General features: G+C 43.7%; 3 protein-coding genes across 3 annotated transcripts; 2 read left to right on the top strand and 1 right to left on the bottom strand.

Annotated features, from left to right (window-relative positions):
• Positions 1-3,617: 3,617 nt before the first annotated feature.
• LOC147630993 (uncharacterized) lies at positions 3,618-4,499 on the top strand. Its single transcript, XM_086809126.1, has one exon. The coding sequence runs from the start codon at positions 3,618-3,620 to the stop codon at positions 4,497-4,499; it is 882 nt and encodes a 293-aa protein (XP_086665252.1).
• LOC147630992 (uncharacterized) lies at positions 4,495-5,554 on the top strand. The gene has a single exon (XM_086809004.1). The coding sequence runs from the start codon at positions 4,616-4,618 to the stop codon at positions 5,414-5,416; it is 801 nt and encodes a 266-aa protein (XP_086665130.1). The 5' UTR covers positions 4,495-4,615; the 3' UTR covers positions 5,417-5,554.
• A 17,203-nt stretch (positions 5,555-22,757) lies between these two features.
• Positions 22,758-112,306, bottom strand: LOC147630991 (monothiol glutaredoxin-S15, mitochondrial-like). The gene is made up of 6 exons (XM_086809125.1): positions 112,138-112,306; positions 111,907-112,046; positions 35,505-35,604; positions 35,331-35,397; positions 23,302-23,380; positions 22,758-23,177 (listed from the first exon to the last, which is right to left on the bottom strand). Exons 1-5 carry the CDS (start codon positions 112,304-112,306, stop codon positions 23,359-23,361), a joined length of 498 nt encoding a protein of 165 aa, XP_086665251.1. The 3' UTR covers positions 22,758-23,177; positions 23,302-23,358.
• Between the last annotated feature and the right edge of the window lie 15,965 nt (positions 112,307-128,271).

Below are 128,271 nucleotides of genomic sequence, written 5' to 3'. Positions count from 1 at the left end.
CCTTAGCTCAAGAGCAAGGTAGTAGCTCGCAGGGAAAGAGGGCCAAACTGCTTTCCCTTGCGGCATAACTTCTCATTATGATCTTTACCCTTAACCTGTTTTCGTTCGAGCATTTGCAGACCGCTCGGTGCTGAGCAAACCAGCTCCTTCTAAGTTCTTGGCAGCGAGTCAGGACTCAGCGACCCTTGGCCCAGGAGTCACGACTCGGTGGCCTCTGGCCCTATTTATGAAGCCCCCCCTCAGCCTCCCGAGTCCCTACCTCAATTCTCACTCCACTCCAGCGGCCAGCCTCCTGAGTCCTCCTGCGGCTTGCCTTCTTGCTTCTAGTTCGCCCTCCTTCTTGGCCTCTGCTCCCTGCTCGAGCCTCTGCAGTGTGCACCTTGCCTGCTGCTATCCACCTCACTTCAGCCCTTGGCCACCTTGCTTCCTACCCACCTCTCCCTCAGTTCGGCACTGGCTCCTGGGGGTGCTTCCCTCCCAGAGGTGTCCAGAATTTGTCTGCAGTATTCAGCCATCGTTTCCAGTTGATTCAGTCGATGTTCACCTTCAAGTGCTTCAGAATATCAGGAAAGTTTTGAAGGTATGCTCAAAGACCCTTTCTTAGGTTATATTCATTAGAAGTTAGCAACAGCATATTGTGTTTGTTGTTTGAATTTCATGATATTAATCTACTTGTGCAGCCAAAATTCAAATGCTCATGTGTTAGTACGAGACTATGCTGCAGCCTGCCGGTGACCTTGCCCAAGTGAGTTAACTGCTATCTTCAGTTATCTTATATGCATAATGCATGGTTGTCTTTTACTCTTTGTTACTACCCCAGTAAGCACAGCATAGTAGAAAGAAGGATGTACAAGGAAGTGGTAACAGACTCTTGCGCCTGATTATTCACATCAATTATAGAGGCAAGTGCAGAAATAGAGACAGGAGAAGGGCATCCTTCAATCCCTCTATATTCTATCTTTACTTCATGTTTCCCATCCATACCCGTCTTGCCTGTGAGCTCATAAGAAGGATAGAGCACAACGTTGTCTCTTTTGCTGATGGAGGGCCAACCCCACTGGAAAGGAGAGTCATGGTTACCAAACTTGTACTCTAAGTGTCCCGATGGAGCATACTGAGTCTGACAAGGCTGTATAGTCCATCTCGCCTCTGCTCCAATGAGTGGGCCAACAGCATAATACATGGCAGAAGTAGAAGCAATAACAAAATCGCTTTTGGATGGATGAGAGTAATGAAAGGTGGGGGGCCAATGTGTGGATGTGATCTCATACTCTGGCTTGCGAAACTCTTGAACCTTCACAGTATGCTGGTGACTGCATTGTTGCTTCTCCTCTCCTTCATACTCAAAATGAACAACTGCATGGCCTACATTGGCACTGTCAGGGATGGAAAATTTGAAGAAAAATGATCCATACTCATTAAGAGGCATGTCACCCATCATCAGCTTGTTACCACGTGCATCATGCACCATGTAATTGATATGACCATGGGCAAAGACAGGCTGCAGACCTCCCCCTCTCTTTCTCTCCAGCTTCCTTACATAACCTTTGATATGCACTTCCTCATTTGGCTTATAGAGTCCTCTACTGTCAAACACGTACCATCCATACGTATCAGAATCGGTGTCATGAATCCTTACATCAGGCATAAATGTTATGTCATTGCCTTTCTGCACAACTATCAGTTTTTCTTCATTCCCATCATCCACCGGCACGACTGCTAGCCCCTTCTCATCTGTATCCTGCTTGTGGCTGTCTACCTTCACAGTGGCTTCATTGACAGGCGCACCTGTGTTGAGAAAGCTAACCCATGCAGTGAGTGACCGAGCCACATGGTCAGGAAAAATATCCACAGAGAGGTGTGTGCATTGGACCCACGTGCACACAATGTCTCTAAATTTGTAAGGGCTTGATGTGCCTTGACATTGCATCCATGCCCTCTCCGTAGGCTCGGCAATAACCAGCAACTGACCTAATTTCTCCTGCTGATGCTGAAGAAAAGGACTCAAGGGGATGTCATGATCATGAGGCTCATCTCTTTCAACTTGAAGCTCTACTTCATGGTCATACACTTGCTTGCCCACAACACAATTTTTTCCCTCTGCATACTGCAGTATGTTAGCAGAGGGCAAAACCGCTCTCTAATTAGCAGTATGTGGTAGCAGCGGGAACTGCACTGACTGGTATGATTTATGCAGAGCTAAGGTTCTTGTTGTTCATGGGTTTGGGCAGCACTTTTCTTTTTAGTCCAAATTAAGGTTTAGGTGTATGCCTAATGGGCTGATCATATTGCTTGGTTGAGTGTGGTTGATCTGTCTGTCTTCCGCTTCCGCTCAGAAGGTATGGCCTGGCAGCAAGCTGTATGCTGTAGAGCGCTAGCCTTTATGCTGTCTTGAGGCGGGGCCTGCTGTCTAGTGGAAGCATCCTTTGTCTTTCTAGTTTTGAGGGCTGCTTAGTAGTGCCAATTGTTTTGCATCATGGGCGACCATGGGGGTTGTTTTCTGCACTGTTCAAGATTCTGGAATCTGGGCTAAACTGCCTTGCCACTGCTTATGTGCTGAGTGTGATGTACTTGGATGGTGTCAGGCTTGGAGATGTACAAGGTACTATTAGTGGGCTTTTCACAGCAGCTTTCTTTCTCTTCATTTCTCATGCACGCCCAATGAACACTTTATCTGCTGAACGGCCACATGCAAACAGCCTTCTTTCTCTCTCTCTCTCAAGTCTCGCCTGAGTCGCCTGCATGGTAGAACTTTGAAAGTCGCCCTCTCTCAAACTTGGGTTTCATGCTTTGCAGGACACAATCAAGCTTCATCCACGGCATCATCTGGAGTAATCTAACTTCTAGTTCTAAGTCTTTCAAATAGTGAACACAATCTATATGGACCAAAGACATCATCCAAGGAATTCAAGAGTCATCAAGTCTTGAGACGACATTGATTACAACCACCACATTATCTCCAAGATCTAAAGGTTGGTCTACTTTTCACGCATTATCTTTACTTGTGAATTCTATGACTACTTGCACAAGACATGAAATCGTTGGCATACTAAGCATGAAGCTTAATAATGTATTTATTCAAAGAACACTACCTACATTATAGACTAAGGATAGAAAAAGATATGAGATTTATAGCAATATCTTGAAAACTTCATAGCATTTCAAATCACATTATTATTTATTGTTATGTACAGAATATGGCGCCACTTGGTCGACCTGAAAAAAGCAAAAAACAGAAAACCCTTGAGCAATCTCTTGGGCTTCATGGTCTAGTTACTAATGTAACAAGTGATCAACGTAATGCTGCCACTTCTATGGCTGCACAAGAAGCCACAAAAGAGAAAAAAAAGTATGAGCGGATTTTCTTGGAAAGTTGGAAAATTCCGCATACATGGGTTTTCCCTATTGATGGGTCTGATGGAAAAGAGAGGCTCAAATGCAGGTGGTGTACCTATGCACACAAAAGGAATCCTTATGCTCAACCTCAAGGTGATACAACTAAACAAAGGAGTGCCTTAGATGAGCATAGTCTCCCTAAAGAGCATATACAGGCAAAGGCTATGTGGGAAGAACATGAGAGACGCTCAACACTTCCCATTGAGAAGCATATTGCGATTATGACAGATGATGAGAAGGATAGGATTGTCACGGTCATGCAAAGCATGTGGTATGTACTCAAAAGAAATTTACCTCTTAAAGAGTTTCCACACCAATGCAACTTTCAAAGATTTTTGCGCACACCTAATATGCCAATTACTAGTGAGTACTCTGCGTACACTAGTAAAGATGCAGGAAAGGAATTTGCCAAGGCAATCAAACATGTATATTGGAATAGATTAAAGAAGGACATTGTTGAGAGTCCTTTTTACTCTATTCAAATCGATGAGAGTACTGATATTAGTACAAAACAATACATGATTGTTTACATCACGTACATGCAAAATTGTGGAAATGGCCCAATATGTACATGCTTTGTGGAACTCTTGCCAATCGAAAATGGTGATGCAGAGGCCTTAAGTAAAACTTTGCTTGACTTTTTGGCCAAAATGGAGTTGCCTTTGCACAAGATGATCGGTATTGCTACCGATGGTGCAAGTGTCATGACAGGCTCAGCAAATGGTGTGGTTGCAAGGTTGAAGCAAAATATTCCACATCTTTTGAGCTTTCATTGTGTTGCTCATAGGGAGTCACTTGCAGCTGGAGATGCATTTAAAGTGTTCAAAGAGTTCAAGTTTGTGGATAAGATTGCAAAAAAGCTCTTTGAGTGGGTTTGTAGATCGGCAAAGAGACATGCAGCTCTTGCAGAAGTTGTAAAGGCATTCAATCTTGGTAGACATGGAAAATTGAAATTGTTAAAGATGCACGATGTAAGGTGGTTGTCTCGAGGTCAAGTCATGGTTAGAGTGGTGCGTCTGATGCCAGCTTTGTTGACAGCATTGAAGCATGAAGATAGTGAGTTATATGCATCATTGAAAACTATAAGGTGCAATTTCTTTTGAATTTCTTTGCCGATGTGCTTGGAGAATTAAATGTGCTCAATTGCAAGCTCCAAGAGGAGCATCCAGATATTTCTGCTATTGGAAGTCATCTAAAGTCTGTTGTAGAGACACTTCAAATGTCTTTCTTGGGTCGAGTATTTGGCTTTGATACAAAACACACACATGCTTTTTTGACCATGGCTCATGGACAAAATGGGGTGGTGAGTTTTACAGATAGTGCTGGCAAAATACACTCACATGTCTTACACTTGGGGCCTATGTGTGAAGGAGATATTGTGAATGCATATGAAACTCTACATATAGTGATTGAGAATTTAGTAATGATGGCTACTACTTATGTCAGAAGTTTAGTGGATGCTTTATGGAATCGTTTTAAGGTTGATTTTGAGTTGTTTGAAGCTGTGAAGTATTTTACTCCAAGAGACTATAATGAAGATTTAGAAAAGCTTGATGATGCCTCACGACTATGGTTGGAAACTCTTTGCAAGCACTTTGGAAAGGAATCTGGCTCTTTCATGAATGAGGTTGAATGCAAAGGAGAGCGTAGATCTTTTGTCTCACGGATGCGAAATTGTTTTAAGCAAAAGAATATGCATACTGCTTGGCAAGATTGTTGTAATCATGAAGAATGGGAATTCTCTTTTCCATGGACTATGAAGCTTTGGAGAGCCTTGCTTTTGTTACCTCTTTCATCTGTAGCATGTGAGAGAGGTTTCTCAAAGATGAATAAAATCAAGGACAAGTTTCGGAATAGGTTATCCCTTGATATGTTGGGATTGGTGATGTTTGTGGGATTGAATACTCCCAAGGTAGACAACCCTGAAGACATGCTTTGGGATGAATGTTTTGAAGCTTGGAAAGCTATGAAGAGTAGAAGATCAAGATCCATGGAGACCACTTCTATGCGAGAAGCTTGAATTTGAAGTTTCCTTCTTATGCATTTTGGATTTTTAGGTTCCAGGGCACTTTTTACCCTCTTTAAGAGGGGTTTTTTCCCCTGGGTTTTTATTTGCTTTCTATTATATTGGCCTTGTATACATTATTCAATTTGCATATTCAAGGGCTTAATGTGAAGATTTTGTTGAAGATTTTTAGATTAAGGTGAGATTAAGTGATTTAAATATTGTATGAAGTGAAGATCTTGTCTAATTCATTTAAAGTTATCATGAAAATCTCTCTTATGATGTAAGTTGTTTATATGAATTCAAATCAATTTACTTTGGATAAATGTAGTGATAAAAGTTACCATGAGATGATGATTGTACGATCTTCTGTGTTAGTACCATAAATTTATAACTTTTTCTTATATAGATAAATATGGATATGCTTTTAAATGTCAATAAGTATTATGCAATTGATAACTGATAACGATCTTAAAATAAAATCTTGTAAACACAATACAAAATGCTTTGTATCTATTTGTACATGACTCAAGCATCACGATGATCTTTCGATAGGAAAATTTTTTATTCGTCTGTCATTAAACGGGCATTGTAGAAATTTGTTCTTCTTGAAAGAAGGGCAAAATTTTTAGGTGTCTATCATATGAAAGATTTGGGTGCCCTTCAAATCCTATCGTTGGTGATGGTATACTTTTGTGTCAGTTCTCTCTCCTATCAGCGTAGATTTGTGTCTCCTATCAGCGTAGATTTGTGTCTTTGTCGATGTTGGCTAGTTCCAACCACACTACTCACTCACACACACACACACTCTCTCTCTCTCTCTCTCTCTCTCTCTATATATATATATATATATATATATATATATATATATATATATATATACTCTCTCTCCATATATATATAGAGAGTATATATATATATCTATCTCTATATATATATATAGAGTATATATATATATATCTTAGAGAGAGTATATATATATAGATATATATATATACTCTCTCTCTTTATATATATATATATATATAGAGAGAGAGAGAGAGAGTATATATATATATATCCAAAACACACTCACTCTCTCTCTCTCTCTCTCTCTCTCTATATATATATATATATATATATATATATATATATATATATACTCTTTCTCTATATATATATATAGAGAGAGAGTATATATATATTCTCTCTCTATATATATATATAGAGAGAGAGAGAGAGTATATATATATCTCTCTCTCTCTATATATATATATATAGAGAGAGAGAGAGAGTATATATATAGATATATAGAGAGAGAGAGAGTATATATATATATATAGATATATATATATATACTCTCTCTCTCTCTCTCTCTCTCTCTATATATATATATATATATAGAGAGAGAGAGAGAGAGAGAGAGAGTGTTTTGGATATATATATATACTCTCTCTCTCTCTCTCTCTTTCTCTAACTTTGGAGAGTGAGTGTGTTTTGGAGATATATATATATATATAGAGAGAGAGAGAGAGAGAGAGTGAGTGAGTGAGTGTGTTTTGGAGATTATCCTTTTAACTTTTTGGTCCTGCCATTTGCAAGATAATGGGGTAAGGTAGGTTTCTTAATGGGTGGGGTAAGGTGAGTTTTTCGTTCAATCAACCCTCATATTGTCAACATCTTGATGGGTTTTTTTTCAACTTTGAATAATAAATTGAGGCTATTTTGTTTGCTTCTCGAGTGTGGGGGTGTAGAGAAAATTTGGGTAGCTTTTGAATCCACATGCATTGCTTTTAATCGATCACTAGGTAATTGAAAATGCACGTGTACGTATTGAAGGGGTGACATAGAAAATATTTCCAAGGGTGGCTCTAGGAACCACATGCATTGCGCATGAAATCAAGTGGATAGTTAGAAGCCCTCTCTATTGCAAGAGTTGGCTTGAATCATATTCAATAATGTGAATCATATTCAATAATGTGATCATATTTTTTCTTACATATTATATTTGGAATATGTAGTATTCTATTTAGCTTATTTTAGATAAAAATATTTATTGAAATTTACAATAACAGGAAACTTTTTTGTTTTAATTGTTAAATGTATTCTAGCTGTTAACAAGTAAAAGTTATGTAATTACTATAATTATAAATTCAAGTAATTATTAAGTTTTATGCTGATAAAGTTATATATACTTTTGGATGGTAATTATAGTGAAATTATGTACATTTCTAGATGGTAGTTTGTATTTATTCTAATCTTATCACAAATTTTAATAAGCATTTGAAATAGTGCATAATATTTTATGGTATTCAGTCTTTATGATTAGAGATTTATTTAGAATTATATTATTATCATTGACTCTAGTAAAAAGATAATATATTTACTTATCTTGATCCCGATTTCAAGTATATAATATAATTAGGATGTAATTGATATTTTTAATTTCTTATATATTTCTATATCTATGAGTGGGTTGTCTATATTCTTAACATGAGATGTGAAAGAAAATTCAAGGCCATATGCTTGCAAGGGCCAAGCTCAAGTTCTTAACCTCCCTAAGTGAAGCTTGCTAGTGTTCTTTCTTGTTTTCCTATTTTCTCGACATTGATTATGTTGAACTACGTAAAGGTCTCCTAGTATTGTTTCTTGCAATATTGTGCTGAGCTAGAAGAGATTCTTAATAGTATCGTTTCTTTTAGAATTCCCATGGGAGTAAACACAATATCTCCAATGAATGATGTCATCATGGTAGATGTTAAAAGTGGTAGTTAGTCTTTATTAACTAAAGACTAAGTAACTTAAGTACTATATTACAATAAATATAATAATAATTGTTATATTAGTATCCATTGTTTGAATTTGAGTTTTTCTTACCCTTATTTTTTTTAACGCAAACGAGAAGCTAGAGCCATGATTATTTCAACAAGCTTTTCTCTCTCCCAACACTATTTATGGGCAAAATAGGTAACTAACGAGGGTTACCTGATTAAAAATTTTCATTAGGAACTCAATGGAGTCTTCTTGGGCCCTTTTATTTGGCAGTTTAAGGGAGTCAAACCTTTTCTCTTAAGAAGAAACGTTTTCTAATTAGAAGCTTCAAAACGGCTACTTTATTCGAATTTGAATTTTGGGGAAAAAATGGAATTTAAAATCTAGCGGATAAAACCATATCATGTAACATATCTATGGAAAGCTCTTGATGCGTAGATCACGGATCTGTAATCTCCGCTCAAATCGGAGCTTGTATGTAGAAGTTATGGAGGTTCGAAAATTGTAAAATTGCCTCCTCCCCTTTTTGGGGGAAAAAGTGCACCCTTTGACCACTCTTACACCTCTCTTACAAACCATTGGTTTTTGCTTACATGGCGGGCTCCTATTTGTCAAAAAGTTAAACGTTTCCATAACCTCATGGCAAATTAAAGGGCCCAAAAAGACTCCATTGAGTTCCTAATGGATGAACTTTGACACTTTTTTCAAGAGAGAATATGTGGTAACCCCCATAGATTTGTAAATAGATAATGTTTGATATAAAAACAACTTAACTTTTAAATGGAATAGAAGAAGTCCCCACAACTTAAAGAAATACCAAATTTGTTTTAATTAAAATTTATTTTATAAATTTCATGAATGAAAGAAACTTTTTTTAATTAACTTTCTTGGAACAAAGTTTACCACTATACACAAATATACACATTATTTGACAAGTGAAAAAAAAAAGATTAGAATAGATAACATCATAAGCTCTATAATTTACGAAAAACCCTACAATCATGCTTGAATCTATTTTCAAAGCCAAATAGCAAAGCCAATACAAATAATATGAAATGAAAGTTCTTCCTACAAAGATGAGGTAAAACTTCTTGAATGTTTCCAAAGCAAAAAACTAAAGTATGTAAAATAGTAGAGTCATGATAAACTAAATTATGTAAAGTAGCAGACTCAAAAATCTAAACATCTAGCGCTTGATCTGGATCTTCCTCTTCTTTATTGGATTAGTCATTATTTTCTTCTCCTTGGGGACTAGGAAGCATCAAAGTAAGATTCGCATTTTCTAGTAGAGATGCTACTTCCCTAGTCTCATCAGAGAGGGAAGGCATAGGTTCTTTTGATGCTAATTGGAACTTCTCATTAGCATCAATGGAGACCACTCCCACCTCTTGATCTTCATTTGGTAGTTCCATATAGCACCCTTTACACGCATAGGAATAAAGGCTACTTGGTTCTCACCCTTTTCAATTGCAATGCAGTTTCTCTTTCTCTTAACTTGTTATGGGAATATATTTTAAGCCTTCTCAAATAATTCAAGGACGCTTGGATTATCTTCAAGCATCAAGCCAAATCATGTTAATATTATGGGTGATGCCATTAAAAATATTATTCTATTCTCTTAGATAATTCGAGGATACTTGGATTATCTTTGCGTCAAGCCAAATTATGTTAATATCATGGGTGATGCCATTATAAATATTAATACGTTTGGTGGATATAGACGTATGTTTGAGACCTCCAATGCTTGTTTCAATTGGTTTAAATGAAAGGGTGATTTTGGGGTTTCTTATGCCTATAGCAAAGATGTGTGTGGTTATGGTTTGTATACATATGGAATATTTGTTTACCAATTTATTGTTGGTTATTTTATAGGTGAAGAAGATTCTGAATATTGAGAGAAATTGCACATATTTGCAAGGTTCTTTTTATTCTATTTTCCTAGAAATTTAGATCTATGAAAATGGTATCAGAGAAAGGATCTAGGAAGATCGAGGCAAGAATTGAAGGCTTGAAAGCTTGATTCAAAGGTAACCACTCTGCAAAAAAATGTGAAACCATCTTCTTCTTCAAAAGTGGTTTTCCCTAATTCAAAACCTCTCAATGATCCAATCACATGGATTGAATGAGGTTCTCAAGGGGGTTTGAATCCCTTAATCACATTGCTAAACCACTTCAAGATGAAGAAATCCATTATGGAGGGCCCTTATTTATCTTCAAATCAATTGGGTGGATAGGAAAATACAAAGAAGAAGCACTAATCGTAGGCTTCTTCTTTTTTTAAAATTAAAGCTCATTAATTAAGCTTCTCCTTCTTTTCTCTTCGATTCGGGCAGCGCAGAATTCTCCTCCCCTTCTAAAAAATTATTAGGTTTTATAAATTTAATTAATTATTAAGTTTTATGCTGATAAAGTTATATATACTTTTGGATGGTAATTATACTAAATTTATGTACATTTTTGGATGGTAATTTGTATTTATTCCAATATTATCAAAAAAATTAAGATAGCATTTGAAATAGTGCATAACGTTTTATGGTATTTAGTCTTTATGATTATAGATTGATTTGGAATTATATTATTATCATTGACTAGAAAAATGATAATAATTACTTATCTTGATCCTAATTTTAAGTATTTAATGTAATTAGGATATAGTTTAAATTACTTTTAATTAAGATGTTTTTAATTTCTTAAATTTTTTTTAATCTAGGAGTGAGTTGTCTCAATTCTTAACATGAGATGTGAAAATGAATCCAAGGCCATATGCTCGCAAGGGCCAAGCTCAAATTCTAAACCTCCTCACGTAAAGCTTGCTAGTGTTATTTCTTGTTTTACTATTTTCTAGTCATTGATTATGTTGAACTAGGTAAAGGTTTCCTAGTATCGTTTCTTGCAATATTGTGTTGAGCTAGAAGAGGTTATTAATAGTATCGATTCTTTTTAAATTCCCATGGCAAGGAAAATCTCTCCAATGAACAATGTCAACATGGTAGACGTTAAAAGCAGTCGTTAGTCTTTACTATTGAGACTAAAGACTAAGTACCTTAAGTACTATATTACAATAAAAATAATAATAATTTTTTTATTAGTATCCATTGTTTTAATTTGAGTTTTTCTTACCCTGATTTTTTCTAGAGCAAACGAGAAGCTAGAGCCATGATTATTTCAACAAGCTTTTCTCTCTCCCAACACTGTTGCAGGAAAAATAGGCAACTCACAAGGGTTACCTAAAAAGATTCCCTCCCAAAATGCATGAAAGCTCAAAAATAGCTTAAAAACACACTTTTTTTAAAAGCACATCTAGAATTCCATGTGTACATTAAAAAACTACATAATTTTGACACTTTTTTCAAGAGAGAACACGTGGTGACCCCCATAGATTTGTAAACTGATAATGTTTGACATAAAAACAACTTAACTTTTAAATGGGATAGAAGAAGTCCCCACAACTTAAAGAAATACCAAATTTGTTTTAATTAAAATTCATCTTATAAATTTCATGAATAAAATAGAATTTTTTTATTAACTTTCTTGGAACAAAGTTTAACACTATACATAAATATACACATTATTTGACAAGTGATAAAAAAGATTAGAATAGATAACATCATAAGGTCTATAATTTACAAAAGGCCCTACAATCATGCTTGAATCTATTTCTAGACTCAAATAGCAAAGCCTTGATACAAATAATATGAAATGAAAGTTCTTCCTACAAAGATGAGGTAAAACTTCTTGAATGTTTACAAACCAATAAACTAAAGTATGTAAAGTAGTAGAGTCATAATAAACTAAATTATGTAAAGTCGTAGACTCAAAAATCTAAACCAATTTATTGTTATTTATAGGTAAAGGGGTTTTTGAAGATTAAGGAGAAATTGGGCATATTTATTACTTGGCACACCATTTTTGTGAACAAGCTTTGTATATACATGTGCTAGCTTGTGCACATTTTGATTTTTTTGGAAAGCCTTTGTTTATCAACAACAAGCATAGACTTGAACTTTAATATTTTGTAAAGTGTGATACACTTTAAACCCTAGCCTCATTTCGTGGGCACTCTACTTTGAGTATATAAGAGAGTGTCATTCAAGAAAAGCACCTTTTTGTATTTTTGGAGGCGATGGCCTAATTTGGAATAAAGTATGTTACAAATACTCATGTGTGGGGGGAGGCCACACACATGAGGGGGGATGATTGTACCCAATCTTGGAGTCATGCTTTGTGAGCTAAGTATTATTTGTTTTTCACTCAAATATTGAGTATGTTGAACATGTAGTATTTCATGAATTATTTGGTTTAATCAAATTCTTGCAAGTTTCTTTTAATTCTATTTTCCTAGAAATCTAGATCTATGATAGTGGTATCACAACAAGGATCTAGGAAGATGGAGGCAAGAATTGAAGGCTTAAAAGATTGATTCAAAGGTTTTTTAGGAATTGCACTCTATTATCCAAGGGGCAAAGACCAAAGGATAGAGGGTTTGGCAAACCACTCTATAGAAAACCATGAAACCATCTTCTTCTTCGAAAGTGGTTTTTCCCAATTCAAAACATCTCAATGATCCAGTCGCATGGATTGAGTGAGGTTCTAGTGGAGATTCAAGTCCTTTAATCACATTGCTAAACCATTGCAAGATGAAGAAATCCATTATGGAGGGCCCTTGTTTATCTTCAAATCAATTGGGTGGATGGGAAAATAAAAGAAGAAGTGCTAATTTCTTACACGCTGATTTTTTTATTATTAAAGCTCAATTAATTAAGCTTCTCCTTCTTTTCTCTTTAACTCAGGCAGCACAAGATTCTCCCCCCCTTCTCTTCAATTCGGGCAGTGCGTGGCGAGCTACTTACTGAGAAGAGAGAAAAACATTGTTTTATTTGGATGGTAATTATACTAAAATTATGTATGTTTTTGGATGGTAATTTGTAATTATTCTAATATTATCAAAAATTATAAGGCAATGTTGACGTGCCGACGGGTGACTTCCTCTCTAGTAATTATAATTATAGTAATTATAGTAATTATAATTACTATAATTATAAGTTAAGTAATTATTAGTTTTTATGTTGATAAAGTTATATATACTTTTGGATGGTAATTATACTAAAATTATATAACTTTCATATGGTAATTTGTATTTATTCTAATATTATCAAAAAATTTAATATAGCATTTGAAATAGTGCATAATATTTTATGGTATTTACTCTTTATGATTATAGGTTGATTTAGAATTATATTATTATCATTGACTAGAAAACAGATAATGCTTACTTATCTTGATCCTAGTTTTAAGTATTTAATGTAATTAGAATATAATTTAAATTACTTTTAATCAAGATATTTTAAATTTCTTATATTTTTTAGATCTCTAAGTGAGTTGTCTCTATTCTTAATGTGAGATGTGAAAGCGAATCCAAGGCCATATGCTCGCAAGCCAAGCTCAAATTCTAAACCTCCTCAAGTAAAGCTTGCTAGTGTTATTTCTTGTTTTACTATTTTCTAGTCATTGATTATGTTGAACTAGGTAAAGGTTTCCTAGTATCGTTTCTTGCAATATTGTGTTGAGCTAGAAGAGGTTCTTAATAGTATCGTTTCTTTTTAAATTCCCATGGCAAGGAAAATCGCTCCAATGGACAATGTCAACATGGTAGATGTTGAAAGTGGCAGTTAGTCTTTATTTTTGACTAAAGACTAAGTAACTTAAGTACTATATTATAATAAATATAATAATAAATGTTATATTAGTATCCATTGTTCGAGAAGCTAGAGCCATGATTATTTCAACAAGATTTTTCTCTCCCTCTTAGTACATTAAATCCACCTCCTCCATTTCTAGGTAATGCGATGAGTATGGTGTGCATCACAAATACTATAAGGTGGTGGGTGATCCAGAATCTTGTGGATCATCATACACCATGTGTACTATTCAGACGCACTTTCAAGGAGCACGTGTATCCATACATACGGCACACATATACTACTAAGTGGCAAGACCGATAGTTCTGAGCCGCTATCGAGACAGAGTTTCGTCCCGGTGTAGTTGTCTCTAAAAGTGGATTTTTAGAGAACTACACGTCTACACCATATGAAGAGATTCAGACGGGGTACTACTTCTATGCGTTAGAAAGTAATTTTTATTTATATTTATTTATTTATTATAATATTAATGTCATATTTTTTGTAATTATTGATTAATTTGCAACCCTCCCCACACTGCTCGCCCCCCATCAGATTGTGATCATGCAAGGAGCATTTCATCTTCATATCCCTACTATGAGACCAGGGTTGAGAGGAGGCATTTTGGTTGTGTGGGGATGATACCATGATTGTTCTCACATCGCATGATTGTGAGAGACAATTGTATGCATTCTTGGACTCCATTCCATTAGGAGCACGATGGTGATAGACCCTAGGATCTTTACTCTACATTTTGTATGCTTTTATGGGGCATATTTTGGGGGGCATACATGGATGGCATGTATAGAAGATGACTACATATATTATACTATGTCAACATGGGTGATCATTGTTTTGAGCAGGTATTGACTCCCATGCCAATCCACATCCTGTACCGCCTCTAGCACCTATAGAACATGCCCAATTTGTTCGGCAGACAATGACACATTAACCGATTTCTATTAGGAGGGTGAGGTTTTTGCACTCATTGCCTAATGAGGATAACAAGGATGGGGTCAATTATTATCTCATGAGATGCATAGGTAAAACCAGGAAAGTTAGCTAGATAGGGAGATCTATTCACTCCCAATATTGGAAGTGAGATTTAGAGGCCTTTCACTTTTCCATTTAGTGGTTGTGATCAAGATTAAGCTTGATCGAGTTCACAACACTAAACATGGATCTCGACCACATTGTCACCTTACAATAGCCAATCATGAGGGCATATTAGATAATTTGAAAGCACAAGGGTTTACCTAATACTTTGTGTGTTCAGATGCATGTGCACATGATGCTACTCTGTGCTCAATCTCCTATGAAGCCTATGTCAGATGAAAGGGGGAAAATACCTTGAGGCTCAAGGCTATGGTCAATGGAAGAGTGGCATTCGTGTTGGTGATAGTGGTAGTACACATAGTTTTGTGAACCAGCATTATGCAATCTTAAATTGTACCGAGCAAAACTTCAAGTGGAAACTAGGGATGCTATGGATTGTACAATGGTATGCAATGATGTGGATGTGTTGCTCTCAAGAGATTACACGTGAAAAGAAAACTTGCTTGCATTGTACATGGTGCCAATTGACATTGTTTTGGGTTGCGACGATTGATTGTCCACTCTTGGGACTTTCTCTAGCATTATGCTGGTTCACATAGTTTTGTGAACCAGCATTATGCTGGTTCACATAGTTTGCAATCTTAAATTGTACCGAGCAAAAATTCAAGTGGAAACTAGGGATGCTATGGATTGTACAATGGTATGCAATGATGTGGATGTGTTGCTCTCAAGAGATTACACGTGAAAAGAAAACTTGCTCGCATTGTACATGGTGCCAATTGACATTGTTTTGGGTTGAAGAATTGAAAAAGATTCTTACTTCAGCCCATATTTTGGTATGCCCATATTTCTCCAAGCCTTTTAACATGAGTGAATGCATGTGGAAGAGGCATAGGTGCCATGTTGTATCAAGATCTTGGGGTGATTGCATTTGAAGGCACAAGCTTGATGTGACAAACAGATGTAGTTACATGTTTTTTACCAAGAGATGATTGCAATTTTGCATGCAATCAACAAACAACATCACTATCTCTATGCAGGAAAGTTCTTCGTGAGAATTGAACATAGGATACTCAAATGCTTCTTATCGCAACCCAATCTCTCACCTAAGCGAAGGTGGTTAGCTACCCTTCAAATTATGATTTTGAGATCACTTGTACGAAGGGGAAGGATATTGTGGTGCCAAATTCACTTTCTAGAATGTAGGCATATTCATTATCATCATCACGGAAATGCACAAGGATTGGATTGATGACATCTAAGAGAAATACATGTTTGATGAAGAGGCATCACAAATGGTACAAAAATTATAGCATGGTACTTGTGATGATTTACCTCTTTTTATTCTTGCATAATGGACTTCTATACCATATTAAGGAGAGGGCGTATCCTCATTCGGCTTTCAAGCAAAAGGTTATGGATGATGTGAGCATTGGAATGTCGCATCTTGAGGCTATGTACGACCACAAGTTTCATGTGCCAATCATAGCATTTGAGCATGATAATGTGAATCCCCATTCAAAGGATGAAGTGGAAAGTATGCAAATTTTCTTGCAAACATGCAAGGAGAACATCAAGAAATCTCAGGAAAAGATGAATCATTATGAAGATGTAGCATACCAAAGACCATTGGAATTTAAAGAGGGGGATTTTGTGTTCTTGAGGATACCCAAAAGTCGGTATGGTTCTCTCAAGGGGAACACTAACAACAAAGCTTGCACACCGATTTTATGGTCCATACAACATGTTGAGAAGAGTTGGTGAAGTGGCCTATCTACTTCCATCCACTATCAAGGTACGCAATGTCTTCCATGTGTCATACTTTGAGGGCATACGTGGGGCCAGAAGTGCAAGTCTTGGATTGGCTTTGTATCGTGGAGTACATTCCCAAAAACATGTTGGGAGAGAGAGTACTTTGCAACCGTTCTTTACATGAATACCTTGTTAAGTGGAGGGGATTACCTCAAGATAAAGCAATATTCCAATCTGCCTCTATGTTGGAGGGGTTTGAGCACCTTTTGGATGCATCCAAAGAGATTTTGTGAGCCAAAAATAGTAAAAATAGCTTGCCATAATTTCCTAATTTAATCCATTGTTATGAGGTCTAAATGAATTTTGAAATGGATGCAAATGATGAGTACACTTCACATACGTTATGTACTATCAAGTACTATGGTTTGGAGGTTGTCAAGGAGCATTACATGAAGATTTGAAGCTGTTAAGCTCAATCATTCTCTCTTGGATAGTTTTATAATGGATTAGTGTTGGTAGCTTTCCTTGATGCCTCACTCATACCTTGCTCATCCATTGGTCTTTGACATGTTGCATGTTTTGAGGATACAAATTATACTTGGGTAGGGATGGTTTGTAATGATATGGGAAGCCTAGGCAGACATATTATGTACATATGAAGGATAAATAATGGACCATGGACTATGGGCCAAATAATATGAAAAGGGCCATGAATATTGGTATAGACCAAGGCCAAGTGTAGGGGCCAAGGGCTAAAATGAATGTGAACATGGGCCTTGTTATATATAGGACATTTGTAATTATCTTAATTATAATTTAATGACTACTAAATCACATTTACAAGCTTTCAAGTTTTCATGGCCTTCTTGGCTTCCCTTCTCTTTAGGATGGTGACCTACACCCATGTCTATTCCATGCCATGAGTAGCCCCTCTCTTGCAACAAGAGAAAGAGATTTGAAAAAACTACAATGTAAGAAATGATAACACCACTATACATTTTGAGACAATGTAATGACTTTTGTATTGAATAGCAACTACCACCATGGTAACTATCAATACCACGTAGAGAGGGAAGGAACTAATGGATTTAGATTTTTCTTTGAACGCATAATTATTGAAGGCAAAAGTTGTTACCTACCACACTATCCAAAACAAAATTAGGTATTCCATGACTTTCCCATTGGGAAGGCAACTGTCATTTCCCGTCCCATGTGTTACAAGAGTCACAACAATGAAACTAAATTCAAATACAAACATAAATTAGCCATGTGAGAAATTATACACATTATCCATGCGAGGAATTGTACACATATAAGCCAAGTGAGAAAACAATTTATTTAAGAAAGAAAAGTAGGAAATGACAGCCAAAGAAGTGATAGCTCAAGTGGTGAAGGTGTTTGCCTAGGACCAAGAGGTCTTGCGTTCAAAACCCCCCTTGGTGCTTCCTTGGGCGGCCTCGTCTAACGGCCAGATAATTAGCGCGGGCAGGCACCTATGGGTGGTGGAAAATCAGTAACTATGGGAGGATCTTGGGCCTTAAGGCCAGTCCAAAAAAAAAAGTAGGGAACAATTGAGGAGAAAAGTAGCCATGATTAATTTTGAGATAGTGTAATGTCTTTTGTTTTTAATAGCAAGTACCACCAAGATAACCAAGTAGGGAGGGAAGGAACTAATTAGCTTTTTCTTTGAATCCATAATTATTGAAGAGGAAGAATTGTTATGTACCACCATCCAAAACAAAATTAGGTATTCCATGACTTTTCCATCGGGAAGGCAAGTGTCATTACCCATCCCACATGTTATAAGAGTCACAATAAAACTAAACGCAAATATAACCACAAATTAGCCAAGTGAGAAAATACACACATATCAACCAAGTGAGAAAACAAATTATCTAGGAAGTAAAGTAAGAAAGGGTTGAGGAGAAAAGTAGAAATGATGAAAATTGATTGGATTTTTTTAAATGCAAGTAATAGAAGTGCTAAAAGGAAATAAAATTTTGCCATCACAAGGGGAGCACCTGGAAAATCAACCACAACAAAGTTCATTAGTTATGAGAGCTAGAAAATGCAAGGATACATGTAATAAAAGGAAAGAAAATATAGTTGCACATGGGGTGTGTGTGTGTGTGTGTGTGTGAGAGAGAGAGAGAGAGGCATACAAATAGACATGGAGAGACATTTCACGTAAAGTTTAAATATCAAGTTATCACTAAAGCACCCGCCCTGCCAATGTTATGAATACTTATACCACACCAAACATTTCAAATTGTATATGATTGGAATAATGTTGGATACTATGAAATAATGTTACTACTAAACCGTCCACCAAGTTTCACCCAATGTTAGAGCTACTTATACTTCTAAGCGTATCAAACTATATATGCTACCATAATAATGTTTGTTACTACAAAGTAAGTGCTTACACCATAATCTATTTTAGTCAAAATTGTAAACTAAAATGTCACACTTTTAAGTCAACATCACATGATGAAAAGGATCCTTATGTGAGTGTGTGCATATGTGTCAAATTGGGGATACTTTATGTTCATCATTGTGATTATCTAGTTCATAGAATGATTTTTTACATAAAGAGGTCATGTAAGTTGAAGCCACATTAACCATGGTAATTTTCTAAATGAAGATAATGACACATATATTAATATGGTGAACAAGGTCATTTGTAATGAGTTTGTGCTAGTATGACCACGAAGCCAAATTGAGAATGGTCAAAAAACTACAAGGAAGTAAATTACAATATCCTCACTTTTGCTTTAATATTTTTAAAATGCACCATGCATGATTTTTTTAAACCTATCTCAGAATTCAAAGATTTTATTATAATCTTGCAATAGAAACTTGATGAGAAACTAATCTTGCATGAGCTTAACGCCAAACGGGGAAGTGATCAACTTTATGTACATATTTGCTTATGCCTAGAACTAGTGGGCCGGGACTACTTTAAGTTTTATCCAGGCCTAGTGTGAAAGCTAGTTATTTATATATAAAGCGTTCTTCCCTTGTAATAGATTCCTTATCAATTGTCCTTCATATCCCTACCCTCTTGCTTGTGTTTTATTGAATCTTACTTGTATGATGGATGCTTGGTAGATAGATTTGATTTTAGATTTCTCCCTCTCATTAGCTTCTTCGCCATCCATCTTTTGTGAGAGAAAATCACTTTGAAGGTTATCTCCTTCTTACGTGCATCAAGGCAAAGGAATCTCTATCATCACACCCATTTTGGTGTGACAACAATGCGAGGAGGGCGGCGACGGATGAGCTAGCGGAGAAGTTGCATTTAGGACTCTATACAAAGTACCAAATGACCCTTGATTCGGCAAGGTAAGCTCTTGACTTGAACATATTTGGCACCATCAGAATGGGAAAAATCATAGGACTTAGCTTGATTTTATCATCCATTCTAAGTTGAATTTCATGCCTCGAGAGGATTAGGGTGTTTAGCATCAACATCTTGATATAATAGAAATGCAAGAAAGAGATTAACTAATGACAAGGAGAGCATAATGACAAGACAAGGTACTTTATCACAAAGCTCATATGGTAATCCATTAAATAGAGGGCCTTTATATAGGCTTGAGCACATCTCCATTAGCCATTAATTATGGATCCTATGCTTTACTAAGCCATTCCCTAATCTTGCCTAGATTTGAGAACCACCTCCCTTGAAGTGAGCACCAACCTCAAACAAGACACCCACACCTATTCCCATAAAGAGAGATCGTTTAACATGCAATTTTTCGTCGAATGGTATTGGTTTACAAGGTTATAATCATGGAAAACTACTAGTCTCTGACAACAAGCATTCCCACCTTCTAGTTGCCTTCTTCTGGCTTCAATTTAGGCAAGACATCTTGACTTTTGGGCTTTCTTTGAGCCTTTGAATCTTAGTCTATGGATAATGTAGCGATTAATGCAGCTCATACATCGATTGAGGGTCACATAGCACTCACCGTTGCTTCTAACATTCACCCAACATCACTTGCTATTTTCAACTCTCTCTCAAAAGTGATGAACTACTACCACCATACATACATTCGATCTACACTCTTAGTCATTTTCTAGAGTGGTCTATCACAAATGTATCATAGGCTACAATATGGTCTTAGGGCTTGAAGTTTTATACAAGGGTAGGAATATAATGCGTGGATTAAACACAAGGTGAGAGAGGTGCGCTCTTCCATCATTTAGAAGAGATGTTTCAATGATTGGCCTCTTTGGAAAGCCCCTTCATTTGGTTCTTCTTTGATCATTATATATTTTCTTGAGTGTTAGCTTGAGCCTTCTTTTTGTTCCAAACAATCTTTCTTTATGTGGCCTAATTTGCAACAAAAGTTGCGCTTCACTCTGGTTCTTGGTCCTTTGTTGGTGAAGAATATTTTCTCATCAAAATGTGAAGTTCCACCCGCGTTGACTTTGTCTTTTCTCCTCTTCAATCAAGGCTCCTTCAATGACAATGAAGGTGGGATCGTCGAGTAGAATCTAGGATGCTTCTTTCTTCCACTAACAATCCCTCAAAGTCCGTCTTTCCTGATCACAAATTTAAGCTTTACGTGCCATGCATGAAAGACATCACCACCATTAAATTTATCAATTGAGTGGAGTTATCATGATTTCCTTATGAAAATGAAAAGATCTTAGCAATGGAGTGACCCAATGCTAGTATCTAGTCCCTTACAAAGGTAGAGAGATGCATTTTATATGATTAACTCTTCCCAATTCAAAAACTACAAAACAATAAAATACCATGTTTTAAGGAGAGTACATTGGAGTATCAAACCAAGGGAAAAAAATAAATCTAATGATCCACAAGGCTTTAGCAATACCCCAATGGTAAATTAACCCCTTAATTATTGTAATTAAAACTAATCATATTATTAACTAAGGTAATTTTTTCTTAACAAACTAAAAAATGATTTGAAAATTAAAGCTCAAATATTTTTTGTTTGTGCTCAACAAACCAATATGTATCCTCCACATGTGATACTATGACTCCATGGCTCAAACAATCATGCTAGATATGATCAAAGAGATCAAAATTACCCTTGTATGCTGAAATTTTTAAGGGAGTTTTTTGGATGATTATATTGATCACTTCTTGCCTTCTTTGATGCTTTCTATCCTCGAGTTGATTTAGTTGCTCCAAATGATGCCTCCTTGCAATAGATGAGGCAAAACACTTTGATTCTTGATGATTTTAGAGCTTGAGAAAAGAGGGAGAAAATGGATTAATGATTAATTAGAATGCTAAAGATTTTGCTGACTAGGGTTATGCGAGGAGATCAAAGGATGATAGGTGGCTCTGATACCAACTTGAAATTCAAGCCTAGAGAGGATTAGGGTGTGTAGAACTAGATTAGTATCAACATCTTTACATGATAGAAACACAAGAAAGATATTAAGATTAATAACAAAACTAGAGCATAATGACAAGATGAGATTTTATCAAAAAGATCATATGATAATCCATTAGATAGAGGACCCTTATATAGACTTGAGTACATCTCCATTAGCCACTAATTATGGCTATTAAGATTAATTAATCTATCCCCTAATCTTGCCTAGATTTGAGGACCACCTCCCTTGAAGTGAGAATCCACTTCGACTATTTCGCACCTTCTAGGTGCCTTTTTTTGGCCTCCATTTGGGATGGACAATCCACGTAAACCTTCACATTTGGACTTCCTTTGAACCTTATTCTATGACTAATGGAACTTATATGGCAATTCATGATCACATAGCACTCCTCCTTGTTCCTAACATTTACCCAACATCACTTGCTAGTTTCAACATTCCGAGCTTGGGATCACCCAATATTACCCATTGTTGTTTAAGAGGCCTGACTCCAAAAAACATACAGTTTTTGAGCTTCAGATGTGTTCGATTTGCTGTATTTTATTTTGTTTTGAAGCTTGTTTGTATAAAGAAACATTACTTTAATACTTGGAAGGGAAAAAAGCCTAGTTTATTTGGTGATTTACTTGATTGAAGCCCACAAGGCTTAGATTTCATTGCATTGCATTAGGAAATAGCTTAGCAGTGTATTTCCTCGACATCACTTGAAAGAAAGGACAACATATACTTGCACATAATGAGAGGAGAGTAAGGGCATTCTTATTTATCAAGAAAGGTTTGAAACAAACTCTAAAATAGTAAGGTGAACAAGTGTCTTTCAAAAATAAACTTTGACAACTGGAGATCCTTGTATCCCCTGACTACCCGTCCTTATTTCAAATGTATGATTACGAGACATTGCCGCGTCTCCAAATAAGAAAAGACTCAACAGGCTCAAACAAGTAGAAAGATTCATGAATATTAAAGGTACACTTCAATTTTTTCAAAAAAGAAGAAATAATATAACAACTCTAAAGCACCAAAAACAGGCAGTTATAGCAGCTTGCTCAAGAACCTGTAAATGATTCCTCAGGGAAAAACTGGGATTAGAACACTGCTGACAGACTGTTCTTGAAGTCTTATTTCCGTGGAACTGTTTTGAGCATCTCCTCTAGCTCGCCAGACTGCCCGAACAAAACAAGCAAGGACATGTTAAATACAGATTTTTGTGAAAGCACAGTGTGAGAAAGCTTTAAGTGCATCTGCGCCGGGCCTTTTTACTGCAGAAGAAACTTGGAGATGACTCACCTCGTGCATCTTCTTCAAGATATCAGAGCCTCCAACAAATTCTCCATTTATGTATACCTAAGGGAAAGTCGGCCAGTTGCTACAAACCAACAAAAACAAGAGAATCGTTCAGATGTAAAACTGCATACTGATCAAAAAAAGGTAGCGGTAAGTACTAACAGATCTGTCTGCTTCCTTTATCTGGCTAACCCCAAGCAAGATGTCTTGGCACAAAGAACTCAACAAAAAACGGGGCAAATTACAAGTACTGTATGCGAACTGAAAGGAAATCGACCCTGAACTGTTGGACTGAACCACCCTTCGAGGAAAAAAAAAAACCGACGATCGTTTCCACCATCTTTCGTAAGAGAGGATAGCCGGCGACCATCTCTGACGCATGCTCGATCTCTGAAATCGGCCTCTAGTAGAAACCAAAGTGCGGTAGACTAGCAGTCACCCTTCCAATTGTAGTCCAAATAAATAACAAATTAACAGGAGCTAGAATGCTCCAGAACTAAAAGGAAATCGACACCTATTGGCCCCAAAGCTTGGCGCCCCTTTCGGTATTTCTTTATTCAAATTCAATGGAATGTATAACTGAGTACAACAAAGGCAGTCAAGGAAAGTAAACTTGCATGTTCAATCTGGCAACCCTCAAGACCTCTTAGCATAGAGGATTCACATACAGATCTGTGTCCCACAAAAGCAACACACTGTGTTTCCCTCTAATCAACCAAGACAATTCAAGAGGGCAGCCTTGAGCACACATCTGGCTGTTCCATGTTCATGGCTTCAAACTCAGCCTAAAAACCAATCCACTGTCCAGTCTCTGTTTCCACCCTTCAAACTGCTATACCCTTCCTCTCACAAAGGGCCAGATGAAACAACTCTGCAACAGACATAAGCCAGTGTGGAAAGAAAGAAAGATTGATATGTTCAGAGCTTACCAATTTTTATGCGCCGCTCTGTCCCGGAGGGTTTGACTGTACCAGTCTATACTTGCAACCGCTTGTATCAACAACTCTGCATCACGTGTACACTTGTCTGTACGGATCTGTACTTGCAGCACGCGTGTACCTGTCTGTACTTTTCTCCCTGCAGTCGCCTGACTGATGCACTGCCTAAACCGCTGGATTGAACTGGTCTGTACCCGCCTGAACCTGTCAGTACAGAACTGTACCTACATGCGTCAGTGGACCTGCAGCCGCCTCCGTCAGAAAGTCTGCAGCAGCCATACCAGCCTGTACCAGTCTACGTCAGATGACCTGCAGCGATTGTACTGTTCTATCCGTACAGTACCCGCCTGCAGCCCCTGTACCGTACAGGTCTGCACCTGCACAGTAGTCGCCTGAACCTGCAGCCGCCTGTACCAAATAGTGAGCAGCTGCCGCCTGTGTCAGCTGTGGTACAGCAGCCACCACCTGTACCAAATAGTGAGCAGCTGCCGCCTGTGTCAGCTGTCGTACAGCAGCAGCCGCCGCCTATACCAGCTGTACAGAACTGCACCGTACCTGACTGTACCTATTGTCCGTACCCTGGTCGCCAATACCGCCTGTACCAGCCGCCAGTAAACCTGTAGCCGCCTCTTCTGTACGGCCTGCAGCCACCTGTTTTGTACGGCATGTGTTCTGTACGGCTACTCTCCACGCAGCTGTGTTCCCCTTCTCCACGCAACCAACTTGCACAACTTCTCTCCAAAAGCAAGAGAGAGAGAGAAGAGAGAGGCGTGTACCTCCAAAAATGGAGTAGCCTCCTCAAATAATATCCTAGTGGTCCCTTTCTAAAGTTTATCAAACTTTCTAAGGACCACTTATGCCTAGGGGCCACCCAAGGTTAAAACATTATAAATAATAAATCCCTTGGTCCCCCTTCACACTTGGGGATGTCCACACATATTACTATTTGTCCGGGCACCCAAATATGAATCATTAAATATTTATCTTGCTCACCAACCACCATGCCCACACTTGTGCTGTTCCACTTTCACAGGGTCATGACATAACCCCCCTCTTGAAAAATGGCAAGCGTCCTCGATTGCAATCTGGTGATACAGCAAAATATCCAAAGTGAAATGTACAATATGGCAAGATCAACGTCCCAATCTCTCTAAGCCATGCATATGTAACAACATTCACTGCAAACCAATGGTGTAGTAGTAGTCCAAGTTGTATACCACTGTGAACCATACACAACCACAACATCCAATGTGACTAGTACACATATCATAGAAGTCCCATAAACAGATGTACTATCAGCCATCAATACCTTCGGGTGAGACAAAAGCTGCACCGACCTCTAGATGTCATCTAAGCCTGTCTGTATCAAGGGAGTGGAGGTGCTACCCCCCTCTTGAGCATCAGGCAATGCTCCAGACCCATGCTCTGCTGAACCTGTATGAGCCGTAACAAGAGTCGGCTCCAACTCAAAGGCATCGAGATAAAGCTGTGAAACCTGAGGTGAATCTGTTAAGTCACCTTCCTCCATCCACTTCGCATCCATCGGTGAATAGTTCTTGAACTTCACAAGATAGCGACGAGAAACTTTACCTCGTATCTTTCTTTCCTTATGTGCCAGTATCTGCTCTGGAATAAGAACCTCATCACGTTCCTCAACTTCCAGCTGAGCCTCATCTGATACATCCTCAGGCACATCCCCATAGAAAGGTCTAAGTAGACTCACATGAAATGCATTGTGAATCCTCCAGTGATCTGGTAGCTTCAAGCGATAGGCCACCTCACCAATCTTTTCCAATACCTGAAAAGGTCCAAAATAGCGCATGCTCAACTTAGGGAATAAGCGCTCTTTACCCTTCATCTTCTTGAGCCTAGCTTTTTCAAATCGCAAAAGAACCCAATCACCCAATGCAAACTCTAATGCACGTCTGTGACGGTCTGCTGCTTTCTTTTGCTTTTGCTGAGTTTTCTGGAGTGCCAACTTAACTCTCCGATAAGCTTCATCCATGTTCTCCACATACTGATCAGCCTCAAAGATCTTATCCTTTGTGTGCAAAATGGGTGGTACCTTCTTCCCTCCTTCCACAATCTCAAAAGGCGCCTTGCCCGTCGAGGTATGGACAGTGTTGTTATAAGCAAACTCCACCAAAGGAAGATACTTTTCCCATTGTTGCTTGTGCTCTATAACACATAACACTTAAGAAGATCTAACACTGTAGAATTAGCCTCTTCCGATTGACCATCTGCTTGTGGATGAAATGAAGATGAAAACTTGAGAGTTGTACCTATGTTGTCAAACAACCCTCTCCACAATAAACTCGTCATCCGTGGATCACAGTCACTAATGATAGACGAAGGCAAGCCATGATACTTGAAGATGTTCGCCATGAACAACTTCACCATATGATCAACTTTGATCGTCTTACCCACGGGAATGAAATGAGCCTGCTTACTGAACCTGCATATGATAGTCCAAATGCCATCATTCCCCGTTTGTGTATGTGGAAGATCAAATATAAAATCCACGGCAATGCTCTCCCATGGTCTATCTGGAATAGGTAAAGGCTGAAGTAACCCTGGTGTCTTTTGACGGTCAAACTTCACCTTCTGACATACGATGCATTGCCTAACAAAAGCATCAACATCTCTTCTCAAGGTTGGCCAATAAAAGAAAGTCTCAACTGCTTTGACCGTGGCGTGAATACCTCTATGACCTGCATACAGTGGAGCGTGACTTTCAATCATGACCTTGAGTCGTATTTGCCTGGTAACACATAGTCTACCATGCATCAACAAAAAACCATCTCTGAGAGTATAATGATCATGCCGCTGACCCTCAGACATCTGATCATAGAGCCTTTCAAAATCCTCATCATGGGCATACTGCTCTTTCATCTCATCAAGCTCATGATGATAAGCAAGTGAAACTGATGAGACCTGTGGCTTGCATGACAAAGTGTCTGCCACAACATTCTTTTTGCCTTCCACATGCACAATTTGGAACTGGAACATAGACAAAAAATTGGCCCATCGCATATGCTTCTCAGAAAGTTTAGTTTGCGTGAGGAAATAACGCAAGGTCTGATGATCTGTCTGCACAGTGAAATCAGCCCCAAGCAAATAGTGTTTCCATGTAGAAAGAGCATGAATTACAGCCAACATCTCTTTCTCATAAACCTGTAAATGCTTCTCGGCATTCTGCAATATACGACTCTCATAGGCTATCACATGTCCTTCCTGCATGAGAACTGCCCGAATGCTGTTTCCACATGCATCACATTGGACAACAAAAGCCTTTCGGAGATCCGGTAATACCAATACGGGATCCGAAGTAAGCTTTTCTTTAAGCTTTTTAAAGGCTGTAATTTCTTGATCATCCCATCTAAACGGAGTTGCCTTCTTTGTTAAGGCATGAAGAGGCGAAGCAATCTCAACAAAATACCGTATGTACCACCTGTAATAGGAACACAATCCCAAAAAGCTGCATACATCATGCACGGTCCTCAAATCTCGCCAATTAAGAATTGCTTCCACCTTAGAAGGATCCATACGGACTCCATGCTTAGACACAATATGCCCCAAGAAGTGTATCTCTTCCAAGAAGAACTCACTCTTCTTGCCATTAATGACCAGCCTATGCTTCCGGAGTTCTTCAAACACAATGGCCAAATGCTTCCTATGCTCCTCCTCAGTGTGTGAATGCACAATCATATCATCAAAGAATGTGCCCACAAACACTCTATGAGGCCGGAAAATCTTGTCCATCATTCTGTTAAATGTGGTAGGTGCATTTGTCAAACCAAAGGGCATAACCAAGAACTCATATAACCCAAAAGTGGTTCGAAATGCTGTCTTATACACATCCTCGCATCTAATACGTATCTGATGATACCCGCTTTTCAAGTCTATCCGACTAAAGACTGTTGAGCCCTGTAAGCGGTCCAGTATGTCATCGATCCTCCGAATAGGGAATCGATTCTTGATGGTATTCTTGTTTAGCGCCCTGTAATCAATACACATGCGCCAAGAACCATCTTTCTTTTGCACTAAGAGTACAGGTGAGCAAAAGGGTAATGAGCTAGGCTGAATCAACCCTTTATTCAACAACTCTTGTACCTTGTACCTGACTCATAATTTCTTCTTGTTGGGCTGCACTAACACGGTACGGCGGTCTATTTGGTGGAGTACTCCCGGAATTAGATCAATTGCATGATCTTCAGGCCTTTCCGGAGAAAGTTCTTCTGGCAATGACTCGGAAAAACAATCTTGGAACTCACATAAGAAATCAGTCCTGTCTTTATCTGACGTAGACAAATTAGATTTAGACTCGTCATCTTTTGCATCCTTTATAAAAATCAAGTACGCAGAAAGATGCTTTTTCATTACTCATAGCATTCTCTATCATTTGCGACATATTTGTTACTCGAGTCTTTATACACAAGTCGCACACTTCCTTGGGCAGCCCACAACAATACTTCTCCACTTGCTCAGACAAAGGCACTGCACGATAAGAAGTAACTGGGAGTAAAGCTTTCCAAAACTTCTTATTATAATCCTCCATATTTTCACACTTTGATGCATCCAACTTGTGCCAAACTGTCATTACATCCACCTCAAAAGTAGATGTGAGCCATACACGGAAGAGAACACTTGCTTAAACTGTACCCAAGTAGATGGTGCTATGCCCTGTAAAAGAAGAGTGGACCACCACTGCAATGCATTGCCCTTGAGAAAAGTCGCAGCTTTTCTCACCTTAGAGGATTCCGTGTAATTACCACCAGAAAAAGCAATGTCAAACTGCTGTAAAAAGGTAAGTGCCTTTAGCTTATCTTTGGCCCCACTGAACGTGTCAAATTTCACTGCAGCTCCCCCTTCCTTATAATCCTTCGCCTTACCCATAGGCGTTAGATTATCGTAAGGAAGTGGCTTCACAAGATTGCTACCCCCGGCATTCATGCCCATCATAGGGTCAACATTACCAATTCCCACACCTGGCATTCCATACATTCCAGCCATGTTTCCAAACATACCACTATGCATACCGAGCTGCATGCCCCCATACATGTTTCCTTGCATTCCGGGCTGCATGCCCCCAAACATGTTTCCTTGCATTCCGGACTGCATACCACCATACATATTCCCTTGCATACCAGGCTGAAAACTAGCTCCAAAATTCCCTGGAATACCCATGCCTCCCTGAGGATAACCCCCAGTCATGGATTGGAAAACAGAGCCACCACCAAAATAGCCTGGATGCATAGACTGCTGAGGAATTGATGGCTGTCCGAAAAAGGAACTCTGTGAGTTGGCACCAAAAGCAGGTTGCATGTTCGGAAACTGTCCAAAAGATGGATCCTGTGGGAAGGCACCACTATTGCCCTGAGGTGGGTTCTTAGAACGCACTTTCTTCGTCTTCTTTTCAGGCTCAGAACGGGATCTCATAAATTCAGCAAACTTCTCACTTTGAGTGAGCTGCATAAACACATACATTACACCTGCCAAACGATTTTTAAACTGAGCATCATCTTCCTCTTTACTAGGCATATCTTCTGGCTGTGTTACATCCTCATATTGTGCATCTACTGCAGCCTGTTCTCCTGCAAGAATATCCTCGGATTCATTTCTCTCAAGAGAGGTCTCTTGCTCTTCCTCTTCATCATAAAAATATTCATCTTCTGTGTCTGACATGTTCCTGAATTTTTCAACAATGACTTTCCTCGAGTCAACCACGAGCTCACCCCCTTAAGAAAGTTGATGATGGGTCCCGGCAACAGAACCTTGAAACCGGCCTCTGGTAGAAACCAAAGTGCGGTAGACTAGCAGTCACCCTTCCAATTGTAGTCCAAATAAATAACAAATTAACAGGAGCTAGAATGCTCCAGAACTGAAAGGAAATCGACACCTGTTGGCCCCAAAGCTTGGCGCCCCTTTCGGTATTTCTTTATTCAAATTCAATGGAATGTATAACTGAGTACAACAAAGGCAGTCAAGGAAAGTAAACCTGCATGTTCAATCTGGCAGCCCTCAAGACCTCTTAGCATAGAGGATTCACATACAGATCTGTGTCCTACAAAAGCAACACACTGTGTTTCCCTCTAATCAACCAACACAATTCAAGAGGGCAGCCTTGAGCACACATCTGGCTGTTCCATGTTCATGGCTTCAAACTCAGCCTAAAAACCAATCCACTGTCCAGTCTCTGTTTCCACCCTTCAAACTGCTATACTCTACAAAGGGCCAGATGAAACAACTCTGCAGCAGACATAAGCCAGTGGAAAGAAAGAAAGATTGATATGTTCAGAGCTTACCAATTTTTATGCGCAGCTCTGCACCGGAGGGTTTGACTGTACCAATCAGTACTTGCAGCCGCCTGTATCAACAACTCTGCATCACACATGTGCACTTGTCTGTACGGATCTGTACTTGCAGCACGTGTGTACCTGTCTGTACTTTTCTCTCTGCAGCCGCCTGACTGATGCACCGCCTGAACTGCTGGACTGAACCGGTCTGTACCCGCCTGGACTTGTCCGTACAAAACTGTTCCTGCATGCATCAGTGGACCTGCAGCCGCCTGCGTCAAAAAGTCTGCAGTAGCCGTACCAGCCTATACCAGTCTGCATCAGATGACCTGCAGCGACTGTATTGTTCTGTCCGTACAGTCCGCCTGCAGCCCCTGTACCGTACAGGTCTGCACCTGCACAGTAGTCGCCTTAACCTGCAGCCACCTGTACCAAATAGTGAGCAGCTGCCACCTGTGTCAGCTGTCGTACCAGCTATACGGAACTGCACCGTACTTGACTGTTCCTGCTGTCCGTACCCTAGTCGCCAGTACCGCCTGTGCCAGCCGCCAGTAAACCTGCAGCTGCATGTTCTGTACGTCCTACAGCCACCTGTTCTGTACGGCCTACAGCCACCTGTTTTGTACGGCCTGTGTTCTGTACCGGCTACTCTCCACGCAGCTGTGTTCCCCTTCTCCTCCACGCAGCCAACTTGCACGACTTCTCTCCAAAAGCAAGAGAGAGAGAGAGAGAAGAGAGAGGCGTGTACCTCCAAAAATGGAGTAGCCCCCTCCAATAATATCCTAGTGGCCCCTTTCTAAAGTTTATCAAACTTTCTAAGGGCCACTTATGCCTAGAGGCCACCCAAGGTTAAAACATTATAAATAATAAATCCCTTGATCCCTCTTCACTTGGGGATGTCCACAAATATTACTATTTGTCCGGGCACCCAAATATGAATCATTAAATATTTATCTTGCTCACCAACCACCATGCCCACACTTGTGCTGTTCCACTTTCACAGTGTCCTGACAATCTCCTTCAGATTGCTCTTTCCCGTGGCTCCCAGGCGGCTGCAACTCCACAAGCGGCTGTGTGCTTTCCCATATAGGCGGCACAGGCTGCTGTTCCTTCAGCAGGCGGAAGGCTACGCTTCTGCTCCTATCAGGCTGCAGCCAGGCGCCTCCATTTCAGACGGCTAGTGGCTGCGCTGGTTATTCAGTGGGCTGCCCGCTACCACAGCAAGCGGCTGTGCGTGTGCCTCCAGACAGGCAGCCAAACAGGCTGCACTGCCCACCACTGCAGCCGGCTATGTGTCCATCACCAGCAGGCTGTGTGTTTATCTCCTCCAGGCTGCCTTTTCTCCGCTGCAGCCAGGCGACTATATTGGCTGCTCTTCCACGCTTCTTTAGGCTGAGCCACCTTCTTCTATACATCTGGTGGCTGTGTTCATATAGCGAGGCGTTACCTCTCTGTTTGGTACTGTATTCATTTGTACATGGACATCATCTGGTTCTTTGAACCCATGGAGCATTGTATTTGTTAAATGCTCCCAATAAATATATCATATATTGAGGGGGTCACCAGCAGGCGCGAGTGATATTTCGACGTCTGACACGGAGAAAGAAGAGAGCCTACCTAGCCAAGCTTGAGCAGGAGCTATACCAGCTATTTCTTGGAAGGGACTGTAAGGAGGCTTGGAGGATCTTCCAGGATCATCACCTTCCAACTCCGATTACTTCACCCAGCACCTGGCACACCTATGCCGCCTCTCTCTACCAGCAGCCACCTCTCCCCCATCCACCCAAACCTCGTCCCCCACTCTTCCTTCTTTCACCTCAGCATGGTGAGAGATGCTATTGACAGGATGCAGACTGGGAGAGCACAAGATCATGATGGACTCCACACCGAGCATTTCTCCCATGCTAGGGACACGCTAGCCCCTTTACTGGTTCACATGTTTAGCAAGGCTTTATGTGAGGGCTTCCCCGTCAACTGGTCATCGAATACTATTGTATCTATCTTGAAAGCAGGTGACCCCATGGACCCAACAACTATAGGACTATCATGATTGGTCACACCTTGGCCAAGATTTATGGTTCGATTTTGGAGCATGAGCTTAGTAGATGGTCCGAGGAGCAGAGACTCAGAGCACCGGGGCAGGCAGGCTTCAGGAGAGGGCACTCCACACTAGATCATATCTTTACACTACGGGGGATCATTGAGGAGGGGAGAGCTCACGAGCAATGGATATACTGCTGCTTTGTGGATTTCCGCAAAGCTTTTGATACTGTCCGACGGGCCAGACTGATCAAGAGATTGCAGGATATGGGAGTGCCAGCAGAGATGCTGTGGGGGATCATTACACTCTATGAGTCAGTCTCACAGGCAAAGTACCGGCTCCAGGAGGTGACTCAGAGATCATACACAGCACTATCGGGGTGCAGGGCTGCCCCTTGTCTCCTACTCTATTTGGTCCATACATTGACGAGATCAGGAGCACATTTGGCAAGATTCTTGACCTCTTCTATGCAGATGATATTGTTCTTATTTCTGATTCACCAAAGGGGCTGCAGAGGCATTTGGATGCATTACGGGCCTTTTGCGAGGACCGGGACCTTACTGTGAACCTTGGAAAGACCAAGGTCATGATCTTTAACACCTCCTCACAGTGGATAACTAGATCTGCAGTACATTTTACATACAGTGGAGAGCCTGTGGAGTATGTTACCTCATATGTATACCTTGGGATCACTTTTGCTGGACCTCAGTTCTCGATGCGGAAGGCGGCTGACGCTAAATTGACGAGGGGATATGCAGCCCTTGGCTCGCTAGAGAGGCAATGCTCACAGATACAGTTTCAGGAGCCGAGGACGAAGCTTTGGCTATTTGATACTCTAGTTACACCTGCACTACTATATGGTGCCCCATCTAGGGTCCTAGCTTATACCACGGAGGAGACAAAGGAGAGAGCCGGCCGAGACAAATATAGAGGAGGTATATGATGGGTGGAAGCCAATGGAGGGGCCCCTAGTGGCGATGACCTCACGCATGATTAGGAGTAAACCATCAGGGCCACATGAGATTGACCATCAGGGCCACATGAGATTGTGCGGGCAGAGATGGGTGCTGCACCGATAGTGACAGAGGCTCTATTCCAGACAGTGGCATACTGGCATAGGCTATGGGAGCTTCCACTTGATAGATACCCCCAGCTAGCCTTGGAGTCCTCGAGACAGTTGACACTTGAGGGAGATACAGAGTGCTGGTATGCATAGGTAGGCACTTGGTTTGGCATGCACGGTATGCATATGGAAGCACTCCCCCCCTTCCTAGAGGCCCCGTCATTTGCTCTCAGCCGCACAGAGCGGAACAGGGTTATCAGGAAGGACATTGTCAGACTAGATACTCAGAGGACATGGAGTTCACCTAGTCGTCCACTGGGGACGAAGATGGCCTTCTACAGAGATCACCTCCTATGCCTGACAGAGGATGGGTTCATCATCCGTCCATGCTATATGGACATACACCTATCCTTTGGGGTGAGATGTGGGATCGGCCAGATCCGCACCTCGTCCCACCAACTGAGAGTGGAGAATGCTAGATATGGGCCTAGGGCGGCCACACCAGAGGACAGGATATGCCAGCTCTGTCACACAAAGCCCGAGACAGAGGACCATTACATATGCCGATGCCCTATATACTATGAGATTCGGGGGAGGTTCCACTGCCTCTTCCGAGCTGGGTTCAGACCACTTTCCAGGATCATGGACTTCCCAGATCAGAGATGCCTGGGACTTTTTCTTCTAGAGCTCCGCAGACACAGGGAGTCCTTAGTGAGATCCACATCAGCTGTACTTGCTCGAGGACCAGCACAGAGAGCTCTCACCAGCACTCCGAGGGCCGATCCACCCATCATACCCAAACCACAGGCTAGTGTAGGAGCTCGGCCAAGAGGTGTGACACTCGACAGAGCCAGTGAGTTATGCAAAGCTCGACGCCCCAGACCCCATGGCCCTCACCCACAGCCACGCCACCACAGGAAGATCCGGGCCATCATCGCAGGACCTTCTCGCACCAGCTCGGTTTTACCACCTTGAGCACCATGTCACAGCGGCCCATGAGGGATGTATTAGGGTGATATGAGAGCTCTCTGCTCATGTACCTAGATCAGATTTTAAAGTTCTAGATTTCTTGTTATCTTTCTTTATTACTATTTTGTACCCAGGATGATGTACCTCATGGTGGATATGATGTAACCTTTTGGTCTCATAGGTCATTTTGGCCTTTTGAAGACGTTAATACAACTTTCTAATACAACTTTCTTTCTTTCTTTCTTTCTTTCTCCTCTCCCCTTGATTGTACATTTTCTAACAGTTCCTAGCATGTCGATTTCATAGGCCGTTTGCCTGCACGTACTGATTCCTCCCATCAGACATGCACACACATTACCCTAGTGCATCCATACTTGGTTGTACACTGATAGCCTTGTCGTATTATAAAGTTAGGGTTCACAACCGCCCCCGTCACTCTCATGATCTAACTGTACAGAGCCACAATAGAGATGGCAAATGCATCGGAGGCATGATGCATTTGACAAGTCAGAATGGCACCTGAACAGTCCACATTTGCAAGATGAGATGCTCACTAATCTCACTATTTGAGCGGCTAGATGCAATGATTGTAGATCTTATCACACTCAGAGGGGTACTGGTAGCAGGTTCAGGGCAATCTGTTGACTTCCCTCTAGATAGTTGGTCTCCATTGGCACAACTACTACTTGGCATTTTAGGCTACCAGTATGGCCGCATTTGGATACCTGAAGTTCTTCATTGCTTGTCGAAGTTCTTGATCTTCCAAGATGTTTCTTGCTGCAAAAGGCACACCTGCAAGTATACATGCAACTCAAATCACCACACCATGCCGACTTTCATAGTAACTAGTGCATGTATACATGGATGCACGCACACAAAAAAGAGTGGTTCATAAGTACCATGCACTTGCAATATGCGAGTGGCCATTGCACTGAACCCACACTGTCGAGCATCAGGGACACCTTTCATGAAAAGCAACACTGGATTCTCCTTTATGTCCTATTAAAAACAAACTGAATGTCAGCTTTCATTTCCCCTGTAGAAACAAAAAACTGCAATGAAAAAAAAAAAACTCGATTTTATAAGGACATTCCATATGGACAAGACAAAGATAATGAGAGCTGAAGGTCTCAGGGGAACTATTTTTCGGCAGAATAAAAGCCCACAAGCATGCCAATCAATACCCATCTATCAACTTATTATCGTCTCTCTCCAAGAAAAGATCCATATATTATCCCCAAATACTATAAGCGTACAAGCATGCATGATAAGCCCCAAGGAATAAACCCAGAAGCAGCTTTGGAGACGTTGTCCCAAAGCGGAGAAGACTGTGCACACCAAAAGCCTGGCATATAATACACAGTCTTTGCACTTTACCATAGCCTTAAGGGTGTTTGGGTGAGGCCTATGAAACTGCCACTTGATCTCCCGAGCGTATTCTGCATACAAACACATGAACACTCACATGATAGGTGGTATTGGTGCCTCACCTCCCAACCATAGCTCTTGCAGAGCACCCCCACGCTATCCTCGCTCCTTGCCTAGCCATAGCATCCCATACCACCGTTGCTCACCCCTCCGAGATGTGCTGTCACAAGCGGGCACGTGTAATACAAAAAACCAGTGGCCCAAATCACAGCATACATCCTGCAACCACATATGATAATCTTGCACATGACATAGCACTAGGGGCTGAAGTTGGGCCGAAGTCCTAACACCCCCCCCCCCCCCTCTCCCCCCAAGGTATCTTTATTACCAACAGAGTACTCTCTTGTACAAGATGCTGGTGCCCAGGAGTTCCACTCCTCTGATGACACCAAATTTATCCAAATCTATGTAAACAAAGCAATACAAGCTCTCGGTCACCAACCAGAGCAAGGCAGTCACCAACTGCCCAATAGAGAAAACAAATCTTCGGTCACCAACCAAGGACAAAGCAGTCACCAACTGCTATTCAAATAAAGCCAACTCTCGATCACCAACCAAGGCCAAAGCAGTCACCAACTACTGTCCAATGAAACCAAGCCCTTGGTCACCAACTTGGGCTTAATAATCACCAAATGTTCCTTAGTTTCACGACTGTCCACACGATTGTGCAATTCAGTAGCTCCAAACAGGCCAAAACAACACTTAGACCAATCAATTTGCATCCCATGAGCTATGTTGAAGCCTGGCACAACCTGTGTCAGTTCCATCTCAAGGAAACCCATGAAGTATGGCTGAGATTTGCTGTAATTCAGTACAGCCAGCCAAAAGAGAAGCAGTAGAGGAAGTCGACCAGCATTAGTGAGCAATTATGCAACTCGACCCACCGCTATAGCATGTATACATCATGGCCAGCACTAGAGAAAAGAGGAAACGTTGTCGGCGAGTCTTGTAGCTAATGTTTCAACTGTCAACCAGCCACATATTCATTGTTCCATGAGTCAGCCAGCTGTCTGGCAGCAATAGATGGAATCGGCCAGCCACACAGGTCTCTTCCTTGCTGTTCAACAGCCCTATGTTCCCTAGAGAAGTAATAGACCAGCTCTCTTGGCTGCTCCACACCCCAAGCACCCAAAAAAGCAACTCATGTCTAGCAAAAATAGCCCCCAAGGTCACTTTTGGCATCTCGTGGGTTTCTGGTGCATGCCCGGGTGCCCAAACCTAAAAATTTGTCCGGGTTCATTAAAATAGTCCATCCCTTTGTGAACCCGTTTGTCTGCCCAAACTTTAATGAATGTGAACCCGCAACCATAGACTTTAGTAAACAAAGAAATAATAATTAAATAAGGTTCAATGTGCACACTTACCACCTACAAAACACATAAAATCCACTTTCTTAGTCCCAAATAGGTGTGCACACGCGCGTCCATGGGGTGTCCAAGCATCCCCGATGCCCATGTACATTCATAGGCAAAATACCATGGCAATGTCCAGGCAAACAAAACAAGTCACACATGCACGTGCACTTCACGGGTAAATGCTTGTGCACGATGATTTGGATTAGATCCCCCAACTTGCCATCTTGTACACAAACTGTCACGACCATGGGAACCACCCACGCTGGATCCAAATGCTGTACTCACTAGAGCCATTACCCTTGCATGATCCAAGCTAACTTACCAGGATCACCAACCCTTCCATGAGTTAACATACTCACTAAACTGAGTCACCAACTCTTTTATGCAGACACTAGGGTCACCAACACTTGCATGAATGCATAACTACAGTAGTCAAAGTCACCAACTCTTCTAACTGACTTAGAGCCACCAACTCTAATCACTCGTTAAAGTCACCAACTCTTACATGGGTGAATCCATCATGCTCTAGGAAATTCTTCCGCATGGCACAAATCTCTCGAGGATTGTGACATTCCCCTCGGCTTCTAATCAATTGTCCTCAACTGAAAAGCATCCATATATGCTATAAGGAGATCCGAGTAGTCTTGACAATATTCTTCATCAACCCACTTCGCATCAAGTGCTGGGTAGTTTTTGAATTTAACCAGATATCTACGAACAAGCTTGCCACGAGTGCTTTTCGTTCCTTGTGAAAGACAATCTACTCAAGCTGCAAGATTTCTTCCAATTCATCAATCCTTGGTTGGTCCTCCACTACCAGTTCCAAAGGATCTGGACCAACATATAGTTTCAAGAGACTGACATGAAAGGCATTATGTATCCGCCAATGATCTGGTAACACCAATTGAAAAGCTACCTCATTGATCTTCTCCAAGATCTGAAATGGTCCATAATAACTGCAAGATAGCTTGGGATACATTTTCTCTTTACTTGTCTTCTTATGGAGGCAAGCTTTTTGGAATTTCAATAAAACCCAATCACCCTCCATGAACTGCAACTGTTTCTGATGTTTATCTACAACTTTCTTCTACTTTTCCTGAGATCTCTATATGGTTGTCCTGACCTGTAAGAAGGTAGTATCTAGATCCCTATCATACTCATCTGCTGCAAATATTTCATCCTTGGTGCGTAGGATAGGAGGCAAAACCACTTTGCCATACACAATTTCAAACGGTGCCCTACTCGTAGAAGTATGCACTTTATTGTTGTAGGCAAACTCAACAAGTGATAGGCACTTCTCCCAATGTGATTTGCGGTCAGAAATAGAAGATTTCAATAAATCAAGCACCGCTGAATTTGCAATTTCACTCTGCCCATCTATCTGTGGAGATGATATGCCGAAGAAAAATTCAGCTTGGTTTCCATATTATCAAATAGTGAGCGCCAAAAGAGACTAGTGGTGTGAGGATCACGGTCCCCCGCAATTGGCCATGATGCTTAAAGATTTGGGCCAAAAATAGCTTCACCATATGCTCTAGTTTTATGGTCTTCCGCACAGGAATGAAATGTGCTTGTTTACTGAACCTATCTAGAATAGTCCAAATAGCATCATTCCCTTGCCACATTTTTGGAAGATCCATGATAAAATCCATGGCGATACTTTCCCAAGACTAATTCAGAATCAGCAAAGGTTGAAGAAACCCCAGAGTCTTATGCCTGTCAAATTTGACCTTCTGGCAAACCAAACATTGGCGAACATAATCATCAATGTCTTTACGCATCTGAGGCCAAAAGAAATACTTCTCCAAAGCCTGCATAGTGGCAAGAATGCCTCTATGTCCTGCATAAGGTAGTACATGGCATTCTTCCAACACTTTTTGCCTTAAGTTTTTATGCACACAAAGGCGGTTGTGCATCATCAAATACCCATCACGTATGCAATAATTCGGGACTGAATTACCCTGCTGTAAATCAGCCCATACATACTGAAAATCATCATCTGTGTGATAGGTATCTCACATATCTGAGAGGTCTTGATGATAGACCACAATAATGGCATGAACTTGAGGCCTTCAAGAAAGTGCATCAGCCACTACATTCTTCTTTCTGGGAGTGTGTAGAATCTGAAAATGAAACATAGAGAGGAAATTTGCCCATCTCATATGCTTCTCAAACAACTTCGTTTGAGTAAGAAAGTACCGAAGACTTTGATGATCTATCTTAACAGTAAATTCAGCTCCCAACAAATAAACCTTCGACATCGTGAGAGCATGAATGACTACTAGAACCTCTTTCTCATAAACCTGCAAGTGAAGTTCCGCATGTTGCAATCAACGGCTTTTATATGCAACAGCATGTCCTTCTTGGTTTAATACGGCACCAATACAATCTCTAGAAGCATCACATTCAATGGCACAATCAAAACCAGTCCAAATGTGATGCCCCGCTGAAAAACTGCCTATTTCTTGGTGAGATCATGTAATCATCAAAGAAGGTTTTAGTAAATTGCCTATGCTTTCTGAAAATCATGTCCATCATCCCATTGAACGTGGCCGGTGCGTTGGTAAGTCTACGCAGCTCTTGAGATCAATTCAGCTAAAACAAGCTGAACTTCCAACCTGTCAAGAATGTCATCAACGCGTGGAATAGGAAATCTTTTCTTTATCGTAACCTTGTTAAGAGCACGATAATCAACGCACATCCTGGATGTTCCATCTTTCTTTTGCACCAATAACACAGGTGAACAATAAGGAGATGAGCTAGGTTATATCAACCCTTTCTCAAGCAAGTCATTTACCTGCGCCATAATCTCTTCTGGTTGGCTAGCACTTACCCTATATGGAGGTCGGTTGGGCAATGTGCTACCAGGTATCACATCAATAGAGTGGTCTCACGTAGCAGAGCACCGGGCCGCGACTTCGGGTGACCCAGCAGAGGGTGTGTGGCGGACAGTTGGACCATGCACGGGCAGCCAGATGACCACCAAAGCCGAGCTCCACCACCGTGCGTGCCAAGCTAGCAGATCCCAGGAGGATTTGGTTTTGTTAAAGAACCGTTATAAGCATTTATCTCAACATTTTCTCGTTGGTGATGCGCCTTCTTCAGTCCCGAAGTGGGCCCCTCTGGCCCCACCAGTATGGCGGCCAATCCCTCGTCGAGATCCCCCAACCCCCAGTGTTCTGAGAGGCCAACCGACCTCTCTGAGCCCCCGACGGGTCCCTCCCCTCAGCTTTCCTTTTTGATGGATCCCTCATAGCAGCACCCCTCCTCGGCCTCTACACCCCTCTGCCCTCTCTCGCCACCTCCCCCTCCTCCTCCCCCAGTCTCCACACTGACTATACCTGCCGCAACGCGCTCCCCCCACCTTTATCATCCCCCCCCCACCCGCCCCCCCCCCCACCCCCTTTTCTGCCTCTCCAAAGCACTCTCATCGCCCCCCAACAGCCCCTAATCCGGAGTGGAGGCAGCCGACGGGATCAGTCTGTCGCATGATTCACCGATTCTCCGAGCTGGTCGAGGTGCCCATTGCCGCCTCCCCGACGAGGACTCTCCCACCAGAGTCCCCAAGGGGGACCCCAGGATCCTGGGACAGTCTGTGGACTACAGTTTCTTCCAGTGTTTGCCGATGGAAGGGACCGACATGTTTGAGGAGACAATAGCCCCTGTTCAGGTTTGTGTGGTTTTTCACCACTCCAAGCCCTCTACACCAAATAATGGCATGATGATCTTCTCAGTCCCCTTCAATGCCGGGGACAGAGCCGGATCCTGAGTTGGTGGCAGCTGCCATCCAGGGTCAGGCAGTTGAGCTCTCCCACCATCTCCACGATCTCCGCATCACCGACATTCTCACCCATGTTTGGCCTCTAGCTAGGATAGATCTTGGAGGTTCAGCCCATGGAGGCCAAGACGGGGAGATGGTAGTCTCCAATCTGGAGGTGCTGCTTTTTGTGTTTATGCATACTTCTCCTGCGGTACCTCTTCCCCCCTCTTAAAAATACCTCTGCTGTGATCGATGGGATCCGGAGCATGCATATGCGCGCACTCGTACAGAGTGGCGTCACATGGAGGACATGATTAGTGCCCACCTGGCACACCTTCGCCTCCACACGGATTGTGATTATTCCCCATCTAAACCCTCGCCCAAGACTCTTCAAGTGGAGGGCAGATCTGCTAGTGCCGCATCACACCGAGATTGATACGCGGATTGTTTCATGGAACATTCAGGGTTTAGGGGAGGCTCAGTGCTTTCATAGACATGGCGTCCTACGTGGCGAGCTTCAGAGGGCCATAGTGGGTGGACCTGTAGACATTCTTTTCCTCTAGGAGCATCATCTCTCAGAGGGGCACATCCGTAGATGCGGGAAGATTCTTCCAGGCAGGAGTCACACTTTTTGCTCCCCATCCTTCGGCCCCTCACAGATGCAAGGAGGGGTGTGTATATCTGACAGTGAGCAGCTGCTGCCAGCACTGTCATTGACTTAGGAGTCATTGTCCCGAGGCGTGCACAACGGATTACCATTACTATTGGAGAGGATCGTGCTAGCTTCCTCAACGTTTACGCTCTGAACGCTGCTACAGGTAGAGCCCTCTTTTGGAGCGCAGTACCGCAGGCCCTCCCTTAGGCTGACTTTTGGTGCTTGGGCGATGACTTTAACATTATAGAGGCAGCAGAGGATAGACTTAGGGGTGGCACGGCCACAATTTCAGGAGCAGAGCCTGGCAGGAGATGATTCTTGCAGTCAGGGGACGGGACCCTTGGCATTTTCTAGAGTTTGGGAATAGCCATGGGAGCCTTTGCTTCTCAAGATCAGATAGGAGAAGCACTGACCCCAATCTCTCTAGACTTGATAGATTATATGTTGATGACTGGGCTTGCAGGTGAGGGGGTATCATTACTTGGGATACATCATCAGTTCCTCAGGTATTAGCCTCGACCCTGAAAAGATACAGGCCATTATCAGTTGGGATGTTCCCACTACAGCCCAGGAAAACCGCTCATTTGTGGGCCTTTGTCAAGCCTACAGCACCCACATGGACAAGTTTTCTAACCTTGCAGCACCTCTCACTGACTTGCTCAAGGGCGTGAAGACTCGTCGTCAGAAAGTGTCCGTCACAGGCAAGGCTGTAGAGGCATTCTAGGCAATGAAGAAAGTGGCCTATGAGCCTCCAGTTTTGAAGTTGGCATCATGGAATGATCCTTTCAAGGTGTTTACCGATGCCAGTAACCTTGCCATTGGAGCTGTTTTACAGCAAGATGGTAGGCCAGTGGCTTATTATAGTCGCAAGTTCAATAACGCCGAGAAGAATTATTCGGTGTATGACAAAGAGCTCTTGGGGTGACGACCGCTCTTAAACATTGGAAGCACTATAGTTAAGGCAGATCACCAGGCACTTAAATGGTTGCAAACCATGCCTAGTGCCCAATGGAGTGACAGGCAGTCCAGATGGAGTCAATTGTTCCAAAAATTTTGGGGGAATGATTGAATATGTCCCGGGCAAGAATAACCCCGTTGCCGATGCTCTTGGTCGCAAAGGGACTATTCAGACATTGCAGGAGTCCACTATGCTTGAAATTCAAGGCAATGACTTAGACAGTATGAAGGCACAGTATCCGGATTCAGAAGAGTTCGTAACTCAATATTATTTGGCTCTCAGTTCAGCCATTATAGTATACAGGATGGGTGGTTGTTTTTCAAGAACCATCTTTGTGTACTCAAAGAAAAGCGTCGAGTCCTTCTCCACGATGCCCATGATTCTCTCGTTGGGGATCTCAAGGGTATCAACAGTACCTTGAAGAAGTTAGAAAGGTCATTCTGTTGGCCTAAGATGCGACGACATGTCCACCAACATGTCCAATCATGCCAAATATGTCAAAAAGTGAAAGTTCCTCATACCAAACAAGCCAAGTTGCTTCAGCCTTTGCCTATTCCTGAGGGACCCTTTCACGACATCAGTATGGACTTCGTAGGCCCTCTTCCCACCTCAACTAGATCTAGAAACACACAGTGTATGACAATTGTTGATAGATTCAGTAAGTTTTGCATGCTCATTCCATGCAAGCGGATAGCCACAGCCAAGGACATAGCTCGCTTGTTCATTCGGTTTTTGTACCCCATTGGTGGTTTGCCATGGACTATCTGTTAGCAGTCATCTCCTGTCTGTATATATACGCCAAGGCCTCTGTTGTGGGTGTGCCCGCCCCATTTAGGTGTTTTCTCATTTTTGCCCACTTTCCATATTTTTCCCATTTCACTCTAGGTGTGGGAGGGCTGTCAGCTACCTCTGTGTGCTGGCCGACAAGTGGATTCTCTCCCGACTGCTGTCCAGCACCTAGCCGATTGCCCTTGTACTGGCCGACTGCACCCTATGCTAGTCGTGGGCATTTATTGCTCCTATCGGCTGTTTATTGCTGGCTGACCAGCAGCATGGGGCCATATATAATGGCCCCTTGCCCCCCACACTCTACATATTGTATTGCGGGATTTTTTTGTGTATATAGCAGAGAGATACGCTTCTCTCTCTCTCTCTCTCTCTCTCAGTTCTGCGTTTTTCTGTTGTGCACTTGCTCTTGGTGTTTTCAAATCTTGTCTTCATTTCCGCTGCATATTCTCACATGGTATCAGAGCACTAGGCTCTTGGAAGATCGTGGGAACTGTGTGAGCAAGAGGGGGGCTATTTGTAGTGCTGATTGGAGGACTGTAACATGCAGAAGCTTCGGGGGAGATCAGTAACTTCAATGCCCAGAAATCAGCACACTTGTTTCGACGGAATTAACACACAAAAGCTGAATGTAGATGTGCAGAAAAATAGAGAGAGAGAGAGAGAGAGCGAGGGAGAAGCGGACACAGTATTGGGTCCCGAATACCCTCTGTAGGGCTCCCACCACGAATGGTGTATTTGGTTTATTAGAATGATGCAGATCTGAAAGAAAATACAAAAAACTTGACCTTTCTTGGCTGAGATAACTCTGCCCTTGATCTGCAGCCCTTCACCCCTTTGCGTTAGCAAATCCTTGGCTATCCTGGCCCTTGATTAGCCTTAGCTCTTGGTGAATTATGAGATAACACAAAAGGCTTGGGCCCTTGGTATTTATACTACCCATAAAGGCAGTCGGCCAGCTCTAATTCTAGTCGGCTGGCAGAAATTCAGCCCACGACTGATAAATAGCAATAAATGCTAGAAAAATCCTCTTAAATGCTGCGCATGCTCTCATGGCTGGCTGGGCATTAGGCGCCTGTTTTCTAACACGCCTGGGCACTGTATGCATGTTGTTTGGAGACTGGGCTGCCCCATACTTGCCCTTACAGCAATAAAAAGGCTGGAAAACCTGTATGCTACCCCTGGCCTGCCCCTAGGGCTTTCCTACAGCCCTCCATGGCCTATCCATGGCTGGTGGGTACAGCCAGGGCCTTCCTGGCCCTCATGGGGGTGGTTTTACATTGTCCCCATGCCCACACAAGTACTTGGAGTAGCCCTATGGGCTGGCCCCTTTCCTATATGCAAACCCTAACTATCTACACAATGATCTGGCATCCAATACCATACCAGATACACAGAATCACTGACATCATTCCAGAGGGAGACTCACAGCACCGACTGGCACTGTTTCATGTGCAGGACGATGCACACCTGACCTTGGACTCATGTGCAAGACAATGCACACCTGACCTCGGACGACTGGGATGGAGCCCTAGCTCACTCGTCCCAGATTGGGCTCACATGGGACCAATTTACCATCCCAAGTCCTGCACCTTCTGTAGAGATATGTCTATGTGGCATACAAGTGCGGGATGCACGTGACATCTGTTTTGGGCCGTACGGGAAGAGGAGAACCAAGTGAAAGGTGGGCCGTGTTGCTAGACAGCCACTTGCAGGTTTAGTTCTTCATTTTTTTCCCACCCACCCCCCCTTTTCAGTTACACCCCCGCAATGGCAAATTTACTTGAGATGGCAGAGAAGCACATGAAGATCCCAACACTCCCCAGGTTCCCAGTGGACTGTCAATTGGACGGAAACAACTAAGGCATATGGAAGGTAATGATGGAATCTGTTTTGGAGTCTTATGACTTGGTTGATTTCATTGTTGTTGGGGTTCCACGGCCGGAGTTAGAGGAAGGGGAGTTGCCCTCTATTCGGAAGGAACGGGAGGCACAGGCTCAATTATGGGATCGTGTCAATGCCAGAGTCCGTTCTTTCATCTTCGTGAATTGTCACCACATGTAATCAATCATCAGAGGTATTTGGCAACATTTGGCTTCTCTCTACAACAGGGTTCCTTGGAAGTTCAGATGCGGGTGATGAATCCTGCAAAGTCGTCGATGATGCGGGAGCACATCAACAAGCTGTAGGCTCTTCAGCAGGAAGTTCTCTAGGCAGGGAAAGAGATATCGTGAGAGGATATGGCCATAACGTTGTTGTCACTTTGCCCTCTCAGTACTCAGTTTTTTACTCTTCGTTGATTACCAGTGGTGGCAGGCTCAGCACCATCACATGGGAGGAGCTTGTGCCCATGGTCTTGGACCAGGAAGAGCGATTCACGAACCCTCCACCCACAGGGCAAAGGTTCTGAGGCCTTAACTAGCCAACAGTCCAAAGGCCGTAATAACAACAACAAGGGCAAAGGGAAGGCTTCATCAGAGAAGTCTTCTGAGAAGAAGCCCAACTCAAACCGAGAAATTGAAGGCTGAGAGGACCTGTAATGATTGTGGTGAGAAAGGCCACTATTGGAGGAAGTGTCCCAAGCGGACTGGGAAGAGTGCTGATTCTTTAGCTTCAGCTGCAAAGACTCCAGCCTTTGTGCACTTAGAGATGATGGACACAGATGCTTCATCTTCTTCGAGCGAGGAGGCAATTGGCTCCACCGCAAAGGATACTCGGGAATGGATTCTCAATAGTGATGCTTCCAGGTACATGACTCCCTCCCGTGACTTCTTTCAAGATCTTAAACGGCAGTCAGGTAGCATTTTCATTGGCGACAATTCCACCATACCGATACACAGTGAGGGCTGAATGGAGATCATTCCCGATGGCAGAAGGGGTAAGCATTCCTCTCGTGTTCTTTACGTCCCCGCACTTGGTTTTCATCTGTTGTCAGTGCATGAGGTGTGCAAGACTGGCTTCCGGGTGGAGTTTGAGGAGCATTCTGTTGCTCTACGGGACCGCGAGACTGGCCAGGTTGTTTGGGAAGTCGGCGTGGAGAATGGTATATACAAACTCTTCACGCTCTCCTCTTTGACAGGTTCTCAAGTTGGTGACTTGTGGCACTTTCGGTTTGGCCTCTTGAATGTGGATGCGCTAAGGCGAGCTTTCCGGGACCAGATGGTGGTTGGCTTGCCAGATGTTGGCAGCAGGCAAGGATGTTGCAATTCTTGCATTCGTGGTAAGCAGCACAGGGAATCTTCTCCGAAGCAAGCTTCCAGGCGGGTTTCGAAACCACTGGAGTTTGTACACACTGACTTGTGTGGACCCATGCAGACAGCATCCTTGGGAGGTTCTTTGTACTTTATGCTGCTTGTTGATGATTGTTCCAGATTCACATGGGTTTATTTCCTTTCACAGAAGGACCAAGCTTTTGCTCGGTTCAAGGAGTGGCATGTAATGGTCGAGAAAGAGTCTAGCTTGCAGGTGAAGACTCTTCGAGCTGACAAAGGATGTGAATTTTCTTCCAATGATTTCATGAGATTTTGTGCGGAACATGGCATCAAGAGGAAGCTCACCAGTACAGGTTCACCGTCAGAGAATGGAGTAGTTGAACGTAAGAACAGGACTGTGGTGGAGATGGCGAGGACGATGTCGGAGCATCGTGATCTTCCTCGTCCACTTTGGGGAGAGGCTGTGGCTACGACTGTCCATATCCTCAACCGGTCTCCGACAACTTCAGTACCGAACATGACTCCCTTTGAGGCATATTTTGGCAGGAAACCTGATGTCTCCCATTTTCGTGTGTTTGGGAGCGATGCATATGTTCACATTCCGAAGAAGCAGAGGGGAAAGCTCGACTCAAAGTCCCAAAAGCTTGTCTTTGTGGGATATAACTCTCTTTCCAAGAGATACACGTTATATGATCCAGAGAGGAACGAGGGTGTTGTCAGCAGGGATGTGGTTTTTGATGAGCATGTTCCGGTTTCCACTGTTGATGAGCCGCCACTTCTTGGAGACCCAGAGGATTTTGATAATGATTCCCAGTTGATTGTTCCAAGTGGACAACCTCAGTCAGTTCAGGAGGTTGAGCCCACAGCTGGAGATGAGCCCCCGCAGCAGCATGAGGCTCCGCGTTCTGTTCGAGTACCCAGGTGGTTGGTGGACACCCTTCAGGAGTCAGGTGTCACGAAGCTTCCCTCCGAATGGACCACATAGGACGGACCTCGAAGATCGCACAGAGTCCGTGATAAAAGTTCAGCAGAGCTTTTACAGGTAAACTATGCTTTGATCATGCAGGACAAAGAGCCCATGTCACCAATTGGCCGACCATTTGGTCCATCTCCAGTTTTTGCGTCTCGTTCACTTGAGGCCAGGCCGGTGTCTCGTGTGAAGAGGCCAGTATTTTGCTGACATGGACAAGAGCCAGACTGGTGCCACCCGTGTGTTAGCAGGATGGTGTCGTATGTACGGGAGCCAGAACAGTGCAACCCGTGTATGACCTGGACTGTGTTCGACCCATGCGATTGTCACGCCATGGAAGAACCAGTATTCGTGCCGTGTTTTGCCTATGGGACTGTCACACCATAGGGAGACTCGCGCCTGGAACTGTGTCTTACCTATGGGACTATCACTCCATAGGAAGACCAGGTTTTTATGTTTTTTATGTCGTGCCAGTTTTGTGCCGATAGCTATTTTGTACTTGTTCCATGAACGGGAGATATGTCCATGTTACTATTTGCACATGCACACATGATTTGCATGCTTGAAACTGTTTTCGCATGACATGTATTTTTGTGTTTGCCTACTCGACGTGTTACTTACTGAGCGGGGACGCCTGCCAGTGAGTCGTGAAGTCTGCTCTGTATTCTGATGAGTTTTGGTGCATGTGAACAGGTGGTAAGTATGTTGCACATGTTGTTTTTATTATTTTATTTCTAACCTTTAGTTTTATAAGGTTAAGTGTTCACATTCACTTAAATGTGGGCACCCCCTTTGGGCACCCACTTAGGGGCCAAGGTGGGGAGCCCCACTTAAGTGAGTGTGGGTGGGCATGGTCACCTACCCATACTCCCCACCCACATGCAAGCGTAGTATAACTCCACCTTTAATTTTATAAAAGAAAACCTTCCCTATCAAGCGTGGGCATGATTCGCTTCCACCTTACGTGAGATAACCAGCGACTTTCCCTCTCTCTGGCGCATGTTTTCATGAAGGCGACTGCTTCTGTTCCCTCTGCTGCTGGCTGCGCCTCCTCTTCTACAGGCGGCTAGCGCTGACTGCAGGTGGTTGCTTTCACCTCCCTACAGGCGGCTATTTCTACTTCCTACAGGCGGCTGCTTCTACCCTCCTACAGGCGGGCTGCGCCTGTGTACAGCAGCCAGGCGTCCTTCCTCACAGGCGGCTGTGTGCACCTCAGCCCCTTCAGCAGCCGGCTGTCACCTCCAAGGGCTACTCTGCTGCACTGCCTCCTCTCCTGCAGGCTGCCCTTTTTCTCTTGCAGGCAACTGTGGGTGTACACTCTCTTCATAACAGGCTGCTCCTCCACACAGCAGCCAAGTCTCTCTTCCCTTGCAAGTGGGTACTCCTCCTGTCACAGCAGGTGGCTGTGGACTTTTGCGGTGGTACTTGTCTTGATGGTTATCCACGAGGTGGTTGTGGCTTCATCATACCACGGGTATTGGATTTCTCTATCTGTCATCCACAACAAGTAAGTGAATTTTCAGATTTAGATAAAGTATTTTTGTGTTAAAATCTGATAAGGGATTCCCGACTCCCTATACGGCCAACACCCGTTCGGTGCCGGGTTGTCCAAGCTCTATTGGAGAACCTCGGTCCAAAGGTGCTGAGATCGGGAGAGCCAGGCGTTAGTACGAGAGCGCCTGTTTGTGCGTGGTCTCGGAACACCAGTGAGGCGCTCTCCGCGGAGTCCAGTGAAAGCACAGGACCGTAGAGATTGGACCACACTAGTGGTCGTTTTGCTTCGAGCTTCTACATCGAAATTCGACTTTGAGCCTATTTCTTTGGTACTGTTTTCATATGTACATGGGCATCATCTGGTTCTTGGAACCCATGGAGCATTGTATTCATTAAATACTCCCAATAAATATATCATATATTGAGGGGGGGGTCGGCCCGTTCCGGCCCCAGTGCTGGTGTCCATCTTTCCATTTCATTTCATTTCAATTTCAAGTTGTATTAAGTTGTCCATTTCAAATTTGTGGATTTAAAGTTGTGCTATTAAGCGTGTGGGTGTCCAACGGAGTCTTTCCCACTTGACGGGATCGGTTTCATTGGTATCAGAGCACGGTTGTTTCCCTCTTCCTAGTGGGGAAACGAACTTGTGTACTGGACATCCCGCTTTTAGCAAACTTAAAACACAATGGACAGCCAAGACAACCCTTTGAAAGTGCCTAATTCGAGGGGTCCATCTAGTGCCTCTCGTGGGTCTAATGCCCTACGAGGTAGACACAAGCCCCTTGAAAGGGTTGTTGATAGTGAATCAAAGGGTCAACTGTCTCCAGGAAAGACAGTCATGCTTGAACAAGAGCCTGATGCTATGAGGGCTGAAATGGAACATATGAGAAAACTTTTGCAGGCTCAAGAGCAAGAGTTAAAGTTTTTGCATGAAGATACCCATCTGCAAAGTGCTATTGAAGCCAGGAAGGCTGATGCTATGGTAGATGTAACTTTTGAATCAATGGCTCGCGAAGTGGGCAAGAAACCAAGGGAGTTGGCACTTGCCTATCTCCTTCGCAAAGGTGATATCAAAGAGGGGGATGACGGAGAGCTGAAATTCAGAAATCCACCTCGTTTGAAGCATGGAGATCCCGCGTCTCAAAGGCTGAAATCTTTTATGCAAAGGGAAGAGGTGACAGTCACCTCTCGACATGCATCTTCTCCACAAGGCACTAAGCTTGACAGATATATGTATGCCAGTGCTCATGGAGGGCATGAAAGTCACATGCATGCAAGACATGTATCTCATGGTGACAGGTCTGCTTCCAGAAAAATTTTGCCTTCTAAGTTGTCTCATGGAGAGACAATGCCATATGCAGGTAAGTCACATGCATCTGAGTTTCGAGTTCGTGGAGGACATGCCACCGTGCCCCATGAAACTTCTATGACGGCCCATGGAGCCCATGCAGACAGGACTACCCCGTTGGAAAAGGGGAAAAGAAAAAGAGAAGACCATGAGCCTCATGCCAGGAAGCTCAAGGAATTCAAAGCAGGTGACAAATCTGTTAAATTTGATCCTTTTCATGGTGAACATGATGCTTCTAAGGTGTTAGCATTTGTGGCACGGTTTGACATTGCTTTTAGCGATGAGGATTTCACAGAAAAGTCAAAGGTGCGCCATGCTAGCATGTTTTTGAAAGGGACTGCAGCTCATTGGTGGATCACTGAAAAGATCACCAAGGATCCCATTTCTACTTGGAAGAAATTCAAGGATAGCTTTTATGCTCAGTTCTTGCCACCAAATGCAGAGCAAACTCTCACTCAAAAGTGGGACAGGCTGGAACAAAGAGATAATGAAAGTGTGCAACAGTATGTTAACAAATTCTGGAAAGTGTTACTGGAAGTGACTCCCTTCATGCAAATCACTGAGGATGAAAGAAAGAGGAAGTTTCGTTCAAGACTGCAACCAGCATATCGTTCGGGCATTGAATTGCACCCGAAACATACGTTGCAACAACTCACAGCTTCTTCTCTTGCTACGGAGCAATTGGTGCTCAAGATTAAGCAGGATCAAGGAGGTTCCAAGGGGAAAGACAAGGCTGTCCCAAATCAGCAAAAGGGTGGACAGCCACCTAAAAAGAACTTCCGGGAGCCTTACAAGGGTGGTAAAGCTGAAAATAACACATCTAAAGAACAGGGCCCAAGGAAGAACAAATTCAGCTTAACTACGGAGCAAAGAGAGCAATATGCCAAGGATGGAAAATGCTTTTCTTGTGGTAGCAAAGACCACATGTTTCGACAATGCCCAGATCGCAAACCAAAGCATAAGGACAAGCACACCAAAGCTAATGTACATGCACTTCCTGATGTGCAAGGAAATACAAGTCATGATGCAAAAGAGCGTATGGTTTGCAAGGCTTGGGGGCAAATCAAGGATCAGCCCGCACTCTTCATGTTTGATGACTGTGCAACTCACAATTTCATCTCTATGCAAATGGCAGCTGCATTGGGTATTGAGGTTGAAAACATGGGACCTCAGATTGAAGCCGACGCTGCATTTATTGGTAAAGAGGTGCAGGTTACCCCTTTGATAGGGAAGTTGCGCATCCATATCCAGGGCTACCTTGATAATGAGCATTTCTTAGTTGCTCCACTGAATGGATGTGATGTATTGTTGGGCAAGCCGTGGCACCATTGACTTGCGCCCCGCAAAGACTACAAGTCTAATATGATTTCTTTTATGCATAAAGGCCGCATGCATTTTATTGATGCTGACAAAGAAGGGGATTCCATCCCACTTGTATCACACATCCAAATTAATAAAGCAATGAAAAAGAGTCTTTCAGCGTACTTGGTTTTTGTGCGTGATAGTCTTGTGACAAATCATCAAAATGTGGATGCTATGTCTAATGATAGGCTGAATTTTCTTAATACATTCAAAGACTGTTTTGTTGACTCGTTGCCAGGTGAATTACCTCTCCAAAGGCCCGAAGATCACCGCATAGATCTTGTGCCAGGTAGTTCTCCACCTAACAAACCCGCATACCGAGTGAGTGCTGCACAACAAGAAGAAATCATAAAGCAGGTAAACGAGCTTTTAGAGAAAGGTTTGGTTCAGCCCAATTCCTCACCTTACTGCTCTCCTGTGCTTCTTGTTCAAAAGAAGGACGGATCATTCCGTATGTGTGTAGACTATAGAGCTTTGAACAAGCTTACCATCAAGAACAAATTCCCTATTCCACGTATTGACGATATCTTGGATAAGCTTGATGGCTCAGCTTGCTTTGGCAGACTTGATTTGAAGAGTGGTTATCACCAAATCTGAGTGGTGCCACAAGATGTCCATAAGACTGCATTCAGGACAGCCTTCGGATTATATGAATTCTTGGTAATGCCTTTTGGTCTCACCAATGCTCCTGCTACTTTTAATCGTATGATGGATAGGATATTCCGACCCCATCGCAAGTTTACAGGAGTCTTCTTTGATGATATCTTGGTTTTCTCCAAGAATGAGCAGGAACACAGAACTCATTTGGTCACAGTGTTCGAAGAGTTGCGGAAGCATAAACTTTTCGTCAATGCCAAGAAAAGTGAGTTTTTCCTTTCAGAGATTCATTATCTAGGACATATTGTATCCAAGGATGGAGTTACAATGGATCCTGCAAAGATAGAGACTATTCGGAATTGGCCCGAATTGCAAAACGTACATCAAGTACGTAGTTTTCCGGGATTATGTTCGTATTACAGGCGTTTCATAAGGCATTTGGCCATGATTGCTACTCCTCTACATGATCTCACAAACAAGAAAACTGCTTTCAAATGGACTTCAAAGGAACAGGATGCTTTCTTGCAGCTCAAGCATGCGATCATATGTGGTCCAGTATTGATTGTTCCTGACTTGCACAAGTCATTCGTGGTTGAATGTGATGCTTGTGGTGAGAGATGTCACCAATTGGCCGACCATTTGGTCCATCTCCAGTTTTTGCATCTCGTTCACTTGAGGCCAGGCCGGTGTCTCGTGTGAAGAGGCCAGTATTTTGCTGACATGGACGGGAGCCAGGCTGGTACCACCCGTGTGTTAGCAGGATGGTGTCGTATGGACGGGAGCCATAACAGTGCCATCCGTGTATGACCTGGACTGTGTTCGACCCATGGGATTGTCACGCCATGGAAGAACCAGTAGTCGTGCCGTGTTTTGCCTATGGGACTGTCACACCATAGGGAGACTCGTGCCTGGAACTGTGTCTTACCTATGGAACTGTCACTCCATAGGAAGACCAGGTTTTTATGTTTTTTATGTCGTGCCAGTTTTGTGCCGACAGATATTTTGTACTTGTTCCATGAACGGGAGATATGTCCATGTTACTATTTACACATGCACACATGATTTGCATGCTTGAAACTGTTTTCGCATGACATGTATTTTTGTGTTTGCCTGCTTGACGTGTTACTGAGCGGGGACGCCTGCCAGTGAGTCGTGAAGTCTGCTCTGTATTCTGACGAGTTTTGGTGCATGTGAACACGTGGTAAGTACGTTGCACATGTTGTTTTTATTATTTTATTTCTAACCTTTAGTTTTATAAGGTTAAGTGTTCACATTCACTTAAATGTGGCACTCACTTAGGGGACAAGGTGGGGAGCCCCACTTAAGTGAGTGTGGGGGTGGGCATGGTCACCTACCCATACTCCCCACCCACATGAAAGCGTAGTATAACTCCACCTTTAATTTTATAAAAGAAAACCTTCCCTATCAAGCGTGGGCATGATTCGCTTCCACCTTACGTGAGATAACCGGCGACTTTCCCTCTCTCTGGCGCATGTTTTCATGAAGGCGATTGCTTCGATTCCCTCTGTCACCAATTGGCCGACCATTTGGTCCATCTCCAGTTTTTGCGTCTCGTTCACTTGAGGCCAGGCCGGTGTCTCGTGTGAAGAGGCCAGTATTTTGCTGACATGGACGGGAGCCAGGCTGGTACCACCCGTGTGATGGACGACAGCCAGACCAGTGCCACCCGTGTATGACCTGGACTGTGTTCGACCCATGGGATTGTCACGCCATGGAAGAGCCAGTATTCGTGCCGTGTTTTGCCTATGGGACTGTCACACCATAGGGAGACTCGTGCCTAGAACTGTGTCTTACCTATGGGACTGTCACTCCATAGGAAGACCACGTTTTTATGTTTTTATGTCGTGCCAGTTTTGTGCCGACAGATATTTTGTACTTGTTCCATGAACGGGAGATATGTCCATGTTACTATTTGCACATGCACACATATTTTGCATGTTTGAAACTGTTTTCGCATGACATGTATTTGTGTGTTTGCCTGCTTGACGTGTTACTTACTAAACGGGGACGCCTGCCAGTGAGTCGTGAAGTTTGCTCTGTATTCTGACGAGTTTTGGTGCATGTGAACAGGTGGTAAGTATGTCGCACATATTGTTTTAATGTTTCATATTCTAACCTTTTATTTTATAAGGTTAGGTGTTCACATTCACTTAAATGTGGGCACCCACTTAGGGGCCAAAGGGGGTGGGCATGGTCACCTACCCAAACTCCCCACCCAAATGAAAGCGTGGAGTAAACTCCACTTTAATTTTATTAAAAAAAGGGGCTCCCTCCTTCAAGCGTCATCATCATCGCTTCCACCCTTGTACGTGAAATCACCCGGCGATCACCTTCTGGCATGGAGAAGACTATTAGGCGACCATCTCTTCGCATGCTGCCTCTTCCATACAGGCTGCGCATGCTTCTGTACGGCTGTTTTCACCACCCATACAAGCGACTGCTTCTACTCCCCACAGGCGGCTGCTTCATCTCCTATACAGACGACTGCACCTTCTGCAGGCGGCTGTCACCTCCAGACTGCTGCGCTACCTCCTCATACAGGCGGCTGTGTACACTACTGCAACCAGTCGCTTTCCCCCTTGCAAGCGGGTGCTACAGCAGGTGGCTGTGATTATTTGTACTGACGACTCTTCTCCTACAGCACTGCTGCACCTCAGGCTGCACTACTGTAATCAGTACTGGTGGCTGCCCACTATCTACAGGCGGCTGCCCCCACCTAAACCAACCAGGCGGTCGCTGCTGTCCATCTCCTGCAGGCGCCAGTCCTTTCCCCATCCTCCTACGCAGCCTACCAAAGCTAGCCGGCTGTGTGTCCAACACCAGCAGGCTGCATCACCAACAAGTGGCGTCTTGCTTCCAGGACATTGTCCACCACCAGTAAGCTGTGCTCCTTCTCTCACAGCAGGCGGCTGTGGTCTTTTGTGGTGATACTTGTCTTGGTGGTTCACCACGAGGCAGCTGTTTCTTCAACAAGGGTGGCTTCATCATACCACGAGTATTGGTTTTCTATCAACCATCTACAAGTAAGTGAATTTCAGATTTCAATAAAGTATTTTATGTTTAAATCTGACAAGGGATTCATCCCGCTCGGCCAACACCCGTTCGGTGCCGGGTTGTCCAAGCTCTATTGGAGAACCTCGGTCCAAAGGTGCTTAGATCGGGAGAGCCAGGCGTTAGTACGAGAGCGCCTTTTTGTGCGTGGTCTCGGAACACCAGTGAGGCGCTCTCCGCGGAGTCCAGTGAAAGCACAGGACCGTAGAGATTGGACCACACTAGTGGTCGTACTGCTTCAAGCTTCTACATCGAAATTCAACTTCGAGCCTATTTGCTTGGTACTGTTTTCATATGTACATGGACATTATCTGGTTCTTGGAACCCATGGAGCATTGTATTCATTAAATATATCCAATAAATATATCATATATTGAGGGGGGGGGGGAGTCGGCCCGTTCCGGCCCCAGTGCTGGTGTCCATCTTTCCATTTCATTTCAATTTCAATTTCAAGTTGTATTAAGTTGTCCATTTCAAATTTGTGGTTTTAAAGTTGTGCTATTAAGCGTGTGGGTGTCCAACGGAGTCTTTCCCACTTAACGGGATCGGTTTCATTGGTATCAGAGCACGATTGTTTCCCTCTTCCTAGTGGCGAAACGAACCTGTGTACTGGACATACCGCTTTTAGCAAACTTTAAACACAATGGACAGCCAAGGCAACCCTTTGGAAGTGCCTAATTCGAGGGGTCCATCTAGTGCCTCTCGTGGGTCTGATGCCCTGCGAGGAAGACACAAGCCCCTTGAAAGGGTTATGGATAGTGAAACCAAGGGTCAACTGTCTCCAGGAAAGACAGTTATGCTTGAACAAGAGCCTGATGCTATGAGGGCTGAAATGGAACATATGAGAAAACTTTTGCAGGCTCAAGAGCAAGAGTTAAAGTTCTTGCATGAAGATCCACATCTGCAAAGTGCTATTGAAGCCAGGAAGGCTGATGCTATGGTTGATGTAACTTTTGAATCAATGGCTCGTGAAGTGGGCAAGAAACCAAGGGAGTTGGCACTTGCCTATCTCCTTCGCAAAGGTGATATCAAAGAGGGGGATGACGGAGAGCTGAAATTCAGAAATCCACCTCGTTTGAAGCATGGAGATCCCGCATCCCAAAGGCTGAAATCTTTTATGCAAAAGGAAGAGGTGACTGTCACCTCTCGACATGCATCCTCTCCACAAGGCACTAAGCCTCATAGATATATGTATGCCAGTGCTCATGGAGGGCATGAAAGTCACATGCATGCAACACATGTATCTCATGGTGACAGGTCTACTTCCAGAAAAATTTTGCCTTCTGAGTTGTCTCATGGAGAGACGATGCCATATGCAGGTAAGTCACATGCATCTGAGTTTCGAGTTCGTGGAGGACATGCCACCGTGCCCCATGAAGCTTCTATGACGGCCCATGGAGCCCATGCAGATAGGGCTACCCCGTTGGAAAAGGGGAAAAGAAAAAGAGAAGACCATGAGCCTCATGCCAGGAAGCTCAAGGAATTCAAAGCAGGTGATAAATCTGTCAAATTTGATGTCTTTCATGGTGAACATGATGCTTCTAAGGTGTTAGCATTTGTGGCACAGTTCGACATTGCTTTTAGCGATGAGGATTTCACAGAAAAGTCAAAGGTGCGCCATGCTAGCATGTTTTTGAAAGGGACTGCTGCTCATTGGTGGATCACTGAAAAGATCACCAAGGATCCCATCTCCACTTGGAAGGAATTCAAGGATAGATTTTATGCTCAGTTCTTGCCACCCAATGCAGAGCAAACTCTCACTCAAAAGTGGGACAGGTTGGAGCAAAAAGATAATGAGAGTGTGCAACAGTATGTTAACAAATTCTGGAAAGTGTTGCTGGAAGTGACTCCCTTCATGCAAATCACAAAGGATGAAAGAAAGAGGAAGTTTCGTTCTGGACTGCAACCAGCATATAGATCGGGTATTGAATTGCACCCGAAACATACGTTGCAACAACTCACAGCTTCTGCTCTTGCTACAAAGCAATTGGTGCTCAAGATTAAGCAGGATCAAGGAGGTTCCAAGGGGAAAGACAAGGCTGTCCCAAATCAGCAAAAGGGTGGACAGCCACCTAAAAAGAACTTCCGGGAGCCCTACAAGGGTGGTAAAGCTGAAAATAACACATCTAAAGAACAGGGCCCAAGAAAGAACAAATTCGGCTTAACCCCGGAGCAACGAGAGCAATATGCCAAGGATGGAAAATGCTTTTCTTGTGGTAGCAAAGACCACATGTTTCGGCAATGCCCAGATCGCAAATCAAAGCACGAGGACAAGCACACCAAAGCTAATGTACATGCAGTTCCTGATGTGCAAGGAAATACAGGTCATGATGCAAAAGAGCGTATGGTTTGCAAGGCTTGGGGGCAAATCAAGGATCAGCCCGCACTCTTCATGTTTGATGACTGTGCAACTGACAATTTCATCTCTATGCAAATGGCAGCTGCATTGGGTATTGAGGTTGAAAACATGGGACCTCAGATTGAAGCCTAAGCTGCATTTATTGGTAAAGAGGTGCAGGTTACCCCTTTGATAGGGAAGTTGCGTATCCATATCCAGGGCTACCTTGATAATGAGCATTTCTTAGTTGCTCCACTGAATGGATGTGATATATTGTTGGGCAAGGCGTGGCACCATAGGCTTGAGCCCCGCAAAGACTACAAGTCCAATATGATTTCTTTTATGCATAAAGACCGCATGCATTTTATTGATGCTGGCAAAGAAGGGGATTCTATCCCACTTGTATCACACATCCAAATTAATAAAGCAATGAAAAAGAGTCTTTCAGCGTACTTGGTTTTTGTTCGTGATAGTCTTGTGCCAAATCGTCAAAATGTGGATGCTATGTCTAATTATAGCTGAATTTTCTTAATGCATTCAACGACTGTTTTGCTGACTCGTTGCCAGGTGAATTACCTCCCCAAAGGCCCGAAGATCACCGTATAGATCTTGTGCCAGGTAGTTCTCCACCTAACAAACCCGCATACCGAGTGAGTGCTACACAACAAGAAGAAATCATGAAGCAGGTAAACGAGCTTTTAAAGAAAGATTTGGTTCAACCCAGTTCCTCACCTTACTGCTCTCCTGAGCTTCTTGTTCAAAAGGACGGATCATTCCGTATGTGTGTAGACTATAGAGCTTTGAACAAGCTTACCATCAAGAACAGATTTCCTATTCCACGTATTGATGATATCTTGGATAAGCTTGATGGTTCGGCTTGTTTTAGCAGACTTGATTTGAAGAGTGGTTATCACCAGATACGCGTGGTGCCACAAGATGTCCATAAGACTGCATTCAGCACAGCCTTCGGATTATATGAATTCTTGGTAATGCCTCTTGGTCTTACCAATGCTCCTGCTACTTTTAATCATATGATGGATAGGATATTCCGACCCCATCGCAAGTTTACAGGAGTCTTCTTTGATGATATCTTGGTTTTCTCCAAGAATGAGCAGGAACACAGAACTCATTTGGTCACAGTGTTCGAAGAGTTGCGGAAGCATAAACTTTTCGTCAATGCCAAGAAAAGTGAGTTTTTCCTTTCAGAGATTCATTATCTGGGACATATTGTATCCAAGGATGGAGTTACAATGGATCCTGCAAAGATAGAGACCATTCGGAATTGGCCCGAATTGCAAAACGTACATCAAGTACGTAGTTTTCTGGGATTATGTTCGTACTATAGGCATTTCATAAGGCATTTTGCTATGATTGCCACTCCTCTACATGATCTCACGAAGAAGAAAACTGCTTTCAAATGGATTTCAAAGGAACAGGATGCTTTCTTGCAGCTCAAGCATGCGATCATATGTGGTCCAGTATTGATTGTTCCTGACTTGCACAAGTCATTCGTGGTTGAATGTGATGCTTGTGGTGATTGCATAGGCGCTGTCCTAAATCAAGAAGGGCATGCAGTTGCATACGAGAGCCGTCGTTTGCATGATGCTGAGCTTCATATGGATATCTATGAGAAAGAGCTCTTGGCTGTAACTCACGCCTTAAAGATTTGGAAACATTACCTTCTTGGAGCTGAATTTGTAGTCAAGACAGATCATCAAAGCTTGAGATACTTTCTATCTCAAACCAAGCTTTCAGAGAAGCAGATGAGAATGGCAAACTTTCTTTCCATGTTTCATTTTCAGATTGTGCATACCCCAGGAAAAAAAAATGTGGTGGCCGATGCACTATCTAGGAGGCCTTATGTTGCTGCAGTCTCAGTGGTCTCTCATGGAGACCTATCTGCTATGAGAGATTTGTATCATTGGGATGCTGATTTTTGCCATATATGGACTGATTTGATGGCTGGTCATTCACATGCCTCTTATGTTATCAACGAGGGTTATCTCATGAAGGATAATTGCCTATGTGTGGTGAAGGATTTGCGTCCAAAGGTTATGGACGAATGTCACGCTCCACCTTATGCTGGTCATAGAGGTATTATGCCTACTACTCGCATGATTCAGAGGTATTTCTTTTGGCCAAGCATGCGTAAAGACATTGAGGCTTATGTGCATGCATGTATTACTTGCCAAAAGGTGAAATTTGATAGGCAAAAGCCTCCAGGTTTGCTTCAGCCATTGCCTATTCCCTCGCAACCTTGGGAAAGTATCACGATGGATTTTATTATGGATTTGCCTCGATCCCAGCATGGGAATGATGCTATTTGGACTATTGTGGACAGGTTTAGCAAGCAAGCTCACTTCTTGCCCGTCAAGAAAACCATCAAAGCTGATCATATGGTAAAGCTTTTTCTTGCTAATATTTTCAAGCATCATGGTATGCCTAAATCCATTGTTGGGGATAGAGATCCCAGGACTACAAGCCTATTTTGGAGAGATTTGTTTGATAATATGGGTACTAAACTTGAGTTTTCATCAGCTTATCATCCCCAAACGGATGGCCAAAGTGAAGCTGCAAATTCAGCTGTGTTGGATTTATTGAAATGTTATGTGGCAGATCAAAAGACTGCATGGGAGAAGTATCTTCCACTTGTTGAGTTTGCCTACAACAATACGATCCATGCTTCCACAGGAAAGGCTCCGTTTGAGATTATTTATGGCAGAGTGGTCTTGCCACCCATCCTTCATTCTAAGGATGAGATTTTTGCAGCTGATGAATATGTTCGTGACTTGGATGTTGCCTTTGGTCAGGTGCGGACAGCCATTGCAAGATCTCAGGATAAGCATAAAATGGCTGTTGACAAGCATAGAAGGGACATGGAAGTCAAAGAAGGTGATTGGGTATTGCTGAAATTTGAGAAGGCTAGGCTTCGGAAGAGGCGGGGACGAGAAGAATCATATCCTAAGCCTTCTCCTCGCTATTATGGACCCTTCAAGGTGATTCACAAAATCAATGAAGTGTCCTACAGGCTTGCTTTACCTAGTCATTGGAAGATTCACAATGCTTTTCATGTGAGTCTATTTCGGAAATATGTGGGGCCAGATCCTGATGAGCCTGTCACAGAAGATCCGCCAGAGATTGAAGAGCTTGAGGAGATCCTTCAGCCAGAACAGATTGTTTTTCACAAGGAGAGAAAGCTACCTGCAGGAAAGCTTTCCAGGAGATACCTTGTGAAGTTTAAGAATTATCTGCCTATTGATGCCAAATGGGTAAATGAGGATTATTTTGCAGATTATCCGCAATTGTTGCAGGCATGTCTTGAGGCTTTTCAGTTGAGGTCAACTCTTTAGAAGCCCGGGAGGATGTCACCAATTGGCCGACCATTTAGTCCATCTCCAGTTTTTGCGTCTCGTTCACTTGAGGCCAGGCCGGTGTCTCGTGTGAAGAGGCCAGTATTTTGCTGACATGGACGGGAGCCAGACTGGTGCCACCCGTGTGATGGACGGGAGCCAGACCAGTACCACCCGTGTATGACCTGGACTGTGTTCGACCCATGGGATTGTCACGCCATGGAAGAGCCAGTATTCGTGCCGTGTTTTGCCTATGGGACTGTCACACCATAGGGAGACTCGTGCCTGGAACTGTGTCTTACCTATGGGACTGTCACTCCATAGGAAGACCAGGTTTTTACGTTTTTATGTCGTGCCAGTTTTGTGCCGACAGATATTTTGTACTTGTTCCATGAACGGGAGATATGTCCATGTTACTATTTGCACATGCACACATATTTTGCATGTTTGAAACTGTTTTCGCATGACATGTATTTGTGTGTTTGCCTGCTTGACGTGTTACTTACTGAACGGGGACGCCTGCCAGTGAGTCGTGAAGTTTGCTCTGTATTCTGACGAGTTTTGTTGCATGTGAACAGGTGGTAAGTATGTCGCACATATTGTTTTAATGTTTCATATTCTAACCTTTTATTTTATAAGGTTAGGTGTTCACATTCACTTAAATGTGGGCACCCCCTTTGGGCACCCACTTAGGGGCCAAGGTGGGGAGCCCCACTTAAGTGAGTGTGGGGGTGGGCATGGTCACCTACCCAAACTCCCCACCCACATGCAAGCGTGGAGTAAACTCCACTTTAATCTTATTAAAAAAAGGGGCTCCCTCCTTCAAGCGTCATCATCATCGCTTCCACCCTTGTACGTGAAATCACCCGGCGATCACCTTCTGGCGTGGAGAAGACTATTAGGCGACCATCTCTTCGCTTGCTGCCTCTTCCATACAGGCTGCGCATGCTTCTGTACGGCTGTTTTCACCACCCATACAAGCGACTGCTTCTACTCCCCACAGGCGGCTGCTTCATCTCCTATACAGACGCCTGCACCTTCTGCAGGCGGCTGTCACCTCCAGACTGCTGCGCTACCTCCTCATACAGGCGGCTGTGTACACTACTGCAACCAGTCGCTTTCCCCCTTGCAAGCGGGTGCTACAGCAGGCGGCTGTGATTATTTGTACTGACGACTCTTCTCCTACAGCACTGCTGCACCTCAGGTTGCACTACTGTAATCACTACTGGTGGCTGCCCACTATCTACAGGCGGCTGCCCCCACCTAAACCAACCAGGCGGTCGCTGCTGTCCATCTCCTGCAGGCCCCAGTCCTTTCCCCATCCTCCTACGCAGCCTACCAAAGCTAGCCGGCAGTGTGTCCAACACCAGCACGCTGCATCACCAACAAGTGGCGTCTTGCTTCCAGGACATTGTCCACCACCAGTAAGCTGTGCTCCTTCTCTCACAGCAGGCGGCTGTGGTCTTTTGTGGTGATACTTGTCTTGGTGGTTCACCACGAGGCAGCTGTTTCTTCAACAAGGGTGGCTTCATCATACCACGAGTATTGGTTTTCTATCAACCATCTACAAGTAAGTGAATTTCAGATTTCAGTAAAGTATTTTATGTTTAAATCTAATAAGGGATTCATCCCTCTCGGCCAACACCCGTTCAGTGCCGGGTTGTCCAAGCTCTATTGGAGAACCTCGGTCCAAAGGTGCTGAGATCGGGAGAGCCAGGCGTTAGTACGAGAGCGCCTGTTTGTGCGTGGTCTCGGAACACCTATGTGGCGCTCTCCGCGGAGTCCAGTAAAGCACAGGACCGTAGAGATTGGACCACACTAGTGGTCGTACTGCTTCAAGCTTCTACATCGAAATTCAACTTCGAGCCTATTTGCTTGGTACTGTTTTCATATGTACATGGACATTATCTGGTTCTTGGAACCCATGGAGCATTGTATTCATTAAATACTCCCAATAAATATATCATATATTGAGGGGGGGGTCGGCCCGTTCCGGCCCCAGTGCTGGTGTCCATCTTTCCATTTCATTTCAATTTCAATTTCAAGTTGTATTAAGTTGTCCATTTCAAATTTGTGGTTTTAAAGTTGTGCTATTAAGCGTGTGGGTGTCCAACGGAGTCTTTCCCACTTAACGGGATCGGTTTCACCCTCTGCTCTGCTGGCTGCGCCTCCTCTTCTACAGGCGGCTAGCGTTGACTGCAAGTGGTTGCTTTCACCTCCCTACAGGCGGCTGTTTCTACTTCCTACAGGCGGCTGCTTCTACCCTCCTACAGGTGGGCTGCGCCTGTGTACAGCAGCCAGGCGTCCTTCCTCACAGGCGGCTGTGTGCACCTCAGCCCCTTCAACAGGCGGCTGTCACCTCCAAGGGCTACTCTGCTGCGCTGCCTCCTCTCCTGCAAGCTGCCCTTTTTCTCTTGCAAGCAACTGTGGGTGTACACTCCCTTCATAACAGGCTGCTCCTCCACACAGCAGCCAGGTCTCTCTTCCATTGCAAGTGGGTACTCCTCCTCTCACAGCAAGCGGCTGTGGACTTTTGCGGTGGTACTTGTCTTGATGGTTCTCCACGAGGTGATTGTGTCTTCATCAAGGTGTTATATCTTCTAAGGCTACCTCTCTGTTTTCTACTTTGAAAGAGGTGGCACATCTTCTCCACTGGCGTTCTACAAGGGGACTTCGCATCTCCTGGGTGGCTTCATCATACCACAGGTATTGGATTTCTCTATCTGTCATCTACAACAAGTAAGTGAATTTTCAGATTTAGATAAAGTATTTTTGTGTTAAAATCTGATAAGGGATTCCCGACTCCCTATACGGCCAACACCCGTTCGGTGCCGGGTTGTCCAAGCTATATTGGAGAACCTCGGTCCAAAGGTGCTGAGATCGGGAGAGCTAGGCGTTAGTACGAGAGCGCCTGTTTGTGCGTGGTCTCGGAACACCAATGAGGCGCTCTCCGCGGAGTCCAGTGAAAGCAAAGGACCGTAGAGATTGGACCACACTAGTGGTCGTTCTGCTTCGAGCTTCTACATCGAAATTCGACTTCGAGCCTACATCAGGAAGGGGGGAATATTAATCCCATTCAGATTAACAACATGATCCTCAATTGAGGACATTAATAAGTGTCATGTAAAGGCACTATAAAGGTTGTACATTATGAGATATTGGCCACCCAAGGCCTAGTTAGTAAGTTTTGGGCACCCAAGTGTGAATAAGGGCCAATTATATATAAGGCATTTTCTCATAATGAAAAGGACACAATCCCCTTTGTGCTATTGAGAGTGAGGAGTGAGAGCATTCTAACATTGTGCCTCTTTCATGCTTGTGTGTTTATGCTAGTATGAGAGAGTGTGATTGGTTCATGTGATGGTGTGAGCGACTCCACGGTGACAAAGTGGAGGTGGAGCTTGGAGTTTGGAGCTTTACAAAGCGAGCTTGGAGGCCTCAAGGGACTTGAGATCTAAGCAAGAGTAAGTACCCCACGACGGTTGTGTTCTATTGCTTATCCATTAGATGAATGTGTAGAGTTCTCTCTTGGAGGTGAGGCAAAAACCCATAACAGATGCTAACCCCCACCCCACCATCGAGGATGTGCCTGGTATCCATTATAATGAATTGGGATCCATTATAATGAATGTGTAGAGTTCTCTCTTGGAGGTGAGGCATTAGATGAATGGTAAGTACCCCACGACGGTTGTGTTCTATTGCTTATCCATTAGATGAATGTGTAGAGTTCTCTCTTGGAGGTGAGGCAACCCATAAAAAATGCTAACCCCCACCCCACCATCAAGGATGTGCCTGGTATCCATTATAATGAATTGGGATCATAGCATTAGTGTCGTTGCTTTCGTAATAATGCCCCAATTGATTAACTGGTATCTTGACGACCTTGGTTGTTCCTTCCCTTGTGTATTTTAAGGTGCAGGCATGGCCTCATTCCCACAATAATTCATTCAAGTAGTCAGCAGTGAGCAGTTCAGCATTCCAACTCATCTCCAGGCAACAAGGAGGTTACTCTTCTATCACAACCAACATATGTGCAGTCCTACAATCATCTGGACTTGCATCAGTGGCCAAGGAGAGTCTTCAACAGAGCCTCGGGATAGCTGGATACTCTGAAGACGTACAGTCTTCGTCGTCCTTGCGTTGGCATTCATATCATTTGTACTCAGCATTGTACAGCATTCTCCAAAGAATAATATAAGCAAATACTCCTGCTTGCAGGAGGGGTGAGGAGGGGAGGGGCCTTCAATGGGTATTGGGTCCCAATACTATGTTGTCTTCTACATTCTCTTTCTTTTCTCTCTCTTTGTACTGTCTAAAGTTGATGCTAAAGATTGTCACCCCATAAAGGTATAAAGAAGGCACTATTGTGCGTTATCACGATCAACCTTAGTGCATGTAACAACTGGCATGCCAGAGACAATCTTAGAGGGCTTGATTCACTTGATTCCCAAGGAGGGTGGCGACAGATTGGAGATTCGGCAGTGGAGTTCCATCACTCTTCTAGGGAAAGCCTATAAGATCTTGGCCAAGGCCATCAGCACGAGACTTCAACCTTGGCCGAGATGTCTTCTTAGGAAGGACTTTTGCATTTTCTCAATATCATCCCAAGTTGATTGTGAGATGCTTCCGCCCCATACTTCGACTCCGTATAATATTGTTTGCACCACATATGCAAACAGTTAGGCTTGCTAAAGCGTAGGAGGCCTACACTCGATAGGCCAATAAAGATAGAAGCAGGGTTGTTTCTCGTACCGGTACGAACCTATTCGTACCATACGGTTCATATAGTACGGTACCGTACGCTATCGTAGGGTACCCCCCCACCTCCCCCCCCCTCCCCAAAAAAAAAAAAAAAAAAAAAACTTGAGAAAAAAATTCCAAATGCTATAAAAGAAAAATTTGAAATCCTACTCAACGAAGATCCCAAATGTCCGCAATGCTTCGCAACTTTTGTGTCCACTCAATATTCCATATGGGATTGTTGAGAGACCTAAAAAATCAGGCGAGGTAGACTGGTAGTGTACACTTGATTGGTAGGATGAGAAGAGTCTTGCTACATCACCCTTGGTATAGGTAGGCTAGACAGTCAGATCCTCAAGTTATGTACGAGAGAGAAGATTTGGACAGGGCCATTTTGATCTACAGAGGAGTCCCTAAACCTATCACCCTAAATGCACTGCCGTATTTGTGCAAGGATGGTCCCTTAGTCATAAACTGGGAGACCTTTGGTATCACATTACCTAAGCAAGCTCTTTTTTGGAGACAATTGGTAGATCCAACTGGGAGAGACACATCTCCATGTTCTTGTTCCTCCATGTTCTGGTTCCTCAAGCACTGTAGACTCCTCCCCCCCCAACCTTCCCTAACATTCAAGCTTGAAGCTCCATAGTTTGTAAGTGTTTAAAAAAATCGTATTTTATCGTACGGTATCCCAAAATTTCATATCGTACCAAAATTTCTCGTACGGTACCCGAAGATCCCATGAACCACCATAAAGGTGGAGGATGAGGGGAGACTAAGGGCTATTTAGCTCTATATATAGAGTTGTCAATTAGTCACCAACCCACTATATATAGAGTTGTCAATTAGTCACCAACCCACTATCTGGGATAATGAACTGCCACATGGCAACGTGAGGAGAAAAGAGGGCAAGAATACATTCCAACGCCTCCCTGGATATGAAGCCCGATACCGAGCAAGAGCCGATGAGGTAGCTCTGATGTCATGAAAGAACGCAGAGCAGTAGAGCACCACGCGAAGAGCAAAAGTGTAACATGACTACTATGCGGAAGCGTGCTTAATGATGATTAACGCAAAGCAATAAGGATTGACGCTAATCACATGCTCATGACATAGAGTAGAGAGGAGAAGAGAGAGACTCTTTACCTAACCTACTCCTACTATATATTACTGAATGAATGAGTAATTACAATGATTGTCATAGATCCAATATAGATCTAGGCTATGAATGCTATGAATGAACTTATGCTTACTGTTCTCCATTGTGCGTTAATGGAAAACGCTGATTTGGAGATGTACTGGGCTGATCCGAACTGTTAGACTGCATGTCATTGGTCTTGGCTCTGCAATCTCTGTCTCTGAATGATTATGATGATCCATGACCTGCCTTTATATAGTTAAGTGATAGCAAGTCGTAATCAGGTCGGTTTTCACTTTTCAGGAAATAAAAAGTCATCAAAAATGACATAAAATGTGTTCATATTGTGCCCATAATATGTCCCAACCATTGGTGCATGTCCTAGGCACCTCCGGCCACCAATGGTTCCAAATTGCCCATATACGACCTCTAACTTTGCCCTCTTAAGGCGGCTGTAAGAAATAGTCATGTCTACGTGGCACCGGATTAACGTGTGCACGTGACATTCCCTCCTGTTAAACTTGGAGCTGGGGTGCACATGATGCGCCTTTGCTCCATGCTGTCGATCCGACTTCGGACTGCATCTCCCATAGGGTGTCTCCACCACTATCTTTGTAACCACTCCCTACAGGAGACCTACAAATCAGAAGACAAAATACACATTTTTAGAGCACTTAACTAATATCAACAATGGACATTATTAGCAACATCAAAACTGAAAATGACCAATAACACTTGACACCAACACTCGGGCTGGAAAGGACCGGGCCCCCCCTCAATACATTTGTATTTCTTGGAGTATTTGTATGTACAAGTGTCACGGGCCAATAGGCCAGATTTCTCCTCACATGGAGTGAATAAAACTCAAACAATCGGGTACTTGTCGATGAAGTCTGGACAGTTGAAGAAGTCCCAAGTCACAGGCACACTCCTACCTTCACTGGGTGCACACCTGCCTTTCACTGGTCTTCGGAGACCGTGCACCAACAGGCATGCCTTTACTAGCACAGGCAAAGGGGTACACCGAGGAGGGAACATTGCCTGGTTCTCCTAGATAAGCTTTGCTCCCAGATTCTCTAGTATCTCTAACCTTCACTGGCTCTCAGAAATTCTCAGAGCGCGGTTAGCACTACCACTCAAGGAAAAACTAACCAAACTAGGAAAGCGTCCTGAGCATGGTTAGCATAAACATGTTTTGTTCCTACTCTGCACAAAACTTAAAGAAATCTTTTAACTTAATTTAGCAAATTTTAGTTTTACACAAATCACAAATACAAGGCACCTAGTACAACAAGTACAGGTGTCTTGGTACAACAAGTATAATATGATATAGCAAGTACAGGTGTCTTGGTACAACAAGTACAATATGATATAGCAGGTACAATCTGGTATAGAAGGTACAATTCAGGTACAACAGGTACAATTCAAGCACAACATGAACACTTCAGGTACTGCAAGTACATCAGGTACAATAGGTACAATTCAAGCACAACATGTAGTGGTAACAAAGTCCTCAAAAGCATCACAGATAGCAGAACACTATTCCATAAGTAGAATCAGATCCCAAGAATCAACAACAAATAAATGATCCACGTGAAAGGATCACACCTCAAGGGCAAAACACCCTCCTTCTTCTGCAAACACTGCAAAGAACACAGGCTCGGACACAATAAACTCTGCTCAGGATCTCTGAAAAGATCACTGCTCTCCTCCAAAATCTGTAAACTCCTATCACACAAGAAAGTCTCCACAGATACAAAACAGCTCCCGAAACTGATCCTCAAGTGAAGTAGTTGGAGAAAGGTCCCCTCTGAGTGTAGAAAACTCATGTGGGAAGCAAAACGCAGCCAAAACACTGCTATCCAGCAAAAAATAGCACTCCACCGCCAACAAAAGGCAAGGAACATGAAGAAACCAGGAAACCGTGTAGGCCAGGAACAAAACACGGGTATAGATGCTCCAAAATCAGCAAAACACTGACTGAAATCAGAAATTCAGAATCCTCCTCAAGTACCTAACTGCTTCCAAAGCCACAATCCAAACAAGAAAAACCCCCTCTGCAAGTGATCTATGTCCACTGGAGAAGAAAACGCAGCCAAACAAGGGGCTACAAACCTGAAAATTCAGGCCAGCCAGTGTCCACACCTCCTATGAGGAAAAACGCTGAAGAGAAGGTACCTTCGGGTCCAACAGATGAAGCCCAGGTGAAGGTAGAGCTACCAGCAAGATCAGTTCAGAAAAAACACAACAACCATGGCTGCAAATCTGAAAACGCAAAGATATTCAGGGCAGTAGAAAGGGCTGAATCTAGAAACGCAGAAGAAATAGGTACACCCAAGCCTCAGATCAGCAAATCAGCATCAGAAACCTGTAGAAGAAAAAAACACAGCAAATATGCTGCTGCTGGCCTGTACAAAACAGGCGACCAGCACTAAGGGGGGGTATGAATGCTGAGAACTGGACAACCACCTGTAAAAAAATGCAACACACTAGGTGCTGCTGCCCTGAAAACAGTGCATAAAACAGGTATGAAGGAAGTCTCAAGAGGTCAAACCGGCTATGGATGACCACGGGCTGCTGAGAAGAAATGCCTGGAAGAGGCAGGCGACCAGCACAATTGCTGAAAAAAAAAAACGTAGATGTGTCCACCTTGCTGAAAACGCAAAAACGCGAGGGAGAGGATGGAGCATCCAACATTGAAGATCACCGGCGCTCTAATACCATGATAGAATGTGCAGCGGAAGAAGGGAAAGTGGAAACACAAGAGAGAGAGTGAAAGAGAGAGAGATGGAGAGGAAACACCGGTGAGAACCTGCTCTCAATATCATCACCAAAAGGAATACATGTCCCGAGCAAGAGGGGAGAAAACCTCGTATGTGAGGGATTGCAGCAAACAATGCTAAGCAAGCAATGAGAAATGAGGGAGGCAAGCCAGCTACAAGAGAGAGAGTGAAAGAGAGAGAGATGGAGAGGAAACACCGGTGAGAACCTGCTCTCAATATCATCACCAAAAGGAATACATGTCCCGAGCAAGAGGGGAGAAAACCTCGTATGTGAGGGACTGCAGCAAACAATGCTAAGCAAGCAATGAGAAATGAGGGAGGCAAGCCAGCTATATATATGGGAGCGGAGGGAGCATCCAACACTGAAGATCACCGGTGTTCTGATACCATGATAGAATGTGCAGTGGAAGAAGGGAAAGTGGAAACACAGGAGAGAAAGTGAGAGAGAGAGAGAGAGAGATGGAGAGGAAACACAGGTGAGAATCTACTCTCAATATCATCACCAAAAGGAATACATGTCCTGAGCAAGAGGGAAGAAAGCCTTGTATGTGAGGGACTACAGCAAACAATGCTAAGCAAGCAAAGAGCAATGAGGGAGGCAAGCCAGCTATATATATACCCATGAGTAGGCAGCCAACTGGTGATAAAAGACCTCCACGACTGGGAAAATACCCAAGACTGCATAATATGGGGAATAATGTGGGAAAATATATGTGAGGGGTGACCAACCCCTCTGACTAACATGGTCAGCCCTAGAGGCTAAAATAGGACACCAAACAGGAAGCCAGCAAGTAGGGGATGATATCTAACAACTAGCACAGGCAAAGGGATACACCGCGAACGGAACATTGCCTGGTTCTCCCAGATAAGCTTTGCGCCCAGATTCCCTAGTGTCTCTAACCTTCACTGGCTCTCACAAATTCTGAGGGCGCGGTTAGCACTACCACTCGGGGAAAAACTAACCAAACTAAGAAAGCTTCCTGAGCATTGTTAGCATAAACATGCTTTGTTCCTACTCTACACAAAACTTAAAGAAATCTTTTAACTTAATTTAGCAAATTTTAGTTTTACACATAAGAAATACAAGGCACTTGGTACAACAAGTACAGGTCCTGGTACAACAAGTATAATATGGTACAACAGGTGTAATCTGGTACACCAAGTACAATTCAGGTATAGCAAGCACAATTCAAGTACAACAGGTACAATTCAAGTACAATAGGTACTGTAAGTACAATTCATGTACTATAGGTGCAATTCAAGTACAACAAGTATAATTCAGGTATAACAGGTACAGTTCAAGTACTGGGCAGGTACAGTTCAAGTTCTGGGCAGGTACAGCACACGTGTGCAAGTACAACATCAAATACAGCACCCCAACAGCAGATACAGGCAGGTACACGTTTAGCAGCCATACAGCACACGGATGCAGGTGGGAGGCGAGTACAGAACAGACAGGTATAGCCGGGTAGAGCAGGCGATGAAGAGAGAGATAGTTGGCCACCACCCACATGGAAAAAAACACAAAACAAGTCCCCGTCCATTCAGCACAAAGCAGGTCACACACGGGTGGCACAAAACTAGTTCCCGTCCATGTGATGCAGTACTCGTTACACACGGGTGGCACGAATCTGGCTCCCATCCATGTGACACCAAAAGACTAGCCTTTTCACATGGGACAACGGCCTGGCCCCATGTGAACATGGCACAAATCTAGCCGCTCTATGAGGTAACAGTACCATAGAAGTACCTCCAGAAATGGAGATGGACCAAATGCTGACAATCTCCTCGGGAACTGTGGACAATGGAAGTTGCCTCTTTGCCTTTGGAAGCTCTATTGGCATGGTAGACTCCATGAACACCTCAGAAACTGAAGTACTTATCTTCTCTTCCTCGTCAATGGATTCAGAGATAATTGTGGAAACCTCGCGAACTGTTACCTCCTTGATGGCTATAATTATCTCGGAAACTCGAATGGAATCTGGAATTGTTTGTGGCTCCGTATACTCGAACAATTGTACCTCCTGGTTGACCTCAACCTGTGGATCCGACATGGTTTCTAGTGCCTCTTTGGTATCTCTTTGTCCTTGGTCTTCTACTATGGTACTCTTGTCCTGTTCCTTGGTCATTACCACACTTGCTTCCATTGCAGTACTTTGACTCATCATGGCGAAAAGCTTCTTTATTTCTTTCCAATACTCTTCTTCATGTCTTTCGTCGTCTTTTCTTCTTTGCCTTGCTTCTTCTTCACGTTGTTTCCTTTCTTGCCTTGCTTCTTCTTCGCGTTGTTTCCTTTAGCGATCTTGGTCTTCACATGCTTGTTGGTAAAGTTTTTCCCTTTCCTGGGATTGCCGTTCGAACATTGCCCAACTAGCTTCACTTTGCCTTTTCATCAAAGCGAAAATATCCTCTATAGTTTCCATGAAGAAACGCTTGCTGTTTTTCTGTAATAATTAGCCCCAAAATCCTAAACCTAGGCTTCTACATGCATCCTAGACAACCTAGAACCATGCTAGACTGAAATCTAGACTTTCTAGTACTATGCTATGCTAACAATGAGCAAAAAGGCTGATTTGATGAAAAAACGCAAACCCTAGTTTTGCTTGCAAACCTAAAACACAAACCCTAATTTGTTGATTTACATGCAAACCCTAGCATTGATGAAAAACTTTTCTTAGGAACAACCTAGACATGCTGTGATACCAATGTAACATGACTACTCTGCGGAAGCGTGCTTAATGATGATTAACGCAAAGCAATAAAGATTAACGCTAATCACATGCTCATGATATAGAGTAGAGGGAAGGAGAAGAGAGAGACTCTTTACCTAACCCACTCCTACTATATATTATTGAATGAATGAGTAATTACAATGATTGTCATAGATCCAATGTAGATCAAGACTATGAATGCTATGAATGAACTTATGCTTACTGTTCTCCACTGTGCGTTAAAGGAAAACACTGATTTGGAGATGTACTTGGCTGATCCAAACTATTAGACTGCATGTCCTTGGTCTTGGCTCTGCCTTTATATAGTAAAGTGATAGCAAGTCGTAATCAGGTTGGTTTCACTTTTCAGGCCATTAAAAGTCACCAAAAATGACATAAAATGTGTTCATATTGTGCCCATAATATGTCCCAACCATTGGTGCATGTCCTGGGCACCTCCGGGCATCTACAGGGCCACCAAATTGGCTCCAAACTGCCCATATACGACCTCACTTTGCCATTAAGGCGGCTGTAAGGAATAGTCATGTCTACGTGGCACCGGATTAACGTGTGCACGTGACAAGAAGTAGAGCACGTGTAAGCAGAGACGCAGCACACAGATGGAGGCCAACAACCCGCCGGGCTCCCCCCCACCGAAAGATCTCGTGAACCACCATAAAGGAGGGGGATGAGGCTATTTAGCTCTATACAAAGGAATCAATTAGACCCCAACCCACACTGTGGGATAATGCACTGCCACATGGCAGGGCAGCGTGAGGAGCAAGAGGGCAAGAATTCATCCCAACAGTTCCTGGGCATATTTGGGCCTATAAAGGATAAGCCAAGAAATCATTTCATTCATCTCATCTCCCTCTTAGAGGTAGGTCTAGAATAGGACCCTTGAGGTCTAGATTAGGTATTTGGGATTATTAAAGACAGCCGACAACTTATACTTTTGGTACTCTATGAATATACTCAATATACAGCCATCTCTCTCTCTATTCTCTGTCTATGTTGATTATTCTTGTCTCAAGTGTTCCTACGGAATGCTTAGGGCTGAAAGAAGACTACCCAAACCTTCCGCACGTCACGATCAAGGTGTACGCGGGTCTACGAGGGTTAGATACCTTGTTGACAGGTTGAGATATGATGGATATATAGCCCATCAATATGCTTACATGGTTAAAGCAATACAAGAGTTGGCGCCCACTTGTTTTGAGCAGGCACTTAAAAATAAATGGAAAGATGCCATGGATGAGGAGATGGCAGCATTGGATGCAAATGCAACATGGAAGTTAGTGTCTTTGCTTAAGAAAAAGAAGACAATTGGATGTTAGTGGATGTATAAGGTCAAGCATAACTCAGATGGATCAATGAGCAAGTATAAGACAAGATTGGTTGCCAAAGGTTATGTACAAGCCTAGGGCATTGACTATGGGAAGGTTGCAAGAATGGCAACCGTGAGAGCTGTCATTGCTATGGCTGCAGCGAAGCGTTGGTTTTTACATCCGATGGATGTAAAGAATGCTTTCTTGTATGGTGATTTGCAAGAAGTATACATTATGCAACCACCAAGTTATGAGAGTGATGCATACTCAGATTTTGTGTGCAAGTTACGTAAAGCCTTGTATGGCTTGAAGAAGGCACCCAGAGCATGGTCAAACAAGATCGGGGAGTATCTTATTACCATTGGATTAGAGATATCCAATGCAGATTTTTCACTTTATGTGAAAAAGACACATAGAGGGATCATGCTATTAGTCATTTATGTGGATAACTTGATTATCATTGATGATAGTGATGCTGACATACATGATATCAAGATGCTTTTAAAGTAAAAGTTTGAGATGAGGATTTGGGTGAGCTACCGTATTTCTTAAGGATAGAGGTGGTGAGATCACCTCATGGCATTTTGTTGTTACAGAGGCAGTATGGCTTAGATATGTTGTCTAAGTATGGTATGACACTGTCACATGCATCCCGCACTTGGATGCCACGTCGACATATCTGCACAGAAGGTGCAGGACCTGGGATGGTAAACTGGTCCCATGTGAGCCTAGTCCGGGAATGAGTCAGCCAGGGATCCATCCCAGTCGTCCGAGGTTAAGTGTGCATTGTCCTGTACAGGAGTCCAAGGTCAGGTGTGCACTGTCCTGCACATGAAACAGTGCCAATCCACGCTGTGAGTCTCCCTCTGGAATGATGTCAGTGATTCTGTGTATCTGGTATGGTACTGGATGCGAGATCATTGAGTAGGTAGTTAGGGTTTGCTTTTAGGAAAAGGGGCCAGCCCATAGGGCTACCCCGAGTCTTTGTGTGGGCACAGGGATAGTGTAGAACTACCCCCATGAGGGCCAAGAAGGCCCTGGCTGAACCCACCAGCCATGGAGGGGGTGTAGAACAACCCTAGGGGCAGGTTAGGGGATGCAGCCTTTATATGGCTGTAGGGCAAGTATGGGGCAGCCCATACAGGCTGCCCAGTCCCCAAACAGCTTGTAAACATTGCCCAGCCCCTTTGGATTCAGGCGCCTAGTGTCCAGCCATCAAGGGAAGAAAAGCGCAGCTTTTTATTTGATTTTTCCAGCATTTAATGCTGTTTATTTCCAGTCGTGGGCAGAAAGAGTTAGCCGCCTCGATTAATGCTGGCCGATTGCTATTAGTTGGTAGTCTAAATAGGAGAGCAACCAAAGGGCCAGGACAGCCAAGAGTTAGCCGCCTCGATTAATGCTGGCCGATTGCTATTAGTTGGTAGTATAAATAGGAGAGCAACCAAAGGGCCAGGACAGCCAAGGGCTTGCTAACGCAAAGGGGTGAACGACTGCAGGTCAAGGGCAGAGATTTCTCAGCCAAGAAAGGTGAAGTTTTTTGTATTTTCTTTTCAGATTTGCATCATTCGAATAAAGCAAATACACCATTTGTGGTGGGGGCCCTACAGAGGGTATTCGGGACCCAATACTCTGTCCTCTCCTCTCTCCCTCTCTCTCTATATTTTCTGCACATCTTCATTCAGTTTTGTGCGTTAATTCTGTCGTGAAAAGTGTGCTGATTTCTGAGCATTGAAGTTACCGATCTCCCCCGAAGCTTCGGCATGTTACAATGGTATCAGAGCCTACTTCAAGTGCAAAGATTCAGCAAAGAAACCAGAATTTTTTCTCGCTCGTATGGTTGGTTTTCAGACGCCAGTGGACCACCCCTTTCGGAGTGACTCTTGTCCCTCGAAGGACGAAAGGTTTTCAGCCTCCGGACGTCTCCCACACATAGTGGATGGTCAGATTGCGCTCCGAAAAGGAAGTGCGTTTTCTTACTATGGCAAGCTTCAACGACGAGAGAGACCAAGAACCTTGGGACCAGAGTGCACCAGGCAGCCCAGCAAAGGCACCAGGCTTGAGTGTTACAAATATGTTCCAACAAATGATGCGAGCAATCGCAGACCAGACAACCAAGTTGGAAGAGCAGAAGGCGCAGATTCTGGCTCTGGAAGAACGTACCCGTTCTCCAGCGTCGCGTTTTCATCTCCTCCTCCCTCTCCTTCCGTATCCCAGATTCCAAATCCTCGACATAGGGACCCTCTCGAAGGGTCACGACCGCAGCCGAGCTCTTTGCTTGAGTTGCAGATGCGTACATTGGAGATCCGACAACATGAAGACGAAGCCATGCGACGGGTGGAACACGAGCGTTACCTAGCAGCTTTGGACGCCAGATTGACACCGGCGGCGCCCTCGAATCATTTTCCCGAGAAAATGAACTTCAGTAAGTATAATGGTAAACTCGACCCCACAACTCTCTATTCATGATTGCATCAGTTTGAAGCTTACTTTGCCGCAGTTAGAAAGACAGATACTAAAAGAGTGATCTTAGCTAGTTGGTACTTGGAAGGTGAGACCATTCCTTGGTGGACTTAATGGGCTCATGCCCACACCAGATTAGGTATGGCAGCTTATGTGTGGGACGAGTTTGTCTGCGACCTTAAGCAGGAGTTTCTACCGCCCCACTACCTTGAGCGACTCGAAAACGAGTTCAGGGCAGCGCGTCAAAACGCGCAACCAGTCCTTCAGTTTGCCACCAATAGAATTTCGACTTTATGTTTGCAATTAGGCTTATCTGATTTGGACAAGAAAGGGCAGTTTTTGTATGGCCTTGACACGCAAATCCAGTGGGAGGTGCGTATGTTTAGGCCAGCCACCTTCGAAGACTCTCTCTCGCTTGCGCAGAGTGCAGAAATGAAGCATAGTGGTAGCAAGTCCAAGACTTCCCAGCCAGCTACTCCCAAGGCTACCGCCTCGGGGAAAAAGGCCAGAACCAGACGGGGTCTTCCCCAGGACAGAGCACAGGAGCCTCTGGCTCCAAGAACTCGAACAATGCGTCTAAGCTTTTACTCCAGACCAGAAAGCGGAGGCAGGCAAGACAGGTGGCAAGTTGAGTGCTGAGGAGCTTTCTCAGTACAAGAAGGAGGGTAGGTGTTTCTTTTGTCATACAAAAGGACATACTTCTCGGGAGTGTCCTAAGAGGCCTCCGAAGCCCGCCGCCGCTGCCTCCTTAGCTTTCGTGGTGAGCTCAGCTCGCACACAGACCCCAGTGGCTGCCCCTAGTTCTTCAAATCCCGGTGCTTTAGTTGGAGCAATTATTAGCTGGGAGCTCGAAAATAAGCAGAAGGGCGCCCATGACCAGGAGTATGAGCAACGAATTACTCAAATCCTTTCGCTACATAGGTGGCCAGAGAGTCGTCTTGTTTGACAGCGGCAGCACGGAGGATGTGGTCACAGAACAGGCCGCTAGGCGTGCCCGTTTCGTCCTGACTTTGATGGACAAACAGGTTGAGGGTTTTAGCACAGGCATGACAACAAGCGTCAAGTATGAAGCTCTAGGTGCTAAATTAGTTATTCAGGGCATATAATTTGTGCGTGATTTTATGGTTGCCCCTCTTGTAGGAGGGACATAATTTTGGATATTCAATGGTTTCACAAGTTTCTTCCCGATGTCAAGTGGGACAAGCACACGTTCCAGATCAATCGGAATGTGTCAAATGCCCCAATGACCATTAAGTGTGAGCCAGGAATTCCGAACTTTCCGCTGGAGGCTAAGCGAGCAGTCAGGAAAGGCGCACATTGTGGGATGATACACATCCAGACAGCCCAGACGGTGGCCAGTGCTTCCGAGAAGTACTCAGCTCTCCATGAAATGTTCCAGAAGATTTTTTCAGGACAGTCTCCCTCCCCAGCTCTCCCCGTCCAGACGGAGGACCACAAGATTGACCTCCTCCCAAGCTCGGAACCTTCGAGCAAGTTTCCGTATCGCCTTTCCAAGGCAATGGAATCGGAGTTGGACCGCCAACTCCAAGAATTGTTGCAATCTGGCTTCATCCGCCCCAGCGTGTCGCAGCACTGATCTTATTTGTCACGAAGAAAGATGGGTCTTCTCTGTTGGATAGGTGTCATCTCCAGATGGTGTCACGCTAGTGGCACACTCTTTAGCCTCTAGGCATTTTTGAGATTTACAGCATTCATTTCCATTTTTTTCCTATTTACACATATTTTTGGGTGGAGGAAAGGGTGGAGGAACTTTCCTATATATATGAGGCATTGTAGTTCATTTCTAATCCGATTGGCTAGTGGTTCATTGATGAGTTCTTGAGTACATTGTCTCTTCTCTCATCTCTTCTTTCTCACATGGTATTAGAGCAAGGTGGCGGCGCACATAAAGCCTCCTTATCCTTCTTCCTCTCTACCTCTAGTCCTCTTCAACAACCCCGCTTTCAATTGCGTTTTTTCATTCTTTGATTTTCTGCTAAACGAATGCGTTTTTGAGGATTGTGCCCGCGAGACCTACTAGAATCATCGTGGTCTACAACTTTGCAGAAGAAAGTTTTCGCAAATTCCTCACCGTTTTTGAGTTATTCTTCGCAGACTGCCTGCATGCAGAATTTTTGCTTGCGTTTTTTGCAGAAGCCCTTACTCATCATCCTTGCACTCATTCAATGATGCAAGAGGCTTCAAACCAGCCCCTTACCATCCTCTACAAGTGTGTTTTTAAAGCACTTCAATCCGAGTCCTACAACTCTACTTGCGGTGAAAACATTGCCAACTAGTTTTCCCTACATGTGGTAGCGTTTTTTTGGAGGCTTCGTGTGGAGAGATTTCTTGGCTGCGTTTTCATCATCAACTTCAGCCCTCTTCATGGTGTTTTGAGGTACATATTCATCCTCTTTTCTACACCTTTCTACCGGCTAAAAATTCCACTTTGCTACACACTTTGTGTTTGCGTTTTTGTGGACAATCAACTCCTTCTACCTAAGGCTACATTCTCAGCCCTCTTTTGGTGGTTTCTTCAGGTCTATTGGTTCATATATTGGCTGCGTTTTGTGGCTACGTTTTTGCACTATCTTTGTGCATATTTTGGAGATACTTCCTTGGTGGACAGCCCATCTATTGGCTGCGTTTTTGGAGGTACGACACTTCTCCCTTGTGTTTTCCCACCCTCCTCTCCCTATGGGATCTCGGAAGTCCTCTACTCCAAAAGACAAAGGCAAACTTGAAGATACTATGGATCCTACATCTCCTACGACGGTTGGACCGGCAACTACTACAACGGAAGTTGGTGCAATTCCTTCTTAGGTGCTTCTACTTTCTCTTTTCCATCATATCTATTACCTTCTACGGATCCTTTCTCTCTTTCTTCTTTGTCCTTTATGCCTTCCTATCCACATACTTCTATGCCCTCTATGGTATATCTCCCTACATCATCTATGCCTTTTATGGCAACTTCATCTACTATGATTCCTCCTACTACTTCCACTACTACTCCTCTCCCCACTCAATCATATCAGCCCTTTAACCCATTCACTCAATCTTTCAGCCTTCCAAGTCTTTCCGATTCACAAAAGCTTACCCCAAACAACTACCACACTTGGTCCTTGTGTATGCAACTTCTTTTGGAAAGCGCCGGGGTGTGGTCTATAATCACTTCTCCTCATATGGTGCCTTCTCCATATCAAACCTATATGGATGCACGGGCCAAAGCTTTACTTGTGCATCGCATGTCTACATCGGTTGTGTCTCAATTTCTCTCTACAAGGAGTACGGCTCAACAATTATGGCACGCTATACAAATGCAATATGAAAGACTTTCAACGGTTAAGATGGCTAAGTTAGAAGAAGATTTGGATAAGCTTTCTATCTCCGAATCCGACAACATAGTGGAGAAGCTTGGAGAATTCATTCGAATCAAGCGGCAACTTGAAGAGTTTGGTACATTGGTAAGCAATCCGGTCCACAAGCTACTTGGTAAATTGCCTTTTTCTTTTGAATCGTTCAAAGATAACATCTTTCTTCGAGTTCCTTTCCCTTCCTTTGAAGAGACTATGGGTCTTCTTCATGATAAGTGCCTTACTCGCAAGCAAAACAAAAAGGACTCGGCTTCTGTAAGCCAAGGCAAGGGCAAAGACAAAGGCAAGGGGAATGATCAACGCAAAGGCTCTAATTCCAATGCTAAAGATTCTTCAACCAAAGGCGACAAGGACAAATCAAAGGATTCTTCCAAGGAGTGCACTTTCTGTGGTCGTACTGGCCATACGGAGGATCGTTGTTTTGCTAAGAAGGCGGTATCCAAGAAGGTAAAAGCTGAACTTGCATCCAAATCTAAGGGTTCTTCTACATCAACATCTTCTCACGACAAAAACAAAGACAAGACGGAAGACGGTAACGCCAAGATTGCATATGTTGCTATGTCTTCTACTTCTTCATGTGACACATCACTTGTGGTAATCAAAGATCTTGATACGCATACTGCGGATGAGTGGATTGCCGACAGTGGTGCTACCTCTCACATGACGAATAGTTCTTCCTTATTGGAAAACTATAAGTCTATCTCTTCATTAGTACACATTGGTGATGCTTCGTCTCTCCAAGTGATTGGTATTGGTGATGTTTCTTTTGGAGATGCTATCTTACATGATGTTTTGCATGTGCCTAAGATGTCTGCCAACTTATTTTCTATCTCTAAGGCTACTTCTAAAGGTCTTGGGGTTTACTTTGATGATAAAGTGATTGAAATCATTGATAGACAGTCACTTTCTTGTGTGGCACATGGTTATCAAAATGCTGGGCTTTATCATATAAGCTCTTTTACAGCACAGTTGCCACCACATGAGTCTCATCTTCATCAATTATTTGCTTCTCCTAAAGCACTTGTTTCTAATGAAGATAGTGATCTATGGCATTTCCGCTTTGGCCATGTTTCTCTTGCTACTTTGCAACATCTTGTCTCACATGACATGGTTACAGGTCTACCAAAGCTTCAGAAACCTCGCCATCATATTTGTTCTTCTTGTGCTCAAAGAAAGCAACATCGGGCTTCTTTTCCAGAGGAGGCTACTCATAGGGCCACACGCATACTTGAGCTTATTCATGCTGATCTCGCAGGACCTATGGAAGTACAATCGCTTGGTGGATCCAATATTATATGCTTCTTGTGGATGACTTCTCTCGCAAATCATGGGTTTATTTCTTACCTAAGAAGTCTGATGCTCTTTCTCATTTTAAGGTTTGGCTTGCCCAAATGGAGAATCAAGCAAGTCAAAAGGTATCTTTTCTCAGGACTGACAATGGAGGTGAGTTTATAGCATTTAAGGATTTTCTAGCTTCAAAAGGCATACAACGACAAACCACCATACCCTACACTCCTCGACAGAATGGCGTGGTTGAAAGAAAGAATAGAACGGTGAAGGAAATGGCCCGCTCCCTCTTACATCATGCGAAGCTACCTTCCTCCTTTTGGGGTGAGGCTATAGCTACTTCAGTTTATCTTCTCAATCGCTCTCTTACGAAAGCAGTGGACGGCATGACTCCAGAGGAGGCTTTCACAGGCCACAAGCCTACTGTTTCTCATTTTCATGTCTTTGGTTGTGTTGCTCATGTGCATGTGCCTTCTTCTAAGAGGAGGACTCTTGATGCTAAGTCCAAACCTATGATATTCACAGGATATGCTTCTCGCTCCAAAGGGTTCCTTTTTTTTATTCCTACTCATAAGGATATTGTTCTTTCACGTGATGCCATCTTTGATGAGCATGTTTTTGGTCTTGATGAGTTACCACCTTCTACATCTCTCTCGGATCCATTTCCCTCTCTCATTCCCTACAGTCTCATCCTCATTTACACCATCAGTTCCTACTTCATCCCCTTCATCCATTTCGATTGCGACACCTATTACTTCATTGGATTCTACACGGACTTCTGGTCCTCCAAAATGGGTTTGCTCTCTACTTCAGGATTCAGGTATATCACTTTCAGATGCTCAACAATCTACTACACGTGTCTTACGTACACGCCCTTCAGTAAATATTGCCTTGATGTCTCATATTGGTGATGTGTTTGAGCCTGAAACGGTTAAGGAAGCTCTTTCCTTACCACATTGGTGTGAAGCAATGCAAGCAGAGATTTCTTCTATTGAATCTAATAACACATGGCAGTTAGTTCCACGACCTTCACATAAAAAGGTCATTGGTGTTAAGTGGATTTTCAAAGTCAAGTTTCATTCTGATGGTACTCTTGATAAGTACAAGGCACGCCTTGTTGCTAGAGGTTATGCTCAAAAAGAAGGTGAAGACTTTGATGAAACTTTTGCACCTACTGCTAGATATTCTACTATTCGTGTTGTTTTTGCTCTTGCTTCTCACTATGCCTGGCCTATATATCAAATGGATGTTAAATCTGCCTTCTTGAATGGAGATTTAGAGGAGGAAGAACAACCTGAAGGTTTTATTGCACAGGGTCATGAACATGATGTGCATTTATTACAGAAAGCTCTTTATGGTCTTAAGCAAGCTCCTCGAGCTTGGTATCAGAAGATTGACAGTTTTCTCCTTTCTCTACATTTTGAGAGGACTCATGCAGATCCTAATCTTTATGTGCTTATTGTGAATGATGATATATGCATTCTGGTGCTTTATGTGGATGATTTGACACTCACTGGCTCTAATTTGGATCTACTCAAATGGGTTCAAACTCAACTCACAACATCATTTGCCATGACTGATCTTGGACTACTCCACTATTTTCTTGGTTTAGAAGTGTGGCAATTTGCTTCTGGCATCTTTCTTTGTCAAAAGAAGTATACTTTAAGGTTGCTTGAGAAATATGGCATGCATGATTGTGCATCACTCACTTGTCCCATGGATCCTAATTCCAAATTATCCAAAGATGATGATTCTCCTGAGGTTGATTCTACAGAGTATCGCCAACTTATTGGTTCTCTACTTTATTTGGTTAACACTCAGCCAGATCTCTCCTATGCTATGAGTATTCTCAGCCAATTCTCTTCACACCCTCGTCGATCTCATTGGCAGGCAGCTTTGAGGGTTCTTCGATATCTTCATGGAACTCTTGAGTATGGCATTTCTTATGCAGGTGGAGATACACTTATTGGTTACTCAGATTCTGATTGGGCAGGGTGTATTGATACTAGGCGTTCCATGTCAGGTTATTGTTTTATGCTTGGTAAAGGACTTGTTTCTTGGAAATGTCAAAAGCAGCGAATTACTTCTTCTTCATCGACCGAAGTAGAGTACAAGTCATATCTTGATGCCACTTCTGAAGCACTTTGGCTTCAGCAAATTCTGAATCACCTTGGATGTTCATCTACTCTGACACTCATCTACTCAGATTCACAAAGTGCTATTGCTTTAGCCAAAAATCCAGTTATTCGAGGACGATCCAAACACATTGATGTTCATTTTCATTTTGTTCGTGATTGGATTTCTGAAGGTCGCATTCCGCTTGAGTATTGTCCTACCAAAGATAATGTTGCTGATTTGTTTACGAAGCCTCTTCCTCGACCTACCTTGGATTATCTTCTTCAGCGCGTTGGCGTTGGTCCTCCCATCTGGACCTGAAGAGAAGGTGTTGGATAGGTGTCATCTCCAGCTGGTGTCACGCTAGTGGCACACTCTTTAGCCTCTAGGCATTTTTGGGATTTATAGCATTCATTTCCATTTTTTCCTATTTACACACATTTTTGGGTGGAGGAAAGGATGGAGGAACTTTCCTATATATATGAGACATTGTAGTTCATTTCTAATCAAGTTGGCTAGTGGTTCATTGATGAGTTCTTGAGTACATTGTCTCTTCTCTCATCTCTTCTTTCTCACATTCTCGATTGTGTCGATAATCGTACACTCAATAAGCTGACTATCAAGAGTAGATTCTCAATGCCTCGAATAGATTATATTCTCGAGAGGCTGAATGGAGCAAAGGTGTTCTCGAAACTTGATTTAAAGAGTGGGTACCACCAGGTGAGGATTGCGGAGGGGGACATCCCCAGGACAACCTTCCGAACGGAACGGGCCCACTATGAATTTGTGGTCATGCCATTTGGCTTGACGAATGCCCCAGCTACATTTAACCGCATGATGATGCGTGTTTTTCAGGATTTGATTGGAAAGTGTGTGTGCATATTTATGGACGACATACTGGTATTTTCCGCTAGACGGTTGAGCAGCATGACATTGATGTGGAGAAAGTCCTTAGGTTGCTGGAAAGCAACGAGCTCTACGTCAATGAAAAGAAGTCGGAATTTTATTTGTTCCAGGTGCATTACTTGGGATACATAATTAGTGCAGAAGACGTTCGACTTGATCCAGCTAAAGTGGCCGAGATTGTCAATTGGGAAGTACCTCAGACAATATATGACATCAGATCCTTTGTGGGTATATGCCAGGCATACTCCACCCACATAGACAAGTTTTCTGACCTCTCAGCGGATCTCACCGATCTGCTCTAAAGGGTGTGAAGACAAGAAGGCAACGGATTCGAATGACTCCACGAGTGTTGGAGGCATTCAAGAACCTCAAGGTGGCTCTATCAGAAGCGCCTTGTTTAGCACTTGCCTCGTGGGACGAGCCATATCAGGTGATCACCGATGCGATAATATTGCAATTGGCGGTGTGTTACAACAGAATGGTCATCCAGTAGCTTACATGTCTCGTAAGTTACTGCCCGTATGGAAAAATTACTCAGTCTACGATCATGAACTCCTAGCAATTATACGAGCCTTGAAACATTGGAAACATTTTCTTTATGGCTGTGACTTTGAGGTTCGCACTGACCATCAAGCATCACGCTGGATTCAGACAATGCCAAGTGCACAGTGGAGTGACCAACACCACCGCTGGAGCCAGATATTCCAACAATTCGGTGGTATGATTGAGTACCTTCCAGGAAAGGCCAATCCAATGGCGGATGCTTTGAGCAAGAAGGGACAAGTGACTTTGATTCAGACCACTAGACTTAACCTTGTTGGTACAGGACTAGATGACATGAAGCACACGTACGCGGATTCCGAGGAATTTGGTACACAGTGGGAACAGGCATTGGATGCCACAGGGCCATGCCACTTTCTGATACGAGATAGTTGGCTTTTCTACAAAGGCCGACTATGTGTCATGAAGTCGTTCCGGGCAACTCTTCTCCATGATGTCCATGACGCCATTACTGGTGGTCATAGGGGCAAGAATTCGACTCTGGAGAAATTGGAACGACAATATTATTGGCCAAAGATGAGGTGAGATGTGTTTACATATGTACAACGCTGTTATATTTGTCAAAAGGTGAAAGCTCCTTGTGGAAAGAAGATAGGGTTGTTACAGCCCTTGCCGATTCCTAAGGGACTGAAACCGATCCCGTCAAGTGGGAATAGACTCCGTTGGACACCCACACGCGTAATAGCACAACTTAATATCACAATTTGAAATGGACAACTTAATAACAACTGGAATTTGAAATGAAATGAAATGAAATAGATGGACACCAGCACTGGGGCCGGAACGGGCCAACCCCCCCTCAATATATGATATATGTATTGGGAGTATTTTACAAATACAATGCTCCATGGGTTCAAAGAACCAGATGATGTCCATGTACAAATGAATACAGTACCAAACAATAAGCTCGAAGTCGACGTTCGAAGTAGAGCGACCACTTGAGTGGTCCAGTCTCTACGGTCCTGTGCCTTCACTGGACTCCGCGGAGAGCGCCCCACTAGTGTTCCAGAACCACGCACAAACAGGCGCTCCCGTACTAACGCCTGGCTCTCCCGATCTCAGCACCTTTGGACCGTGGTTCTCCAAGAGCTTGGACTACCCGGCACCGAACGGGTGTTGCCGTGGAGAGAATCTCTTCACAGATTTACCACAAAGTTCTTTACTTAAATCTGAAATTCACTTACTTGTAGATTGCAGATGGAAGACCAATACCCATGGTGTCTGTGTGCAGCTACTTGAGAGGGACACCAAGGTGCGGCAGCATGTCGTGAGGAGTAGTTGTATGAGGAAAAAGTATAACCTCCTGAAGAAAGGTATGTAAAGGAAGTGCACCCGCCTATAAAGGAAAACAACCACCCGCTGTGAAGGTCACAGCCACCTTCTTGTGGAGAAGGAAGAGGAGTAGTAGCCACCACTTTTTGAAGAGAAGCCGCCTGCTGGAGCTGGAGCGCAGCCTGTTGGTGATGGACAACTGCCTGGCTGCAGAGCACAGTCTGTTGGAGATGAACACACAGCCTGCTCGTGATGGACACACAGCCGGCTGCTGTGGTAGGCTGCGCAGCAACCTGTAGTGTAGCCGCCTGAGGGCAGAAACACAGCTGGCTGGAGAACAGGCGCACAGGCGCCAGTAGAGTAGCAGAGCCGTCTGCTAGGGGTGGCAGCATGCGCAGCTTGCTGGAGTGCAACCAGTCGCCTGTAGAGGAGCAGCGTAGCCAGTTCAGTAGCCGCCTGGGAGCAGAAGCGCACACTGTCAGCAGCCGCCGCGCCGGGGAGAACATGCGCAAGAGATGGTCGCCGGATAGATGGTGGAAACGATCGCCCGTTTCTCCTCCACGAAGGGTGGTCGCCTTTATTATGGATGTTGGAGGGGAGTAAACAATTAGAGCTGGCTGGCAACCCATGTTTGCATGTGGGCGGCCAGCTCCATGGTGGTGTGGGTAGGTGACCATGCACCCACCCCCACACACACACAAGTTAAGTGTGGCTCCCCACCTTGGCCCCTAAGTGGGTGCCCAAAGGGGGTGCCCACTTTTAAGTGTATGTGAATATATAACCTTATAAAACAAAAGGTTAGAAAATAAAGTATTAAACCAACATGTGCAATACACTTACCACCTGTTCACATGCAACAAAACTCGTCAGAAGACAGAGCAAACTTCACGACTCACTGGCAGGCGTCCCCGCTCAGTAAGTAACACGACAAACAAACAAACACAAAAATACAAGTCATGCGAAAACAGTTTCAAACATGCAAAACATGAGTGCATGTGCAAATAGTATCATGGACATCTCTCCGTTCATGGAACAAGTACAAAATATCTATTGGGCACAAAATGGCACCTTCCTGCTAACACACGGGTGGCACCAGTCCAGCTCCCGTCCATGTCAAGCTGAAATACTGGCCTCTTCACATGAGACACTGGCCTGGCCTCAAGTGAACGAGACACAAAAACTGGAGATGGACCAAATGGTCGGCCAATTGGTGACAGGGACCTTTCCAAGATATCTCAATGGACTTTGTCACGAATCTGCCTCCCAGTCCAAGTAAGCGTAATACGCAGTGCTTAACTATTGTTGATAGATTTAGCAAATTTGTTATGCTTATTCCTTGCAAGGCCAATGTGACCGCCGAGGATGTTGCCCAGTTGTTCATTCGGCATTGATACCCGATTGGCGGGATTCCTAGGACCATAGTGTCAGACCGAGATGCCAAGTTTACCAGTCATTTTTGGAGGGCATTGTTTGATAACTTTGGTACTAAATTGAATTTTTCCAGTGCATTCCACCCACAAACGGACGGCCAGACAGAGATATACAACCAATTGGCCTTTGATGTGCTGAAGTGTTATGTCCATGATCAGCAAGGTAAGTGGGAATCTTATTTGCCTTTACTTCAAGCTGTTTTGAATGATTCTTTTTCTTCAGCTATTGGCAAGACTCCATTTCAGGCAGCATTTGAAAGACCTTTCCAGTCATTGTTGACCAGGACCTCGTCTTCAGTACCTGAAGCGAACAGAGTGACGGAGTCTTACCAAGAGATTTTAGAGTCAGTTAAGGACTAGTTGGCTAAAGCACAAGAGGCCTACACTCGACAGGCCAATAAAGACCGAAGGGGTATGAAGTTTTCGGAAGGGGATTGGGTTTATCTTCGGATTATGAAGCAAAGGTTGAACAGGTGGGCAAGCCATGCCCAAAGTTGTCTTTCAGGAGCTTCGGACCTTCTCCCATCCAGAAGAAGATTAATGAGGTGTCTATGCAGTTAAAGCTACCTCCGAGTTGGACTATGCACGATGTATTTCAAGTCAGTTGGTTAAAGCCATATGCAGGTCCTATCCCTTCAGAAGTTAAAGACGAGGCGGAATCAGATATTGTTAATGAAGCAGAAGTTATGGTTCCAGAACAGATCCTTCTGCACTGTTTCAAGCATGGCTTAGGCCGAAGACAAAGACGGTTTCTCACGAAGTTTCAGGACCGAGGGACCCATGAAGCAGTATGGCTTGACAAAGAGTTTTTCGAAGCCTATCCGGCTTTATTGACGGATTATTTGGAGGCTATGCAGCTTCCGTCAACTTAAGCAGAAGGGGATGTCACGTGCATCCCGCACTTGAATGCCACGTCGACATATCTGTACAGAAGGTGCAAGACCTGGGATGGTAAACTGGTCCCATGTGAGCTCAGTCCGAGACGAGTCAGCCAAGGATCCATCCCAATCGTCTGAGGTCAGGTGTGCATTGTCCTACACATAAGTCCAAGGTCAGGTGTGCACTGTCCTGCACATGAAACAGTGCCAGTCCGCGCTGTGAGTCTCCCTCTGGAATGGTGTCAGTGATTGTGTGTATCTGGTATGGTACTGGATGCCAGATCATTGAGTAGGTAGTTAGGGTTTGCTTTTAGGAAAAGGGGCCAGCCCATAGGGCTACCCCGAGTCTTTGTGTGGGCACGGGGATAGTGTAAAACTACCCCCATGAGGGCCAGGAAGGCCATGGCTGAACCCACCAGCCATGGAGGGGCCGTAGGACAACCCTAGGGGCAGGTTAGGGGAAAACATATAGGATATGCAGCCTTTATATGGCTGTAGGGCAAGCCCATACAGACTGCCCAGTCCCCAAACAGCTTGTAAACATTGCCCAGCCCCTTTGGATTCAGGCGTCTAGTATCTAGCCATCAAGGGAAAAAAAGCGCAGCTTTTTATTGGATTTTCCCAGCATTTAATGCTGTTTATTTCCAGTCGTGGGCAGAAAGAGTCAAAACGCCTGGATTAATGCTGGCCGACTGCTATTAGTTGGTAGTATAACTAGGAGAGCCACAATCCATTTGTGTTATCTCATAATTCACCAAGTGCTCAAGCTCCCAAAGGGCCAGGACAACCAAGGGGTTGCTAATGCAAAGGGGTGAAGGACTGCAGTCAAGGGCAGAGATTTCTCAGCCAAGAAAGGTCAAGTTTTTTGTATTTTCTTTTCAGATTTGCATCATTCTAATAAAGCAAATACACCATTCGTGGTGGAGGCCCTACAGAGGGTATTCGAGACCCAATACTGTGTCCTCTTTTGGAAGACGTTAATAAAATCTTTCTTTCTTTCTTTCTTTCTTTCTCTCTCTATTTTCTGCACATCTTCATTCAGTTTTGTGCGTTAATTCCGTGGTGAAAAGTGTGCTGATTTCTGAGCATTGAAGTTACCGATCTCCCCCGAAGCTTCCGCATGTTACAGACACATTGTAAGCCTATTTCAATGCCCTTGGAGCAGAATACAACGCTTTCCACAAATACAAGTGAGTTTTTGGAGAATCCCACTATGTACAGGCACATAGTGGGTAGCTTGAACTACATGACCATTACTAGGCCGAATTTGAGGTATGTTGTTGGACTTGTGAGTTAGTTTATGCAGGCCCCCAGGAGGCCATACTTGGATAATTCTCAGGTACATAAAGTCCACAATTGATTATGGACTTTTCTATGTCATTGGCACAGAGATACAGCTACATGGATACACAGATGTTGATTGGGCTGGTAGTGTCGCAGACATCACAGACAAGAGATCTACTAATGGCTTTATGTTTTCTTTTCGGAGTGTTTATGTGAGTTTGAGCAGCAAGAAACGGCCGACAATTGCCTTGTCAAGTACAAAGACAGAGTACAAGGGCATTGCTAGGGCAGCTTGTGAGGTAGCTTGGTTTCAGAAGCTACTTGGTCATATGGGTAAGCCCGTGGATAGAACTGTTGTCATTTATTGTGACAACCAGCTCGCCAGTAACCCAGTATACCATGCTAGGACTACTACATGCACGGAAGCTCTATGTCTTCTTTCAGTCCTAAGCACCTTTCATAAGAAAGTGTGAACTTGCAAAACAGAAAAATAAAGAATAACTCTAACAATAAACAGGACTTTAGAGTCATACCTACAACCTGTCTACACCCCACAAGCAAGATCAAAATACAAATTCACATGCACAGTTCATGGGAGGGCGTCCCCTACCTGTAAACTACACATACAAATCTTACAGGAAGTAAAACAATTCCAAGCATATTTGTCCATGCATGCAGATATTGTTAGCAATCATCTCCTGTCTGTACATTACACTAGGGCCTTTGTTGTGGATGTGCCTGCCCAGTTTTGGTGTTCCCCCATTTTTCCTCAGTTTCCAGGCATGTCGGCTGTATCAGATGCTGGCCGATTGGTTCAGATGTTGGTTGACTTGACCTGGTTACCTGGCCGACTAGCTTACTACTACTGGTCGTGAGCACTTTTGTGCTGGTCGTGAGCATCTGGCTGCTGTCGGCCTGTTTTGGGCTGGCCGACCAGCAACCTGGGGCCATATAAAATGGCCCCTGCCCCACACTGTCACCAGCCTGGACATTTCCCAGTATGAAAGGGGTCTTGTGGTCTCCAGGATGTTTAAAAATTTGGAAAGTATAAGCTTTGGGAATGGGGGATTATCCTAGAATACAAAGGACCACACTCCTAAAATTTAGGAGAGTTGCTATTTTTGGCCTGACTCCGATGGAAATTCTGTTCCCGTCATTACATCTGGAATTGAGCAGATACCAACAGTTGGCAAAGTACCTATGACAGAATGTCTACTAGTTGGGATATTTTTAGAGGTAAAGATTATGGGAGAACCCATGTCTTAGATTGGGACATGTGGCAAGAAAGTGGACCAAAGTGAGACAAGTGGCCTGACACTTGTTAGAAAATGGATCAAAGTGAGACAAGTGGCCTCACACTTGTCACTTCAGCTATTGTGTGGCTCTCCACTTGTCATTGTAGCCTTCTCTTGCCATTTTAGCTCATGGGAGGCCCAAATCTATAAATTGAAGCCCCCTCTCTTCATTAATGGAGCCTCTACCACCGTTACAGGCTGCCCTAATGATGGCTACTCTCTTTCTCTCTCTCTTGAAGGCTGCCCATAAAGAATACCGGCTGTTGGGGACTGTTTTGGAGGCTTCCATCGCGAAGAAATACTGAAGGCAAGGGTATTTAATCATTTATTATGATTTCTAGCCATTGTACTTGTTGTACCAACCTTTGTACCTGCTGTACCAGCCATTGTACTGGCTCTACCAGTCCTTGTACTTGTTGTACTTGCTGTATCGACTGTACCAGCTTTTGTACTTGTTGTACCAACCACTGCACCTACTGTACTAGTCATTGTACATGTTGTACCTGCATTTGTACTTGTACTTGCTATACCAGCTGTACCAACCACTGTACTTGCTGTATCAGCCACTATACCGGTTGTAACAACCATTGTACCTGCTGTACCGGCTGAATGGAGAGTTGTTCTTGCTGTACCAGCTCTATTGCATGAAGACCCATGGTTTTTGGGGAAGAATCAGTACCCACACGAAGGTATATGGATTATTTCTACAGCCTATGTTCCGGCTTGGTAGCCTCGTGTTGGGCTGTGTTATGGCATTTGTATATGGATAATCCGGCATCTCCCGTGGGGAGAGTAAGGCCCTCAAAGCTTGTACATGAAAATTATTCTCCTTGGGTAATAAAATACTCCAAGGGGGGGGGGAGGGGGGGGGGGGGGGGAGTCGGCCCATTCCGGCCTCTATGTGGTGTCACGTGTGCAAGCTCCATTTTCAGCATTTGCGGATGTTTTATCGCTTTTATGTTTCATACAGAGTGATGTTGATGGATATATGTTAAGGCTGTGGCCATATTTAAATGTTTTAATATGCATTGATGGTATCAACAAGTGTGTCAAAGGTCCTAGTCCCCCGGGCACTGCCGCCGCGAGTTACATTGGTATCAGAGCATAGGCTTTCTTGGAAGCGGAGGCTTCCTTCTATCAATAAGGAAGAGAAAAGATCTCAAGTGGGGACCACACTTACCATCATTGCTCTTAAGCATGGCCAGCCGCTTCATAGCTTATGAAGCAAGAGCATGAGCAGTAGACAACTTGTTGATCTAAGGATTTATGAATTCACAAATTTATCTTGGAAGTATGGAGTTGGCTTTATGTGCACACATTTAGCACTCTTTCCATATGGATATTGTGGATTATATTATCAAGCTTACAGGCAAGCTATATGGAGATATATCTCGGGATATCTTAAGGATATGGTGAGGAGATATATCTTTTGGCTTCATGACCAACCTAGCAAAGAAAAGCTAATTATACTTTGAGTTTGCAAAGGTTGTGCTTTGGCTATTTACTATGAAGTGTTTTTGATGTTCACTAATCCTTGTATAGACATGCAAGGAGAAAGGTGGTGTTGTTTGCCTTGAGATGGTTTCAGGGAAACATTGTTTATGGCTCCCTTTATTTGGGATGCATTGGACTTATGAAACTCATGGTTCACATACCCTGTGTAGTGTTCACTTGTCCTACGTGCTCTCTTGAAGACTCTTTCTACCATGTGTGGGTGGAACAATAGAGAGCAGATGGAAGAGAACATGGGCACTTCAGAGGGTAGTGTTGAGCACAACATGCCGTGTGTAGTGTTCTCTTGTCCTACGTGCTCTCTTGAAGATTGTTTCTACCATATCTGGGTGGAACAATAGAGAGCAGATGGAAGGGAAAATGGGCACTTGAGAGGGTAGTGTGAGTTGGTGGCCGAAATGCCTACAAACTATTGGCGGCCGAAATGTCTATAAACTATGTGTAGCAGAAATGCTTATGGAACACCATGCTATCTATGCCTGCGAGTGATTGTTTTATCTTGTTACTTGAGCCCACCTCTCATCCAAGGTGTGTGGTCAAAGTACCAACACGAAGTGCAAGTGGTAAAGTGGACATGACGCCTGGTTGGCACGGGACTTGTGTCTATGCCAAGGGTCATGTGGACCGATGCCTTGTTGGCAGGAGACTTATTTTGTCTCACCCATTTATTTGGGACATGATTATGATATCTCGACTTATGGGACTGTTTTGTCTTGCCCATTTATTTGGGACATGGATTTATTTATCTTTATGCCATATTAGAATCACTATCTCCCCATACAGAGACCAAGAGGATCATTGTTCATCTCACCATGCATGTAGATTCATGTTGGGATTGTGAGAGGGCAATTCAATGAACACTCCACCATACACGTGGATTCGTGTTGCGATTGTGGAGTGAGTGTTTCACTGTTTCCACACCATGCTTGTTGATCAGAGTTGGGATTGTATGGGAGAACATGGGAACTGTTGGGATTGGGAGAAAGCATTGCCAGAACTATCGAGAACCAGCTTTTCTGTCACCATGGTTTGTACTCTTGAATGGCATCAGTTTGTGTGCATAGCACATGTTTCTGTGCGAGGCACTAGTTTCTTATGCATGATGGAACGTATTTAAGTGTCTTAGCACCTAGTTCGTGATTTTCATTGGCATATGATTATCTCATTGATATTGGTGATTGAGACACAATTGGCTCTTGTGCCTGTGTCTAACATATCTTCCATGGAATTCTCGCCCATTTATTTTGGAACATGATTTTGATATCGGTATTATGGAGACTTATTTAGTCTCACCCATTTCTTTGGGACATGGATTCCTCAATTATATTGGATTTTTGAGACTGTCTCGTCTCGCCCCACTGATGGGACATCGCTTGAAGCTTAAAGTTACGGACAACTTTTAAGAAGCTGGGGAGGATGTCACCAGCCTGGACATTTCCCAGTATGAAAGGGGTCTTGTGTACTCCAGGATGTCTAAAAATTTGGAAAGTATAAGCTTTGGGAATGGGGGATTATCCTAGAATACAAAGGACCACACTCCTAAAATTTAGGAGAGTTGCTATTTTTGGCCTGACTCCGATGAAAATTCTGTTCGCATCATTACATCTGGAATTGAGCAGATACCACAGTTGGCAAAGTGCCTATGACAGAATGTCTACTAGTTGGGATATTTTTAGAGGTAAAGATTATGGGAGAACCCATGTCTTAGATTGGGACATGTGGCAAGAAAGTGGACCAAAGTGAGACAAGTGGCCTGACACTTGTTAGAAAATGGATCAAAGTGAGACAAGTGGCCTCACACTTGTCACTTCAGCTATTGTGTGGCTCTCCACTTGTCATTGTAGCCTTCTCTTGCCATTTTAGCTCATGGGAGGCCCAAATCTATAAATTGGAGCCCTCTCTCTTCATTAATGGAGGCTCTCTTGCTGCACACTAGCCTCTACCACCGTTACAGGCTGCCCTAATGATGGCTACTCTCTTTCTCTCTCTCTTGAAGGCTGCCCATGAAGAATACCGGCTGTTGGGGACTGTTTTGGAGGCTTCCATCGCCAAGAAATACTGAAGGCAAGGGTATTTAATCATTTATTACGATTTCTAGCCATTGTACTTGTTGTACCAACCTTTGTACCTGCTGTACCAGCCATTGTATTGGCTGTACCAATCCTTGTACTTGTTGTACTTGCTATACTAGCCATTGTATCGACTGTACCAGCCAGTGTACCTGCTATACTAGTCACTGTACATGCTGTACCAACATTTGTACTTGCTGTACCTGCTGTACCAGCCACCGTACCAGCTGTACCAACCACTGTACCTACTATATCAGCCACTGTACCGGCTGTACCAGCCATTGTACCTGCTGTACCGGCTGAATGGAGAGTTGTTCTTGCTGTACCAGCTCTATTGCATGAAGACCCGTGGTTTTTGGGGAAGAATCAGTACCCACACGAAGGTATATGGATTATATTGTTGGCTCAGCATTTCGACAGCCTATGTTCCGGCTTGGTAGCCTCGTGTTGGGCTGTGTTATGGCATTTGTATATGGATAATCCGGCATCTCCTGTGGGGAGAGTAAGGCCCTCAAAGCTTGTACATGAAAATTATTCTCCTTGGGTAATAAAATACTCCAGGGGGGGGGGGGGGGGGGAGTCGGCCCATTCTGGCCTCTATGTGGTGTCACGTGTGCAAGCTCCATTTTCAGCATTTGTGGATGTTTTATCGCTTTTATGTTTCATGCAAAGTGATGATGATGGATATATGTTAAGGCTGTGGCCATATTTAAATGTTTTAATATGCATTGATGGTATCAACAAGTGTGTCAAAGGTCCTAGTCCCCCGAGCACTGCCGCCGCGAGTTACGCCCACTCTTGCCATTGTATCATTCCGAGATTTCTCTAGTGTATATACACAGTTTATACGGCTTCTCACTCCCTCTCTCATATGCGTTTTGCTTTCTACAGCAGTTGTCTTCATTTCCGTTGTGCATTCTAACATGGTATTAGAGCCCCGGGTGGCTTGAAGCTTGGAGACAGTGGGACCTTGAGGGTTTGCTGATTTGAGGTGCTGATTGGAGATTACTTGGGCTGTTCGGGACCTAGAGATCAGGTAGAAGGCGGCCATCACCGTTGGACAGCCACCTTGCATATTATTTGCAGCCTCTTCTTCTTTTTTCCCACCCACCCTCCCTTCACAAGACCTTGTGAACCCTTGAGATGGCACACTTGCTTGAGATGGCTGAGAAGCACATGAAGATCCCTACACTCCCCACGTTCTCGGTGGACCGATAGTTGGACGGGAACAACTACGGCATATGGAAGGTAATGATGGAGTCCATTTTGGAGTCTTATGACTTGGCTGATTTCATTGTAGTTGGTGTTCCATGGCCGGAGTTGGCAGACGGGGAGTTACCCTCTATACGGAAAGAAAGGGTTACGGGAGGCTCAAGCACAGATATGGGATCGTGTCAATGCCCGTGTGCGTTCTTTCATCTTCCTAAATTGCACACCACAAGTGATTAATCATATAAAGCATATGACGTTGGCCAGAGGGATTTGGCAACATTTGGCTTCTCTGTATAACAAGGTATCACCCATGAAGAGGATCTCCTTGGAAGTGCAGATGCGGGTGATGAATCATGCAAAGTCGTCAACAATGCGGGACAAGGTTGCTGCCTTACGTACGTACGGATCCGTACAGTACGGTGCAGCCGTACGGTACGATACGGTGCCGTATTGTATGGATCCGTACAGAATCATTTAAAAAAATAAAAAATGTGTGGCGTGTGGCTCTCTTCAGAAGACTCATCATCTTCATCTGATGATGAGATTTGACTCTTGCGTCTAGACTCTAGAGCATAGTCACAAGGGACGGAGGGGACGGAGGCTTGGAACGCCGGGACGGCGAATCGGGACGGCGCAGGGACGGGGACGGACGGACGTCCCCCACGGGACGTTTCTCACAGGGGACGGCGACAGGGACGGCGCTAGAACGGGGACGGTGCTGTGCGGGGACGGCAGAGAGCCGTTGCGCCTGCCGTTGCTCCTGCCGTTTTTGGCCGTTGCGCCTGCTTGGTTTCTAGCCGTTTATGGCTGTTGGGCCTTGGCTCTTCTAGCCGTTTATGGCTGTTGGAGACAGCAGTAAGAGAGACAGTACAAGAGACGATTTTGAGTGTGTTTCAAGCTTCGGGGGCGCTGCCCCCGAACTCCCCCGCCAAGGGGGGCCTAAATGGCTGCCGCCGGCCCCCCTTGGATCCCCCCGACGGCGGCAGAAATTTAGAGAGAGTATTTTTTGAGTGCCGTTCCCTCCCCCGTCCCCATTCCCTACTTATGGCCGTCCCCCATCCCGTCCCCGTCCCCGTCCCTTGTGTGACTATGCTCTAGAGTCTAGACAACTGTAGTGTTTCATTGTTTTGCTTTTTGCACTTGTGGACCAGGACATGTGCTGTAGACATGATATTTGTACTCTCTTTTATCATCTATGACTTTCATGGTTCTTGCTTATATCACTATGACTGTTGACATGAGGTATTGTGTAATGGGCTTGGTAACTGATAATTGATTTAAACTTTAAGTAATGAGGTTCAGTCTTTATTTTAAGTATTTTGGCTGCTATGTCTACAAAATATTCAGGTTTCTAGGACTGCTTACAAATGGTATGTACTGTTTACGTACCTTAAAATTTGTTCCGTACAGAAGTACGTTCGGTACGTACTGATAGCGTGCCGTACACTACGTACCTTTCCACCTTGATGTGGGAGCACATCAACAAGTTGCAAGCTCTTCAACAGGAGGTTCTTCAGGCAGGGAAAGAGATCTTCAGAGGACATGGCCATCACGTTGTTGTCTCATTTGCCCTCTCAGTACTACTCAGCATTTTACTCCTCTTTGATCACCAGTGGGAGGCTCAGCACCATCACGTGCGAGGAGCTTGTGCCTATGGTCTTGGACCAAGAAGAGCGTTTTACGAACCCTCCACATGGCGGAGGTTTTGAGGCCTTGACTAGCCAACGGTCGAAAGGCCATAACAACAACAATAAGGGCAGAGGGAAGTCCTCATCAGAGAAGTCTTTTGAGAAGAAGCCCGATTCAAACCGTGAGAAACTGAAGGCCGAGCGGACCTGTAACGATTGTGGCGAGAAAGGCCACTATTGAAGAAAGCATCCCAAGCGGAATACCGCGAAGAGTGCTAATTCTTCAACTTCAGCTGCAAAGACTCCAGCCTTTGTGCACTTGAGATTTAGACACAAATGCTTCATCTTCTTCGAGCGACGAGGCAATTGGCTTCACCGCCAAGGATACTTGGGAGTGGATTCTTGATAGTGGTGCTTCCAAGCACATGACTCCTTTCCGTGAGTTCTTACACGATCTTAAACGGCAGTCAAGTCACATCTTTATTGGCGACAATTCCATTACACCGATTCATAGTAAGGCCAAGATGGAGATCATTCCCAATGGCAAAGGGGGAAAGCATTTCTCTCGTGTTCTTTACGTCCCCGCACTTGGTTTTCATCTAATGTCAGTGTGTGAGATTTGCAAGACTAGCTTCCGGGTGGAGTTTGAGGAGCATTCTGTTACGACCCTCTGTTTTTCCCTCTGGACAACGAGTAGGTGGGCACGGGCACGGGCACGGACACAAGACACACAGTGTGGACATGCATCAGTTAGATGTGAAAAGGAAACCCATGTTGGAGGCCAGCCCAAGTGTGAAAGGGGGCAAAAAGGAACTTTAAAAGTTATAAGGTTTTTAAAACCTTGGATGATTTTAAAAATATATATATATAATAATATTATTATTTGAAAAGCATGAGTTTTTAATACTTTGCTTTTTGGCGTTTTTATGAAAAACGCATCCTTTCTTTATACAAGGGAAGCTGGCGGAGATTCGAGAGGGTAGGGTGGTGGTGAAGCCGTGGGAGATCGCCGTAGGGATCTTCAGGGTGGCCGATGGTCTACGCGCCGCTGCTGCCGTCGGGTACAACCACTGCCGTCGGGTTCAAAGCCGCCATCACGTACTGCCGCTGCCGCCGAGTACAGGTACAGCCGCCGTCGGGTGTCGCCGCCACCGCTGAGTACTGCCGTCGCAGCTGGGTACCGCCAGGTACCGCCGCCGTCGGATACTGCTGCTGCCGCCGTCTGATGCAGCCGCCGTCGTCGGGTACAGAACCGCCGCCGGGTACCGCCGCCGGGTACCGCCGCTGCCAGGTGCCACCGCCGAGTACCACTGCCGCTGCTAAGGTGCTGCTACTGCTGCTGCGCATGAGGGCTGCCGCCATCTGTTGCTGCTGCTATCACCACTAAGTACTCCTGCCACCACCGCCGGGTGTTGTTGTTGGAAGCGACAGCTACTGTTGTTGGGCGCTGACAGGGTGCTGATGTGCATGGTCCACAAGCAGGGCGCTGCTGCACCTAGGCTTCAGGCAAGTGCTGTTATGCATGGGCAGTAAAGCAGGTGATCAGGTGGTTGAGCATGGGTTATTACCGGTGTAAAGCGACCAGACAACTATATCTAAGGGCTACTGTCAGCAATGGGCAGCTAGGCAAACGTCATGCAAGAGTTTCTCTGCAGACAATATGGCAGTCAGACGAGAGTCAGATGGGAGGCTCTCTACGCCAGGTGGCTGCATGTGTGGAAGCAGTCAACATGGATCTCTCTATCTCTCTCTCCCTTGAAAGAAGGTGAGCTGAAGGAGACACCGAGGGGCTAACAGCCAAGGAGTCTCTCTCTCTCTTTCTTCGCAAGCAGGTTTTGTTTACAAGATTGGGATACAGAGGATCAAGCTACATATGTTCTTGGAAGAGATGTGTTGTTGCTCTTCGACTTGGACTTATGTGTATTCAGGGATGGCTTGACACGTCCTCTATCTTTCTCTCTCTAGGTTTTTGGCACCGTGATTGGATGGTGTATCTGTGCGTTTCTTATGGAAATAGGACATGGATCCTTCGAGAGGAAACAGGACTTTGGTATCGGGGATACAGGCCTATGGTTTATGGATACATGTCTATGGTTTATCAGATACAGGTCTTTGGTTTCATGAGGAAAGCATGTCTCTGGATTCATGTGAACAGGTTCTCGTTTTCTCGAGGTTACATGCAAGCTGTGACTATAGGAAGGACATATGGTTTGGTGCAGCCCTACTGCTGTTTGGGAAAGGGTTCGTGAGATCCATGGTTGAGATGGAGAAGACCTTTTCAAGCAGGGAGGTGTCGTACAGATGTGCCTTCTCTATGGAATGCTTTGCTGTAGTAACGAGAGATCTTATTTGGAAGTCCTGGGTGAAAAGCTTGGAGGGATCCTAATGGTAGAGGATTCGACAAGTTGTACTTTGTACTCATATTTGATCAAGTAAAGAAATACCACAAGGGGCACCACTGCGTTTTGGGGCCAATCGGTGTCCCTGTACTATTTGCAGGAGCACTCTAGCTCCCCTATTTGTTTTCCTTTTCCAGGTTCCCATGGGTGATGAAGTGTTTTGTGTGCGAGTGTTTGTTCCACCGCCTGTCAGATTTTTGAAGGCCGATTTCACATTCTGTTGCTCTATGGGACAGAGAAACACACCAAGTTGTATGGGAAGGCAAAGTGGAGAACGGTATCTACAAACTCTCAGCACTCTTTTCTCTTACACGCACTCAGATCGGTGATTTGTGGCACTTCCGGTTTGGCCACTTGAATGTGGATACGCTGCGGCAGGCTTTCCGGGACCAAATGGTGGATGGCATACCAAATGTTGGAAGCAGGCAGGGACGCTGTAGTTCTTGCATTCATGGTAAGCAACACAGGGAATCTTTTCCGAAGCAGGCTTCCAGGTGGGCTTCGAAACCTTTGGAGTTGGTACCATAGTCACAAGGGACGGGGGACAGTAACGGGCGACGGGGACAGGGATGGGACGAGGAACGGCCATAAGTAGGGGACGGGGACAGGGGAGGGAACGGCACTCAAAAAATTCTTTTTTTAAAAGTTTAGGGTTTAGGTGAGAGAGAGAGAGAGAGAGAGAGAGAGAGAGAGAGAGAGAGAGAGACAGAGTCTAGACTCTAGATAGTAGAGAGTAGGGCCTTGTGTGAGAGGCTTGGAACTTGGAAGTTGGAAGTTAGAAGAAGCTTGAGGGAGAGAGACTAGAGAGCGTAGATACACTCATAGAGTGTAGCTTAAGGCTTGAGGCTTGAAAGTTGAGAGAGAGAGTTGCTTGAACTTTGAAGTTTGAAGCCGCCTTGAAGCCTTGAAAGTTGAAAACTTAAAGGGGTGTGTGTGTGTGCTTGTAGCTTTGTAGCCTTGTTCTTATGTAGATATTAGATACGCAAGAGAGAGAGAGGCAAGGGCAAGAGAGAGAGAGGCAAGGGCCAAGCCTCAAGGCCCAAGGCCCAAGGCCCCAAGCCTAAAGGCCAAGGCAAGAGAGAGGCAATACTGAAGTCATCAGAGATCGGCTGAGGATATGGACAGCCGTAGCCACAACCTCTCCCCAAAGTGGACGAGGAAGATTACGATGCTCCAACATCGTCCTTGCCATCTCCACCACAATCTGGTTCTTTCGCTCAACCACTCGATCCTCTGAAGGCGAACCTGTATTGGCCAGCTCCCGCTTGATGCCATGTTCCGCACAAAACTGCACAAACGCATTGGAAGAAAACTCTCCTCCTTTGTCAGCCCGAAGAGTCTTTATCTGCAATCCAGACTCTTTCTCCACCATCACATGCCACTCCTTGAATTGAGCAAAAGCTTGGTCCTTTTGGGAAAGGAAATAAACCCTTGTGAATTTTGCTACAATCATCAACAAGCAACATAAAATACAAAGAACCTCCCTAGGATGGGGCCTGCATAGGTCCACACAAGTCAGTGTGTACCAACCATAGTCATAGGGGACGAAAGGGACGGACGGTTGGAACGGAGGGACGCCGAGTTGGGACGGATTAGCAACGGGGGTGGCAGGGGACGGTCGGACGCCCCCCTGGAGGCGTCCCTCACAAGGGACGGGGAAGGGGACGGCAGCAGGAACGGGGACGACTGTGGGGGGACGGCAGGGAGCCGTTGCGCACAGTCTGACTGTTTTTTTTTGCCTGTTTCTAGCTGTTTGCCTTTGGCCATTTCTAGCCATTTATGGCTGTTTGGCTTAGTCGTTTGGGGATGCCTTGAGCCTTGAGGCTTGGGCCTTGGACTCCCTTTGAGGCTTATTTTGGCAGGAAACCAGATGTCTCCCATTTCCGTGTGTTTGGGAGTGATGCCTATGTTCAGATTCCAAAGAAGCAAAGGGGGAAGCTTGACTCAAAGTCCCAGAAGCTTATATTTGTGGAATATAACTCTCTTTCCAAAGGATACAGGTTGTATGACCCAAAGCAGAACGAGGTTGTTGTCAGCAAAGGTGTTTCCACAACTGTTGATGAGCCGCCACTTCTTGGAGACCCGGACGAGTCTGATGATGATTCCCAGTCTATTGTTCCAGCTGGACAGCCTCAGTCAGTTGTAGAGGTTGAGCCCACGGCTGGAGAGGAGTCCCTGCAGCAGCAGGATGCTCCACGTTCTCTTCGAGTACCCAGGTTGTTGTTAGACACCCTTCGGGAGTCGGGTGTTATGGAGCTTCCCTCCGAGTGGACCACAGAGGACGGACCTCGAAGATCGCATAGAGTTCATGCCAAAAGTCATTCAACTGAGCTCTTACAGGTAAACCATGCTTTGATGTCTCGTATCATGCGGGACAAAGAGCCCACTTCCGTGAAGGAAACCCTTTCTCAGGATACTTGGAGGAAAGCCATGCAAGTGGAACTGGATGCCATAGAGAAGAATAAAACTTGGGAGTTGGTTCCGAGGCCGTCAAAATGGTCAATCATTGGTGTCAAGTGGGTCTTTAAGACCAAGTATACGTCAGATGGGTCAGTGGACAAACACAAAGCCAAACTTGTGGCTAAGGGTTATGCTCAGCGGCCTAGCATCGACTATGAGGATACCTTTGCACCATCAACAAGGATGACCACGATTCAGACCGTTCTTGCCCTTGCCTCTTCTCAGCAGTGGCCCGTATATCAAATGGATGTCAAATCCGCATTCCTTAACGGCAACTTGCAAGAGGAGGTGTATGTTGAGCAGCCTCTAGGCTTTGAGGTTTCAAGATCAAAGGGGATGATTTACAGGTTGCGAAAGGCCTTGTATGGTCTTAAGCAGGCTCCCAGGGCTTGGAATCAGAAGATTGATTCCTTCTTTCTACGGACTGGATTTCAGAGATCAGTTTGCAGATCGTAACTTGTATCTCTTTCGGGAACGCGGCTTGGTCACGTTGATCATCCTTTATGTGGATGACCTCATTCTCACTGGCGGTCATGTGGAGCACATTGCAGTGACAAAGGCTGCCTTGTCAAAGGAGTTTGAGATGACCGACTTAGGCTTACTCCACTTCTTCATGGGATTGGAAATCTGGCAGACCCAGAGGGGGTTCTTTCTCTCTCAACAGCGGTATGTTCATGAGTTGCTTGAGGCCTTTGGGATGGAGAACTGCAAGCCTATCACGTCACCAATGGACCCGAACACGAAGCTTACAGTGAATGATCCTTGTGAGCTGGTTAATGCCTCTTTGTATCGAAAGTTGGTTGGTTCATTGATCTGGTTGTTGAACACCATATTGGACTGGGAGGAGATCCAGACACAAGGAGATCTACATCAAGCTACGGATTTATCCTCGGCTCAGGAGCTATATCATGGTGCAGCAAGAGGCAGCCAACTATTGCCTTGTCATCTACAGAGACAGAGTACCGAGCTACTTGTGGTGCTGCTTGCGAGGTTGTGTGGATGCGGAGGTTGCTTGGCAAGATCGGGTTTCCACATAAGGAGCCCACGGTCATCTAGTGTGATAACCAGAGCTGTATCGCTATTGCTCGGAACCCGATCTTCCATGCTCGGACCAAGCACATAGAGATACAATATCACTTTGTTCGTAAGAAGATTTTGGCTAGTGACATCTTGCTTGTTTATTGTTCGACGAAGGACAATGCGGCGGACCTCTTCACGAAGTCTCTACCTCACGCTATGCTCCGGCAACACCCCAGCTCACTGAGGCTGGTTCCACATCAAGGAGCTGAGAGGGGGTGTTAGCAATCATCTCCTCTCTGTACATTACACCAGGGCCTTTGTTGTGGGTGTGTCCACCTAGTATTGGTATTCCCCCATTTTTCCTCACTTTCCATGTATTTTTTTCATTTTTTCTAGGTGTGGGAGGCATGTCGCCTGTATCAGATGCTGGCCGACTAGTTGAGTTGCTACCCGACTTGACCAGGTTACCTGGCCGACTGCTGGTTAGCTGGCCAACTACCTTACTGCTAGTCATGAGCACTTCTGTGCTAGTCGTGAGCATCTGGCTGCTGTCGGCCTGTTTTGGGCTGGTCGACCAGTAGCCTGGGGGCCATATAAAATGGCCCCTTCCCCCAACACTTGCCATTGTATCATTTTGGGATTTCTCTAGTGTATATACAGAGTTTATACAGCTTCTCACTCCCTCTCTCATCTGCGTTTTGCTCTCTACAACAACTGTGCATTTTGACAAATATGCCATGCGATGCAAAAAATGTATCGGACGATCTCTCTTTCATTTAGCTAATAGTTGGCGATCACATAGACATTATGGCCCAAGTGTAATATGCGGAAGCTTCGGAGAAGGATCGGTACTTCAAAACTCGGAAATCAGCACTCTTTTCGCGATGGAAATTAACGCACAAACTGAAAGGAGATGTGCAGAAAAATAGAGAGAGAAGGGGGAGACGGAGAGGACACAGTATTGGGTCCCAATTACCCTCTGTAGGGCCCCCACCACGGATGGTGTATTTGCTTTATTAGAATGATGTAAATCTGAAAACAAATACAGAAAACTTGACCTTTTCTTGGCTGGAAAATCCTGCCCTTGACCTTCAGAAGTCCACCCCTTTGCTTGGCAATCTCCTTGGCTTGACTGGCCCTTGATTGGCTTGAGCACTTGGTGAAAACTGAGATGAATGATGGGATTATAACCTCCACTATTTATACTCCTCCTGAGGGGCAGTCGGCCAGCTGAAAAAACAAGCTATGTCCCACGACTGGTGAAATTCAGCAATAAATGCTGAATTAAATCCCAAAAAATACTACCTTTTTTCCCTAACAGGCTGAAAGTGATGCACCTGCTTCTGATTGGCTAGACACCACTTTTGTCCACAATCCCAAGGCTGGGCAGCCTGTATGGGCTGCCCCATACATGCCCTACAGCCATACAAAGGCTGTAATCTCCTGGAGATTGCCTTATCTGTGCCCTAGGGCTGTCCTACAGCCCCTCCATGGCTGGTGGGTTCAGCTTGGGCCTTCCTGGCCCTCATGGGGGTGGTTCTACACCATTCCCATGCCCACACTCAGATCTGGGGTAGCCCTATAGGCTGGCCCCTTGTCCTAAACATAATCTACTCAGTGATCTGGCATCCGGTACCATACCAGATACACAGAACCACTGACATCATTCTAGAGGGAGACTCACAGCGCGGACTGGCACTGTTTCATGTGCAGGACAGTGCACACCTGACCTTAGACTCCTGTGCAAGACAATGCACACCTGACCTCGGACATCTCAGATGGATCCCTAGCTGACTCGTCCTGGACTGGGCTCACATGGGACCAGTTCACCATCCCAGGTCCTGCACCTTCTGTACAGAAATGTCTACGTGGCATCCAAGTGCGGGATGCACGTGACATCCCCTTCTACTTAACTTGACGGAAGCTGCATAGCCTCCAAATAATCCGTCAATAATGCTGGATAGTCTTCGAAAAATTCTTTGTCGAGCCATACTGCTTCATGAGTTCCTCGGTCCTGAAACTTCGTGAGGAACTGTCACAGTCTGGCCTGAGCCATGCTTGAAACGGTGCAGAAGGATCTGTTCTGGAACCATTACTTCTGCTTCATCAACAATGTCTGGTTCCGCTTCGTCTTTGACCTCTGAAGGGGGTGGACCTGCATATGGCTTTAACCAACTGACATGAAATACATCGTGCATAGTCCAACTCGGAGGTAGCTTTAACTGGATAGACACCTCATTAATCTTTTTCTCGATGGGAAATGGTCCGAAGCTCCTAAAAGACAACTTTGGGCATCGCTTGCCCACCTGCTTCAATCTTTGCTTCATGATCCGAAGATACACCCAATCCCCTTCCGAAAACTTCATATCCCTTCGGTCTTTATTGGCTTGTTGAGTGTAGGCCTCTTTCGCTTTAGCCAATTTGTCTTTAACGGACTCTAGGATCTCCTGGTAAGACTCCGTCACTTTGTTCGCCTACAGTACTGAAGACGAAGTCCTGGTTAACGACTGGAAAGGCCTTCCAAACGCTGCCTCATATGGAGTCCTGCCAATAGCTGAAGAAAAAGAGTCATTCAAAACAGCTTGAACTAAAGGCAAAAACGATTCCCACTTACCTTGCTGATCGTGGACATAACACTTCAGCACATCAAAGGCCAACTGGTTGTATATCTCTGTCTCGCCATCTGTCTGTGGGTGGAATGCATTGGAAAAATTCAACTTAGTACCAAAATTATCAAACAATGCCCTCCAAAAATGACTGGTAAACTTGGCATCTCGGTCTGACACTATGGTCCTAAGAATCCCGCCAATCGGGTACCAATGCCGAATGAATAGCTGGGCAACATCCTCGGCGGTCACATTGGCCCTGCAAGGAATAAGCATAACAAATTTACTGAACCTATCAACAATAGTTAAACACTGCGTATTACGCTTACTCGGACTGAGATTTGTGACAAAGTCCATCGAAATGTCCTGGAAAGGACCCTCAGGAATTGGCAAAGGCTGTAACAACCCTATCTTCTTTCCACGAGGAGCTTTCACCTTTTGACAAATGTCACAGCGTTGTACATATGTAAACACATCACGCCTCATCTTTGGCCAATAGTATTGCCGTTCTAATTTCTCCAGAGTCGAATTCATGCCCCTATGACCACCTGTAATGGCGTCATGGGCATCATGGAGAAGAGCTGCCTGGAATGATTTCATGACACATCGTCGGCCTTTGTAGTAAAGCCAACCATCGCGTATCAGAAAATGGCATGGTCCTATGGCATCCAATGCCTGTTCCCACTGAGCACCGAATTTCTCGGAATCCGCGTACGTGTGCTTCACGTCTTCTAGTCCTGTACCAACAAGGTCAAGTCTAGTGGTCTGAATCGCAGATACTTGTCCCTTCTTGCTCAAAGCATCGGCCACTGGATTGGCATTTCCTGGAAGGTACTCAATCATACCACCGAACTGCTGGAATATCTGACTCCAGCGGTGTTGTCGATCACTCCACTGTGCACTTGGCATCGTCTGAATCCAGCGCAATGCCTGATAGTCAGTGCGAACCTCGAAGTCACGGCCATACAGAAAATGTTTCCAATGTTTCAAGGCCTGTATAACTGCTAGGAGTTCACGATCATAGACTGAGTAGTTCTTTTCGGCGGACAGTAACTTACGAGACATGTAAGCTAATGGATGACCATTCTGTTGCAATACACCTCCAATTGCGATGTTACTCGCATCGGTAATTACTTGAAATGGTTCGTCCCACAAGGCAAGGGCTAAACAAGGCGCTTCTGACAAAGCCACCTTGAGGTTCTGGAATGCCTCCAACGCTCGTGGAGTCATTCGAATCTTTTGCCTTCTTGTTTTCACTCCCTTTAGCAAATCGGTGAGGTCTGCCGAGAGGTCAGAAAACTTGTCAATGTGGGTGGAATATGCCTGGCATATACCCACAAATGATCTAATGTCATAAGCGGTCTGAGGTACTTCCCAGTTAACAATCTCGGCCACTTTAGCCAGATCCAGTCGAATGCCTTCGGCACTAATTATATATCCCAAGTAATGTACCTGGAACAGATAAAATTCTGACTTCTTTTCATTGACATAGAGCTCGTTGCTTTCCAGCAACTTAAGAACTTTCTCCACATCAATGTCATGCTGCTCAACTGTAGCTGAAAATATGAGTATGTCGTCCAGAAATATGAACACACACTCTCCAATCAACTCCCGGAAAATACACATCAACATGCGGTTAAATGTAGCTGGGGCGTTCGTCAAACCAAATGGCATGACCACAAATTCATAGTGGGCCCGTTCTGTACGGAAGGCGGTTTTGGGGATGTCCCCCTCTAGAATCCGTACCTGGTGGTACCCACTCTTTAAATCCAATTTAGAGAACACCTTAGCTCCATTCAACCTCTCGAGAATATAGTCAATTCGAGGCATCGGGAATCTGCTCTTGATAGTCAGCTTGTTGAGTGCACGATAATCGACACACAACCGAGAAGACCCATCTTTCTTCTTGACAAACAAGATCGGTGCTGCAAATGGCGACACGCTAGGGCGGATGAAGCCAGCTTGCAACAATTCTTGGAGTTGGCGATCCAACTCCGATTCCATTGCCTTAGAAAGGCGATACGGAAACTTGCTGGGGGGTTCCGAGCCTGGGGGAGGTCAATCTTGTGATCCTCCGGTCTAGACGGGGGAGCTGGGGAGGGAGACTGTCCCGAAGAAAAATCTTCTGGAACTTTTCATGGAGAACCGAGTACTTCTCGAAAGCAATGGCCACCATCTGGGCTGTCTGGATGTAAATCATCGCACACTATGCGCCTTTCCTGACTGCTCGCTTAGCCTGCAAAGTGGCTTATGAGCGGCAAGTTTGGAATACCTGGCTCACACTTAATGGTCACCGGGGTGTTTGACACATTCCGATCGATCTAGAACGTGTGCTTGTCCCACTTGACATCAGGAAGAAACTTGTGAAACCACTGGATACCCAAAATTATGTCTGCTCCTACAAGAGGGGCAACCATAAAGTCACGCACAAACTCTATGCCCTGAATCACTAACTTAGCACCTAGAGCTTCATACTTGACGCTCGTTGTCATACCTGTGCTAAAACCCTCAACCTGTTTGTCCACTGGGGTCAGCTCGAAACGGAAACGCCTAGCGGCCTGTTCCGTGACCACATCCTCCGTGCTGCCGCTGTCAAACAAGACAACCACTCTCTGGCCACCTATGTAGCCAAAGGACTTGAGCAATTCGTTGCCCTTCTGCTTCGAGCTCCCGGCTAATAATTGCTCCAACTGAAGCACCGGGGGTTGAAGAACTAGGGTTAGCCGCTGGGGTCTGTGTGGGAGCTGTGCTCACCACGGAAGCTGTGGAGGCGGCAGCGGCCTTTGGAGGCTTCTTCAGACAATCCCAAGAAGTATATCCTTTTGTATGACAAAAGAAGCATCTACCCTCCTTCTTGTACTGAGAAAGCTCCTCAGCACTCAACTTGCCACCTGTCTTGCCTGCCTTCGCTTTCTGGTCTAGAGTAAGCTTAGACGCATTGTTTGAGTTCTTGGAGCCAGAGGCTCCCGGGCTCTGTCCTAGGGAAGACCCCGTCTGGTTCTGGCTTTTGCCCCCCGAGGTGTTAGCCTTGGGAGAAGCCGGCTAGGAAGTCTTGGGCTTGCCACCATTGTATTTCATTTCTGCACTCTGCGCAAGCGAGAGTGCGTCCTCAAAGGTGGCTGGCCTAAACATACGCACCTCCCATTGGATTTGCGTGTCCAGGCCATACAAAAACTGCCCTTTCTTGTCCGTATCAGATAAGCCTAATTGCAGACACAAGGTCGAAATTTTATTGGCAAACTGAAGGACTGGTTGCGCGTTCTGACGCGCTCCCCTGAACTCCTCTTCGAGTCGCTCAAGGTAGTGGGGCAATAGAAACCGCTGCTTAAGGTCGCGGACGAATTCGTCCCACCCATAAGCTGCCATACCTGCTCTGGTGTGGGCATGAGCCCACTGAGTCCACCAAGGAATGGCCTCACCTTCCAAGTACCAACTAGCTAAGATCACTTTGTCAGTATCTGTTTTCCTAACTGCGGCAAAGTAGGCTTCAAATTGATGCAACCATGAATAAAGAGTTGTGGGATCGAGTTTACCATTATACTTACTGAAATTCATTTTCTCAGGAAAATGATTCGAGGGCGCCGCCGGTGTCAATCTGGCGTCCAAAGCTCTGAGGTAACGCTCGTGTTCCACGCGTCGCATGGCGTCATCTTCTCGTTGTCGAATCTCCAATGCACGCATCTGCATCTCAAGCAAGGAGCTTGGCTGAGGCTGTGACCCCGCGAGAGGGTCCCTGTGAGGATCTGGTATCTGGGATACGGAAGGAGAGGGAGGAGGAGATGGAAAACGCGACGCTACAGAGCGAGAACGCTCCTCCAGAGCCAAGATCCGCGCCTTTTGCTCATCCAACTTGGCTATCTGGTCTGCAATTGCTCGCATCATCTGCTAGAACATGTCTGTGACACTCAAGCCTGGTACCCTAGCTGGGCTGCCTGGTGCACTCTGGTCCCATGGTTCTGGTTCTCTCTCGTCGCCGAAGCTCGCCATAGCGGGAAAATGCGATTCCTTTCCGGAACGCAATCTGACCATCCGCTATCTGTGTGGGAGACTTCCGGAGGATTCCGGAGACTAAAAACCAACCGTCCTTCAAGGGACAGGAGTCACTCCGAAAGGGGTAGTCCACCGGCGTCTAAAAACCAACCACACAAGCGAGAAAAATTTTCTGGTTTTCTTTGCTGAATCTTTGTCCTTGAAGTAGGCTCTGATACCACTGTAATATGCGGAAGCTTCGGAGAAGGATCGGTACTTCAAAACTCAGAAATCAGCACTCTTTTCGCGATGGAAATTAACGCACAAACTGAAAGGAGATGTGCAAAAAAATAGAGAGAGAGGGGGGAGATGGAAAGGACACAGTATTGGGTCCCAATTACCCTCTGTAGGGCCCCCACCACGGATGGTGTATTTGCTTTATTAGAATGATGTAAATCTGAAAACAAATACAGAAAACTTGACTTTTTCTTGGCTAGAAAATCCTGCCCTTGACCTTCAGAAGTCCACCCCTTTGCTTGGCAATCTCCTTGGCTTGACTGGCCCTTGATTGGCTTGAGCACTTGGTGAAAACTGAGATGAATGATGGGATTATGGCCTCCACTATTTATACTCCTCCTGAGGAGCAGTCGGCCAGCTGAAAAAACAAGCTATGTCCCACGACTGGTGAAATTCAGCAATAAATGCTGAATTAAATCCCAAAAAATACTACCTTGTTTCCCTAACAGGCTGAAAGTGATGCGCCTGCTTCTGATTGGCTGGACACCACTTTTGTCCACAATCCCAAGGCTGGGCAGCCTGTATGGGCTGCCCCATACATGCCCTACAGCCATACAAAGGCTGTAATCTCCTGGAGATTGCCTTATCTGTGCCCTAGGGCTGTCCTACAGCCCCTCCATGGCTGGTGGGTTCAGCCTGGGCCTTCCTGGCCCTCATGGGGGTGGTTCTACACCATTCCCATGCCCACACTCAGATCTGGGGTAGCCCTATGGGCTGGCCCCTTGTCCTAAACATAATCTACTCAGTGATCTGGCATCCGGTACCATACCAGATACACAGAACCACTAACATCATTCTAGAGGGAGACTCACAGCGCGGACTGGCACTGTTTCATGTGCACGACAGTGCACACCTGACCTTAGACTCCTGTGCAGGACAATGCACACCTGACCTCGGACATCTGAGATGGATCCCTGGATGACTCGTCCCGGACTGGGCTCACATGGGACCAATTCACCATCCCAGGTCCTGCACCTTCTGAACAGAAATGTCTACGTGGCATCCAAGTGCGGGATGCACGTGACACCAAGCCAACCAGAATATCATCCTCTGAATCTGAGTGCATACCAAAGTCCTTAGCCTACGAGATCCAATCTATTGGTCCTTATTGTAGACATAAGTCCCCTACAACGAGGTGCCAATCCACATAACTCATGTCACACTTTGGAGCCCATCCATAGGTCCAAAGCTCATCCAGAGATCGGAAGCACATAAACTGTAAACACCCAAAGAGTGGCATTGACTGTGCATTTTGACAAATATGCCATGCAATGCAAAAAATGTATCGGACGATCTCTCTTTCATTTAGCTTATAGCTGGCGGTCACATAGACATTATGCCCCAAGCCAACCAGAATATCATCCTCTGAATCTAAGTGCATACCAAAGTCCTTAGCCTACCAGATCCAATCTATTGGTCCTTGGTGTAGACATAAGTCCCCTACCACGAGGTGCCAATCCACATAACTCATGTCACACTTTGGAGCCCATCCAGAGATCGGAAGCACATAAACTGTAAACACCCAAAGAGTGGCATTGACCATGGGCGCCTTGCTGCCCAAACACTGCCACTCTGGTCCACACACCTCCCCAAAATTTTGCCCTTTAGGCAGCTGTGGTAGAAACGCATGTCCATGAGCCAGCGTGCTTGGGCATGGGCACGCACATGACACGTTCTCATATCAATACTCTGCACAGCATCATACCAATACTCCGCACAGCAGAAGGGTTTTTTTCTTTTGCTTTTGGGGGTAAGCTTTTCAATATAAATAAATAAGTAATTAAATAAAATTTGTTTACCTCACCTCAATAAATAAATCATTTTTTCCCATGTCAAATTAAGGTGAATTATGTGTGTTTTAGAGGCTGATGTTTGGCAGTACCTTTTCTATTTGCTCCCTTACTGATAGGACTTTATCAGGGGCCTTGTGGACTGGCTTGAAGTCATTGTGGGTTTCTGACTCCCCTTCGGTTGTAGAAAGCTTTTGGTGGTGGTTTTGCAGGACAGACCATGCGCCCACTCCTGAAGAGCCATTATAAAAACGTATGAGATCGTAAAGCCAAAATTAAAAAGTTGAGTTTGCTTTGACAGAAATATGGAAAAAAAAAATTGCCTGAATGGTTAGGTGATCGCCTACGAAGGGCTGCTACAGCCCTGGAAGCAGAGTGCATGTTGCCGTTTCTTAAGAGTACAAATGGACACATAAAAATCAAAGAAGAAAATGCTGTTTTCTCGTCTCCATTTAAGTAATTGTTAATTAAATTTTGTCTGAAAACTTTCATTATCACATCATAATCATAGTGCTTTTGATATGATTTGACATCTAGGGGCTGTTGACGAGGGGCGCAATGGGTTCGTCCCCAACATCTATATCTCTATTCTCTATATTATATAAAGGAAACTTTCATGGGGCTACTATGTGGCAGCATGGTAAGAATTTGGAGGTTCTAGGAGGGCTAGGCTCTAACCACCGTTGAAGACAAGTGAGATTACTCGTACAACTCAATGCCTAAAAGTGGGTTACGTGGTGTTGGATTTGGGTAGGTGGTTGGGCTTTAGTTGCAAGCCCAACCTCACCATGGGGGACGGCAATCCAATGTCTAGCCCACTGTCCGGCCTCAATTACCTAAACATCATGTGAGATTTGTATACATGTGGACATTAAAAGAACATCGACAGCATGCTTGCAACAAACGCCATATGAAAGGGTAGTGTTTTATGTATTTCTTGTTTCTTTTTAATATTTTCTCACTTGTTACTCTTTGTCTCGCTTTCCCACGTTGCATACCATCAACTTGTACCTTTTTGCACCAATAGTTTGGTTGCCCGCTTAGGTGTGAGGAGGAAGTCATTCATCATCAAGTGCTCTTAAGCTTAGCATTGCAAGTTTTTTATCTTCTTATTTTTGTATTATCCATCAGTTCTATCTAGCAAGGGGGGGGGGGGGAGAGAGAGAGAGAGAGAGAGAGAGAGAGAGAGAGAGAGCATGCATGTATTATATATCTAGCATGAGAGAGAGAAAGAGAGCATGCATATATTATACATGTTAATTCTATCTAGCATGTTGGTGGAGCGCTCCACCAACTTGGATCCTATAATAGCCAATAATTCATCCATAATATTGGGTGTAAATCCACTAAAGACATTTTTATCACACCATCATTGTACTATAAAATTGTGTTTGGTATATTGTGATTATTAGGTGTAATTCCACTAAAGATGTTTTTATCACACCATCATTGTACTGTAGAAGTGTATTTACTATGTTGTAATTATTTTGGCAATGTCTACAAAATAAGGGCATCAAGTTAATATCGGGTGTAATTCCACTAAAGATGTTTTTATCACACCATCATTATATTGTAAAAGTTTATATTTTGCTATGTTATACAAAATAAGGGCTTCTAGTTTGTTTCATGAGAAAGCTGGCAATTAAGGTCAAATCCATGTAAATAAGCCAAAACTAGGAGATGTTAGCTTTGATTAAAACAAAGTTACAAAGACTCACTCACTCAATGTTCACGAATCAAAGAGAACACAAGGGAGGGAGGGGATGGTTCACTAGGAGTAAGAGATCAAGTTACAATGAAGTACAAAATGAATAGGAATCCTAAACTAAGGATGAGGTTGCTTATATACTAGCTAACCCTACGATGCCCATTCACACCTAGATGGCCTTGGGAAAAAACCCGGTGAGACAAAAGTGCCCATAGCATAAGTGCATGATCTCACATTGTAGCACTCTCAAATATCTAACAAACCCGCTTGTAGTACAACTGTAAGGTTTGAAACAGAGATTGCAGATTAGTCTCTGAAAAGGGAAGAGGCCCAAAGCTTTGCGGAAGGCCTTAAACTTTTCACGAGGCTTTAGTGAAAAGATCTGCCACATTATCATGCGTATTGCAATAGATCATATTGATCCCTCCTACATGAAGTTTCTCTATAACAAAGTGGCAATGCACTTCAATGTACTTGGTCCTAGTATGAAAGATAGGATTCTTTGTAGTTGCCATTACGCTTTGACTGTCAGGGTGAGAATAAGAGTAGGGGTGTTTGAAGCTACACAAAGATCCTCCTTCAATCTTCTCAACCATACACATTTGCTAAGAAAGAAGCAGTTTCCAAATGTAAACTGTCATGTATTGTAATTGCTTACCCAATCAAAATCACTAAAGGCTTGCAGTTGTAAATCACCCACCTTGGCATATAACAATCCAAGATCTTAAGTGCCTTGCAAGTATCTGAAGATACTTTTAAATGGCTGCCAATGCTTAGAACTTTAAAAGTTGTGACACACCATACTAGATATCTGGTCGTGAGTTACACAAATAGATTAGGCATCCAATAGGAATAAACATCCCATATTATTACAAAAGCATCAAACCACCAATAGAAGTGTGGCTAAACCTAGCATGTCAAAACTGGGCATCTTTCATTGCATTAAAAGTGTCTGTCAAACAAGAAACATCACACTTGTCATACATGTCCAATTCGTATAAACCATTGGTGGTTAGAGATCTAGTAAGCATAATCTGTTTATCATGTTCTATGTCATAGACAATGCGTTTGTCATGTGTAAATTTAACATTAAGACCCCCCTTGGTAGAGTGGGCATAGAAAGCAGATTCTTTTAAATGTTTCTAGAAGAAAAAGTACATTTGAAGATAAAGATCCTCACCATTTGTAGTAGTGAGAACAATCTCACAAACAGCGTGACCATCTTACGTAGTCTCCATATGTTTTTGACCAAACTTCATGGAGAAGTTATGTGCTTAGAAGCACCACTATCAAGAAACTAACTATCAAAGGACAGTTGCACTAAGACATGTATCTTGATCAAGATTTTAATTGTAAATAGCCATTAGTGAGAAGACTTTATGGATAATGACATTAGTAGAGTCCTCTTTCTTAGAACTCTGATTATCAAAGGTAAAATTTCTAGGACCCTTGTTAGATTTCTTTTTCTTTTTTTCCTCATTTTGAATTTTAAAGTAGTTTTCAATTTCATGGCTAGGCTTCTTGTAATTTACCCTTTATCCTTAGATGCTAGAGCCCAATCACAACTAGAACTCTCAAAAATATTCTTTCTGAACCATTCCTCCTTGTGCAATACTAAGCTAACAATAGGTAAGAGGGGTTTCATTGCCTCTCAAAGAAAAAGGGAATTATTGAAACCCAAAATGGGACAGGAAAATAGCTTATCAAATCATACATACATGCACTTAAGGTCTGGAAAGCTCATCGGAGATGACCTTACACTTGACGATAGTGCATCAAATTACCCAGTATCTTCCTATAAAAAAAGTGTAGGTTCAGGCCACTCAGTAAGCACTCACTTGAGTGTCTTAAGGAATCTGACCACCGTTGAAACTAGTAGTGAAGAATCCATGGAAGAAGGGTTGCGATACTCTAGGTTTGGGGAAGAGGAGAAACCACCCTCCCCAACCCGATCCAGTGGTATTATTGATATTGCGTGGGAATTTTTTGGTCTCCAAACTAGCCATGACAAAGAAGCCCAATCTGCGAGACGGGCATGGGTCCGTCAACTAGCACTAGACTTGGTCCAAGGCAAGAAGTGCCCATCCAAATGTCAAATTCAAGGCTGTTAAACACCGGCACTCCCCGAATGAGAAGAGACATGGAAAGAGCGGCTAGGATGGGTCAAGTATTCTTCCCAACCTCAAAGGAAGTAGAGTTATATTTAAAAAGGATCGAGGTGGAGCGATAGCTACTACGAGAGTTGAGCTTAAGGAAACAAGAGCTCGATACTCGAAGGGTGAGAGCTGAGCAAAAGGAGATGGGAAGTGTAAACTTACTCCAATCACGGGGTAAGGAGCCGAAAATAGTCATGGGAAGAAGTGAGGGAGAAATTCCAAACTTAGAATGCGTAAATGAAGAGCCCAAAGTGGAGGAAGGGTTTGTAACCCTAGAAGAAGAGGATAACCTAGCAAGAGCAGGCGGGCGAAGTGGAGGACTATCTCTACAACACCAAAAAGGACATCGAGTAGATGGTCAATCATCCTACGTTCCTACAAGACATGGAACTCTTAATTCTGTGGCGTATAGAGGCAACTAATGATGAGCCATTCCAAAGTGCAGTAGTAGGACATCCCATGGACCGGAGATGCCTACAAAACCAACACATGAAGAGGATGAGGTCTAGGTAGGGGGAAGCAATTCCTCAAAGACCAAGGGTGGATCCAACCATTGATCTTAATGGAACCACAAGGACGGATCTATTGAATATGGCTGTGGAAATGGGCTGAGGAATGATCAGGGAACTAGGCACTGCTCTAGAATCCTGACCCTTTCAAATGAAGCCACACATCATTTCTAAGCTCGTTCAAAAATTCTCTGGGGATGGGGATCCTATTCAACATGTAGAGATTTTTGAATCCACATGCGAAACCTGTGGGCCAGTAAGTGATGTGACAATGATTCATGCTTTCTCACTGACCCTAGAAGAGAAAGTGCATTAGTGGTTTAGAACCCTCAAACCCGAGGATAAGGCTAACTTCACGCGACTCAAGAATGTGTTTGTGCCCAGCTTTGCCAGAAGTGGCGATAGATGGAGCTCTGTGGCACAACTGCACAATAGGAAATGGAGTCGATGAGGGACTGTGTCTCAACTAAAGCACTTAAATTCAAGGTGCAAACTACGAGAGAGGCTAACTGAATCAGTTATTGCCTTACTTCCGGAAAGGAGTTAGAGAAACCACAAGATGCATGATTATCTGGTACTAGCCTAACCGGCCACTCTAGATGCATGTTGCAAACTGGCAATTGAATATGAAGATAATATGCTGGAATTGTCACAACTGGAAGATGTCAGAATATCTTCGGTAAACAACGACTTTGTGTGTTTTGAGTCACCGAGAGATTGGAACTCAGAGAGCAAGCAAGTCGAAAACATGACTGTGGACGAGATCAATAACGCAATACTATAGAAATTGAAGGTAAAGGAGGGAAGAGAAACATCTGGGCATGGGCATAACCATCTTTACCCTCTTAGGGAATTGGTGTGGTGCTCCATGTGTAGATTGAATCACACTACCACCAAATGTCCATAGTTAAGAGCAAGGCCACAACTCTATTGTGCACACTATGTAAAATTAGGGAATCATGACACTTCAATGTGTAAATATCCAAGGTTCCAAATAGTTGCACAGCTGCCGGCACTTAGAGCTCCATTGGCCTTACCAGCACCACCTGTGTAAATCACTGCAGCTGCTGCAGTGATTTACACAGGTGGTGCTGGTAAGGCCAATGGAGCATAGTTGCACAGCTGCCGGCACTTAGAGCTCCATTGGCCTTACCAGCACCACCTGTGTAAATCACTGCAGCAGCAGCTGCCGGCACTTAGAGCTCCATTGGCCTTACCAGCACCACCTGTGTAAATCACTGCAGCAGCTGCTGTGTGCAGGATAACCCAACTCTTCATATTTGCCTAGGGAGATGTTTCGGGTACATGACACTTCACCTCTACCACCACCACGTGTTCTACCACCACAACCACCACATGCTAAAATCAACCAAGTATTGATTGAAGAGCCATCATAAGATATTGATATGATATGTGAAGTAGAACTTAGTGGAGAATACTATGAGAAAGTTGTGGAGATCGCACCTGAATTCTATGTCCTAAAGAATAACATGCCAGTACTTGTGTTTCAAACCACGGTATAGTGGAAGGGTAAGAACATGAAATCAAACAAGAGAGGACCGCTACAATGTTTTGGTTGTGGTGGGCCGCATCAAATCACTGAGTGCCCAAACAAGAATTTGGTTCATATAGGCACCAACCCCAACAATTGACTGCTTCGTCCAATGACATGCCAGTACTTACTTGTACTAAATGTGGTATTGATAATTTGCTCAAGGATTGTCCATACCGTGCAAGTGGTTAGACTTCCACTTCTAATCAGGCCACCATCCAAACCATTAGCTTGGAAATATCACACCACTCAATGTCTTGACACGAGCCCAGGCCCAACTGGGAGACAAGGGGAAGAACCGAGTAGATGCGACCATTTGCAGAACTGGCCAGAGGAGAAGAGTGAAAAGAGTGGGTAAGGGTGACATCAAGGTCACAATCCAAGATGGATCCAAAGAAGATACGATCGACACCGGATCCACTCAATCGAGAGAAGAAGGGGATCAGGCGATCAACCACAAAGAGCTTGACCTAGAGGAGCAAAGGGAAAGATCATCAACCCCTAAAGGAGTCGGTGAGTACCAGATGCCGAAGAGGAGATAAGAAGCTCGAAGATGCTAGGGCTTTAGTAGAAGAATGTCAATGGCTTCATGAAGCCAAGCTAAGGGCTAATCGGGTCAAGGATACAATGTATCCAAGAAACGAGCCAACAAGGGAAAGAGAATTGGACGTACCTACTCCAATTCCAGAAGAAACGGAAGAGGGATCTCCAGCAAACACAATGTCTAAGATGTTTGAGGAAAATGCGTAGGGTGAGTCCATCCATTCCTTCCCTAGGGATGGATACGAGACACACACATGGAGGGAACCCTCAATCACCAGAGAACCCAAAGACATAGGAAGCGTAGCGGCTATACTGTCCATGTCTGTGCAAATGCCATTGGGGCAACTGCTACGTAGTTCACCAACCCTATATGGACAGACATAAAGGAATGGGTAGAAGGCGGCGGGCCAACACTATAGAGGATGTTCTGCCACCTCTGGCAGAAAGAATCCTAAAACACACAAGGGAAACCAGAGTCGTCCAGATACTAGTTAATCAATTTGGACGTTATTACGAAAGTGACAACACAAATGCTACAATCTCGATTCATCATGATGGGTACTAAGCACTGGCTATCCTAGATGGTGGGGCGAGGGTTAGCATCATCACAAAACTTTGCTGGGAAAACTGGGGAAAACCCAATCTAAAAAGATTGCAAATGTATTATCTTCAAGACCCATTGGACTTTTGGAGAATGTGAAACTCAAACTCTTTACGTTTCGTTACCATCATACATGTGTGGTAATGGACTTCCTACACCAACCAATAATATTGGGGAGACCCTTCATGAGGGAATCCAAATTGGTGCACGATTGGGCATTAGATCATGTGTATGTGCGTAGGGATTCACAAATTTTAAAGATAGATCTGAGAAGGTGGAGAGCACACCCCATGGTAGGGCAACTGTTCCATAATGATTCAGCCACAATGGAGCGGACCACATCCGTACAAATATGCAAGCCTTCAATGGAAAATTCCAAAGAGGAAGAGGAAACGAAAATGTATGCATCATTTCCTCCTCTGGATTTCAGTGAAAACTAGATGCATGTGCTATCTACTATAGATGTGATGCAGCCTAGAGGGACCCAATATGTGGAATCTGGAACTGTTCCCATGACCTCTATCTGTATGGTTAATTGGCAAACCATTGATGAAGAATCAGAAGAGGAGGCCTCTAGTATAGAAGGGACTGGATCACAAGGCCGTACCAACACTCAACGCCTCAGAAGATGGCAAAAATAGAAACGATATATTGCTCGACGAAATGCTCTATTACGAAGAAAACCCACGGATGCCCAGTGGTGGCTAAGATACCTTGAAGCCACTAAGATACGTGATGAGTTTTCTAAGGATTGGGGTGAGAAATTGAGTAAGATATCACTGGAGGGGAAACATAAGGAGAAAATCATCCTTTGAGAGCCAGAAGCACCTAAGCTTACAAAAGTTAGGCGTCGAAAATGGAACAAAGCTCTGGCAGAAGCCGAGCAAGAGGCCAAAAAAGTCATGGCTAAAACAAAAAGTGAGAAGAGGATAAACCAGACTTGTTTTCAGTACTAGACCACTTCAAAACCTACATTGTGGTCCGATTGACGGCAAAAGGGGTTAAGGAAGATGGGCTGTCCACATCATACGATGGCCTGCTGACTAAAGTCAAGGAAGTTGATATTGCAGCCAAGGGAGGAAGCCAAACTCGTATATATTGCTAAGGACTTGACTCCTTAAGGAATTTAAGGATTGTTTTTCCTAGAATTACAAGGAGATGAAGGGTATACCACCTGAGGTGGTACAGCATACGATCCCAATCATGGAAGGATCAAGATCAACTAGGCAAAAACCATACTAGATGAATCCTAAGTATGCGAAAATTGTAAAGGAGGAAATAGATAAACTCACTGCTCTGCAGATTTCATCTATGAGATAGAACATATGGATTGGTTGTCACCAATCGTAATAGTGCCAAAAAATAATGAAAAACTTAGGGTATGTGTCGATCTTAAAAAGGTCAACGCAGCTACTAGGAAGGACAATTATCCATTGCCCTATACGGAACATGTTTTGGAGAGAGTGGCTGGTGAAGAAGCTTATAGCTTCTTGGACGGATTTTCACACTAGACCTCATATTTCATGTGCATATTGATGCATCGAACTTTGTTATTGGATGTGCACTAGCATAGCTCGACAAGTTTAAATTGGACTATCTAGTTTGTTTTGCTAGTCGTTCGTTAATTGAATGATGCAGAGGTGAATGACACCACCACAGAGTGAGAGGGGTTGGCCATGGTTTACGATGTAAAGAAGTATCAACATTACCTATTGGCCAACAAATTTGTTTTCTTCGCGACCATTAGGCCTTATTATACTTGGTGAACAAGCCTTGCACCACGGGAAGAATCACACACTGGTTGCGATTACTATTGGAATTTGACTTTACAGTTATGGCGGTAAGGAAAGGGACACAACATGTGTTGGCCAATCATACGTCGAGAATTCTAAATGGGGAACTAGCAACTGGTGTTGATGATGACCTCCCTGATGCTTGTTTGTTCAAACTGGACATGGTACTACTACCCGAATGGAGTGAGGAGATATCAGATTATCTAGCTTATGGTTTTCCACAACAAGAAACACCCTTGAACAAAGATAAAATGCAGCAGTTTATCAAGCTTGCTGCACCTTATCAATTAATTATGGGAGAACTATATAAGCTAGGTAAAGACAATGTCCTAAGAAGATGTGTGAGAGAAGATGAGTTCACGATATTGGATGAAGTTCATTCAGGGACAGCTAGAGGGCATTTTGCTGGAGAGATTACCGCTTGCAAGGTACTTCAAGAAGGATTATGGTGGCCTACATTGTTCAGGGACGCCATAGAATTTATCAAAAGGTGCGAGGAATGTGAGCAATTTGCTATCCCACAACAAAGGGACAAGATGCCACTCAACCTTATTATTGTAAGACAACCCTTTAAGAAATGGGGGGTCGATTTTGTTGGACCTATTAGTCCAACGGCACATCCATCATCACAAGCCCGATATGTGATCATGGCTGTAAGATTGCTCCCCAGTCTCTCAAAATGTCCAGCATATTCCCCTGTAATCAATCTCTCTTCAGTAATATAAAGACCTTGTTTCTAACTGTTTTAACCTAGAGAGAGAATATTCAGATTTTGAATATTTTTAGATAGAAAAAATTCTCATATTATTAAAATGAATTCCCCTGAAACAGAAATTCAAAAAAGAACTTTCCAATGTGCAATTAGAATTTATTGGAAAGGGGTATAAAGGACCTTAGCCTAAGGGTCTAGATTTTCAGAAATTTTTGGATTATGGTCCAATTAAGATTCCTATGGGCCAATAGCATCAATCCATGTGTAGAGAGGAGATAAATCCAATTTTGTAAAAGAAGATACCCAAAAATGAGTAAATGCTCACATAAGATGAAGAGTTGAAAATGTACAAGGTTTATTAGTAAAAAACTATGAGCAATATTAAAAATATGAGATATTTTGGGTATAATGATTCCATTTTGACACATATGTAAGGAAGGGGAGTTCTTTAAAGGAGGTGCATATTTCACATAAGATGAAGAGTTGAAAATGTACAAGGTTTATTAGTAAAAAACTATGAGCAATATTAAAAATATGGGATATTTTGGGTATAATGATTCCATTTTGACACCTATGTAAGGAAGGTGAGTCCCTTCAATGCTCACATAAGATGAAGAGTTGAAAATGTACAAGGTTTAATAGTAAAAAACTATGAGTAATATAAAAATATGAGATATTTTGAGTGTAAGGATTCCATTTTTGACACATCAATAAGGAAAAGGAGGTCCTTCAATGAGGCGCCTAAAACACATGCTTAAATGAGTTTTAAACTCATAAAAATTGAGATATTTCATCTCTCCTCTCTCCTCATTCAAGTCTAGTTCCAAAAAGTTAGCTTAACTGACCTAAAAATGGTCAAAAAGTGACCAAACTGACTTGGAAAATTCTAGAATCAGTTTGTTTGGTTAGGAGCTCAATTTTTTCTATAAATAGAAGCCTCCCCTTGTTGAAAAAAATATAGTGTCTTATGCATTGTTACTCTACTCCACCTAAGCCAAGAACTATGAATTCTTTAATAATTCACTAGTTTTTGACACTTCCCTCTTTCTTCAATCCCATTGGTGGCTTCATCAACATACTAAACCAATTGATTGGTTGGGGGCCTCTACCGTGAACAAAGAATCAAGCAAATTGTAAGGTAAATGGTGAATTTTGAATTTTTTTATAAACTCTCAATGTTTCTCTCTTCTCAACCTCTCTCAAGCTTGAGAAGCTTAATTGGTTTGGTTTTTGAATACTATTGAAGTTAATTGATTAATGATAGAAAAGAATTACATAAATTTCTATTTATGTTTAATTCTAATGGTTTTTTTTTCTCACTTAAGAAATAGTCATACTCATGACCCATTCTCAATCCAAATGAAGCTTTTCTTTAATCCAAGATTAATCTATGCTTAAGAATAAATTAATGGTTTTTTTATTTATGCTTTTAGTTTATGATTATTTTTTATTTAATCCATTAAGGGTTAATGATCCAATTAGGGATCATTCTACTCATTCCCTTAAAGATAACTTATCTTTTAAAATAATTGAGATTTATCAGTTATAGTAGCAGAGCTATGGCAAAATTTTAGAAAAATTTACACATAAAATAATTTCATTCAAAGCATGAAAAGAGGATTTCCTACCATATTCTAAGAATTATCATCCTAGATTAATAAAAAGAAATTCATTGCAATTATGGAGAAATTAAAATTTTATATTATGCATAAAAGATAAAAATTTATATCAAAAGCATTACTTTTATCATTTTTATTTTATACATAGAATTATGCATAATAGATAAATTTTTATATCAAAAGTGTTACTTTTATCATTTTTATTTTATGCATAGAAGAATGCATAATGGATAAATATTTTATTATAAAAGTGTTACTTTTAACATAATTGAATTTCATGCATAGAAGTATGCATAAAAGATAAATATTTTATTATAAAAGTGTTACTTTTAACATAATTGAATTTCATGCATAGAGGTATGCATAAAAGATAAATATTTTATTATAAAAGTGTTACTTTTAACATAATTGAATTTCATGCATAGAAGTGTTACTTTTAACATAATTGAATTTCATGCATAGAAGTATGCATAAAAGATAAATATTTTATTATAAAAGTGTTACTTTTAACATAATTGAATTTCATGCATAGAGGTATGCATAAAAGATAAATATTTTATTATAAAAGTGTTACTTTTAACATAATTGAATTTCATGCATAGAGGTATGCATAAAAGATGAATATTTTGTTATTTTATTATAAAATTATAAAGAAAAAAAATGATTATTTTTTATAAAAAGTTATTTTCATCATATTGAATTTCGTGCATAGAAATGAAAAAAATAAATAAATTATTATTTTATTATAAAAATATTACAAAAAAAATAATTATTATAAAAGTGTTACTTTTATCACAATTGAAATTCTTGCATAGAGGTATGCAGCATAAAGGATGAGTTAGGATGTGATAAGGTGAGTTAAAATGTGATAAGAGGTGTATGGGATGTGATAAGATGAGATAAGATGCATATGAGATGAGTTAGGATGTGATAAGATGAGTTAAGATGTGATAAGAGGTGTATGAGATGTGATAAGAGATGTGATAAGATGAGATAAGATGCATATGAGATGAGTTAGGATGTGATAAGAGGAGTTAGGATGTGATAAGAGGTGTATGAGATGTGATAAGAGGTGTATGAGATGTGATAAGATGAGTTAAGATGTGTTAAGAAGTATATGAGATGTGATAAGATGTATATGAGATGAGTTAGGTTGTGATAAGATGAGTTAAGATGTGATAAGATGTGTATGAGATAAGAAGTGTATGTGATGAGATAAGATGTATATGGGTTGTCATAAGGTGAAAATGGATGTGATGTAAAAGAATAGATGTGAAGGCGTATGGGGCTATATGAATGGGAAGGAAAAAATAGATGTATGTATGGATGTGAATGTGCATGTAAATAAGGATGTATGGATGAAGATGCATGAATGTGCATGTAGGTGTAGATGTACGAATGAGGATGTGGATGTATGCATATGGATGTGTATGTATGGATGTATGCATGTGGATGTGTATGTATGGATGTATGTATGTGGATGTGGATGTATGAGTAAGGATGTGAAAATGGATGTATGCATGGATGGGTATGAAGAATAATGAAGGTGAATGTGTATGGGAAATAATGTGTTGTTGATATGAATGAATGGATGAGAATGAGTACATATGAAGGGAATGTGGAATAAGTAATGTGGAAAGATGGAGTTCGATTTAGAAACTGTATTTTGTGACTGTTTGTAAATGACTGTTTTATGTCAAGAATGCTGGGAAAGCATTTTGACCGTCTTGTGATCAAGGTCATGGAGACCTAACTGATAAAGTTGCAACTGCTGACGGAGAGTCAATGGAGGACGTCTCGCGCAGCAAGGTCAGCCGAGGTCTTGACCAGCCTCGGTGCGATTAAAATGGTGAGCTTCCGGTACGGTGGATGAGGGGCCAAGGAAGCGGCCTATGAGTGAAGCGCTAGGTCACCTGTGAAGGATCCTAGAGGGTACTGACCATATGGTGCTCGGGCTCTGGGTCGCCCAGGATACCCACGCGTGCGTCGAGGAAGATATTGGAACAAGGAGTACGAGTTGTTTTCTGAAACCGGGCATGGATCTGGTTGACTGACCTTGCTGGTCCTCAACGAATGAGTCCATGGCTCTTTATATGGATCTGTTGGTTAATCTTGCTGATCTTCAACGAGAGTCCATCTTGATAAGTGATTATATTACCGAGTATTATGGGCTAGGAACTATTGAAAAGGTCCCTGTGTGGACAGGTGGTGAGCGTTCTAGTTGCCAATGATGCCATAGATACTCTGATGAAGGAATGATGGGAAATTGAATCAACCGGATAAATTGGAAGATTGTGATCAGTGATACTCTGGTTTTATTAAAGGATTGTTTTTGGTTGAATCTGTAAAAAGGCAATTTCATATTGGGTGTGTAAGTGGTGTGACTAGTTTTATAATTGCATGAACTTCCGGCTAGGGGGCCTTGGAACTCTTTTCCTTGGTACCCGGGACAAAACCTAACCAAATTCCAAATTGGATCCCATCACTACAGTGGTTGGGCGGTTGGCTACTAACCCATGGGATCGGATGGGGTTAGGCTGGACTGATGGATCCGTAAATCGAGACTCAATTTTTGTTAATACGATAGATAAAGTAAATCTCGGACAGTAATTGTTCTATGGATAGGAATCAACAGCTGTGCCTCTTGAATGGGGAAAAAAGCATTGATCCCAATGATCCAAGTGCAAGTTTCTTCCTTAATCTGACCGAGTATCTTTATAGATGCAATCGGATCAGCTTGATCAGAAATGGTTTGACTACGTTAGAGTAAAAATTATCCTGGTGGAATCACCCGTGCTTTCCGGATAAAGGAAGTTTTTCCGGGTTCGGTTTTGGATAAATCGACAGATTAGTCTCTTGTCCGGATATCCGTAGGTGAGGCCCTGAGTGTGGGACTCCTGTCCCGTGCGAGAAGTACTACTTCCACTGCCAGTATCCTGAATCCGTTGCTCGGTGGGAACAGGGATCTCACAGTTGGTATCAGAGCGTTTGGCTGATAAAGATCAACTGAGAAACCAATTATGTCAAAAATTTATCAAGAAGCACAAAAAGGTTGTAATTGTGTGATATAAATCATACAATTTGATATTGAAACTGAAATTCGTAATTTGGTAATTGGGTATTCAGATGGAAATACCGCAATTATATAGAATCCCTGACTTGCTTGAGGCCTAGACATGATGGTATTTACCTTATAATTCCAAGGGCCGTGACTACTGTATATACCGAGAGTACAACTGCAGCTCTTTACTGACAGTATATACGAGTAAATCTAAGACTTGAAATTATAAGCGTTAATGCTATCCAGATAATGATTTCGAATGTGGTTGATATGATTTTTAATTCTGTTTGAGAATTGATGAATTGATTTGGATTCTGATTGAAAAATGATGATTTCTAAAATTTAGTTGCAATATAATAATTGGAACGAAACCACAATGAGGATGAATGGGACGAGTCCCTATGATGATATTCATATAACTGGGATGATGATAATGAATTCAGCAAATCACTATGAGATTAGTGGATTGTGTTGTCAGATTGCTACTGTAACACTTGACCGGTAGATCAAGTTAAGGGATTACAAATTGAGAACTTGCTTGACTGAAATTCCCGTGGAGGAATATTCAGAAGGAAATTTTTCGATCTAATTGATCATTATCATGTTAAAGATATGAATGATATGATCTGAATGAATTGTTATTTAATGATGAGTTCTATATAAGGAATATTTATCCTAGTATTCTGTTGGGTTGACCAGAATATAAGGAACCCTAGAATAAAATTGGATCTTAAGAAAAAGAGTTGTCCTCTACCTTGCGAGATGAGGACATCTCGCACTTTTCAAGTGGGGTAGAATGTAAGATTCTTCCCCCAGCCTTTGAGGTATACAGGAGTAAGAATCTCCCTTTTCTGATCTTATAATTATTCCCTCTCTAAAATAAAAGAAAGATTCTGTTTAAAAAAGAAAGACCCTTTCCCTAGAATACTTTCTCAGGAGTCCCACCTGTTTTAAGGATTTAGACCAATGAGTTCAGAAGTGAGAATCGGTGTTTTGGATATCAAGGTTTTGGTCTTCATTCGAATACGGCCCAAAAGAAGTTCTTTATCTCTTGGGAAGCATAAGAAGTTATCCCCTAGATATTGTGGACCAAAGAAAGTAGGTGACTTAGCCTACGAACTTCTTTTATCTCCTCATCTCAAAATTCTTAATGCCTTCTATAGAAAAATGTGCCAAACCCAAATCATGGAAAGACGGTAAAACTTCAGTGGCAAGTTACCGTTGGCTTCTAAGTTACGCTAGCTCCTTCTTTTATATAAGTCGTAACTTTTAATTGTCGCTCACAGTAATCTTTCTCCCATCATCGATCTCCTTTCTTTCTTAATCTCCTTCATGGCTTGGCAACAGGAATTAGTTTTATCCATGATGATTTCTCACCTTCAAGATGCAAGAGAGTCTGTGAAGAAAGATTTTATAGAACAGTATGAGCGCTCACTTTTTTCTCACCTAGGAACTTCTGTAGCTCAGACCAAATGGCGGACCTATCAAAACATAACTAGGGTTACACCCTGGGGTCAGCAGCACTTTCGTAACAATGTCCGCTTGGCCATGGTTATTGAAGCTTTGGGTTTGGGTCCCCGATACTACTGCGTCATGAGATCAAGACATCTTGGGTTTTCTGAGCGGGTCTTCTTACTGGCGTGTTTTCTTCCTCATGAGAAGATATGCCTTTACCCCGTTTTTGGCTTACCTCTCAGAGGTCCTTTTGTTAGATCACCTCATACCACTGAGATAGGTGCGGCAATAACCAACAGAATTATTCCCATAGATGAGTTACCTTATACATGCGCAGCTTGTGAGTGCTGCTTTTGTGATCATATGATGGACGGGCTTATGGAAGTGTAAAGAGTTCTTCTATCTTTACTGTATAAGTTCCGAGAATGAATAAAGTTTAAATCTTGTTCTTATCTTGAATCTTGCTCTCTTTGAGACTTTTCTTGGTGGTTAATCTTGATTAAAATTTTTCTCTAAGTCTCATATTCATGCATCTTGCAAAATTACCCCAGTTTGCGAGATGAGGACATCCCGCGTTTTTCAAGTGGGAGAGAATGTAAGATTCCTCCCCAGCCTCTCAAAATGTCCAGCATATTCCCCTGTAATCAATCCCTCTTCAGTAATATAAAGACCTTGTTTCTAACTGTTTTAACCTAGAGAGAGAAAATATTCTAGAGAGAGAATATTCAGATTTTGAATATTTTTAGAT

This window comes from Cibotium barometz, chromosome 15 (genome assembly GCF_041138505.1).
Source record: "Cibotium barometz isolate CiBa-2024 chromosome 15, ASM4113850v1, whole genome shotgun sequence".
Lineage (NCBI taxonomy): Eukaryota > Viridiplantae > Streptophyta > Polypodiopsida > Cyatheales > Cibotiaceae > Cibotium > Cibotium barometz.
Note: the sequence above shows the minus strand (reverse complement) of the source record. Positions and strands in the feature narration are given on the sequence as shown.

Excerpts from the sequence above, each read along its gene's own strand:
- LOC147630991 (XM_086809125.1), bottom strand. The coding sequence starts at position 112,306 with ATGAAAGTTTTCAGACAAAATTTAATTAACAATTACTTAAATGGAGAC. Across the intron at positions 35,605-111,906 it reads TAAGGGAGCAAATAGAAAAG|GACATAAAGGAGAATCCAGT; the intron begins GTACTGCCAAAC and ends TGTTTTTAATAG. Across the intron at positions 23,381-35,330 it reads CAAGCAATGAAGAACTTCAG|CAACTGGCCGACTTTCCCTT; the intron begins GTATCCAAATGC and ends GTTGGTTTGTAG.
- LOC147630992 (XM_086809004.1), top strand. The coding sequence starts at position 4,616 with ATGTCTTTCTTGGGTCGAGTATTTGGCTTTGATACAAAACACACACAT.
- LOC147630993 (XM_086809126.1), top strand. The coding sequence starts at position 3,618 with ATGACAGATGATGAGAAGGATAGGATTGTCACGGTCATGCAAAGCATG.